At 33.7% G+C, this 144,179-nt stretch overlaps 6 protein-coding genes and 1 non-coding gene across 8 annotated transcripts; 4 read left to right on the top strand and 3 right to left on the bottom strand.

Moving 5' to 3' along the window:
• Positions 1 to 20,636: 20,636 nt before the first annotated feature.
• LOC139869169 (serine/threonine-protein kinase 52-like) lies at positions 20,637 to 30,850 on the top strand. Its single transcript, XM_071857491.1, has 5 exons — positions 20,637 to 20,790; positions 20,887 to 21,020; positions 21,191 to 21,384; positions 30,270 to 30,567; positions 30,683 to 30,850. The coding sequence occupies exons 1-5, from the start codon at positions 20,637 to 20,639 to the stop codon at positions 30,848 to 30,850; spliced, it is 948 nt and encodes a 315-aa protein (XP_071713592.1).
• An 8,702-nt stretch (positions 30,851 to 39,552) lies between these two features.
• On the top strand, positions 39,553 to 42,789 carry LOC139866764 (uncharacterized). The gene is made up of 9 exons (XM_071855054.1): positions 39,553 to 39,760; positions 40,773 to 40,982; positions 41,214 to 41,266; positions 41,390 to 41,443; positions 41,541 to 41,789; positions 41,884 to 41,946; positions 42,064 to 42,132; positions 42,228 to 42,273; positions 42,375 to 42,789. The coding sequence occupies exons 1-9, from the start codon at positions 39,727 to 39,729 to the stop codon at positions 42,434 to 42,436; spliced, it is 840 nt and encodes a 279-aa protein (XP_071711155.1). The 5' UTR covers positions 39,553 to 39,726; the 3' UTR covers positions 42,437 to 42,789.
• A 23,666-nt stretch (positions 42,790 to 66,455) lies between these two features.
• LOC139869170 (uncharacterized 38.1 kDa protein-like) lies at positions 66,456 to 78,559 on the top strand. The gene is made up of 4 exons (XM_071857492.1): positions 66,456 to 66,662; positions 66,758 to 66,814; positions 67,018 to 67,177; positions 78,488 to 78,559. Exons 1-4 carry the CDS (start codon positions 66,571 to 66,573, stop codon positions 78,557 to 78,559), a joined length of 381 nt encoding a protein of 126 aa, XP_071713593.1. The 5' UTR covers positions 66,456 to 66,570.
• A 10,611-nt stretch (positions 78,560 to 89,170) lies between these two features.
• TRNAR-UCG (transfer RNA arginine (anticodon UCG)) lies at positions 89,171 to 89,242 on the bottom strand. The gene has a single exon. It is a non-coding gene; the product is annotated as a tRNA-Arg (tRNA).
• Positions 89,243 to 99,395: 10,153 nt separating this feature from the next.
• On the top strand, positions 99,396 to 101,496 carry LOC139867034 (staphylococcal-like nuclease CAN1). Its single transcript, XM_071855346.1, has 9 exons — positions 99,396 to 99,602; positions 99,745 to 99,800; positions 99,871 to 99,991; positions 100,224 to 100,334; positions 100,421 to 100,602; positions 100,693 to 100,749; positions 100,829 to 100,988; positions 101,076 to 101,144; positions 101,237 to 101,496. The coding sequence occupies exons 1-9, from the start codon at positions 99,441 to 99,443 to the stop codon at positions 101,474 to 101,476; spliced, it is 1,158 nt and encodes a 385-aa protein (XP_071711447.1). The 5' UTR covers positions 99,396 to 99,440; the 3' UTR covers positions 101,477 to 101,496.
• Positions 101,497 to 101,927: 431 nt separating this feature from the next.
• LOC139866386 (uncharacterized) lies at positions 101,928 to 104,120 on the bottom strand. Its single transcript, XM_071854615.1, has 2 exons — positions 104,009 to 104,120; positions 101,928 to 103,707 (listed from the first exon to the last, which is right to left on the bottom strand). Exon 2 carries the CDS (start codon positions 103,627 to 103,629, stop codon positions 102,109 to 102,111), a length of 1,521 nt encoding a protein of 506 aa, XP_071710716.1. The 5' UTR covers positions 103,630 to 103,707; positions 104,009 to 104,120; the 3' UTR covers positions 101,928 to 102,108.
• Positions 104,121 to 106,190: 2,070 nt separating this feature from the next.
• On the bottom strand, positions 106,191 to 107,621 carry LOC139867271 (uncharacterized). 2 transcript variants are annotated; one of them, XM_071855614.1, is made up of 4 exons: positions 106,947 to 107,621; positions 106,722 to 106,865; positions 106,529 to 106,625; positions 106,191 to 106,447 (listed from the first exon to the last, which is right to left on the bottom strand). In XM_071855614.1, the coding sequence occupies exons 1-4, from the start codon at positions 107,226 to 107,228 to the stop codon at positions 106,359 to 106,361; spliced, it is 612 nt and encodes a 203-aa protein (XP_071711715.1). In that variant the 5' UTR covers positions 107,229 to 107,621; the 3' UTR covers positions 106,191 to 106,358. The 2 variants fall into 2 exon arrangements, with proteins under 2 accessions (XP_071711715.1, XP_071711714.1); XM_071855613.1 differs by having other exon boundaries at positions 106,191 to 106,625.
• Positions 107,622 to 144,179: the final 36,558 nt, after the last annotated feature.

A 144,179-nucleotide genomic window follows, 5' to 3' on the forward strand; every position in this document is an offset into this window, starting at 1 on the left:
AATAGAGGTGAAACCTTTAATCCCGAGAATAAAAGGAAGGAAATGTTAGGAATTGTCCACCCTATAATATGTATGTCGGTGTATATCAATCCATTTGACCAAGAACCAGAAAAGAGACATATCCATTTACTAAAAGCTACACTTAAAAAAGAATTAAGTAGTGACGATCGGGTGATTCTAAACTTTAAACCCATTGATATATTATACACCACCCGAGATGTAAATAACTGGCTCACTATTCTAATTCGTGGAACTTATTCTACCGACTTCACATGTCGTCAGCTAAGTGTGGGGAAGTCTAACCCCTCTTCACGTTAAATTAGGGGTTCGGGTTAGTGCATAACTCGTTAATAAACATGCATGATGAGTAAGGGTAAAAGACGCATTTTCAAAAATTAGCAAACAGTTCAGAAAAGCAACCATTCTTGAATAAAAACATGTGTGATAAAACAAGAAGGAATGAACGATGAGGCGCGCCATCTATCATTCGACGAGCTTTGTAATTACAAACTAGGTATTTTCAATCACTTTTCTACACTAATCACCCTCATGAATTTATAATTAGAGTCTGATTTCATGCAAATGAGGGCATTGCATGATCTCAAGTGTGGGGAAGGGTTATAAATTCTCTCGGGTTTATACTTGGCTTATTTTCTAAATATTGTGAAAATTTTAAAATTTTTCAACTAAATGAATTCAAAATCATGTCTATACATATTTATGAACGATAAAACTAGGTGTTAATGCCGAAATTATTTTTACCTCGGAAAGGACATAAATTGAGAAACAACTAAAACGCTTGAATTTATTTATTAAGATATAAAAAGACGCATGAAAAAAAGCCAAGTGTGGGGAGAATGCACCAAGTTATTCAATTTAAAAACTATCTATCACATGTTTCTGTAAAGTTATTACAGGTGCTTTTGTTTTGGACTAAATTAACTGTTTTACCCGATTTATTGTAATACTTTTGAAAGAATAGATGGATCTATACGATGAATCAATTCCATCATTAAAAGGAAGTAAAGTCTTCCGAAAAAGAAACGCGCTTCTTGATTTAGGTCATGAAGTTGTCGTCCAGACCAGCTGTAGGTTGACGAAAAATCTAGAAAAGTCATCTCTAAAATCAGCAGGAAATCCTCGGACCTCAGCATCAAACAGGGTCGCCATGTGGTCAGACTTATCCTAACCATGAGAGGATCTGTCTCGTAAAATGGGGAGGGCGGCGTGCAAATTAGCTTGATAAGACTAATGAATCAGACCCCCAAAGAGGATAATCTCCTTAAAGATTAAAAAATCAGCATTTAAGCCTGATATTACTCAATCCTTGATATTGACTTTAAAGATTGAGAATTACAAACTCATGAAATTCGATGATATCTAAACTCGAGCTTGAACGAGAAAATATTTTGATCAAATTACAAACCGATTTGTTTTCTGAAAACCCATTTTCAATGCGTTCATTACCATTGAATGTATAATCCTATGAATTCACCTGGAATTCATTAGGTCACCAGAACCAATTCGGGTGTCAACCGTAAGAACGGTGGTTGCATAGCATGGTCGAAGACAGGACCTTGTGCCAGACCGAAAAATTATAGGATGATCTTTACTATTGCTCCTACAAAGGATAGTACTAGTATCCGACACGTTTTTGGACCATAATCAAATGCATGTCATTAGACATTGCCTTAACAGTTTCTTGTTCATCGCTTTTCTTTACAACCGGACGGTAGTTTACCGAAAGGTAATATACGGAACAAGTAAACTGGGCGTGTTGCTTTCCTAATACAAGGTTAGCAAGTGGGTAACACAAAACCGCAAATGTTGAGCTAAAATTTTCAAATCTGAAACCCACATAACCCACAAAAATATTTTACAACACCGGTGAAGGGTTATTCCGGAAAACTTATCTAGGATAAAAGCTAGAATGAATTTTCAAAAGATCAAATATTTTCATAAAGATCCAATTTCCTAAAGGATCTAAATTTTTATAGTCATGTGGGACTGTAAACCACATCGTTACTATCATTGTTTATACCGCCGTATCAAAATCACTAATGTATAAAGTGTGAAGAATAAAGAAGTGATTCTTGTGATGTATTATATTATTTCAAGTTCTGTATTGCTTGAGGACAAGCAACGTTCAAGTGTGGGGATATTTGATAGTGCTCCAAATGAACATATATTTAGTATCAATATCCTTCCAATATGTAAAGTTTTCAGTTGCAATTGTTCTATTTCAAGTAATATTCGTTTATATTAAATAAGTGCGAAGACAAAAGGCGAAAATGAAGATTTGAAGATGCAAACATCCAAAAAGCTCAAATGTACAAGATACAATCCAAGTGGTTCAATTTATTAATGAGAAACGTCTAAAAGTGACAAGAGTACAAGTTGCGAAACACAAAGTACAAGATATTAAATTATACGAAAGGACGTTCGAAAATTCGGAACCGGGACCTGAGCCAACTATCAACGCGCGACGCAACGGGCCTAAAATTACAAGTCAACTATGCACAAAAATATAATATAATATTTAAATAATTATATAAATTATTTATATATTATATATATATAATAAATATATCGACAAAGCTAGGATCCAAAATTTGGTGAGCTGGATTCAGTAACTCCGCACTCGCGGAGCTGTGAAGGCTTAAACCTCCGCACTCGCGGAGCAGCCAAAATCAGAAATGTCCTATAAATACAACGAGCTTCTGCCGAGTTTAACAAAAAATAATAATAATAATAATACTCCTCTGTAATAATATATATATATATATATATATATATATATATATATATATATATATATATATATATATATATAGTATAGTGTAGTTTTATATTAGATTAGTTTGGGTTATGTAAAGGTTATTTTACGGGCTCTAAAGTCGAAGTTCTGTCCGTGTAACACTACGCGATAAATACTCAATGTAAGTTATGTTCTCCTTTTTAAAATTAATTTCTCGTAACTAAGTTATTATTATGCTTATTTAAAACAAAGTAATCATGATGTTGGGCTAATTACTAAAATTGGGTAATTGGGCTTTGTACCATAATTGGGGTTTGGACAAAAGAACGACACTTGTGGAAATTAGACTATGGGCTATTAATGGGCTTTACATTTGTTTAACTAAATGATAGTTTGTTAATTTTAATATAAATATTTACAATTGGACCTCCCTATAAATAACCACATACACTCGATCGGACACGATGGGTGGGATATTTATATGTACGAATAATCGTTCATTTAACCGGACACGGGTATGGATTAATAGTCTATGGAATTATTAAAACAGGGGTGAAATTATGTACAAGGACACTTGGCAAAATTGATAACTGTAACGACCCGGAAATTTCCGACCAAATTTAAACTCTAATCTCTATATGGTTCCGACACGATAAGCAAAAACCCTAAAGTTGACCCGCACTTTTTCGATCGTTCTATACTTATAAGATTAATATTTACATAAATTAAACCTTACCAACATGATAAGCAATCCAAATTGTTGAGACTTATGTTTTCGAAAAGAGTTTTACACAACGTTTGACCGTCTAGTTTGACCGATGATATCACGAACTATACAATATATGATAATTATACGTTTGTGTATATATATGTATATATACATATTTAACATGATCTAAGAATGTTTTAATATCTCATTTTGTATTAATAACAATAAGTTATAAGTATATTTTGAAACTACTAACTTAAGTTTTCAAAACGATAACCATACGTAACGTTATTTGACTTAAATACTTATGACCTATAATGTTTATACATATATCGTATAAGTAATGTATTTAATCACTTTTAAAGACTTAAATACATAAAACAATATAAGTATATTTACAAAAGATAGCTATATTTGAATCCTCGTTCCATTTTCTCAAAGATTTCTATACGTATACCTAGGGTATATGTACCCGTATCATACGCAGCTTCTAGATGTATTTACTATTGGTATATACCAATAAAAATCTGCTCCTTAGCAGCCTTAAATGATTAAGAAACATGTGGAACCAACCATTTGTCAAGTAGCATGAATTATTTAGCAAGAAAACAACGTTAGGTATTTTTTTTTCCTTTATAACCTAAAAACGTTTTTATGCATGCACACCATTTCTTCACCCCATTTTCTTATACTTACACTTCCATTTCTCTCTCAAAATACTCTTAACTTCATACTTGATCATCTCCAAGCATTTTCCCCATCATTTAGCTTCAAAAACCTTACTTAAACACCATAAGAAAACCATACAAAAACACTTCAAGAAATCCTTCCAAGAACACAAACTTACTTCCAATCTTTCATCCAATTCCATCACCCTTTTGGTTCTAGCTTTTTACTCCTCTTTTACAGCAACCTTGTCCAAGGAAATTGAGGTAGTATCTATGTTCATAACCTTATTCGATTCATATATATATAGCTATCATATTTTGTGGTATACAATTTTAACAACAAGAACATAGTTTGAAAGTTTTCAAACTTGTTTGCAAACTAAATAGATCCTTCTAACTTAACTTTTAAAATACTTCAAGACCTGTAATATAACTTAAATATATGCTAACTTAACAAGGTATAACTTGGTTTTTCAAAGAATATCTTAAAAACTGTTTTTACGACGTCGGAGTGTAACCGGGGACTGTTTTGGGTTGGATAATTAAAAACTATCTTAAACTTTGAATTGGAGGTTTATGTTCTGGAAAAATGATTTTTACTATAAATATGTTAACACATAGAAATTTCATGATTTAATTCAAAGTATAAGTATTTTTAGAAAAATGGTCATTAAGTGTTATTTTTTTTGTAACAAAAATGTTTAACTTCATAAGTTTCACTAAAGTTTCACCTATGCCGTGTGATTTTGAATACAAACCAAGGTATTTTCAGTTCATAGTCTTAAAGAGGGACTCGATCCAAGGAGATGGCAAGTTGAATCAACGAAAACGGATTTGTAACGAAGAAACTATGACCGAAACAAAATTGGTTATCCTAGACTTGTTTAACTTCGGGATTAATTGGGAAAAATTAAATAAATCACATATTTCTAAGATAACATGATATTTTATATATATGTACTTATAATTCAATTTTATATGGTTCAGGATCACCCGTAAACAACACGAGAAGATTAATCATAAGATCCCATGTTTGTACGCAACACGTCATTTGACAACACCGGTACTTTATGTACGCAACACGTCATTTGACAACACCGGTACCGTGGGTCAAGATTAATCTCGACCAATACATATACGATGGGGTTTTATTTATTTCGTTGGGGGTTTTATTTATTTCATTGCGGGTATATTAAACATCTAAAAATGAACCATTAAAATTGAATTACTAACAACGAGCTGCTAACTACGGACTAAGGAATTATTCAAAGTATTAAAAGTATAACAAGTATATATATGTGACGTTTGTTTAAAAAGAAAAGGTATTGACATATTATATATGGATAGGTTCGTGATATCAACCGGAGACCAAGTCAAATTATATATATCTTCAAGACGAAAGTGAGTATATAGTCCCACTTTTAAACTCTAAATATTTCGGGATGAGAATACATGTATTTTATGTTTTACGTTATGGACACAAGTAACTGAAAAATATATTCTACGTTGAGTTGTACCACTGGCATACTTCCCTGTAGCTTGGTAACTAATATTTACAGCGGTATTGTAAACGCGAATCCTGTTGATAGATCTATCGGGCCTGACAACCCCAACCGGACTGGACGACCAGTATTCAACGGTTGCACAGTACTTCGTTTCGTGACTACACTTGGTACAGTGTAGTAAGATTTTATATTAAAGGGAATATGCGACGTGATTAATTGTTAAGTATGGTTACCAAGTGCTCAACCACTTAGAATATTTTTATTAAAATGTTTATATATGAAATCTTGTGGTCTATATTTATATCGCTGTCGACATTAAACCTATATCTCACCAACTTTATGTTGACATTTTAAAGCATGTTATTCTCAGGTATGAATTAAGTCTTCCGCTGTGCATTATCTCGTACTAAGGATACTACTTGAGGCCATTAAGGACTTATATCATAAGGCATTGCATTCGAGTCATTGAAGTTCATAGAGACTATTATTAAGTAAATGGCGGTTTAGGTCATTTGAATATTATGAAATGTCAGGCGAATATGTCAATTATGGATGTAACTATAGATTGTCTTTTAAGAATAAATGCAACGTTTGTAAGATGTATCATATAGAGGGCAAGTACCTCGCAATGTTATCAACTATTGTAATTCATTTGTAATCAATATGGACAACGTCCGGATGATTAGTTTCGGATCCTTTCAGTTGGTATCAGAGCGTTGGTCTTAGCGAACCAGGCCTTGCATTAGTGTGTCTAACTAGTAGTTGTTAGGATACATTAAGTGAGTCTGGACTTTGACCGTGTCTGCCTGTCAAAAGTTTTGCTTATCAATCCTAGTCGGAAATCATATGCTTATCATTCTTAGGGAACTGCCTGCTTATCATTCTTAAGTCTAGACACGTCTTACTGCATTTAGTGCATCGATAGTGTATAGACAAAATTCATATCCTAGCGTATCTGTTACTATAGACATTGCCTGACGTATTTCAAAGATTCTCCGTAATTCATGGGATTTTGATATTATATATACATATGTAAATTATGTATTGAAGAGTACCAAACCCAACTCCTATAATCTATTCCAAACCAAAAATTCATTTCTCCGACCATACAAGATGGATTCTTCATCCAGCTCAAATTCCTCCGACTTCGATAGCTTCGCCGATATGGATTTCCATTCGAGCTCCGAGAACAGCGTTACCGGAATGGATCAACCAATTTCCCATCATCTATTCTGGATGAATTGGGGATGGGTTCGTAATATACTAAATTTCTGGAGGCAAGAAGAAGGTGATCCATTCCATCCACCAAATTGTCCTCTTAACGATGAACCTGAAGCACTTACCGGCGAACCTATTCGAAACACCATTTTCTCGCTCATTTCTAGAGTATCTCGTCATGATTACATACTATCCCATATTTCAAATCTTATTCATTCGCTCGTTCCAACCGTCAATCATCCCGGTATAATAGAAGAAGTCAACGAACTCCGTGCTCGGGTAGTGGTTTTGGAGAATATGGTGCGAAGGTTACAAACACCAACAGCAGCACCAGCAGCATAATCCGTACTACCATCGTCAACGCCGACAGTACCTTTATCACCCCAATCACAACCGCGCCTTAAATCTCAACATCACAATCTGTATCTCGAATATCAACATCACACGACTCAATATCTGTACTTAGAGTATGATCTTCGTTCTATATATCGTTCTACATCGATTATCTTCGCTTTACGTATCGTATGACGATTATGTAATTTCTAAAGTCTTAGAGATTATGTAACCTAGAATTAACGATAAATCAAATGAGTTTAATATCTTATTGACTCATTAAATCAATGATTATCTCTGAAGAAAATATATATGCAAGTATATTTTCATAAAGATAGTAATTAAAAATTCCTTCGTACAAACTATTAATGATGAAAATATTTTAACGGGTGGGTAGTACCCGAGGAATATTTAGAATTCACATTAATAAGTTATATTGTACATTCTTGAATCTGATTCAACGGTTATCTATTATCTTACTTACAACCACCGATATTCGTATCCGCTCACCCCAGAATAACCATTTTCAATCAAATTTCATATTCGGATTTTGACCTACCAGAATCCAACAAGTGGCATAAAGAAGAAAACATTGGACAAAATAAAAAAAAAATTGTTAGAAACACACGATTTAACTAATTAAAAATCTATTAAGGATTCCACGCTAACTGTTCCGGCTAACTCTGGACAATTAAAATGAATTAAAATGTTGATTGTAACATATGAAGCTAAACAATTCTTCAAGCTTGCCACTTGATTTTATCTTAAACCTCATTCGTAACTTGACGATTACAATTCGCATTCAAATCCTTTCATGATTCCTGAAAACACCTCGACCGAGAAGTTGAACCCGCCGCACCTTGCTACGGAATGAAGATTTATACATACAGTTATACACCTGAAGAACTCTCGAACCCAAATTCATAATTTAACACATAACGTATTGAATCCTTTGCCATTTATTAGCAAGAACAACCCTACAATTCCTTTTCAAGAAGCTAATTTTGTCACAGCTCCACTTCGACTTTTCAGTGAGAATATTTCTATTATAATCATGATATTTATACCTTGTCCTTTCGCCGTCATTACCGGAAAACCTTTTATATCCCTCGACAACATCAACAGGTGCACCAGCAGATCGTTATCCTTTTGGCGAAATCAACAATCAGTATTTTGAAAATCTCGCGGAACTTCTTCCATCATATCTATAATGTCTATCCCTAAGAATTTCATAATCTGAACGTGAAGTTTCTGAAAAACACCCGGGACTATGAAATAGTTCTTGAAATGCTAACGAAGCAGCAAAAACTGTAAACGACTTTAACGGTCAAAAGTTTGATGACAAAGAATAGTAAGGTGGTAAAGCTGAAGAAAAAAAAAAGTTTGGAACTAGAAAACGGATGAAGCAAAGTATGAAAGAGGCTGTGGATAAATCACAGGGACTGAACCTGCTCTCAAAGAATACAAACGATTCCGTACCTGCTGAAACCGTCAGTAAGAACCCTACTCTTTATTCAAAACCTTGCCCGGATGATATTTTTCATCATCATCTTATCTTAGATATTATAAGATATCTTCATATCATTCGTTATACATATTTTTCATATTTCTGGAGATATTTTTACAACTATTCCTATCTGCGATCATTTATCTCTCCGTAACATCTGCGTTACAATATAAAAGAAACTGTGTTAATTTCTAAATTCTGAAACCTCCGAGATTAAAATATAAATGATTTGAAGTAGTGTTGGGAACTGATGCATGAATTAGTATAATATAATGAAACTTGATCAACTTCATTATATTACAGTAAGTCATGTTAAGTTTCTAATGGAATGTGATGATTCACAGTACCGTCATCATGTGCCATGTTACACGGCTCTTACATTTTATCAAGTCTCCAAACATATTAGAACGTATCACCTTGATAGTTCTATTTTTTCGGAATATTCGAGTAATTTAATGAATCAAGATCGTGCCATTACAATTTCATTCTAAAACCAATAGCTAGGTTCATTCCAAATTTCCTACCTACGAATTTCGGACCATTGTTCGCTTGGCTCGAGGACAGGAAGAAGAAATGAAGGGACAAAACCTCAGAATAGAAATAGGAACATAAACCACAGCAAATAAGAGAGAGCATTAACTGTGGATGACAATGATTTTAAGGGACGGGAGTAGGAACATCGAAATATAAGGGAAGGTATAAAACCTAACAACAACCCCGAAACTACAAACCGTGCATATCAATACGTATTGCAACGTAAAGGCACGGGAGAATTAAAAACATTATAATTCCAAGGAAAGGATAAAAGAGAATAGATTCTTCTGGTGATAGATGAAAAAGAAGAATGAAAGATATGAAAGTTAGAAATATAACAAGGATTAGAATGGGATGGAGCATATTAGCGAATGTCTTAAAGTAGGAACTAAAGAGAAAGAATAGAAGATGTGGGAAGAAAGAAAGGGAAGGAGGTAAATTTATAGTGAAATATTCGACAAAGAAATCAAAACAGATTGCCGCGTTAAATCAAAGAAGATCCTGATCGCCGCAAAACTAAATCTTATTACATAAGATTTTCTTTAAAACCCTTAAATCCCGGAAATCGATCATAATCACGTCATCGGTTACAACAATTCTATATTTACTCATTTCACTCTTTTGTGATAGCTTCGCTCGTGCGTCTCACATAACCAAATCGTTTTATCTAAATCTTTCAATAATGAGAAAATTTCATTATTACCTCATATTCGTCATGAAAACATTCCTATTGTTATTTATGACAACCTCTACCAAATTTCGAGGACGAAATTTCTTTAACGGGTGGGTACTGTAACGACCCGGAAATTTCCGACCAAATTTAAACTCTAATCTCTATATGGTTCCGACACGATAAGCAAAAACCCTAAAGTTGACCCGCACTTTTTCGATCGTTCTATACTTATAAGATTAATATTTACATAAATTAAACCTTACCAACATGATAAGCAATCCAAATTGTTGAGACTTATGTTTTCGAAAAGAGTTTTACACAACGTTTGACCGTCTAGTTTGACCGATGATATCACGAACTATACAATATATGATAATTATACGTTTGTGTATATATATGTATATATACATATTTAACATGATCTAAGAATGTTTTAATATCTCATTTTGTATTAATAACAATAAGTTATAAGTATATTTTGAAACTACTAACTTAAGTTTTCAAAACGATAACCATACGTAACGTTATTTGACTTAAATACTTATGACCTATAATGTTTATACATATATCGTATAAGTAATGTATTTAATCACTTTTAAAGACTTAAATACATAAAACAATATAAGTATATTTACAAAAGATAGCTATATTTGAATCCTCGTTCCGTTTTCTCAAAGATTTCTATACGTATACCTAGGGTATATGTACCCGTATCATACGCAGCTTCTAGATGTATTTACTATTGGTATATACCAATAAAAATCTTCTCCTTAGCAGCCTTAAATGATTAAGAAACATGTGGAACCAACCATTTGTCAAGTAGCATGAATTATTTAGCAAGAAAACAACGTTAGGTATTTTTTTTTCCTTTATAACCTAAAAACGTTTTTATGCATGCACACCATTTCTTCACCCCATTTTCTTATACTTACACTTCCATTTCTATCTCAAAATACTCTTAACTTCATACTTGATCATCTCCAAGCATTTTCCCCATCATTTAGCTTCAAAAACCTTACTTAAACACCATAAGAAAACCATACAAAAACACTTCAAGAAATCCTTCCAAGAACACAAACTTACTTCCAATCTTTCATCCAATTCCATCACCCTTTTGGTTCTAGATTTTTACTCCTCTTTTACAGCAACCTTGTCCAAGGAACTTGAGATAGTATCTATGTTCATAACCTTATTCGATTCATATATATATAGCTATCATATTTTGTGGTATACAATTTTAACAACAAGAACATAGTTTGAAAGTTTTCAAACTTGTTTGCAAACTAAATAGATCCTTCTAACTTAACTTTTAAAATACTTCAAGACCTGTAATATAACTTAAATATATGCTAACTTAACAAGGTATAACTTGGTTTTTCAAAGAATATCTTAAAAACTATTTTTACGACGTCGGAGTGTAACCGGGGACTGTTTTGGGTTGGATAATTAAAAACTATCTTAAACTTTGAATTGGAGGTTTATGTTCTGGAAAAATGATTTTTACTATAAATATGTTAACACATAGAAATTTCATGATTTAATTCAAAGTATAAGTATTTTTAGAAAAATGGTCATTAAGTGTTATTTTTTTTGTAACAAAAATGTTTAACTTCATAAGTTTCACTAAAGTTTCACCTATGCCGTGTGATTTTGAATACAAACCAAGGTATTTTCAGTTCATAGTCTTAAAGAGGGACTCGATCCAAGGAGATGGCAAGTTGAATCAACGAAAACGGATTTGTAACGAAGAAACTATGACCGAAACAAAATTGGTTATCCTAGACTTGTTTAACTTCGGGATTAATTGGGAAAAATTAAATAAATCACATATTTCTAAGATAACATGATATTTTATATATATGTACTTATAATTCAATTTTATATGGTTCAGGATCACCCGTAAACAACACGAGAAGATTAATCATAAGATCCCATGTTTGTACGCAACACGTCATTTGACAACACCGGTACTTTATGTACGCAACACGTCATTTGACAACACCGGTACCGTGGGTCAAGATTAATCTCGACCAATACATATACGATGGGGTTTTATTTATTTCGTTGGGGGTTTTATTTATTTCATTGCGGGTATATTAAACATCTAAAAATGAACCATTAAAATTGAATTACTAACAACGAGCTGCTAACTACGGACTAAGGAATTATTCAAAGTATTAAAAGTATAACAAGTATATATATGTGACGTTTGTTTAAAAAGAAAAGGTATTGACATATTATATATGGATAGGTTCGTGATATCAACCGGAGACCAAGTCAAATTATATATATCTTCAAGACGAAAGTGAGTATATAGTCCCACTTTTAAACTCTAAATATTTCGGGATGAGAATACATGTATTTTATGTTTTACGTTATGGACACAAGTAACTGAAAAATATATTCTACGTTGAGTTGTACCACTGGCATACTTCCCTGTAGCTTGGTAACTAATATTTACAGCGGTATTGTAAACGCGAATCCTGTTGATAGATCTATCGGGCCTGACAACCCCAACCGGACTGGACGACCAGTATTCAACGGTTGCACAGTACTTCGTTTCGTGACTACACTTGGTACAGTGTAGTAAGATTTCATATTAAAGGGAATATGCGACGTGATTAATTGTTAAGTATGGTTACCAAGTGCTCAACCACTTAGAATATTTTTATTAAAATGTTTATATATGAAATCTTGTGGTCTATATTTATATCGCTGTCGACATTAAACCTATATCTCACCAACTTTATGTTGACATTTTAAAGCATGTTATTCTCAGGTATGAATTAAGTCTTCCGCTGTGCATTATCTCGTACTAAGGATACTACTTGAGGCCATTAAGGACTTATATCATAAGGCGTTGCATTCGAGTCATTGAAGTTCATAGAGACTATTATTAAGTAAATGGCGGTTTAGGTCATTTGAATATTATGAAATGTCAGGCGAATATGTCAATTATGGATGTAACTATAGATTGTCTTTTAAGAATAAATGCAACATTTGTAAGATGTATCATATAGAGGGCAAGTACCTCGCAATGTTATCAACTATTGTAATTCGTTTGTAATCAATATGGACAACGTCCGGATGATTAGTTTCGGATCCTTTCAATAACAAAGTATTAAAACCTTGGATTACACGCAGTCGATATCTTGGTGTAATTATTAAACAAAGTATTAAGACCTTGTTTGTCACACCCCCAAAATGGACCAGGGGTAATTGTGATCAATCATATCATAACACAGTTGTATAAGCGAGAATGACTCTAAATGAGACGTTTTATTTATTAAATAAACAGCGGAAGCATTATTCAAAGTTTTACATCATAAGAGTACAGTAATTGGAAAATGTCTTAAACAAAATGATAAATATGAATGATGGACTCCATGCAAGCAGCAAAGCATACATCAATCATCTAGTAGCAAGTAGCAGCTAGCTCAATCATCACCTGAGACAAAACACGCTTAAAGTGTCAACCAAAAAGGTTGAGTGAAATTCATAGGTTTATAAATAATATCCAAAGTTTTAGACCACAAGATTTAGTTTAAAGTTGATTGATATAGAAATATCAATCTAAAAGTGTTGCTGCATTTTGTAATATCGCTACTAAACAAGTTTACCCTATGACACCTTGTACTGTCAGTGTCGTGGAATCATTATTATGTAACCAAAGACCAACGGTCGAATGGTTAGAGACGTTACTCTCAATAGGCCTACTCACAATAATTAAGTTTGCATTTAAACGTAGCAATTAACGATATTACGGTAGGGATTTAGCATGAATCAAAGCATGACAGCATAGTTAACAATTTAGTACTTGTGTCTAAGTGTAAAACAGTTATAAAGCAAGCATGTGTCTCACCCTAAAAGTTATAAAATAGTTATGAAACAGTAAAAAGTGGGGCTATGAAGTTCACCTTAGTAGCACACGAAAGAATTGAACGGAAGGACGTGACCGAGATCTCAACCTAGAGATAGAACGTATGATCAGACATTGCCTAACAGACAATAGTATATAGTACTATATTGATAGTAATGGTTCACTAAAGAATTTCCATTTTCGGAAGGTTACTATTTATGAAAAGTTTCCACTTATAGTAATTTTCCAATTTTAGAAAGTTCGGGTTAATCTTTAGCAAGACGTTGTATAACTTTACTCAAACTTCGTTGCTATCAAATAAGTCAGGAATGACCAGATGTAACCGGAGGCCCAGGATTCTTGACCAGAATCTAAGTCATGGCATTCGAGATCCACAAGCTTACCCATAAATGGCAACCTAGACATCATTCACTTACGACCGTGAGTAGCGATGAAGTTCACATGAATTATACATTATCTTTGATTAACCTTCACTTTAGGTGTATACACACAACGAATTATTAATGTACTTAATAATTATATATGTGATAATATAACCTAAGTTTTATTTAATATTTAGTTATTATACCTTAGTATGTCTTATATATATTAAATATAATTACCTTTAAATAAATACCTAAATTACTTCAAAAATAATAGTGTTTTATTAATCGAACATTATTCAAAAATGTCTAAATAATAAATTAAATATCTAAAAATTACATACATAATTTTTATAGTCTTAGTTAATCATATAGATTAGTAGAAAAATTTAAGAAAACATTTTTATTATATTTTTGTATTTATTTTTGTTTTTACCCTTAATGTATTCACAAAATAATTTTAATTCTACATAATTACTAAATTAACCCAAATAATTATTTTTATAATTTTTATAAGTTTCTATAAGTCTAATAACCTGTAGAAAAATATTTAAAAAAATATTTTTTATTATTTTATATTTATTCTTAATTTACCTTCGAATTACATAATAATAGAGTTTAATTATATAATAAATACCAATTCGACCCAAGTAATTATTTTTAGAATTTTTTCAGATCTATATAAGTTTTAAAAACTCAGAAAAAAATTATATATATTTTATTTTTGGTTAAAAGTATTTATTACGAATTTTACATTGTTTTTACGTTTAAACACTACATAATTCGTATTTAATTATAAATAATATTCCATAAATTATCAAAATTATTTTTATGCATCATAACACTTATAATACTAATTATAACATATAAACATAATTAATTTCGAATTTTACAAAGAATATACAATAAATATAAATATAAATGACAATATTGAAAAAAATTAATAAAAATAGAAAGTACCTCAAATTTTCTTCAAGGTTTTGGGAGAATAACTTAAGTTGTTGTGTTTGGAAAGAAAAAATGAATGAGGAGCCATGTATTTATAGGTAAAAAATGGTTGGTGAAAAGAAAAAAAAATAATAAAATAAAGGTGCCAATTTTGACAAAATAATAAAAACATGTTAAAAATGTTTTTAATAAGTTTTTGTTTTTGAAAATATTTAGTCAAAATTCATGGGCTCATTATTTAATTTATAAAAAAAATCTTATTTCTTTTTATTTTTATTTTTTTTATAAGCTAAAAATATATATAATGATTAAAATAACTTATCATTTAATTAATAATTATGTTACATATAGTTTTAAATATAATACGCATTAATATTAACTAAAGTTATTTTATATAATTAGTGTAAACTTTAGTTAACAGAACATGTCGACTAAAAATAAATATTTGATCAACGTCGAATTTAATTATATATTACGTATGGATAACAACCCTATAGTCAAATTAGTCAATTCAGGTATGGAAATATGAGAGTTGTTATAGTACCTACCCGTTAAAAGAAATTTCGTCCCGAAATTTAGTTGTTGCCATTAATCGGTGTTGTTCGTACATAGACGAGGATATTTACGTTTTATTTGGTTTTCACGTTCCCAGGTATGCTCGGGGCCTTGCGTGAATTCCAACGGATAGAATATTGTTCTGTTTCAAGAATTAAAATCATACATACCATAATTTCTACAAGTTCTTCTACGAAGTGCATTTTATTATTAATGCGGAGATCATTCAAAATGATGATGTTATACAAGTTATTTCAGTAAATTGGATATATAAAATGTGAAAGGGAAAGCGGAAAGCGGTAAGGTGGAGGATCAAGGATGTGGTAGTGTTCTCTCATGAGTATCTTGATGGTTGTATCCACGTGTTTGTTCTACTAGGTAGTCTATTCTTTGTTGGAAAGATAGATCGAGTAGATGATTTTGTGTACGGATGGATCACTTAAGTGATAGGGTTGATAGAGTCGGGTCGGACTCTGACCCGGTATCTCACAGTCTAGTGAGATGATTGCCAGAAACAGAGAGGGTTTGATTTACATTTAATCCCAAGCGAGTAACGGTGATTCGATTGTAGCTCATGATAGTGCTCCAAATGAACATATATTTAGTATCAATATCCTTCCAATATGTAAAGTTTTCAGTTGCAATTGTTCAATTTCAAGTAATATTCGTTTATATTAAATAAGTGCGAAGACAAAAGGCGAAAATGAAGATTTGAAGACGCAAACGTCCAAAAAGCTCAAATGTACAAGATACAATCCAAGTGGTTCAATTTATTGATGGGAAACGTCTAATAATAACAAGAGTACAAGTTGCGAAACTCAAAGTACAAGATATTGAATTATACGAAAGGACGTTCGAAAATCCGGAACCGGGACCTGAGCCAACTATCAACGCGTGACGCAACGGGCCTAAAATTACAAGTCAACTATGCACAAGAATATAATATAATATTTAAATAATTATATAAATTATTTATATATTATATATATATATAATAAATATGTCGACAAAGCTAGGATCCAAAATTTGGTGAGCTGGATTCAGTAACTCCGCACTCGCGGAGCTGTGAAGGCTTAAACCTCCGCACTCGCGGAGCAGCCAAAATCAGAAATGTCCTATAAATACAACGAGCTTCTGCCGAGTTTAACAAAAAATAATAATAATAATAATACTCCTCTGTAATAATATATATATATATATATATATATATATATATATATATATATATATATATATATATATATATATATATATATATATAGTGTAGTTTTATATTAGAATAGTTTGGGTTATGTAAAGGTTATTTTACGGGCTCTAAAGTCGAAGTTCTGTCCGTGTAACACTACGCGATAAATACTCAATGTAAGTTATGTTCTCCTTTTTAAAATTAATGTCTCGTAACTAAGTTATTATTATGCTTATTTAAAACAAAGTAATCATGATGTTGGGCTAATTACTAAAATTGGGTAATTGGGCTTTGTACCATAATTGGGGTTTGGACAAAAGAACGACACTTGTGGAAATTAGACTATGGGCTATTAATGGGCTTTATATTTGTTTAACTAAATGATAGTTTGTTAATTTTAATATAAAGATTTACAATTAGACGTCCCTATAAATAACCACATACACTCGATCGGACACGATGGACGGGATATTTATATGTACGAATAATCGTTCATTTAACCGGACACGGGTATGGATTAATAGTCTATGGAATTATTAAAACAGGGGTGAAATTATGTACAAGGACACTTGGCATAATTGATAACAAAGTATTAAAACCTTGGATTACACGCAGTCGATATCCTGGTGTAATTATTAAACAAAGTATTAAGACCTTGTTACAGTTTAAGTCCCCAATTAGTTGGAATATTTAACTTCGGGTATAAGGATAATTTGACGAGGACACTCGCACTTTATATTTATGACTGATGGACTGTTATGGACAAAAACCAGACGGACATATTAAATAATCCGGGACAAAGAACAATTAACCCATGGGAATAAACTAAAATCAACACGTCAAACATCATGATTACGGAAGTTTAAATAAGCATAATTCCTTTATTTTCATATTTAATTGCACTTCTAATTATCGCACTTTTATTTATTGTCATCGTATTTAATTGCACTTTTAATTATCGTACTCTTTAATTATCGCAAGTTTATTTTATCGCACTTTTATTATTCGCAATTTCATTATTGTTATTTACTTTACGCTTTAAATTAAGTCTTTTATTTATCTAATATTTTACATTAGATTTTAACTGCGACTAAAAGTTTTAAAAATCGATAAACCGGTCATTAAACGGTAAAAACCCCCTTTTTATAATAATAATATTACTTATATATATTTGTATTTTTATAAGATAAAACTAATATAGCGTTAAGCTTTGTTTAAAAGATTTCCCTGTGGAACGAACCGGACTTACTAAAAACTACACTACTGTACGATTAGGTACACTGCCTATAAGTGTTGTAGCAAGGTTTAGGTATATCCATTCTATAAATAAATAAATATCTTGTGTAAAATTGTATCGTATTTAATAGTATTTCCTAGTAAAATATAAGCTATTTCATATACGCCTCGCATAACATCAGCTCACTTTAAAGGTGTCGAAAGTCTTCCTTCTCATGGCATAGAAGTGCGGCGTGTCCCGGGTTTGTTTAACCGGCGGTATTGTTTAAAAGGGATTACGGTCAGGAAATCAAATTGTTGCTGTGGGATGATGTTTGTAGATTACATTTCTTGACAAGTTGAGGTGCTCTTTATCGAAAGCTGCTAGCTTGATGGTTAGAGTGTGTGTGTCCCAAGAAGTTTTCTTGGCGGTATAGACGGGTACGTTCAAGGGTCGAAGTGTTGATCAAGTACAGTTTAAGGTTGGGTTTTGTTCTCCTTTGAGTGGGAGAATTGTTGGGTGCAAAGAAGATCAAAACGAATGAGCTGAAGTTATCGTGTTCGGGTGATGTTTATCGTGTTCGGGTGATGTTTATCGTGTTCCAGTGATGTTTGTCGCAAAACGGGACAAGACTGGAAAGTGATAAAGTGCACTGAAACGAAAGAAATATGGCACAAGTGGGTGTCAAAAGCTATCGCGTTTTGGACCACTTTGTCACGTTTTTATGCAGTTTGTCACGGAACGCGACAAAGTGTCGCGAAACACGACGATGTTCGTATTCAGCAAGTAATCTAGATTGTTCCTATTTCGTTTTTTGCCCTATATAAACCATCATATGAAACCTGCATTGTATACCTACGAAAAATATAATAAAATCCTCTTTGTTTGGCCGTGGATTAAACCAATTCATTTGAATTAAACGATTGGACATAACCACGTTAATTCCTTATTCTTTACGTTTCTTTTCTTTTTTGTGTTGAAGATTATTTGTTTGTTGCACGGTGGGTTTGATAACTAGGGTTATCAAGTTCTTGTTAGGGCTCACCTAGATTTCCTAACAAATGGTGTGAACGTAAAGTGGTGGCTAGCCGTAATTGTTTTCAACTTTGCTACTTTCTTATGAGTTGTCAAAGTTGCCTACTTTGAACATCTAGAAGATACTAGATTGCTGCTAGAATGGATGCATCTAGATGATGGCATCTAGAACATACTGCTGGAAATCATCAAAAATTTGGGTTTTTTCGTTTCGATCCTAGTGGAATTTTTTTTTGATTAAAAGTCTTCATATTTTGCCCCCAAGCTCTCAAGATTTTGCCCCAAATTCTTCAAATTTTGCCCAAAAATCTTCAGATTTTGTCCAAAAACCTTCAAATTTGGCAAATAAAACTTCAAATTTTGCCTAAAAACCTCCGAATTTTTTGTCTAATACCCTTCATATTTTCCCAAAAAAAAAAAAAATTTGCTACGCTTTTTAATCTTTTTTGCCCCCAGTAAAAATAGTGTCTATTTCATTAAATAATGTATATGTTTGATAGATGTGATAATTTAGATGATGAATATATCATTACTCTTTTGCTTAAACTTCATAAAATGTTGATTTGTCCCATTACAATGTTTACTATTAACTACTAATATTTTGAGACATTCTTTTATACTATGGAGTAATATTTTACAATATTTTGAATATATTTACACATATTTGTAACGAGTTTAAATTGATTGTATTTGAAATATCACTAGTCATCCCTTAGTTGGATGGTGTGGTTGTAAAAGCCAATGTTATTTTTGTAATTTTATTTGCTTTTTTAGCTTCTCGTGAGTTAAGTTTTTTAATAGGAATTTCCGCCATTAGAATAATCAATAATTATGTAATTATTTTTTTAAGATTATATTTTAATCTTTAGATGAAATGAATTTACATATAACTTTTAATTTCAAAGACGATAATTCCAATCATTATCTTCAGATGTCAGCCATTAATTTGATCATTGAATTCGATCGGTCGTGGCTCCCCGGTTTATCAGATAAACCCCTAACAAAGTGTTTAATGTTGTGTTTGTTGGGCTTAAAATCAAGCATGATGCTTTACGAGAATTTACTGTTAGGCTAAGATGCAGTTGGGCTAAGGGCTACTCAACAAAACTTTAAATCTCAATTTTACGGAGTAATAGTTTTAAAGGTTGTGAAAGAATTTAATATACAAATACTTTGTATCACTTGAAAATTGAAAAAGAGAAATAAGTGGAAGATTTTTATTGGTTTTTATAGTTTAAAATTAATAAAAAAATGAAATAGTTGGAAAATATATTTGTTAAAAACTCTAAAAAAGGAAATAAGTTAGAAGAATTATTATTATTATTATTATTATTCAAAGTTTAAAGTTAAATATAAACTTAAATAAATACATCAAAACCGAGATAAGCGGACAATCTAAAAACCGTTTAAATCTTCTTGTTACGTATAAATAACATGATGGTAAACACTTATCAACTCACAAATTAACTACATTCAACCTCAATAACCTTGTTAATTCGCAAAATTCGTTAAATCTCAAAAACCTTATAATTCGTGCTAGTAATTAATCATGAAAGGATCTTTGAAAGTAGTCGACATTATGAATCAACAACAACAATGCGGGGATACAATTGATGCTACAAAGATTGTTCTTGGCAAAGTTATCGGTCTAGGGAGTTACGCTGTTGTTCGTAAGGGCTCCGACAACAATCAAACAGTTGCGGGTGATGTGTTGTAAATTGTTTACGTAATTTTTTATATATTGATATTTATATATTATGGATTATGGATGTTTATGTGCATTGTTTTTTGTTTAATAGGATATTATTTTGTTTTTGTAGCGAAAGTTCTTGATTTTAGCAAGATAAGAAAAGAAGAAAAGGAACATCTGATGAAATATTTCGAAAAAGAAGCTAGTTTATGGCAAAATCTTGATCACCCAAATATAACTAAGGTATGTAACACGTTTGCGGTTTAATTGTTTTACAATATTTTGCATGCATGACTTATTTAATTAGTTATCAAATTAGTAGTTAGGTTAATGAAATTATGATGGATCACAATTTACAACTGAATGTATATATGCATGACTCTTACCATCAATATTCTTTGGTTAAATTACAGATGATTGGATCAACTATGTCCATGAAGACAGATTACTGCTTGGACAAGAACAAGAAATCGATAGGCGAAAGCAACTTTTGTATTCTTTCTGAATATGCAACCGGAGGTTCGCTAAGATCTTACTTATCAAAGAATCAATCAAAGAAGCTTCCTATGAAAAACGTCATTCAGTTTGCACTTGATATCGCTAAAGGGTACGTAATTACTTAAGCAAACACCACATTAATTGATTAATATATACTTAATATTTCTATTAAAACTTGTTAAGTGATAAACCCTATGCTATGATTAGGGTATTAAATTACACTATACAATCGAATAACATTTCTATTAAAACTTGTTATGTGATAAACCCTATGATATGATTAGGGTATTTTACACTATACAATCGAATATCGTTTATTATATATATTTGTCAAAACTTACATGAAACACTCATGACGTTTGAACTTATATTTAGGTTGAGTTATTGTGACGATCCTTCCAAATCCCTTTGGACGAATACATCATTCATTGATTTCATAGTGAGGTTTTGACCTCTATATGATACGTTTTGTAAACATTGCATTCTTTTGAAAAGGCACACCATAAATGAATATATAAATCCAAGGTTTTCGACGTCTGATGATTTCTACGTATAGACAATCACCGTATATAATAGTTTACAATACTAAATCCGTTGACAATGCAGTCAAAATAAGATACATGGTGATGATTTTGTGAATGCAAAGTTTTCTTGAATAAAGCATCTATGACTCCATGCACATAGCTTGTATAATGTATAAGCAAACAGCAGAAGACTTCTAGAAACCTGAGAATAAACATGTTTAAAAGTGTCAACACAAAGGTTGGTGAGTTCATAGTTTTAATGTTGCGCATAATCTGTATATAAAGGTGGATCACAAGATTTCAGTTGTTCCATCCAGAAACGTTTATCAAAATATTCTAAGAAATTGAGCACCCTGGTAACTAAACTTAACGTACATATAATTTGTACCCTTTGTATAATCATCTTAATAATACACGCAAACCAACGTGTACGCTTCTCAAATAGCATACGTCAGTTAAAAGGCTAGTGCTCTAGCTCGGACGGGGATATCAAGCCCTATGGATCCATATACTACTACTCGCGCCACCAGTTCTTATAACCGGCAGTTACTAGTTACCAAAGCTAAGGGATTTTCGGTTCAAACTCAGTATATAATTTAGTATGTACTTGTGTCCATTGTTTAAAATAAAGTGTATGTATTCTTAGCCCAAAAATATATATTGCAAAAGCATTTAAAAAGGGAGCAAATGAAACTCACCTTAGCAGCACATAAGGTCATTCATCAAAAAGTGACTGTAACTCGGAATGCAAGATTAACCGTAGATCTCAACCTAGAGAACATATGTTGGTCAATACATGTCTAATAAACTAGGTTGGGTCACACAATCATAATGCTCGAGACCGACATGCAGAAGTTTAACAAAAGTCATCTCAAAAATCAACCTGACCCAATATGATCTTTAAATCTATACATATTTATTAACATAGTATAAATCTTGATAATTGAACGAATTTATAGTTTATCAAACTCAAAATATTATTTATTTCAGGGGCTATATTATATTTGAATTATCATGGCAATCGAACATGATTTTCATATAGTTTTCCAATACTTGAAAAATCAGATTATATTGTTTATAAAGCTTTAAAACATGATAAGACAGTCAACTTTGACAATTGTTCAACAAGACGAGACGTGCCTTATATAGAAATTCATTTACTCGATTAGTAATATTTGAAAATCCAATTTATCAATCTTATAAAAATATCAATTACAGATTCAAAAGCAATTTCAATTAATGTTAATTATAATTCAGTTGACCATAACTTTTAATCCGTTCATCGAAAACATACGATTTCTAAATGAAAAGTTATTAATTTTTTGACAGCTTTTCAATGATATGTATATCATATACCTTTTATCAATAATATATGTATCAAATTCGTGATTCATCATAAACTATCTAACGACAAAATTAAAGCATACAAGCATGCATAAACATATATACTCGAGCACTAGACATTGATACACTATTAATATATAAAAGATAAGATATAAATGCTTACGTATCAATTTTGTGATTCAATATTGCAGAAAAGCACGTAGACGCAACGGAGATGATAAATACTAGTTTGACTTGCGAACAATACTCACGAACATTACCCATAACCTCCATAGTTATAACCCATAGTTTCCCTAGCTCTATCCCGCTCGGAAGGCTTGTTTGAAAATAATTCGCTCATGACCTCGTCGTAGTATTTTATGTATAATAATACTAATAATAATACTCCTAACTATAAGATTAATAATAATATTAATCTTAATAATAATAATAATATAAATAATAAATATAAAATATAATACCGAGTAATATAGATATTAATATGTGTGTGTGTGTTGAGCAAACTGGCCAATTTATAGAATGTTTCTGAATTCTGACTGCCATGCGATCGCATGGGTTTTATGCCTATTTCTCATGAGGTCGCATGGCCCCAAAATCCTGCTCACAATTTTTTTGTTTTCTTGTTTGTCGACATATTATTATATATATATATAATATATATATATATAATTTATATTAATTATATATATATTATATTATATTCATGTACATAGTTGACTTGTAATTTTAGGTCCGTTGACTCGTACGTTGATACTCGACTCGTGTACCACTTTCGGTTTTTCGAACGCACTTTCGTACGTTTAGAAAACTAGCCTTTTACGTTACGCGACGTGTACCCTTATTAATAATTTGACTTACTCATCAATAAATTACCTTATAAAAAATGTAACTTATAAAATTGAGCGTTGTGCTCATTTGCTTCTAAGTTTATCAAAATATATTATTTTAAATCAGGACGTTTTTTTTTTGACTAAGTTAATATTATATTTTTGTAATATATATATATATATATATATATATATATATATATATATATATATATACGTATATTTTCCAATCCAATTATAATGGTTCGTGAATCGTCAGGGTTTGGTCAAGGTTAAATGAATGTATGAATACAGTTTACACTTCTTGAGATTCAACTTAACAAACTTTGCTTATCGTGTCGGAATAATATAAAGATAAAGTTTAAATTTGGTCAGAAATTTCCTGGTTGTCACAGTACCTGCCCGTTAAAGAAATTTCGTCCCGAAATTTGATTGAGATGGTCATGGCTGACAATAAATACGTTTTCATGATGCATGCGAGCTGAAAATTAAAGTTTTATCATCAACGAGTAATATAGATAAAACAATTTGGTTACGCGAAGAGTATAAATGAAGTTATCACAAAGGAGTGAAATGAGTAGGTAAAGTTTCGTCATATCTTTTGACGTAGACAGGTTGATTTCCAGAGTTCAAGAGATTTGGAGAAGGTCTTAGTAAAAAGATTTGATTCTTTGGAAATCAAGAAAATTAGGATCCGCTTTAAATGCGATCATCTATTTTGATTACTCTGTCGAATATTTCACTATAAATCCACCCCCTTCGTTTCCTTACTTTTACCATTCCTATACTCAATTCTCAAATTCAAAATATTGTGAAAATGCTTAATCCAGTTCTAATCCTTGTCCTTATCCTTACTATCGCAACAATTATTCTCCTTTTCCAACTTCCGCCAGAGGAATCTGCTTACTTCTACTTTGCCCTTGGGGTTATAGTGCTTTTAATTCTCCCGTGTCTTTATGTTGCGATAAACATTGATATACACGGTTTGTAATTTATGTGTTGTTATCGGGCTTTATATTCTCCCTTATATTCCAAAGTTCCTGCTTCTGTCTTCTATAATTATTGTCATTCCCAGTTAATGCTCTCTTTTATTTGCTGCGATTTATACCCCAATTTCTATTTCGGAGTTTTGCCCCTTCGTTTCTTCTTCTTGTGACTAAGCATTGCTTGTAATGGTCCAGAATTCACAGATATGAATTTCAGAATGAACATTGTTAATGTTCTAAGAAAAAATGGTAATGGTACGATCTTGATTTGTTAAATTACCAGAATACCCTGGAAAAGACCGAATCATCAAGAAATATTTTCTTGATATTTTAGAGATTAAATAGAATACAAGAGTCGTATGACATAGCACATGATGACGTTATGATCTGTGAATCATCACGTTCCATTTAGAAACTCAGCATGAATTACTGTAATATAATCACGTTGATCAAGTGTTATTATATTTTACTAACTCATGCTTCAGTTCCGGACACTGCTTCAATAACATTTAAGTTCAAACTATTCAGATTTTAGAAACTAAAACAGTTTCCTTTCTGATGTAACACTGATATCGTGAAGAGATAAATGATTTCAGATAAGAATAGTTATGAAAATATCTTCAGAAATATCGAGGATATTTATAATGAAAGATACGATGATATCTTAGAATTTCTAATATCGAAAGATGATAAAGAAGATTTGTCCGTAAAGGTTTAGATTCAGGAGCAAGGTATTCGTTAATGACTTCAGCAGATACTGAATCATTTGGATTCTTTGAAGGCAGGTTTAGTCTTAGTGATTTGTCCACAGCCTTCTTCATGGTTTTCTCAATCCGTTTTCCAGTTCCAAACCTTCTCTTTTTCTGAGCTTTGCCAACACACTATTCTTTATCCTCAAACTTTTGGCTGTTAAGGTCGTTTACAGTTTTTGCTGCTTCATCAGCATTCAAAGTTATCATAACCGAATCGTCAGTTATCAATCCGAGGTGTCTTTAAAAGTTTGAAGGGTTTGCATGAAGATTGTATTTGTCAAGATACATATGATGTTCTAGAATTTTGAATGACACAAATATTTTTCTGGGTTTTATGAATAAAAGTGATGTTCTAGCACAGTTTTGAAGTCAAAGTATAGCTTCGAAAGATGTAGGAATCTAAGAATGATGTCTTTTATTAAATCTTGACTTTGAATTTTGATTTGTCAAAATCAAAATATGTAATCAAATTTGGTTGAGGATGGTTGTTTTGATTTTTATAAAAAAATATATATTGTTGTGAAAGTAGTGAGTATAGTTGATGATTTGTTGAATCAGAATCGAAGAATGTAACATATTAATAGTGAATTTATATATCTCTCGGGTATTATCTACCCGTTAAAATATTCTCACCATTAACAGTTTGTACAAAAGATTTTTCTTAATTACATTCTTTATGAAAATACACCTATATATATATTTTCTTTAGATGTAATCGTGATTTTAATGAGTTAACATAATATTAATCTCATCTGATTTTCGACTAGGACTAGAATATATAATCTCTAAAACTTTTAGAAACTACATATTCTCTGCAGAATATTTCTTCGATGAAGTTATGAATCAATACTTCATCGTTTGTTGTTGTTGGTATTCCTTGGTATCTATGGTGCGTATGACATTGATGTTCGAGGTACAGATTGTGATGTTGAGGTGTGGGATGCGGATGTTGTTGTTGGTGGTGGTGATGGTACTGTTGGTGTTGCTGATGGTGGTACTGTTGCTGCCGGTGCTGCTGCTGGTGCTTGTAACCTTTGCACCACCTTCTCCAAAGCCACTACCCGAGCGCGAAGCTCGTTGACTTCTTCTATCACACCGGGATGATTGTTGGTTCGGACGAGCGGATGAATAAGATCCAGAATCTGAGATAGTATATAATCATGACGAGATACTCTGGAAATGAGAGAGAAAATGGTGCTTCGAATAGGTTCACCGGTAAGTGCTTCAGGTTCTTCGCCAAGAGGGCAATGTGGTGGATGGAAGGGATCACCTTCTTCTTGTCTCTAATGACTAAGTAGGCTACGAACTCATCCCCAATTCATCCAGAATAGATGATGGCTAATTAGTTGATCCATTCCTGTTACACTGTCTTCGGAGTTCGGGTGAATATCCATATCGGAATAGCTGTCGGAGTTTAAAGAATTTGAACTTGATACGTGATCCATCTTGTATAATTAGAGGGATGATTTTTGATATGAAATAGATTATAGAATTTAGATTGGTACTCTTCAACACATAATTTACATATGTATATATAATACCAAAATCCCGTAAATTACAGAGAAATTTTCGGAAGATGTCAGAAAAAGTTTACAGTAACAGATATGCTAAGATAGGTACACTATCTATGCAGTAAATGCAGTAAGACGTGTCTAGACTTAGGAATGATAAGCATGTAATTTCTGACAAGAAATGATAAGCGAAAATTGGTAAGAACAAATACGGTCATAGTCCAGACTCACTAATGCATCCTAACAATTACCAGTTAAACACACTAATGCAAATTCTGGTTCCCTATGACCTCAAGCTTTGATACCAACTGTGACGATCCTTCCAAATCCCTTTGAACGAATACATCATTCATTGATTTCATAGTGAGGTTTTGACCTATATATGATACGTTTTGTAAACATTGCATTCTTTTGAAAAGGCACACCATAAATGAATATATAAATCCAAGATTATCGACGTCTGATGATTTCTACGTATAGACAATCACCGTATATAATAGTTTACAATACTACATCCGTTGACAATGCAGTCAAAATAAGATACATGGTGATGATTTTGTGAATGCAAAGTTTCTTGAATAAAGCATCTATGACTCCATGCACATAGCTTGTATAACGTATAAGCAAACAGTGGAAGACTTCTAGAAACATGAGAATAAACATGTTTAAAAGTGTCAACACAAAGGTTGGTGACTTCATAGTTTTAATGTTGCGCATAATCTGTATATATAAAGGTGGATCACAAGATTTCAGTTGTTCCATCTAGAAACGTTTATCAAAATATTCTACTAAATTGAGCACCCTGGTAACTAAACCTAACGTATATATAATTTGTACCCTTTGTATAATCATCTTAATAATACACGCAAACCAACGTGTACGCTTCTCAAATAGCATACGTCCGTTAAAAGGCTAGTGCTCTAGCTCGGACGGGGATATCAAGCCCTATGGATCCATATACTACTACTCGCGCCACCAGTTCTTATAACCGGCAGTTACTAGTTACCAAAACTAAGGGATTTTCGGTTCAAACTCAGTATAGAATTTAGTATGTACTTGTGTCCATTGTTTAAAATAAAGTGCATGTATTCTCAGCCCAAAAATATATATTGCAAAAGCATTTAAAAAGGGAGCAAATGAAACTCACCTTAGCAGCACATAAGGTCATTCATCAAAAAGTGACTGTAACTCGGAATGCAAGATTAACCGTAGATCTCAACCTAGAGAACATATGTTGGTCAATACATGTCTAATAAACTAGGTTGGGTCACACAATCATAATGCTCGAGACCGACATGCAGAAGTTTAACAAAAGTCATCTCAAAAATCAACCTGACCCAATATGATCTTTAAATCTATACATGTTTATTAACATAGTATAAGTCTTGATAATTGAACGAATTTATAGTTTATCAAACTCAAAATATTATTTATTTCAGGGGCTATATTATATTTGAATTATCATAGCAATCGAACATGATTTTCATATAGTTTTCCAATACTTGAAAAATCAGATTATAGTGTTTATAAAGCTTTAAAACATGATAAGACAGTCAACTTTGACAATTGTTCAACAAGACGAGACGTGCCTTATATAGAAATTCATTTACTCGATTAGTAATATTTGAAAATCCAATTTATCAATCTTATAAACAAGTTGTTTAAATATCAATTACAGATTCAAAAACAATTTCAATTAATGTTAATTATAATTCAGTTGACCATAACTTTTAATCCGTTCATCGAAAACATACGATTTCTAAATGAAAAGTTATTAATTTTTCGACAGCTTTTCAATGACATGTATATCATATACCTTTTATCAATTATATATGTATCAAATTCGTGATTCATCATAAACTATCTAACGACAAAATTAAAGCATACAAGCATGCATAAACATATATACTCGAGCACTAGACATTGATACACTATTAATATATAAAAGATAAGATATAAATGCTTACGTATCAATTTTGTGATTCAATATTGCAGAAAAGCACGTAGACGCAACGGAGATGATAAATACTAGTTTGACTTGCGAACAATACTCACGAACATTACCCATAACCTCCATAGTTATAACCCATAGTTTCCCTAGCTCTATCCCGCTCGGAAGGCTTGTTTGAAAATAATTCGCTCATGACCTCGTCGTAGTATTTTATGTATAATAATACTAATAATAATACTCCTAACTATAAGATTAATAATAATATTAATCTTAATAATAATAATAATAATATAAATAATAAATATAAAATATAATACCGAGTAATATAGATATTAATATATGTGTGTGTGTTGAGCAAACTGGCCAATTTATAGAATGTTTCTGAATTCTGACTGTCATGCGATCGCATGGGTTTTATGCCTATTTCTCATGCGGTCGCATGGCCCCAAAATCCAGCTCACAATTTTTTTGTTTTCTTGTTTGTCGACATATTATATATATATATATATATATATATATATATATATATATATATATATATAATATATAATATATAATTTATATTAATTATATATATATATATTATATTATATTCATGTACATAGTTGACTTGTAATTTTAGGTCCGTTGACTCGTACGTTGATAATCGACTCGTGTACCACTTTCGGTTTTTCGAACGCACTTTCGTACGTTTAGAAAACTAGCATTTTACGTTACGCGACGTGTACCCTTATTAATAATTTGACTTACTCATCAATAAATTACCTTATAAAAATGTAACTTATAAAATTGAGCATTGTGGTAATTTGCTTCTATAAATCAGTGACTCGTTGTTTATCAAAATATATTATTTTAAATCAGGACGTTTTTTTTTTGAATAAGTTAATATTATATTTTTGTAATATATATATATATATATACTTATATTTTCCAATCCAATTATAATGGTTCGTGAATCGTCAGGGTTTGGTCAAGGTTAAATGAATGTATGAATACAGTTTACACTTCTTGAGATTCAACTTAACAAACTTTGCCTATCGTGTCGGAATAATATAAAGATAAAGTTTAAATTTGGTCAGAAATTTCTGGGTTGTCACAGTTATCTTCATTCCAAGAAAATTATTCATTGTGACGTGAAGCCGGAGAACATGCTTATAAACGCACATCACATGATCAAACTCGCTGACTTTGGAGAATCGGTTTACAATCCATCAGAAGTTATGTTGATTGGTTGCAAAAGTGGGACTCTTGGGTATATGGCTCCTGAGGTTATGAGCAAAAAACCATTCGGGCCTAAATGCGATGTTTTCGCTTTTGGGATATGCTTGTGGGAGATATACTTTCGTAAAATGGCGTACACGTATGATTTGGAGAATATCACCGAAGAGATATATGAAGTACGTATTTAATTATCTTTATGTATACATTAATTCATGTTATTTAGTTTGTAGATTGTAGATATAATCAATCTTATATGTGATGTTGATTGTGTTTTTTCTATTATTGATATAGATTATCAGACCGAGCATTCCGTTTGATTGTCCAAAACGGCTAGCTCGATTAATGGAACGGTTTTGGGACACAGACCCAAAGAAGCGGCCAAATATGAAGGACGTGGTTGTTGAGTTGGAAGAAATTCGGGAAATTGAAGAACAACAAACGATATCAAAGAATCATTAGTGTGTTTTTGCTGTCTGTTGCTTTGGGTCATTCAACCATGAAAGATAACATTATGGAGATCTTGTGAAAGAAGGAATGATGACAAGCTCGAAGTTAGAATCATTTAAAGTATACGACTATTCGTTAAGATGATCAGATGAATAACGAATAACGTGCGATAACGAGGCAGAACCTCTATTGTTGTAACATCCTTCGTATATAGTGGATTTGAAGTGGCTTACGGACCCGTGGTTTTTACTCTCACATTGAGAGGTTTTCCACGTAAAAAATGTGTGTGTGCTTTTCATTTATGTCGCTCTTTATTATGTGTGATATATTAATCGATCTAACAAGAGTTTGACCCGTGAATATAAATACACAAAACATATCAATTTCACAAAACCGAACGAAGTAAACTAAAGAATCATCATATGCGCTAATAAAGTAACTGCATAACCAATCAGTGGAAATTTTCTTAGAGTAGTGACCATATGTGCCTAGCTTTTATACCTTTATGGAATTCGATCATCAAATGCATGGCACAGTCCATAATATAATGAGGGTAAAGTTAATGAAGAAAAATTGAAATTAAGCTCCTGGACGAGAGGAATAAAAAACGTCCGTCCAAAGTCGGTTAATATGTTGAATGTGCTTGTTGCACAAGGTGCGTTTATTCTGTTTGTTTTGGTGGTACGGTCATTTTGATAGTTTTTGATCTTGAGCTATTTTATTTTGTTAGGTTAGTTTGCGTTTTTGTAGATTTTGACATAATTGGGCTCGTCTTATGTTAGCGTTAGTTAGGTTAGCCTAGTTTGGTTTACTTTTGTCAAGCCTTTTTGTCGTCGTTTGTTTCCTTGTCCTATAACGGTTTAGGATTCTTTCATTTTTTTGATAAAGTTTTCTTTTATCTTAATAGTATTCGTTGTTTTAGCAACAAAACAAAAAAATCATAAAGATAATAAAAAGACAAAATTGCGAAGATAGCCCTGAGGTTTGTACCATATTGCACAGTTAGTTATAGTATCAATTTTTGATGTGGATAGTCCCTGTGATTTGTAAGAGGAACAATGATAGTCCAAATGGCAAATACGTAACTTCCGTTAACTTTTCTGTTACATTTGATGATGTGCAAAGCATGTAAGGGGATTTTTGTTTTTTCATTTATTAAGACTCTTTTTTTCATCTTGCTCTTACCTCCTTAGTCAACATTTTCTCATAAAAACCTTAAATTCATAACCTCAAATCAAAACCCTAAATTCAAATTACTAAATTCAAAATCCTAAATGTATAACCCCAAATAAATATTTAAGATAGTCATTTGCAACGATTGATTTGCAAAATCTATAGTTTCTATTAAAATCCTATAATGATGATGTCATTATTAGATTAATTCATTTGTTAAAAAAAATCAAAAAAAAATAAAAAAAAATCAAAAAAATCTAAGCATGGTGGGTGATGTCATTAATCTAAATAATTTTGAATTAAAATTAAATCTTATTAATTAATTATTATTATTAAATCTTATTAATAATTTACATATTAATAATAGACAAAAGTTATGAATAGTTCCAGGGGCATTTTCGACTTCTCACCTTTTTTTTTTATTTTTTATTTTGACTAAATTTTATTTTACCAACAAAGGCCCCCACACTTTTTTGAAAAATTCAAATCGACCCCCCAAACAGGGGGGTAAAGTGTCAAATAACCATTTTCATAAAAAAATCTTAAATAAACTCCACCCAAATATTTAACGGGTCATATCTTCTCGCTCGCAACGAGTTAAATTTTCCGACACCATCGTTAAACTCGAAATAATTTTAGGAACACAATGTCACTAGCTATACGCAAAACGGACGCTTTTTAAAAAACGCTAAATATTTGGGGTACTTTTCATACATGTTGATTTTGCGTTAAATTTTTAAAAGTCGACAATTCCATAGCGAAACGCGGAGATGCACATATATTGTTAATTTAAAATAACATTTAAATCTCTCACGGGTTATACCTTTTAGTTCGACTCGAGTTGCGCTTCAACGACATCATCGTTAGACACAAAATAATTTTACTAAACGCAATAAAATACATTAAAAATTGAACCCCCGGTGCGAAGCGAGGGTTCAATAACTAGTTAATATTATTATTAAAATTAAATAATTTTGAATTATTTTAATTAATTATTTTGAATTGAGTACGAGAAGGTATAAAAGCTAGGCAGAAGGAAACCAATTCTAAATCTATATTATAATTTACACTTTTAATATGATCGGATGTGGATTGCTTAATATGCATTTTAGATGTTTGATGAAATGTTCAGCTGACGAGTTTCTTAGTCGGACTTTGTGGTTCCACATGTCATTAAACTAAATGACTTTAGCATTTACGTTCACTTAATACCTAAAACATATCATTAAACTGTTTCGTTTAAACAAATCCGTAATTTCACGGGTCATTTCACTAGTTAAATACCCATTCTTCATTTTGTCATCATGCCCGGTATCAATTCTTAATTAACTCCAATTATTCCCATTTTCATTTTTTACAATTTACATACAATACAATGCACAACTAAAAACCATTACATAAAATCATACCGTTATTTCACGGTGGAAAATATGAACGGGTGGTAAAAATCCTTAACAATTTCATTGAACGACGACATCGAGGATGATAAACGATGGTGATGGTGGCGGACGGCAAACATTGATGGTGAAGAGGGAGATTGATTGGCGGCGTGGTGGTGGTTAAAGATCAAACCCACTATCAGATTTTAAAACGTGGTCATTACTAAGGATCGACGATGGTGGTGGGTGAGCAAATCGACGATGGTGCGACAGTTGCAGGTTTCTCACTACAGTCTCTGAAATTAATAGATGGTGGTGAGTGAGAAAATCGACGGTGATGGTCAGTGTTCATCTTTCTCACTATCAAATATGAAAATCGAACATTAATATATTGTGATGAGTGAGCAAATCAACGGTGGTGGTCGGTGTTCATCTTTTTCAGTACCAGATCTGAATACCCACTACCATTTAGGCTCTATTCCAGCGTTGGTTTTTAAAGATAAAGGAAGGAAAAGGGAGGAAAACATAATGACAATGGTGTTTTAGAGTTTAATTTTAGAGAGAAAGAAAATGAAGGGGAAGGAAAATTCAGTGTAATTTTCACTTTATCTCTTACTTCTAAATTGGAAGGATTCAATTCCCTCATATTAAATTGGAAGGATTCAATTCTCTCCCATTCATTTAGCTATTTTTTTTTTTATCGTTGATTTGTAACAAAGTTTTTAAATCATTGATTAGTTTTGTACACGCTGACACGCTGTAACAAAGTTTTTAAATCATTGCTATTTTTTGATGATTAATGGAGGTGAAATTGTGAGTTTTGTTTATAGGGATAATTGATTGAAAATGCATTAAACTTTTACTAAATTTTTATTGTATACATTCAACTTTCAAATATTCTATTGTATGCATTTAACTTTATAAATTGTTGTATTGTATGTATTTAACCTGTTATAATAGGTAACCTTTCAGATCACCTCAATTTCAATTTTAGATATTTACATTATTGGCCCCTCATGTTTGTAAATCCTAATTTCATTAGTCCATTCATCATCTTCATCTTCATCTTCATTTTCATCATTGATTCATCTCCATCCCACTTTAATTAGTTTCTTGTTCAAAAACTCTTAAAATTCAACAGTTACAATAAATCAAACTTGTTCTTCCACAATTCATAAAATCAAAAACTCAATTCTTCTCAACAAAAAAAAAAAAATCATACTAAAAAATTCAAAAACATATGTTCTTCATCAAAATCAGAATCAGTACAAACCCTAATCTAAATTCAAATCTAAATCAAATTCACACTCTTACCTAGAAGTAATAACAGATTAAATCAATTTAACTTGATTTATTCCAGTTCATTGAGGTAAATTAAACAAATAGAACGTGCAAACAATGGATTTTTCAATTGAAGACGCACGTTAGCCTCACCATCTCGAAAGCCAGATCTGAAATTTAACAAACCCAGATTTGAGATTGAACAAAACCCATATCTGAGTGGACCAAATGGTTATCAACAGTGTCCAGCAAACATTAAATTTAGAGTGTGGTAGTGGTGATGCATAATTCGTATAAAATCACTGGAACTAGTTTTATACCACCGTCGCCATCCTTTTATTATTGTAGATCTGAAACACAATAGTAACCTACTTCAAGTTCGTGGTGGCGATGAGCAGCGACGGTAGAAGCTAAACTATCAGAAGAATAGGAGCTGAAGCTTTGGCAATAATCAACGACGGTCATGAATCGACAGTTAATGGGTTTGGTTCTAAATTAGCTCAATACATGCGATTATTTTTTGAGTCCATTTTATTGTTTGAGGTAAAATATAAATCTAATATAATGTGCAGGTACAAGATCTTGATTTTCTGTGTTTTTCTTTATTTAGTACAGTAATTAGTAAAAAGTTAATTTACTTTAGGTAGCACTTAAATGTTTAATACACTAGGTGTTGTTTGTTTTTTAAGATGTTTTTGTCTAAAGACCTGCGAATCACGTCTGTAGAGAAGATGTGGCTTGAACGTCTGTAGAATAAACACTGAAGACTGTTTGTTTTTTTGTCTGCTAGATACAATTTAAAATTAATAAAATTTGATATTTTTATCTTAAAAAAAATTATAATAATAATGTATTGGTCAGCCATTTTTTCAAGCAATAAAAACCCAACAACTCACAAATGGAAATCTAAATCTGTTTCAGCTAGTTCTAAACCATAAGAAGCACCTTCCATGACATCATCTAAAAAAAATTACTTGCATCATCTAATCGAAAACATTTGCACTTTCAAAGTGGATTTTGGGTTTTGTGATTTTTCTCATCCCATTCTCTTCAATCTTTCATCTTTCCTTTCTCATTAAACCCAAAAAAATTCGTCGTACCTTAATTGCAAGTTTCTTTCAGCGGTAATATGTACACTTGAAGGCTAAATCGGAGATGCAAATTAGATACCCTGTACACTTGATTTTGTTTAGGTTATTCATCAAGTAGATTAGAGTTTGACTATGTAAATTAATTATGAAAATTGATTTGTTCAGGTTGTTCATAAAAGGATAAGATCTTGATCTGTGGCATGCAATTAGTTATGAAAATATGTGTTTAGTGTTTTGGAACAATTGTACCTGTGAATTTTGTAAATTTGGGAGATAAGGAAATAAGGTCTTATAATTTATGAAGCTGTAGTTTAAAGCTGCAAACTTGAAGACATTTTAAGATCTTATTTTGTCTTATGTCTTCAAAAAAACAAACCGTCTTCAACGAAAACGTCTGCCCGCCCGCAGACATAAGCTATAATAAGGTCTTCAATGAAAAAAACAAACACCACCTTAAGACTACATGATGTTTTGCTCAAAATGGTGGTTTTGTTCTTTTCATTTTTTTGATGCTATTGAATATTGTGGAATAAAATGATGAGTAAATTAATGGGTCTTGAGATGATTTGAGTGTTGAAGATATATAAGGCAGAAATAATTTGGGGATTTAACTGGAAAGTCGTGATGAAATTGTGAGGTAGAAGATTGTGATAATTAACAAAGGGCCATTGGCCTAGCGGTATTGAGGTAACCCCTTCAACCTATAGATTGGGGGTTCGAGTCTCGTGGTGGGCATGTATATATTCGTGTTTAATTTCGTGTATGGGTGTGTGTGTTTGCCTTTAAAAAAAAAAAAAAAAAAAAAAAGAGATTGTGATAATTGCTTTTTTTAAGTGCAGTTAGAGTTGAAGGGAACATGCAATATTTGTTAATAATTGCAGTTAAATATAGTTGAAGGGAAGATGCAATATTTGTTTGATGAGAATGGTAGGCGTTATCTTGATGAAGATGATGGATGATGATGAAGGTACCAATGAAATAAAGATTTACAAACATGAGGGACAATAATGTAAATACCTAAAAATAAAATTGAGGGTGACCTGAAAGATTATCTTGTATAACAGGTTAAATGCGTATAATAGAATAATTTAGAAAGTTAAATGCATATAATAAGAGATTTGAAAGTTGAATGCATAAAATAGAAATTTGGTGAAAGTTCAATGCATTTTCAATTAATTTCTCTTGTTTATATGTGTTGAATAGTCAGAGACATTTTATTTTGTGTTAGAGATTTTCTGACTTTGTGTTAGATTCAAATGTTTTTAATGCGGTAATGAATTTTATTTTAATTTGGGTTTCAAATTTAGGAGGATTAAGAGTTAGAAGGAAGAAGCACAAGAAAGAAAATGACATGAATACCCTTACATGCTTTGCACACGACTAAATTTAACAAAAAAGTTAACAGACGTTAGGTATTTGGACTATCCTTGCGTCTCTTGCAAACCACAAGGACTATCAACATCAAAAAATTGATACTTTGACTAACCTTGCAATATGGTACAGACGACATAGACTATCCGTGCAATTTTTCTAATAAAAATCCTAAAACTTGATAATGAATTTAATATTAATACCTTTTATGTAATATTTTGAGATGAATTGGATTCAAAGATAAAAGACTTATTTGTAAGTAAATGGTCTAATAGAGAAAGTAATACAAGGATTGGGTAGACACCTCTATTGTAAATATCATATATGCAAGGTGTAAAACGGCGATACTTTTGACGAAAATGATTCAAAACTCCTAAAATGACTTATTGTTTATAAGGGCTTTTTTATCGTGACTCGCTCAGGGCATTAGAAAACCTTGGACCCGCTATTGATCATAGTCAAAGCAGCAGTAACTGTGAAAGTTTCAGTTGTCTCGGTAATGAACGAAATGAGCCTAGTGGTCACGAGTTCATGATCTTCTACCAACACATCTTGTGGAACCCTACGTGCTACATGACTACGATTCATCGTTAACCCAAACAAAACCTAAGAGATCAATAACGACTCCAATTCCATTAAAAACACAATCAATCGTGGAATCAAAATTAAATTCTCGTGGTTTCACGGTAAAAAAAGTGCGATAAAAGTAGAAAAAAAAACTAGGTTGATCATGTGCACGAAAAAGGTAAAGAAACAACTATCTAGATACAAGGCATATTAGAAAGAATAAAGAAAAAGTGTGGGACAAAAGATATAATGCAACCACAATAGCGATTAAAGTCATGTAGTTGATATGAAAATAAGAAAAGTTTTTCCTAATTCGAGATACGCCTTATGAAAGGGTTTCAGAACGAGAAAATGATGAATGATTGGCGAGTTGAAACATGCATGAGTGACGTTGTGAATAAGAGAGGTGAATGGTGGTAGTCATGCAGGTGAAAAGGTGGCGTAAGTCGGAGTGCTGGACCGTTTGAGGTGGTTGGGATTACTGGTTAAAGAGGTGGTTTGAGGGAGATGTGGTTGGCTCGTGATTTTCAGCATTCATCATTACATGCGCCATAATTTTGCGATGGTTTGTGGTTGCTGAAAGGTATTGGTTGAGGGTGTAACTGGATCAAATGAAGAAAAGACGTGGTTGATACATAAATGAGTATTGTTGTTTTAGTTATTAGTTTTCATTTGTTACCCATAGAGCTTTTGTTGTGCAACTATAATCCTTGATTACCAATTATGAGATTTTGTGATATGGATGTTTTCACAAAGGCTAATATTAGACGTTTTTTTAACACATCGCGATCAAGCGACATTATCACTATTACGCCTCCATCACGCCATTAACGCGATGTGATGGAGCTTAATCTTTTTTAGCGTGATTCAATGGGTCACGAATGATATAACATGCGCTATGAATGAGGGAACCAATCGAATTTAAGTAGTAATATTTGAGAACCAATCAAAAAACAAAAAATAATAAAATAGTGAGACATATTCGACATCACACTCTCATTTTTTTTACATCAGTTAGTTGGGAATCACCAAGGGGACTTAACCACACACGCCATCATCTCCCGCATTTGCTATACCCGCTCCCCAACTGCGTGCCTAGAATGAAACCCGCACCAATTTCATATGGGGCATGAACGACAAAACCTCCTCCCCTTCACCCCTCTAACGCGATGTGATAAAGGTGACATGAGTGGTACTTCATGGCATGGATAAAATTGTATGTTAATATGTAATCAACGGGGGTCGAACTCCCGACTTCCCGTAAAGGAGGCATGCCACCAACTGCTGAATCACATCACAACTTCCATGCCACAGTTGTCACATCACCACTATGCATAATAAAAATCTTCATCACACAGAACACCATTAAAAAGAGTGTATATTTGCAAAAGGGATGTGATTTTAACGCACGATTTTTTGATTCATATACACTAATTTACTATTGTACCATACTTACTTATATTTAGAATAATAATAATAATATAAATTTAATTTCCTAAATAAATCAAAGAGTATAATGGTGAGTTTATGATATAAAAATGTGTATGAATAAAAAAATGATGTTTAAGAATCACATTTCATTTGCAAAATTGTTTGAATGTTATTGTTACCCTCGTATGATATCCGTCTTTTAAATAATAATCTTAAATTTCATTATATTTTATTTTTATTAATGTTATGTTTTTATTTTTACTTTCGACGAGTAATTTTTATTCGAACAAAAAAAAATCAGGTATCAAACCTACAAATAAGATGGGCCACGTCATAAATAAGGGGAGGTCCACGTCAGCATGAACATCTAAAATTTATAGAGCAAAACTAGAGAGGGGCGATAGTGACTGAGCCAGTAAGGTGGGTGAAGAAACTCATGAGACAGGGCGGACATTTCAATGACATTTTCCTTTATTTTAACTTAAAAAAATATAAATCTATAATTTCGTTCTTCTTCAACTATGTAACCTAATTCTTCTCTAACCCCTCACTAACATTCATTTCTACTACGATTTAATCACTCTTCCATCGATTCATGGAGTCTGCAGCTGTATTGCGCTCTTTTCACTGTAAGTTCTCTTATATTGATGATTGTTTATGTGATCCTTAATTTGTTTTGATAATTTGCTTCTGTGATTGAAGTTTTGAATTTATTATTTACAGATCGAGTGAGCTGTTAAATTTGTTATATTGAATCCTTTTATTTTGACTGATTGAACTATGCTTGGTACAAATTGATGTTAAATCTCTGTTCTTATTGTGTGATTGATTAAGCTCTGTAAGCATGCATCTGTGACCTAGTTGGAAATCAATAGCAGATTATGTTGAATTAAGATTTGTTCACAAGCAGATATGGAACTTATGTTCATGACGTGTCCTATCGCATATAGGACTATTAATAAGTGTTGATGTGAACCACTGCACAAACTGAATGACTTATGGTTCAGAAAAAGTGGAGTAATAAAATGCATCCCACCTATACTCTACGAAAAGGTCTCGATGGGCTATCGTGTCATAATTAGTTGATTATTCATCGCACACCTTAGATTATAAAGTCGAATATAAGAACTGTTCTGTGGGATGTGCATCCCATCTATGTTTCAATCGGTTTGTTAATATCTAAATCTATAACACCATTCGTATATGCAAGCCCTAGTCGATTGAAGATCAGCTTAATCTCTTTCATTGTATTCTCATAGACATTTATTTGCTCATTCGTTCTATTTTTTTGTGAGGTTTTTGAGTTTTTACCATTATGGGGCACATGCTTAATATAGAATTGTGTATCATGTTTAGTTAAGTCTCACATCAATAAAATATTTCCATTCGCAATGTTTTTATAAATTCTTCTACAATCTTCTTTAAAGTATAAATACTACACCGATACATGTCAGAGTTTGAGGAAAATTATACATAATCTTAGTCATCTTATGTGTTATAGATGTGCTGCATATTACTACACCATCTTTATCATCTAGTTATGTAAAATGATAATTGTTTATTTGTATGATATTGATGGAGCATCATCAAGCTTGGTTTTTTAGTTGTATTTATATACGGAGTATAATCATATCTTTGCAGATTCTATGGGCACTGTTGCACCTTTGCGTGCTGCATTCGAGAGACCCGGTGTGGTTGCTATGCATAATTCCGCATTAATCGTATCAGCCAAATCTCCAGTTCAAGGTTCAACCTTTGGTTTGAATCTTGTTTCTTCTCAGTCAAAGCAATCAGTGGCTGTTGTGTCTTGTGTTAAATCATCTGAAGTTGCTGTAGTTGACAAGACCAATGGTGAGTATTTTCTATTAGATGCAGCATCAACTTATTTTCTTATATTAACCACCATTCATGCAATCCAACTGATTCTGTTAGTGTTAAGATTTTTTATGTGCCCTTTATCTAAATCATAATTGTTGCATATGATCAACTTTTCTTCAATTTGATGCTTTGGTAGATAAATCTACATGTATTTACTTCTACTATGACACTAATGATCATCATGTGTGATGTTTCCATATGTAGGATCAGTGGAGAAGAAAACCTTAACAGCTTCAACCTTTCCTAATGGCTTTGAAGTGAGTAGTAAATAAATAATCATACATACTTCAATTACATACATCATCCACATTTTCTAATTATGTGCAAATTTCATTTTATCTGCTTGACTATTATCCTTACACGATGATCATTTATATCAGGAACTTGTCTTGGGTGTCTGTGACGAGACACAGATTGCCGAGTTGAAAATGAAGGTAAGCTCCTTAAGGTTGTTACCTGTCATTTATAATAATGAAAATATAATATTATCTGATCGAATACCCGTTTATTTATTTATTTATTTATTTGTAGATTGGGGGATTTGAAATGCATCTAAAGAGAAACATTATATCAACGGAAGCCATCATCCCTATTGCTTCACCTACAGAAGCACCACCGATCCCTAACAAACCGATGACCGAATCTGTCGAAGCTACCCCACCATCTCCACCTTCTCTAAAAGTAACACCGTTTACAAATATCCCGGTTGAAAAGTCAAAGAAATTAGCAGCACTAGAAGCTTCTGGAGCTAGTGGATACGTTTTAGTCTCTTGTCCAACGGTATAACATTGCTTCCTAACATATGAGTTTGTGACTTCACAACTTTATAGAAAGTTTCTATGAGTTCATATTGTACCCATTCTTCTGTTATCAGGTTGGAACGTTCCGGAAGAGCAGGACAATCAAAGGGAAGAAGCAGCCTACTCTCATCAAAGAGGTAACCTTTGCAACACGTGAATGGTTTTTAGTCAAGCACTCAAGCTATGGGAGGAACACCTAAATTCCATAAATGGTGTTTGTGTTTGCATATAACTAACACAAGTTCAATAATTAGGGTGACATTATTAAGGAAGGGCAAACCATATGCTATCTTGACCAGTTTGGCACTGAACTCCCAGTAAAGGTTAGATAACATCCTTGGTAGTTTTTGCTTTTAGGTTATTTGGAACTTAAATAATAATCTAATCATCTCTTTTACTTGTGAATATGATTTCACAGTCAGACGCAGCTGGTGAAGTCATAAAAATCCTCTTTGATGATGGAGGTATGACTATGATCTCTGGTTCCGTTTAATCATAAAGATTACTCGAATCTAATCTATGATTGTTGTTTAATATACAAATTAATTGATTATTAATCATGCAGAGGCTGTTGGTTATGGAGATCCCATTATTGCAGTGTTGCCCTCGTTCCATGATATCAAGTAAAATACCATTACCATCCATCACTATTCAAGTAGTTTCGTGGGTACGATGAGCCCTAAGGCTTGCGGTTTGCTTCTGATTTCAAATCTTTTGTATTCTTCTCATGTCGAGCGTTTTCATCTTAGCCAATTTTGTGGGTTGAAAATGATTTTCAATCTACAACAACAAAACAAAGATCATTAATTTCGACAACTAGAAAATTCTTATAAGCTGTATTTTGTTATATTTTTGTATGGGAGAGGATGTACTGTTATGGTCATTTGTTGCAGATGTTCTTATGCTAATTACAGAAAATAACTATTAGTCTCTGTTTTCATATAATTTGAATAAAATACCTCTAAACATGGGTTATCCTGGTACACAATCATGATCACCGATATGCGTTGGTGTGAGGTTTGGACATGAGACATTTTGTGAGAATATCAGGTTGCCAATCACTAGGTCATCTTGTGATAGTAATATATAGTAACCAATTAGTATCAATTTATAAACAAGCCTATCTAATTTTTAAAAATTTTATCCGGGCCATGTAATCAAGTTCATTGCAAGGTTATCAGTTATTATAGCCTCCGAATAAAATTAAACGCGATACAATTATTTCTATCTTTATAACTTGTCTTCTTAGCTCACGAATGTTGAAATCGCCTTTTACTCTCATCGGCCTGGATTCACTCATATATCCTCTCAATAAGTTTAGCAATTACTGCAGGAACTCTGTTGAGTATACCAGCATACTACAGAGCCAAACTGATAACCAGAGTTACAGTGAGGAGAAAAAAGACGGTAAAACCCTCCATTGGTTCGAGAGATTTGCTCAAGTGGTCGATTTTATCGATATAATTGTTGGCTTCGTCGATTTTTGGATGAAAAGCTCTTCTTAGGGTAAGTTATTTGAAGAGATGCTGTTAGATGTATCATAAGTTGTAATTCTTGTAATATAAAGTACGAGAAATGATGTCCCATCTAAAAGCTCCTACTAATCCTCTTAATACGGTATGGTAACGACTTTAATCATCTATGTTTCTTCCTTATTTCATTTTATGATTTCGCCAAATATTATGAGGATGTATTAGGAGTTGTTAGACAGATGTATCATTACTCATACTTTATAATCCGTATATAAATACTTTATAATCCGTATATATATATATATATATATATATATATATATATATATATATATATATATATATATATATATATATATATATATATATATATATGGGCATGATCAATGGGAAGTAACCAATCGGGGGAAGCGGGGGGAAGCAATTTTTTTTTTTTTTTGTTTTTTGAAAAAACTTTGTTCACGGACATTATAGATTGGATGAAAATAAGAACATTTAGAAAAGACACTTCGTGATGAATGTTATTATTTTGTCAGGAAAACGCTCGACAAAAATAACATTCAAGATGTAGAGACCCGTCCTAATCCATCTGGACGAATACATTACATTTGGTTACATCGCGAGGTACTTGACCTCTATATGATACATTTTACTAACATTGCATTCGTTTTTTAAAAAACAAACTTTCATTTCATCGAAAGTTGACGGCATGCATACCATTTCATAATATATCCGACTATAATTGATTTAATAATAATCTTGATGAACTCAACGACTCGAATGCAACGTCTTTTGAAATATGCCATGAATGACTCCAAGTAATATCTCTAAAATGAGCAAATGCACAGCGGAAGATTTCTTTCATACCTGAGAATAAACATGCTTAAAAGTGTCAACCAAAAGGTTGGTGAGTTTATAGGTTTATCGTAAAAAATAAAATTCATCATTTTATAAGACCACCAGATTTAATATTCCCATTTCCCATAACCATTATGCATAAAATTCATTCATATGGATTGAACACCTGGTAATCGACCTTAACAAATTGCATATAGAATATCCTCATCATTCCGGGACAACTTCGGACATGATAAATTCGCCATCATTCCGGGAAAACTTCGGACATGATAAATTCGCCATCATTCCGGAAAAACTTCGGACATGATAAAAAGGGCACATTCGATTTCGATAATTGAACTATAGAATGTAATTTCGATTACTTGTCTATTTCGTAAAACAGTTATAAAAGTATTTCATGTATTCGCAGTTCAAAATATATTTCAAAAACATTTAACAAAACAGTTATAAAAACAGCGCATGTATTCTCAGTCCCAAAAATGTAAAGAGTAAAAGGGAATCAAATGAACTCACCTATTGTATTTCGTAGTAAAAATACATATAACGTCATTGAACAAGTGTAAGGTTGGCCTCGGATTCACGAACCTATATTATTTGTATATACGTTAAAACATATAGTTGTAATTGAACAAATATATATATTATTATTAGTGATATAGTTTTTATATTAATAACTTATATACTTCATTATTTAATTAAATGTATTCATTTTATATGTTTTAATACATAAGGTGTTAATATAGTTTATTTATGTGTATTAAGTATATGTTTATATAAATATCATTTGTTTTTTAAATTATTGATTATACTAAGATAATGATATTAATACCATTAGATTTAATAATAATAATAATAATAATAATAATACAAGGAATTATAATTTTTTATGTAAAGTGCTAATTTTAATAATACTTATGATGTTAGTAATTATGATACTACTAATAATATTCTTAGTAATAATAGTAATTTTTAATAAGATGATAGATTTAAAAATAATGATACTTTTAGTTTTAATGATAACTATAATAATGCTAATATTAATAATAACTATAAAATAATCATTTTTACTACTAGTGATATTAATTTTAGTAATAGTTCATTAAGAATGATACTCATAATAATAACTATGATAAGGTTAATAATAATACTTATATAAATATTAATAATACTACTTACTTTAATATTACTACTAATACTTATAATCACAAAATGATATTAATACTAATAATAATAATAATAATAGTCATATTACGTATAACTTTGGTAATAATTATAATACTAATAATAATAACAATAGTTAATAACAATGGTAATAATAATAATAATAATAATAATAATAATAATAATAATAATAATAATAATAATAATAATAATAATAATAATAATAATAATAATAATAATAATAATAATAATAATAGTCATAATAATAATACTAACAATATTAATATTAATACTAATACTTAATAAATACATAACAATAATAATAAGTATATTACTAATAACAATAACAATAATAATAGAAGTAATAATAATAATAGAAGTAATAATAATAATAATAATAATAATAATAATAATAATAATAATAATAATAATAATAATAATAAGTATATTACTAATAACAATAATAATAATAATAATAATAATAATAATAATAATAATAATAATAATAATAATAATAATAATAATAATAATAATAATAATAATAATAATAATAATAATAATAATAATAATAATAATAATAATAATAATAATAATAATAATAATAATAATAATAATAATAATAATAATAATAATAATAATAATAATAATAATAATAATAATAATAATAATAATAATAATAATAATAATAATAATAATAATAATAATAATAATAATAATAATAATAATAATAATAATAATAATAATAATAATAATAATAATAATAATAATAATAATAATAATAATAATAATAATAATAATAATAATAATAATAATAATAATAATAATAATAATAATAATAATAATAATAATAATAATAATAATAATAATAATAATAATAATAATAATAATAATAATAATAATAATAATAATAATAATAATAATAATAATAATAATAATAATAATAATAATAATAATAATAATAATAATAATAATAATAATAATAATAATAATAATAATAATAATAATAATAATAATAATAATAATAATAATAATAATAATAATAATAATAATAATAATAATAATAATAATAATAATAATAATAATAATAATAATAATAATAATAATAATAATAATAATAATAATAATAATAATAATAATAATAATAATAATAATAATAATAATAATAATAATAATAATAATAATAATAATAATAATAATAATAATAATAATAATAATAATAATAATAATAATAATAATAATAATAATAATAATAATAATAATAATAATAATAATAATAATAATAATAATAATAATAATAATAATAATAATAATAATAATAATAATAATAATAATAATAATAATAATAATAATAATAATAATAATAATAATAATAATAATAGGGAACTACCTCAAAGAATAAGTTCCAAAAATATGTGACCTTGCCCGGGCTCGAACCAAGAATAAGTTCCAAAAATATGTGACCTTGCCCGGGCTCGAACCCGAGACCTCTCGAGTAAATCAAACACCCCTAACCACTGAACTACTAATTCATTTCCTATTCTAATAATCTCCTTAAATTTATTTAACCCATTTAAGGGTGTTGTCTTATGTTTTCTAAAACTTCAAGCAGTAACATTCAATCATCATCATCAATATATCATCTTCATCAACGTTTGTGTAATTACAATCATCATCAGCATTTTATGTCACACATCGACATACATACATTGAAACATCATCTTCACTAATTAGCTTCACATAAGATCACAATCATAATTATAATCATAATCACACCTTATCATCCTCATTTTCCTAACATCATCGAATTATCACAAACATCACTAACCTAACTATTATATTGAATCACCAATATTACCTTAACGTCATCGTACTCGGATCATCATCATGTCATCATACAATTGTTAACATCATCATCCATGTTTCATCTATCATAATCACAATCTTAATCCTATCATTATCATGAACTTATCATCATCATCATCATCATTATTAAGATCGTGTTCCATATGACCACAATCAAACATACCACTCCATCATCTTTTTCATTATTTTGATCCAACAGAAATGCAAGTCACGGCCCAATGACTAGATTATCTAAACCCAACAGATATTCAGCCCAACAGAAATATGTGTAGTGGCCCAGCAATCATATTCGATCCAAAAGAAAAAAAATAAGAAGATAGGATTCGGTATACAATTGCTTTCACAGAACTTTCTGGCCGACAAAATTAAAGAACATATAGCTGGTATCCTATGTATTTATTATCCTTTTTTTTTAAACGGGAGTTAGTGGAGGACTTAGTGGGTGTCGCCAATATGAGAAGCATATAACAATCATCCACTTGCATGTTTACTTTGATAAAGCTTCCTTAATATTCTATATGTATCGAGTTTTTAAAAAGGCTGGAAAATCATACTTTATTTGGGGGTAAAACGTCGGCCAACATAAAAAGAATTATGCAGTAGCAGTTCAATCAGCAATGATATTCGATGAAGTGGATGTGGTGTCCAAAACAACAATATATAACGGAAAACAAAAGGAAGAGAAGGCTTGCGGTGGAGTGGTGTTATGGTGGTTTAATGGTTATCGAGCAATCGGACAAGAAACAGGTACACATATCAGTTGTTCAGATGTATTAAAGGTTATTGTGTTGATGATTTGATGTAGATGGTGGCGTTCGGTTTTCATGTTGATCGACTAGAAATCATGAAGGGTTGTGATGGTGGGTTTATAAAGTAATCAGAAATATAAAGCTAGTAATAGGTTTAGATGTTTGATGATTGTGGTGGTAGAGGTGATAGTTTCATGTGTTGATTCATGATGGGTAACTCAGGTGGTTGTTTTGGGTGATAGTTGTGATGAGGATAGGGTGGTGGTATGGTTTGTGAGGGTGACCGGAGGAGATGAAGGGTGGCGGTTTCAAGTGGGTCTTGTGTTGTGTAAATGTATAGATATATACATAATAGAAGTTCTATGATCAAGATGATGGTGGTTTCGATGGTTGATGGATTCAGTTGTGATGATGATTCGATCAAGAAGAGAAAGAGAAAACAAAGTGGTGGGTTTGTTTTGGTTAGTTGTGGTAGTAGTAATCTCGAGCTAGAATGTGCACGAGTAAACAGAAAAGAGGAAAAAATATAACTGATAGGGATGTATACTTGCAGATATGAACGATATTGAGAATGATAAAGTTGAATGATTAAAGTTTAGATCATGAGGTGATCAATTTGTCTGTAATGCCATTTGATTTGAACTGCTTCACGAAAATGGAGACAGGATAATCAATCAGATACTTAAAATAACTAATTAGATATCTAAATTCAACAATTCGTACACTTGATACAGTTAAGTAATGAATTTTAGTGATAAAAACAAAATCAATTACAGTTTGAGTGTGTTGTAAATCTGAATTTAGGATCCTATGAGTAAAATACGTATTCATCTATAATTATATACATATATATTAGATATATATTTTTCCGTATATATGTATTTATATATTTATGTATATATATATATATGTATATATATGTATATATATATATATATATATATATATATATATATATATATATATATATATATATAACTGTATTTTATATCTAAATATGTATTTGTGTATAAATATCTGTATATTTTTATATATGAATATGTATTTCTATATATATTAGTATAAATATATCTGATTCTTATATTTTGTTAATTAATAAATGTAAATATATTAATACAATTAATAATTAATAATACTAATAATAATATTGTTAGTGTTATTGACAAAGTGACTAGTAATACTAAATAATAATATGATAATATCAATAATAATAATAATATTCATTTTTTTAATTATAATAATAATAAAAATAATATTTCCTACTTGTGTTAGTAACAATATCAATAATAATACTACTAAAAAAAATGATATTACTAATAATAATAATAATTTTTAATGTCAATACTTAATAATAAAATTTCTTAATTCAAATGTTTAAATGTTATTATTTCCGATTATTATATTTATTTACATTTATATTTATATATGTATACACCTGTACATATTTATTTATAAATAATTGTTCGTGAATCGTCGGGAATTGTCAAAGGTTAAATGAATACATGAAAACAAATTTAAAATTTTTGAGACTCCAACATTACAGACTTTGCTTATCGTGTCGGAAACATAAATTATGCAAAGATTAAGTTTAAATTTGGTCGGAAATTTTCGGGTTGTCACAGTACCTACCCGTTAAAGAATTTTCGTCCCGAAATTTGAGTGTGGTTGTCATGGCTAACAATAGAAATGTTTTCATGACGAATATGAGTTGATAAATAGAGTTTTATCATTATTCATTAATATAGATAAAACGACTCGATTATGTGAAGCGTACGAGTGAAGCTGTCACAAAAGAGTGAAAAGTTTCGTCTTAACTTTTGACGTAGTCATGGTTGAATTTCGGAATTCAAGAGATATAAAAGAAAATCTTGGAAATCTATAAGATCTGATTCTTCGGGATTTATGGAAATTAAGATCTCTTTTATTAAATGCGATCATCTGTCTCGATTGCTTTGTCTGGTATTTTCACTATAAATGAACTTCTTCCGTTTCATTATTTTCACCACTTCTATATTTTCTTCCATAATTTCTGATCATATAGATAGCATTGTATATGTATATTTAAGTTGTTAAGAGCCAAAAGCATAATTACGCGGACTATAATCTAAAGTTATAGAATATTCGCTGAAAATAAGTACAACAGTTATGTTTTCGCGCTAATAAAGGACTGCGGTTTAATCCGCTGAGTTTCTGCGGACACTTAAGCAACTCGTAGACCACGGATATTTTGAATACTATAAATAGAGAGCATGACCTCTCATTTATGGGTTGTTGATTCTCTGCCATTTTGCCCAAGCCTTTGTGATTTCCACTTGTGATCTTGCCCAAGGGATTTTACATTGTGCTAAGGTGAATTATGCTAATTAACAATCAAGACCGGGTTGGGGTGGTTGATCACTTAATTGCTAAAGTGAAACACGATCATCGGGGCCCAAAATAATCATCAAACATCCCATCCTTCATCTTATTATTTCACTCAATCCTTAATTAAGCAACAACTTAATATAGGATTGATCAATTGGCGCCATCCGTGGGACTCGAACCCACGACCACGTGGTTAAAAGCAGAATTACGCGGACTATAATCATCATATACATAGCATTGTATATGTATATTTAAGTTGTTAAGAGCCAAAAGCAGAATTACGCGGACTATAATCTAAAGTTATAGAATATTCGCTGAAAATAAGTACAACAGTTATGTTTTCGCGCTAATAAAGGACTGCGGTTTAATCAGTTGAGTTTCCGCGGACACTTAAGCAACTCATAGACCGCGGATATTTTGAATACTATAAATAGAGAGCATGGCCTCTCATTTATGGGTTGTTGATTCTCTGCCATTTTGCCCAAGCCTTTGTGATTTCCACTTGTGATCTTGCCCAAGGGATTTTACATTGTGCTAAGGTGAATTATGCTAATTAACAATCAAGACCGGGTCGGGGTGGTTGATCACTTAATTGCTAAAGTGAAAGACGATCATCGGGGCCCAAAATAATCATCAAACATCCCATCTTTCATCTTATTATTGCACTCAATCCTTAATTAAGCAACAACTTAATATAGGATTGATCAATTTCTACTTCCAAAAGATTTTGAAAATGCTAAATCCAGTACTGATCCTTGTCCTTCTTCTGACAATCGCTTCTGTCATTCTTCTCTTTTATTTACCACCAGAGGAATCTGTTTACTTCCACGATTACCTTGGGGTTATAGTATTTCTAATTCTCCCTTGTCTTTATCTTGCTATTCGCATAGATATATACGGTTTGTAATTTCTGTGTTGTTATTGGGCTTTATATTTTTCCCTTATATTTAGAAGTTCCATGCTTTGGTTTTCTCTTCCCGACTTCAAGTCAAACTAATAATGGTCCAGAATTCGTAGGTATGAAGTTTCAATTGATCATAATATATTAATCAGGAAGGAACGGTAATAGCACGAATTGTGTTGTCAAATCACCAGAATATCCGGGAAAGATAGAACTATCAAGGAAATATGTTCTTGATATGTTTAGAGGTTAAATAGACTGAAAGAGTTATGTAACATGGCACACGATGAAAGTATGATCTATGAACCATCATCACGTTCCATTAGAAACTCAGCATGACTTACTGTAATATAACCTCGTTGGCCGGGCGTCATTATATTATACTAACACATGCTTCAATTCCCAACACTTCTCCACAATTCATTCATAATTTATACTTAGATTTTACAAAAGTTTCCAATATAATGGAATACAGAAAACACGAAGAGGTAGATAATTTCGAACAAGAATATTTATGAAAATATCCTCAGAAATATCGAAGATATTTATGACGATATTTTGGAATTTTTAAGATCGAAGGCTGATGAAGAAAATCCTTTCGCAAGGATTTAGAATAAATAAGGAGCAAGATATTCGCTAGAGATTTCATCGGATCCAGAATTATCTGGATTCTTTGAATATAGGGTTTGGTCCTTGTATTTGTCCTTGGTCTCCTTCAGGGTTAGCTCAATCCGTTTTTCATTACCAAATTTTCTATCGATCGTTCCCAACACTCCATTCTTTATCATCAAACTCTTGGCCATTTAGGCCATCTACAATTTTACTATTTCCTCTGCATTTAATGTAGCCATATCTGAATTGTCGGTTATCAATCCGAGGTGGTTTCAGGAGAATTGTGTTTTTAGATGATTAAACGCTGATTGTAATTGTCAAGATACGAAAGGATATTTAAGATGAAATCAAATTACAAAGAATGTTTAAGATTAAATCAAGTGGCAACTTGAAGAATTATTTAATTGTAGTAGGTATAACTTATTAACGATTTTTTTAAGTCAAAAGGCGTTGTAATTAATATTTCCTACTCTTTTAATACTTTTTAATTGTCCAATGATAGTAGTCCAATAGTCCAATAGTTCAACCAAGACTAGTATATTATAAGGAAATAGTCATAACGGATATAGGACCAGTTAGCTAGGATTTGGTTAGTATAGTTTTAAAGTTTTACGTAGTTAATTAATAAGTTACTAATCAATTTTATTTTGTTCATTAGTTTCTTCATTATGCCACTTGTCAAATCTTGACTTGGATTCTGATCGGTCAAAATCCGAATATGGAATTGAGTTTGAATGAAGATAATTGTTCTTTGGTGAACGGATACGTATACATGTGGATTTGAGCAGTATTGTTAATGACTGCTGAATCTGAATTGAAGAATGTACAGTGTAACTTATTAATGTGAAATCTAAATATTCTTCGAATACTACCTACCCATTAAAATATTTTCACCATTAACAGTTTGCACGAAAGGATTTTTAATTACAATCTTTATGAAAACATATATACATATATATTTTCTTCAGATGTAATCATGGATTTAATGAGTTAATATGATATTAAACTCATATGATTTTCGGTTTGAGCTAGAATAAGTAATCTCTAAAACTTTTAGAAACCACATATTCTTCGCAGAATATTTCTTCAATGAAGTTATGGATCAATACTGCATCGTTCATTGTTGTTGGTACTCCTTGGTATCTATGGTGCGTATGATGTTGATGTTCGTGGAACAGATTGTGAAATTGAGGCTTGGGATGTGGATGTTGAGGCTTGTGTTGTTGGTGGTATTGGTGCTATTGGTGCTGATGCTGGTGGCGCTGTTGATGTCGGTGATGTTGCTGAAGCTGGTAATTTTTGCACCATAATTTCCAAAGCCACTACTCGAGCGCGAAGCTCGTTGACTTCTTCTACTAACCCTGGTTGGTTATCAGTGTGAGGTGGAGGTTGGATATCTTCTCTAGTTCCGTTAATGGTAGCCTCAAGACAAAAAATTCTCGCAAAGAGGGTATAAACAGTGTTGCAAACAGGTTCGCCAGTGAGCGGGTCGAGTACTCCGATGTTAGGCGGTAGATTCGGCTCATGATATGGAGTACCTTCTTCCCTTCTCCATAGGGTGAGTATGTCGCGAACCCAGCCCCATTTTCTCCAGTAATCACGGTAGTTGATCGGTTGGTGCGCTCCCGTCACGCTGTCTTCGGAGTCAGATGAACTTGGTCGATTCGTAGAGGCCATCTTACGCGATCACAGAAAAGATTTTTGGTATGAAACGTTTAGTGACAGCAAATGATAGTTGGATGGTACTCTCAATGCATAATATGCATAGATATATATATAGTACCAGGATCCCTTAAATTACGGAGAAATTTACGGAAGATATCAGGCAAAGTTTACCGTAATAGATACGCTAAGATATAAATTAGCAGATACGCTAAGATATAAATTTTGTCTATACACTATTCAGGCAATCAATGCAGTAAGATATGTCTAAACTAAGAATGATAAGCAGATGATTTCCTAAGGATGATAAGTAGGTAATTTTCGACACTAAATGATAAGCAAAACTTTTGACATGCAGACACGGTAGAAGTCCAGACTCACTAATGCGTCTAAACAACTATCAGTTAGACACACTAATGCAAGACCTGGTTCGCTAAGACCACCGCTCTGATACCACCTGTAGAGACCCGTCCTAATCCATCTGGACGAATACATTACATTTGGTTACATCGCGAGGTACTTGACCTCTATATGATACATTTTACTAACATTGCATTCGTTTTTAAAAAACAAACTTTCATTTCATCGAAAGTTGACGGCATGCATACCATTTCATAATATATCCAACTATAATTGATTTAATAATAATCTTGATGAACTCAACGACTCGAATGCAACGTCTTTTGAAATATGTCATGAATGACTCCAAGTAATATCTCTAAAATGAGCAAATGCACAGCGGAAGATTTCTTTCATATTTGAGAATAAACATGCTTAAAAGTGTCAACCAAAAGGTTGGTGAGTTCATAGGTTTATCGTAAACAATAAAATTCATCATTTTAATAGACCACCAGATTTAATATTCCCATTTCCCATAACCATTATGCATAAATTCATTCATATGAATTGAACACCTGGTAATCGACCTTAACAAATTGCATATAGAATATCCTCATCATTCCGGGACAACTTCGGACATGATAAATTCGCCATCATTCCGGGAAAACTTCGGACATGATAAATTCGCCATCATTCCGGGAAAACTTCGGACATGATAAAAAGGGCACATTCGATTTCGATAATTCAACCATAGAATGTAATTTCGATTACTTGTCTATTTCGTAAAATAGTTATAAAAGTATTTCATGTATTCGCAGTTCAAAATATATTTCAAAAACATTTAACAAAACAGTTATAAAAAAAGCGCATGTATTCTCAGTCCCAAAAATGTAAAGAGTAAAAGGGAATCAAATGAACTCACCTATTGTATTTCGTAGTAAAAATACATATAACGTCATTGAACAAGTGTAAGGTTGGCCTCGGATTCACGAACCTATATCATTTGTATATACGTTAAAACATATACTTGTAATTGAACAAATATATATATTATTATTAGTGATATAGTTTTTATATTAATAACTTATATACTTCATTATTTAATTAAATGTATTCATTTTATATGTTTTAATACATAAGGTGTTAATATAGTTTATTTATGTGTATTAAGTATATGTTTATATAAATATCATTTGTTTCTTAAATTATTGATTATACTAAGATAATGATATTAATACCATTAGATTTAATAATAATAATAATAATAATAATAATAATAATAATAATAATAATAATAATAATAATAATAATACAAGGAATGATAATTTTTTATGTAAAGTGCTAATTTTAATAATACTTATGATGTTAGTAATTATGATACTACTAATAATATTCTTAGTAATAATAGTAATTTTTAATAAGATGATAGATTTAAAAATAATGATACTTTTAGTTTTAATGATAACTATAATAATGCTAATATTAATAATAACTATAAAATAATCATTTTCACTACTAGTGATATTAATTTTAGTAATAGTTCATTAAGAATGATACTCATAATAATAACTATGATTAGGTTAATAATAATACTTATATAAATATTAATAATACTACTTACTTTAATATTACTACTAATACTTATAATCACAAAATGATATTAATACTAATAATAATAGTCATATTACGTATAACTTTGGTAATAATTATAATACTAATAATAATAACAATAGTTACTAATAATAATAATAATAATAATAATAATAATAATAATAATAATAATAATAATAATAATAATAACAATATTAATATTAATACTAATACTTAATAAATACATAACAATAATAATAAGTATATTACTAATAACAATAACAATAATAATAGAAGTAATAATAATAATAATAATAATAATAATAATAATAATAATAATAATAATAATAATAATAATAATAATAATAATAATAATAATAGGGAACTACCTCAAAGAATAAGTTCCAAAAATATGTGACCTTGCCCGGGCTCGAACCCGAGACCTCTCAAGTAAATCAAACACCCCTAACCACTGAACTACTAATTCATTTCCTATTCTAATAATCTCCTTAAATTTATTAAACCCATTTAAGGGTGTTGTCTTATGTTTTCTAAAACTTCAAGCAGTAACATTCAATCATCATCATCAATATATCATCTTCATCAACGTTTGTGTAATTTCAATCATCATCAGCATTTTATGTCACACATCGACATACATACATCGAAACATCATCTTCACTAATTAGCTTCACATAAGATCACAATCATAATTATAATCATAATCACACCTTATCATCCTCATTTTCCTAACATCATCGAATTATCACAAACATCACTAACCTAACTATTATATTGAATCACCAATATTACCTTAACGTCATCGTACTCGGATCATCATCATGTCATCATACAATTGTTAACATCATCATCCATGTTTCATCTATCATAATCACAATCTTAATCCTATCATTATCATGAACTTATTATCATCGTCATCATCATTATTAAGATCGTGTTCCATATGACCACGATCAAACATACCACTCCATCATCTTTTTCATTATTTTGATCCAACAGAAATGCAAGTCACGGCCCAATGACTAGATTATCTAAACCCAACAGATATTCAGCCCAACAGAAATATGTGTAGTGGCCCAGCAATCATATTCGATCCAAAAGCAAAAAAATAAGAAGATAGGATTCGGTATACAATTGCTTTCACAGAACTTTCTGGCCGACAAAATTAAAGAACATATAGCAGGTATCCTATGTATTTATTATCCTTTTTTTTTTAAACGGGAGTTAATGGAGGACTTAGTGGGTGTCGCCAATATGAGAAGCATATAACAATCATCCACTTGCATGTTTACTTTGATAAAGCTTCCTTAATATTCTATATGTATCGAGTTTTTAAAAAGGCTGGAAAATCATACTTTATTTGGGGGTAAAACGTCGGCCAACATAAAAAGAATTACGCAGTAGCAGTTCAATCAGCAATGATATTCGATGAAGTGGCTGTGGTGTCCAAAACAACAATATATAACGGAAAACAAAAGGAAGAGAAGGCTTGCGGTGTAGTGGTGTTATGGTGGTTTAATGGTTATCGAGCAATCGGATAAGAAACAGGTACACATATCAGTTGTTCAGATGTATTAAAGGTTATTGTGTTGATGATCTGATGTAGATGGTGATGTTCGGTTTTCATGTTGATCGACTAGAAATCATGAAGGGTTGTGATGGTGGGTTTATAAAGTAATCAGAAATATAAAGCTAGTAATAGGTTTAGATGTTTGATGATTGTGGTGGTAGAGGTGATAGTTTCATGTGTTGATTCATGATGGGTAACTCAGGTGGTTGTTTTGGGTGATAGTTGTGATGAGGATAGGGTGATGGTATGGTTTGTGAGGGTGACCGGAGGAGATGAAGGGTGGCGGTTTCAAGTGGGTCTTGTGTTGTGTAAATGTATAGATATATACATAATAGAAGTTCTATGATCAAGATGATGGTGGTTTCGATGGTTGATGGATTCAGTTGTGATGATGATTCGATCAAGAAGAGAAAGAGAAAACAAAGTGGTGGGTTTGTTTTGGTTAGTTGTGGTAGTAGTAATCTCGAGCTAGAATGTGCACGAGTAAACAGAAAAGAGAAAAAAAATATAACTGATAGGGATGGATACTTGCAGATATGAATGATATTGAGAATGATAAAGTTGAATGATTAAACTTTAGATCATGAGGTGATCAATTTGTTTGTAATGCCATTTGATTTGAACTGCTTCACGAAAATGGAGACAGGATAATCAATCAGATACTTAAAATAACTAATTAGATATCTAAATTCAACAATTCGTACACTTGATACATTTAAGTAATGAATTTTAGTGATAAAAACAAAATCAATTACAGTTTGAGTGTGATGTAAATCTGAATTTAGGATCCTATGAGTAAAATACGTATTCATCTATAATTATATACATATATATTAGATATATATTTTTCCGTATATATGTATTTATATATTTATGTCTATATATATATATATATATATATATATATATATATATATATATATATATATATATATATATATATATATATATATATATAACTGTATTTTATATCTAAATATGTATTTGTGTATAAATATCTGTATATTTTTATATATGTATATGTATTTCTATATATATTAGTATAAATATATCTGATTCTTATATTTTGTTAATTAATAAATGTAAATATATTAATACAATTAATAATACTAATAATAATATTGTTAGTTGTGATGACCCGGAAATTTCTGACCAAATTTAAACTTAATCTTTAACGTTTCTGACACGATAAGTAAAGTCTATGAAGTTGAATCTCAAAATTTTAAACTATTCAAATACCCTTCGATTGTTCTCAAAGATTCGCGAACCATAATATGTAAATAGATACATATATATACTATAACTTGAAAACGTAACAAAGTTTTAATTGCATGATACCGTACATTAAACTTATTGGTTTATATATCTATTTGAATATATATGATTTCAAGTTATTTAGTAAACGATAGTAACATTCGTTTATTGATTCGATTGATATTTAGATAAGTTAACTAAAGCGTTTAAGATGAACCAGTAAAACACTAATTTGCTACAGTGTTTTCAAATTGCCACATTACTCAAAATGCTACAGTGTTTTCGAAAATCACTATTTGCCACAGTGAAATTGACTTTGCTACAGTGAATTGCTACAGTAAAAATTGACTTTGCTACAGTAACTTTGCTACAGTAAAACACTATTTTAAAATGTATTTTAACAATTAACGAGACGATGATTTATAGAAGTAATTGACCAAAACACTCAAATGTATAAGTTATACCTCAAGTGGTATAGTTTATGGATGATTTAAGGCTATATTTTAACAAAGGTACGAGTCACGAAATGTAAAATGCAAGTTTTCTCAGCGTACGAAAGGACATTTGAGAAACCGGAATCGGGACATAAGTCGAATGATGACGTACGGCTTATCGGAACTAAAATTACAAATCAACTATGCATGTAAATTTAATATAATATATAATTAATTATTTAAATTATATATATTATATATTTATTTATCATGTCGACAAACAAATGGACAAATGATTCTGAGCTGTAAATTGAGGCCATGCGATCGCATGGCCATCATGCCCAAAATCCATGCGATCGCATGGGGCAAAATTATTGGCCTGGTACTATAAATTCTCGAATTCGGCCAGAGTTAAACACACGCACATATATTATTTTTACTCCGTATTTATTTATTTTATTATTATTATTATTATTATTATTATTATTATTATTATTATTATTATTATTATTATTATTATTATTATTAATAAGATTATTATTAATCTTATTATTTTTATTATTAGTGTTATTATTTTTGCGATACAAAAATAATAATGTACATAAAATATTACGACGGAGTGCTATCCAAGTAATTTTCAAAACGAGTTTCCAAGCGAGCTAGAGCTAAGGAAAATATGGGTTATTACCAAGGAGGTTATGGGTAATGTTCGGGGGTATTTTTGTGAAGCAAACCTCGTGTTTATCATCTCCGATGCGTCTACGTGCTTTCCTGCAATATTGTATATCAATATTAACTGTGAGTTTCATATGATCCCTTTTACTCTCTACATTTTTGGGCTGAGAACACATGCAAATGCTTTATAAACTGATTTACAATATTTATATGCGTGAGTTTCATTGCTCCCTTTTTAATTGCTTTTGCAATATATATTTTTGGGCTGAGAATACATGCAATTTATTTTAAACGCAATGGATACAAGTACATACTTAATTCTACACCGAGTTTGAACCGAAAATCCCTTAGCTTTGGTAACTAGTAACTGCCAGTTATAAGAATTGGTGGGCGCGAGTAGTAGTATATGGATCCATAGGGTTTGACATCCCCGTCTGTTCCAGGTATAGAAAGAAACTCTAGCCTGAACTATAAAACAGACGTATGCTATTTGAAGTTAGTACACGTTGGATTGCGTGTATTGTACATGTTGGTTGCATGTATGTTAAAACAGGGGTACTTATTATATATACGTTAAAGTTTAGTTACCAGGGTGCTCAATTTTATAGAATATTTTGATAAACGTTTCTGGATGAAACAACTGAAATCTTGTTATCCACTTTTATATGCAGATTATGCGAAACACTAAAACTATGAACTCACCAACCTTTGTGTTGACACTTGTTAGCATGTTTATTCTCAGGTTCCCTAGAAGTCTTCCGCTGTTTGCTTATATGATAGACAAGCTATGTGCATGGAGTCTTACATGGCATATTTTTCAAGAAAACGTTGCATTCACCAATTCATCACCATGTACCTTATTTAGACTGCATTGTCAACGGAAGTACTGTTGTAAACTATTATATAAGGTGATTGTTTATATGTAGAAATCATCAGATGTCGAAAACCTTTGATTTAATATTCATTTATGGTGTGCCTTTTCCAAAGAATGCAATGTTTATAAAACGTATCATATAGAGGTCAAATACCTCGCAATGAAATCAATGAATGACGTATTCGGCCAAATGGATTTGGAGCGATCATCACATTAGTGTTATTGACAAAGTGGCTAGTAATACTAAATGATAATATGATAATATCAATAATAATAATATTCATTTTTGTAATTATAATAATAATAAAAATAATATTTACTACTTGTGTTAGTAACAATATCAATAATAATACTACTAAAAAAATGATATTACTAATAATAATAATAATAATTCTTAATGTCAATACTTAATAATAAAATTTCTTAATTCAAATGTTTAAATGTTATTATTTTTGATTATTATATTTATACATTTATATATGTATACACCTGTACATATTTATTAATAAATAATTGTTCGTGAATCGTCGAGAATTGTCAAAGGTCAAATGAATACATGAAAACAAATTTAAAATTTTTGTGACTCCAACATTACAGATATTGCTTATCGTGTCGGAAACATAAATTATGCAAAGATTAAGTTTAAATTTGGTCGGAAATTTTTGGGTCGTCACACAAGATAATATTGTTCGTGAAAAATGTTAACCTTTTTTTTCTTTTTTTTTCATGTTTTGTGAAGTAAAATTTAGCCCGATTTAGAGGGAAGTAACCAATCGGGGGGAAGCGGGGGGAAGCAAAAACTTTTTTTTTGTTTTCGTTTTTTGAAAAAACTTTGTTCACGAACATTATAGATGGGATGAAAATATGAACATTTAGTAGAGACACTTTGTGATAAATGTTTTTATTTTGGCGGAAAACGCTCGAAGAAGTAATATATAACAATTATCGTGTTTTTCAAGCGTATGTTGAGGTTTTAGCTATTGGAGTTTAGATATTAGGGTTTATAGGGTTTAAATATTAGGGTTTAGAAATTTAGGGTTTAGGGTTTAGATTTAGGATTTAGATTGAGTTTTTAACACGAACGGTTTAGACCCAAAACACCAAACCCTAAACCCTAAACTTTAAATCGGGCTAAATTTTACTTCACAAAACATGAAGAAAAAAAACGTTCATATTTTTCACGAACAATATTATCTTGAATGTTATTTTTGTCGATCGTTTTTCCGCCTAAATAATAACATTCATCACGAAGTATCTCTTCTAAATGTACATATTTTCGTGTGATCTTGATGCCGGAAAAAAAAATTCCAAAAAAAACGAAAAAAAAAAATTTGTTTCCCCCCGATTGGTTACTTCCCCATTGATCCTGCCCCCTATATATATATATATATATATATATATATATATATATATATATATATATATATATATATATATATATATACATTATTATAAAGCGCATGCCAATAATCCTACATGTTATTCTCTCAATTAATCTGAATTAAACTTGCATACGTGTCAACGTGTCAAATTTTCAATTAAACCGAATTAAATAATCTTATGTGTCATTATCCTAATTAAGGAGATTATTACCTTTACCATTTTAAACTATTAAAAAGTTAATTTATATATAAACTAAATCAAAACGTTGAATCATATACTTTATATAAGTAAAAATAAATAAATCGTGATAAATAAAAACAAAATAATAAAGCAATATAAAAGTTAATTTAAAGAAAATTACACTTTATATCCTCCGTATGCATCCCTTCCTTAAGTATTGCTATTAAATTTATTAGACCGATTTTGTTTAATAAAACATATAAAAATATATCTTTTGAAACTATCCATAAAATATATTTTTTGGAAACTATCCATAGTTACCTTAAATCATTATCCTTACCTTTTAAATTCTTATCCTCTTTCTACACATATACAGTAACTTTTTTAATCTATATAGGTGCCGAATCAAATACGTTTTCTTGATCAGTAAGAGATTAACTAATAAGTTATCTTGTATTGTAGATTTGTAGTTATGGATATATTATTTTGATTAGTAAGAGATTAACTATAAATTATCATGTACTGTAGATTTGTAGTTATGGATATATCTAATGTGGCTTGCTTTGAATAATTATTTTTTATTTAATTTTACGTACATATATATATGAATTAGGTAAAAAAACTCTTTAACAATATTTAATGATACTCCTTCCTGATATTGATTGTATGACTTTTATTTTAACAGGATGTGTAAGTTATGAAGTAATAAATTTAGAGGTAGTTGATTTTAATATTCAATGACACTATAACAATTTTAAAATCTTAATCTGCAACGAACTTCACCAAAATATGTACTTCTACTTTTGTTATATATTCAACGGTTGCGAATTGTATTATTAGAACTTCCGTTCAACGAACGAACTCATAACATTGCAACGAACTTCACCATGATATGTACTTCATTCAACAATTGTGAAATCATATTCTTTTTTTTTTTATTTGAAAAGCTTGCGAAATCATATTCTTGGAACTTTCTTGCAACGTACGGGCTCATAAAGTGCAACGAGCTTTACCATTTATGCTTTTATTATATACTCCGTATTCAACAGTTACGAAATCATATTTTTAGAACTTCCGTCCAACGGACGGGTACGGGCTCATAAAACTAGTATATATATATTACACATGATTGTATATCCTTTTAATCTAGAATATGAGATTCTCAGTTATACATGATTCAAATCCATCCTAACCATCCCAAATTAGTTTAGTGTTTGGGGTTTTGATACCCGCATAAGAGGTCTCTACTTTAACCTCAAGACGAAAAATGGTCTCGGTTACTCCGCAAACTTTTGGGTTGATCAGAACGGGAAAAACTTTGTATTTTAATCTTTTTGGTATGCACTACATAGTATTGTTTAGTCTAAAAGTGAATAAAATTGATGAAACATAAGAATGAGTTCCTAGCGTCGTCTAATTTCTTGATAGTATTTAATATCTTTTTGATGCATTCTTCACAATGTAAATCAACCTTCAGTTCTGCCACCTCTTTAAATAAAAAACAACATATCACAAATAATTAACACCATTAAAGATGTCTAAAATGAAGAAATGTGTGGTAAAAAACTCACATTAGCCATTGAAGTTGTAGATGTAAGGGTGCAATTCAAACATTGGTCATGAGACAAAACAAATGTATATATATAAATTCCGTGGGTGGAGAAATCTACACGTAAGTGGAGAATCGACTTTTCTTCTATTCTAGGGTTGAGAAAGGATTGTCTATGTTTCACCTCCCCATACATCGCACGTGCGGGATTGAGTATTGTTGTTGTTATTGTAGTCTAAGGGGAACTCCCTATACTTACCAATTGTTCATGTACTTATAATATTTAGACGACGCTTTTTAAATGGTGGAATATTTGTTGGATCGTGCCATCATCTATTTTGGAATTCTCATTAGATTGGTTTAATGGCATGTTTATTAAGGGTGATAAATTTTGGAGGCTAATCGGACCGGCGACAATTTGGCAATCTGGATTGCTAAAAATGGGGTGGTGTTTAACGGGGCGTATGCATGTTAGGCAGTTGTTGTTAGTCGGATAAAGATCAAAGTGTTTCAATGGCTAGTGAATGCTCGAATGTGTGAAAGTCATCAAGTCTATGTATGGGATAGTCATCCATGGTTACTGTTGTGATAATAGATCGAGTACTTCAGAGTCTAAGTTCAAGAGGTGTTTCGTTTTTAGTAAGGCTGTTGGTTTGCAAGTATGCAAATATGTATGTTACTATGGTTTTAATTGACAATGTAAAATAAATATGTATGTTAGTATGGTTTTAATTGACAATGTAAAATGTAATGGTCAAAGTAGTCATGTTGGTTTTATTTATCAAGGGGTCATGAAATTGTAAGTCCAGCTTGAGATGTCTTGTACCTAATGATTTCTCACTATTTGGTGAATATCTATGTACATTTAATTCTGTTTTTTTGTCAAAAAAACAAGAAGAGAAAAAGTGAGGTCTTAAGTGGTTTAGTTAAGTAAATGGTGATTTTTTCAATAGTATTTTTTTTTTTTTAATTTTTTTCTACTTTCTCCATCCCATATTTATTGTTATCAGACAAAAAATATATAGTTCTTTTTTAAAAGAATTACCACTGTAATTTTATTTATTTATGGAGAGTTAACAATTAATTTGATATTTAAATAACAAGGAATAATAAAATAGGGGAATGATGAAGTATCTTTATTCTTCAGATTTATATTTGTGTTATTTCGAAAAAGATAAAAATAAAATAAAACTCAGTGCATTTATACCTAATCCTTTAAAAAGGCAAACATCCACTTCGGCTGAATACTTTTTATTTCTGAAAGAAGACTTGAAGTGAAATTTGCCCCAATAATTCTGTTCTTCCTCCTTCTCACTATCACTAAAAGCATTTTCAAAAGAGAAAGAAATTAAGGAGAAATGGTTAAGTGGTTAAAAAAACTTGGAAATGCGTTGAAGCTTTTGTACGGTCAATGCATTTCTCCCCAGTCACAAACCACTGATGATCAAGAACTTGGTGTTTCATCTTCAACAGTTGCTGTATTAACCCTTGCCCAACACCTCTATCACTATGAAAACACTCACCAAGTACTATTTTCTTTCATTTTTTAATACAATTTATTATTATTTTGAAAATTTGAACTTCTGTTAAAACATTGAATTGATTTGTTAGGTTCCTGAAGGTTTAAGCAACTATGTACCATCCAAGAAAGCTCAGTCTAATTCGTAAAATTTCCAACCATTGCTACCTCTAGTTATTTTTTTATGTACATAAAAAGAACAAAATTGCAGATAAAAAAGTAGCCTGTTTTTTTTTTTTTTTTTTTTTTTTTTCTCATTCAAACTACTGAACTTTATAATTAGCACTGTAAGTTATGGAATTATTGTTAAGCATACCAACAAAACAGAACATATTCTTAATAATTTGAACACGTCAGCAAATTTAGGCACCAAGCCACAAGTATATGCATATACCTGCAATAAAAATTGTGTATAAGTAAATAACAAGTAGCTCTTTGTACAATTTTCCCCTAAACTTAAAAGTCAGTTTTAATTGTTTATAGTTGGTTTTGATATTTAACTTAAGTAGACAAAAATGAAGGTATAGGAAACTATCAAAAGCATGGATGGAATCAAAACCGCAACCAAAGACACCTGAAGAAGCTTCTAGACTAATAATTCACGTCCTAAGGAGACACCACATACTTGATGTTGAGGTTCTTTCTCTCAACCAAACAACTCCTCATATACATTAACACTTCGAAACATGAATCAGTCAATTATTCAGTAGCGAATTATAACTGGTAACTTTTGGTACAGGTTGAACATAGACTAATTTTGTCCTAGTTTTTATACCTTCTTCGTGAATTGTTAGTTTGTTTATTATGATCACTAATAAACCGTGTAAACCATCCCAAAATATCCTAGTAGTTGGCTTCGAGTTCCTTTCATGATGTATATCAGGTTCGAACCTCATTGAAAGCATGTTGGGGTGGTCAGGGAAAAGGGTTGGAAACAGTCACGGGTACCCGAATAAGCCGCATTCATCTTATTAATAAATACTACCCTTCCGGATTGCCTAAGGGGTTGTTTACTTTTCACTTAATGATCTGTTTCTGTACAACTCTTAACTCAATAAGTAAAATTGCTGTTTCTTTGTCACTTAATCTGAAAATTGGTCTGTTTCTAAGAGACAAATGGAAACATGACTTAATACAGAAAAAAGTAAACAACCCCTAAACCTTATCCGCTTACCTGTTTACTAAATGCTATACAGTGTAACGAGTTCCTATAATTTACAACAATGTAAGAGTTTGTATGCACTAAAAGTACACTGTGGGTGACTATGAACTCATCATTTAAAAGATACCTTTATAACTAATTATTCTGATTTTGCCCATCTTGATCTGTTTGAGATAAGCAACGCCCGTTATCCATACTTGACCCATTCATACATAAGTGGCCAAGTGGGGTAATCAAATCAACTAAGTCATGTAGAGATTCTAATTTGGTTGTTGTATCTCTCGTTTGCAAGGGCTTATTGTCATTTTACGGGCTCCCTCTTCCTCATTCGCTACACGAATTTCCCATTGGTGAAGACGAGAACAACTTCGAATTAAACACACTGACTGTAAGAACAAGTCCTTGCAACCCGTATTCCACTTTCTAAAAACTCAATTTCTTACTTGTTTTGATATTTTTCTTGATTAAAAAAGGTGAATGAAAAGTCAGTACCAGATGGAGATGGCGTAAATGTTTTAGTTAGTACCTCAGATCCTCGGGAATTATCACTTGTTCCTCAATATGTTCGAATGGCGGCAGTTGAACGCAATAAAGCACGCGCAGAGAGGAACTTCACTAAAGCCGATGCACTGCGTAAACAAATCATTGATGCAGGCTATCTGTAATTATTTGTGTCTATCAAAAACTACTACAGTTTATTCATTTATTTACTTTTTTGAAGAAACTCTTTTAAAAATATACCAACTGTTGACACAGGGTAATATGTATCAATAACGAAGAAATTCTTGCACGAAAGTACCGGATTAGACTAAGGTATATATTTCAGTTAAAATAGATTTGTGCTTCATACTTGTATGCTCTCGCTTAAAATTTTTGTGTTGTAACAGCTTAAATTGGGCATAATATTCGATATATATCGATTCGATATAATATATATATGAAAAAAGTAAGTTTTGTTATTGATATAAATAATAATTTGCAGCAACAAAGTATTATATATGTGTTGATGAAAACAGGGGTATAGATGCACCTGAAAATGATCAACCTTACGGGAAAGAAGCGAAGGAGGAGCTTGTGAAGATACTCAAAGGGGAGCGTTTGAAAATTCGAGTATTCGATAAAGATAAATATGGCCGTTTTGTTGGTGATGTTTACTGTAATGGCAACTTTGTACAGGTAATTTTGCTGCTGCATTTCATGTGTACCTATATATATATATATATATATATATATATATATATATATATATATATATATATATATACAGGGGCACTATTATATATATATATATATATAGGGGCACGATCCGTGGCTAAGCTTAAAATGAGTACAAACTGGATAAGCAAAAATGGACCACAAATAATCATAAAATTTCAATTTAGCTTAAAATGCATAGAAGGGTAAAAAGGTCATTTTAATAATTATAATTAATAAAAATTAATTGTACAAAAATTAACATATTATCAACCACCTTCATCACCACCACCCACCACCACCATCCACCACCACCAATCACCACCACCACCACCTACCACCACCCGCCACCCCCACCATCAACCACCAACCACCACCCACCACCCACCCACCACTACCCACCACAAACACCATCAACCACCACCACCCACCACCACCAACCACCACCCACAACCACCTACCACCACCAACCCACACCAACCACCCACCACCCACCACCACCACCAACCAACACCACCACCACCACCTCCACGAACCACCACCACCCACCACCACCAACCAACACCACCACCACCACCTCCACGAACCACCACCACCCACCACCACGAACCACCACCAATCACCACCACCAACCACCACCACCCATCACCACCCACCACCACCTACCACCATCAACCACCACCACTGTAGTGACCCGTCCTAATCCACCTGGACGAAGTCATCAACATTTGGTCCCATTGCGAGGCGTTGACTTAAATATGACATGAACGACTCCAAGTATTATCTCTAAAATGAGCAAATGCACAGCGGAATGTTTCTTTCATACCTGAGAATAAACATGCTTAAAAGTGTCAACCAAAAGGTTGGTGAGTTCATAGGTTTATCATAACAATCATTTCAATATCTTAATAGACCACAAGATTTCATATACACAAACGTTTTAATAAAAATATTCTAAGTGGTTGAGCACTTGGTAACCATACTTAACATTTAATCAACGTCGCATATTCCCTTTATTATTAAATCTCACTACACTGTACCAAGAGTAGTCACCGAAACGAAGTACTGTGAAACCGTTGAATACTAGTCGTCTAGTCCGGTTGGGGTTGTCAGGCCCGATAGATCTATCAACAGGATTCGCGTTTACAATACCCATGTAAATAGTAGTTACCAAGCTACAGGGAAGTATGTCAGTGGTACAACTCAACGTAGAATGTATTTTAAGTACTTGTGTCTATTTCGTAAAGCATTCATAAAAGCAGCGCATGTATTCTCAGCCCAAAAATATATATTGCAAAAGCAATTAAAAAGGGAGCAAATGAAACTCACCTATTGTATTTTGTAGTAAAAATACATAGGACGACATTGAACAACTATAGGGTTGGCCTCAGATTCACGAACCTATATCAGTTGTATATGTATTAAAACATATATTTAACATATAATGACATTCAGACTATGTTACATATTTTAGTTATTTAATATATTACTTATTTAATACAGTAATGTGTTTATTATTTTCAATGTTATATATATATATATATATATATATATATATATATATATATATATATATGTGTGTGTGTGTGTGTGTGTGTGTGTGTGTGTGTGTGTGTGTGTTATTAAAATAGTAAATTAGATACATTTACGATATATGTAATATATTTTATATAAATATCTTTTGTTTGTAAAAATAATAATTATAATAATACTAAAATAATTTGTAGTAGTAATAATAATAATATTAATAATAATAATAGTAATATAAATAAAATATTAATAATGATAATAATAACAATAATGTTAAAAGTAATAATAAAAGTAATGTTAATGCTAATAATAATAATAATAATAATAATAATAATAATAATAATAATAATAATAATAATAATAATAATGATACTTTTAATAATAATAATGATTTTAATAAAAAGATAAGTTTAATAATTATTATAATTCTAATACTAGTATTAATGATAATACTACTAATTTTTAATGATAAAAGTCATGATAATCATATAAGGATAATATTGTTACTAATAATAATGATAATATTTATAATTAGTAGTATCAATAATAATAATAATAATAATAATAATAATAATAATAATAATAATAATAATAATAATAATAATAATAATAATAATAATAATAATAATAATAATAATAATAATAATAATAATAATAATAATAATAATAATAATAATAATAATAATAATAATAATAATAATAATAATAATAATAATAATAATAATAATAATAATAATAATAATAATAATAATAATAATAATAATAATAATAATAATAATAATAATAATAATAATAATAATAATAATAATAATAATAATAATAATAATAATAATAATAATAATAATAATAATAATAATAATAATAATAATAATAATAATAATAATAATAATAATAATAATAATAATAATAATAATAATAATAATAATAATAATAATAATAATAATAATAATAATAATAATAATAATAATAATAATAATAATAATAATAATAATAATAATAATAATAATAATAATAATAATAATAATAATAATAATAATAATAATAATAATAATAATAATAATAATAATAATAATAATAATAATAATAATAATAATAATAATAATAATAATAATAATAATAATAATAATAATAATAATAATAATAATAATAATAATAATAATAATAATAATAATAATAATAATAATAATAATAATACATATGCTAGTATACTACCTTCTAATTAAGTTGTAAAAAGAATAGGCCATTGTGGGACTCGAACCTTAGACCTCACGCTAACCCGAACCACTACTACACCATTGAGCTGCCATTCGTTTTTCTGTTTTAATCTCGCTTGTTATTTATATAACCCGTATATTTATCTGTTACCTCTTCATCTCCTACAACTCGTCGACCAGAGATCCAATCCACCATACAAACAATTTAAGTGACGTTTTTAAATTACTAAATTGAAACAGACATCGTTTGATTGTGTTTGAAATTGATTTAAACTGAAAAAAATAAAAAAAAAGATGCTGTAACAGCATACTGATAACGATGATGAACCCCGACTCAGTTTTCGAATTCTAGCTCGTTTTAAGTAAATCTTCCAACACGAAATAGATTGGAATTCTTTTTTAGAAACTCTATGAACCTTCAATTTAACATGAAACATAAGAACGAATCCGAATTTTGACATGAACACCTTCGGTTGACTTTGAAAAATTAAGTTTGACTCCCAAAATTCGAGAGCGTTATGAGGAATTGAACTTGGATAATTTACAGAAAGTTTGCAAATGGGATTCCTAACACCGGGTACACATATTGCTGCTACTACTACACCTTTATTTCTTGTTTGTTTTGTTGCTCGCAAGTTATCACCAACACCACCTTCACTTACACGAACACACATTGCAAATGGGATTCCTAACAACTCTTCATTTACACATTTTCGAATTTGTTATAAAAATCGTGTTTTTAATTATTTGGGTCGCGAACAGAGGTAAACGGGTTCGGTTTCTTTGCTTTCTGTTTTATTTTCTATCCAATGTAGCTACGATCAATATATAACCGAAATGAGATAATTAATTCAACCTTTGGAGCAGTAAACTTAGTTGTTATTTAGTGTTGATGGTTGACGGAAAATTAAAGAAAGTGAGAAACAGATAGGTAAAGCGTATATATATATATATCTGTATCCATATTATTAATCTGTGTATGTGTGTATATCTATATTTATCCGTATTTATCTGTTTTTATCTGTATTTATATGAATTATCTGCAATTATGTATTTGTATTTATATATATTATAATTATAATTAATCTTATTCATTAAATGATAATAATATTTCTAATATTAATAATAATAGTAATAATAATAATTTATAATAGTAATAATAATATTATTATTAATGATAATGATAATAGTAATTATATTATTTATAACAATCATATTATTAATAATAATAATATTGGTTATAATAATACTAGTATTTTTAATATACTATAACATTTTATATATAACAAACTTTATATCTATAACAATTTTAATCATACTGATTTTTAATATTAATATTAGTATTGATAATAATAATAAAGGCAATAATAATATAATAATTATATTTTTAACTTTGTAATTATATTTATTATATCATAATCTATCAATTATATCATAGTTTATATAATATATAATTGAACATTTATACACTATATATTTATGTGTATATATATACATTATAGTATACCTATAATAATATTTATACATAGAAATATTTATACATAGAAATCATATATATTCATTTTAAATTACCACCTTTACATTAAGTAATAAGAAAGTTAAATAGTTACTCTATCAAAAGTCACAAGTAAATTATTGTAAAGCATTTATTGGAATTCAAATTGGAATCTCCATTAACTCTTGTCTAGTTATCACTAATCGACACCTTGTTCTCACACGTAGGTCTCTTTACCATTTATTCCGTCAATAACTATATTGATCAAATATCGAAACAACACGTTTATGTAAAGTATCATATATCTAATACCTTGTTAACGTTTTCAATTACCAAGTATATACATATCTATATACACATAAACGTTCGTGAATTGTCGAGCATAGTCAAAGGGTAATTTCATATATGAAATCAGTTCAAAATTTTGAGACTCATCATTACAGATCTCGCTCATTGTCTCAAAAATACAAAATCGTATCGAAATCATATAAAGATCAAGTTTAAATTTGGTCGGAAATTTTCGGGTCGTGACAGTACCTACCCGTTAAAGAAATTTCGTCCCGAAATTTGATCAAGGTCGTCATGGCTAACAATAAGTATGTTTTTCATGACGAATATGAGTTGATAAATAGAATTTTCTCGTCATTGAGTAATATGGATAAAATAATTTGATTACTCGAAGAATACATATGAAGCTATCACAAAAGAGTGAAATTAGGAATCAAAGATTCGTCTTAACTTTTGACATTGTCTCGATTGAATTCCGGAATTCAAGGGTTTTAAAAGAAAATCTTGGAAATCTATAGGATTTGATTCTTCGGGATTTATGGAAAATTAGGATCCTCTTTAATTTAATGCGATTATCTGTCTCGATTGCTTTGTCTAGTATCTTCTCTATAAATGAACTTCTTTCGTTTTATTATTTTCACCACTCCAATTCTTTCTTTCTCGATCCATACTTTCAAACGATTGTGAAAATGCTTAATCCAGTTCTGATCCTTGTCCTCATCCTTACTATCGCAACATTCATTCTCCTTTTCAAACTTCCACCAGAGGAATCTACTTTCTTCTACTTCGCCTTTGGGGTTATAGTGTTTTTAATTCTCCCGTGTCTTTATGTTGCGATAAACATTGACATGCACGGTTTGTAATTTATGCGTTGTTATCGGGCTTTATATTCTCCCTTATATTTCGAAGCTCCATGCTTTTGTTTTCTCTTCCCGACTCCAAGTCAAGCGAATAATGGTCCAGAATTCGTAGATATAGAATTTCGAATGATTATAATGTTCTAAGCAGGAAGGAACGTGATAACACGATTTGATTTTCAAATTTATCAAAATTACTGAAGATAGAACTATCAAGAATATATTCTTCTTGATATGTTCGGAGGTTATGTAGAATGAAAGAGTTATGTAACATGACACATGATGACGGTAGGGTCTGTGAATCATCATGTTCCAATAGAAACTCAGCATGACTTACTGTAATATAATCACGTTGGCCAAGTGTCATTATATTATACTAACTCATGCTCAAATTCTTAACACTTCTCCAGAATTCGTTCATAATTATACTTAAGTTTAACAGAAATTTCCGATATAATGTAATACAGATAGCACGAAGAGGTATATAACTTCGGACGAGAATATTTATGAAAATATCTTCAGATATATCGAAGATATTTATGATGATATTTTGGAATTTCTAAGTTCGAAGGTTGATGAAGAAAAATTTTCTGCAAGATTTTAACATGACTTCGGAGCAAGATATTCTCTAAAGATTTCATCGGATCCAGAATTACCTGGATTCTTTGAATATAGGGTTTGGTCCTTGTATTTGTCCTTGGTCTCCTTCATGGTTAGCTCAACCCGTTTTTCAGTACCAAATTTTCTATCGAGCGTTCCCAACACTCCATTCTTTATCATCAAACTCTTGGCCATTTAGGCCATCTAAAATTTTACTGTTTCGTCTGCATTTAATGCAGACATATCTGAATCGTCGGTTATCAATCCGAGGTGTTTTCAGGAGAAGTGTGTTTTTAGATGATTAAACGCTGATGGTAGTATGGTGGAATATAAAAGGTTCTCTGGTAACAATAAATGAGTACGCATATATATCAAGATTATAATAACGTCGAAGCTGTCTTGCTGGAGCTGTGACAAAATTGGCTATTTTGAAAAAGAACTGCAAAGTTATTTTGAGTAATAATAACACTAAAGGAATTAGCACAGCTATGTGCTAAACGTTTACTCAATTTCCGAAAGTTTTTCATATGCATAAATCTTTTCTTCCGTAGATGAAATGCGGTTGGTTCATTCTCTCGATTGAAGTGTTTTCAAGAATTATGAAATGTTTGAACGCAGATTGGAATCGTCAAGATACAAATGAGGTTTAAGATGAAATCAAGTGGCAAACTTGAAGAACTATTTAGTTTCATATGTTATAATCAATATTTTAATTCATTTTAATTGTTCAATATTATTCGTCCACAGTCGATAGTCCACAGTTAACAGCCCAATCATTCATATATAGTTTAATATATAATATTCGAATTAATTAATATGTATTGTGACCCGTGTACATGTCTCAGACTCGATCACAACTCAAACTATATATATTATTGTAGAATCAACCTCAACCCTGTATAGCGAACTCGTACATTACGGCATATAGAGTGTTTATGGTTATTCTAAATAATATATATAGATGCGTCGATATGATATGTCAAAACCTTGTATACGTGTCCCGATATTTAAAGTGCGTAAAATAAATAACAGAAATTAAATGACGATAAATAAAATTGCGAGAATATAAATTGCGATAAATAAAATGTAACCAGTTAGCTAGGAACAGTTAGCGTGGATTCTTAACAATATTTCAATTAGTTAATTCGTTTGTTTCTAACAAATTTAACAAATTTTATTTTGTCCAATGTTTTCTTCATTATGCCACTCGTTGGATTCTGATAAGTCAAAATCCAAATATGAAATTGAATGAAAATGGTTATTCTGTGGTGAACATATTCATATATCTGTGGGTGTAAGTAGGATAGTAAATGACCGTTGAATCAGATTCGAAGAATGTACAGTGTAACTTATTAATGTGAAATCTAAATATTCCTCGGGTATTACCTACCCGTTAAAATATTTTCATCATTAACAGTTTGTACAAAAGAATTTTTAATTACCATCTTTATGAAAATATATGTACATATATATTTTCTTCAGATGAAATCATGAATTTAATGAGTCAATATAATATTAAAATAATTTGATTTACCGTTAGAACGAGGATACATAATCTCTAAAACATTAGAGATTACATATTTGCCATGTCGGACGAAGATAAATGATGTAGAACGTCATGTAGAACGAAAATAATCGTTGTAGAACAAGATGTAGAACGAAGAAAATTGATGTAGAATAAGATGTAAAACGAAGATAATCGATGTAGAACGATATATAGAACGAAGATCATGCTCGAGATATAGATTGTGGTGTTGAGGCGTGTGTTGTTGGTGATGATGTAGTAGACGTAAGTCTATCCTTCAAATTGCGTACTGTACTTACCAGAGACTCCATTCTTTCTTCAATCCTAGCACGAAGCTCCCCGACTTCTTCTACTAATCCTACTTGATTAGTAGTCGGGGGTAGAGGTTGAATCACCAACATAACTCTATGAATGCGTTCTTCGAGGCGGAATATTCTGGCATTGGTTGTCCGGTGATTGCGTCAAGTTCTCCGATGTCGGGAGGTAAGTTTGGTTCGCGGTAGGGTTCTCCCTCTTCATTTCTCCAGCGAGTGAGTATGTCTCGAACCCATCCCCATTTCCTCCAGAATGAAGTATAGTCAACCAGTTGGGGCACTTCGGTCACACTACTTTCAGAGTTTTCAGAATCGCCTTCAGAAGTATAGGAACTCGAACTTTGTGCAGGATCCATCTTACACGGTCAGTTAGAGGGTTCTCGATATGAAATGATTTTTGGATATAAGATGAGATATGAATATCTATATATAGAATATCTATATATAGTACAAAAGATCCCGTATATTACGGAGGGAATTACGGAAACGTGTCAGACAAGGTTTAATGTGATGAGATATGAATTTGTCTGTACATCATCTATGCAATAATTGCAATAAGACGTGTCGAGACTGAAAATGATAGGTAGATATTTTTCGACAAGGAATGATAATCAAAACTTTTGACATGCAGACAAGGTCCAAGTCCAGACTTACTAATGCATCTAAACAACTATCAGTTAGACACACTAATGCAAGACCTGGTTCGCTAAGACCACCGCTCTGATACCACCTGTAGCGACCCGTCCTAATCCACCTGGACGAAGTCATCAACATTTGGTCCCATTGCGAGGCGTTGACTTAAATATGACATGAACGACTCCAAGTATTATCTCTAAAATGAGCAAATGCACATCGGAAGGTTTCTTTCATACCTGAGAATAAACATGCTTAAAAGTGTCAACCAAAAGGTTGGTGAGTTCATAGGTTTATCATAACAATCATTTCAATATCTTAATAGACCACAAGATTTCATATACACAAACGTTTTAATAAAAATATTCTAAGTGGTTGAGCACTTGGTAACCATACTTAACATTTAATCAATGTCGCATATTCCCTTTATTATGAAATCTCACTACACTGTACCAAGAGTAGTCACCGAAACGAAGTACTGTGCAACCGTTGAATACTGGTCGTCCAGTCCGGTTGGGGTTGTCAGGGCCGATAGATCTATCAACAGGATTCGCGTTTACAATACCCATGTAAATAGTAGTTACCAAGCTACAGGGAAGTATGCCAGTGGTACAACTCAGCGTAGAATGTATTTTAAGTACTTGTGTCTATTTCGTAAAACATTCATAAAAGCAGCGCATGTATTCTCAGTCCAAAAATATATATTGCAAAAGCAATTAAAAAGGGAGCAAATGAAACTCACCTATTGTATTTTGTAGTAAAAATACATAGGACGACATTGAACAAGTATAGAGTTGGCCTCAGATTCACGAACCTATATCAGTTGTATATGTATTAAAACATATATTTAACATATAATGACATTCAGACTAGGTTACATATTTTAGTTATTTAATATATTACTTATTTAATATAGTAATGTGTTTACTATTTTAATAATATATATATATATATATATATATATATATATATATATATATATATATATATATATATATATATATAAATAATGTGTTTACTATTTTAATAATATATATATATATATATATATATATATATATATATATATATATATATATATATATATATATATATATATATATATATATATATATATATATATTATTAAAATAGTAAATTAGATACATTTACGATATATGTAATATATTTTATATAAATATCTTTTGTTTGTAAAAATAATAATTATAATAATACTAAAATAATTTGTAGTAGTAATAATAATATTATTAATAATAATAATAATAGTAATATAAATAAAATATTAATAATGATAATAATAACAATAATGTTAAAAGTAATAATAAAAGTAATGTTAATGCTAATAATAATAATAATAATAATAATAATAATAATAATAATAATACTTTTAATAATAATAATGATTTTAATAAAAAGATAAGTTTAATAATTATTATAATTCTAATACTAGTATTAATGATAATACTACTAATTTTTAACGATAAAAGTCATGATAATCATATAAGGATAATATTGTTACTAATAATAATGATAATATTTATAATTAGTAGTATCAATAATAATAATAATAATAATAATAATAATAATAATAATAATAATAATAATAATAATAATAATAATAATAATAATAATAATAATAATAATAATAATAATAATAATAATAATAATAATAATAATAATAATAATAATAATAATAATAATAATAATAATAATAATAATAATAATAATAATAATAATAATAATAATAATAATAATAATAATAATAATAATAATAATAATAATAATAATAATAATAATAATAATAATAATAATAATAATAATAATAATAATAATAATAATAATAATAATAATAATAATAATAATAATAATAATAATAATAATAATAATAATAATAATAATAATAATAATAATAATAATAATAATAATAATAATAATAATAATAATAATAATAATAATAATAATAATAATAATAATAATAATAATAATAATAATAATAATAATAATAATAATAATAATAATAATAATAATAATAATAATAATAATAATAATAATAATAATAATAATAATAATAATAATAATAATAATAATAATAATAATAATAATAATAATAATAATAATAATACATATGCTAGTATACTACCTTCTAATTAAGTTGTAAAAAGAATAGGCCATTGTGGGACTCGAACCTTAGACCTCACGCTAACCCGAACCACTACTACACCATTGAGCTGCCATTCGTTTTTCTGTTTTAATCTCGCTTGTTATTTATATAACCCGTATATTTATCTGTTACCTCTTCATCTCCTACAACTCGTCGACCAGAGATCCAATCCACCATACAAACAATTTAAGTGACGTTTTTAAATTACTAAATTGAAACAGACATCGTTTGATTGTGTTTGAAATTGATTTAAACTGAAAAAAATAAAAAAAAAGATGCTGTAACAGCATACTGATAACGATGATGAACCCCGACTCAGTTTTCGAATTCTAGCTCGTTTTAAGTAAATCTTCCAACACGAAATAGATTGGAATTCTTTTTTAGAAACTCTATGAACCTTCAATTTAACATGAAACATAAGAACGAATCCGAATTTTGACATGAACACCTTCGGTTGACTTTGAAAAATTAAGTTTGACTCCCAAAATTCGAGAGCGTTATGAGGAATTGAACTTGGATAATTTACAGAAAGTTTGCAAATGGGGTTCCTAACAACTCTTCATTTACACATTTTCGAATTTGTTATAAAAATCGTGTTTTTAATTATTTGGGTCGCGAACAGAGGTAAACGGGTTCGGTTTCTTTGCTTTCTATTTTATTTTCTATCCAATGCAGCTACGATCAACATATAACCGAAATGAGATAATTAATTCAACCTTTGGAGCAGTAAACTTAGTTGTTATTTAGTGTTGATGGTTGACAGATCATTACGGGTTAACAGAAAATTAAAGAAAGTGAGAAACAGATAGGTAAAGCGTATATATATATATATATATATATATATATATATATATATATATATATATATATATATATATATATATATATCTGTATCCATATTATTAATCTGTGTATGTGTGTATATCTATATTTATCCGTATTTATCTGTATTTATATGAATTATCTGCAATTATGTATTTGTATTTATATATATTATAATTATAATTAATCTTATTCATTAAATGATAATAATATTTCTAATATTAATAATAATAGTAATAATAATAATTTATAATAGTAATAATAATAATATTATTAATGATAATGATAATTGTAATTATATTATTTATAACAATTATATTATTAATAATAATAATATTGGTTATAATAATACTAGTATTTTTAATATACTATAACATTTTATATATAACAAACTTTATAATCCAACTTCACATTTTACAACAACAACAACAAAAACCAGAACAAACTGAAGTATAATGAGAGAAAGAGTGGGTGAGAGAGAGAGAATTTCGAGAGCAGCGAATAACGGCAACAAGAGGAGCACGGCGGCGGCGAGAGGCGACTACAACGGCGACGGCTACTTCAGACGGAATCATAGATCAGGCGGCAGACAGATAACATCTTTTTTGTTTTACAATTATCCACCCTCATGGGATGTCCCAGAATTATGGCGATTCTTCAAACAACATGGGAAAATCAATGACATTTACATGGCCAAACGAACACTACCCAGTGGCCAGAAGTTTGGATTCGTACGATATGAAGACGTCAGCAATCCAGAAAAATTCGCTGAAAGATTAAGATCTTTTAAACTGAAAGATTTATATCTTAAAGTCTATAAATCAAGAAATGAAACAGAAGCAAAACACAGAGAAGACAAAAAGTCACGTGGTGACTATGCCAATACCACCATGAATACTTCACCCAATCTGCAACCGAACCGCTACCTTCAAGACTTTCCTCCACTAAACACCCCTCACAACCCTCCTCACCATAACCAACCTCTACCACCATGGCACCCCAATCCCATTCCCAAAACACCTCACAACCTCTCTCGGCGCCGGGCACCACCACCACCTTCCTACACTAACACACGTCATCCTCCTCCACCTCACCACACAAACCAACGAACCCACAACCACCTTCACCCACAACAATACACCTATCGACCAAAACATACCTCCAATAATCACAACCACACCCACAAACCCTACATCTCCACTACCACACCCCAATCCAAACCAAACAAGGAGAGACTTGTCCTACTTGATGATGAGAACATAACCAATTTCGATTCAAAAACCCTAATTGGTGAGGTTCCCAACATAGACATATTAGAACACATCCAGGATCTATGTCATGAAGAAGGTTTAACTGATTTCACCCTCAAGTACCTAGGCGGACTTGAGGTCATGATCATGCTTGAGAATCATGAAACAGCACAAAACATCCTTTCTAATGATATACATGGGATAAAAAGATGGATACCAAACCTTTGTACATGGAAACCTAATCGACCATGCCCTGGTAGACTAACGTGGTTAAGCATATTTGGAGTTCCACCCACCCACTGGAATGAATCCACATTCAAAAAAATTGCAGCATGGTGGGGTAGAATTTTAAAGTTAGAAAATTGTTCAATCAATGATAAAAATCAAAATCTAACTTCAGGCAGAGTTTTGGTAAATGTGCGTGGACACGTCCCAATTCAGGAAACGGCTATGGTCAAAACAAACAGTGGTATTTTTTATGTGAACATCACGGAACTAATTCGAGATATATCTGAACTAGATATTAATGGCGAAGAATTCTCCGAAGATTGGCAATCCGACAATAACTCGCGTGTAGATATTAGTTCTGATGATGAGGATGCCGATTCTATACCGGAGACAGAGTTTCCGGTGAAGATTGATCGGAATATGGAAGAAGACAAATCATCAAAGTGCATGGGGACTGCTGCAAACTTCAGTGTCCACAATAATGATGATGAGATCCCCAAGAAGGATGTTGCCCTAGAAAAAGATGAAAGCAAATCTGCAACATCTTTACCGAAGTCGAAAGGCTGCATCGGGCCACACACCTACACATCCCCAGGTAACGATTCATTTCACGCTGATCCTCTTAACCCTAGTAACCCAACCCACGTTTCACCTACCCAAAAGCCCAATACAGGAGAACCTTCAAGTCCATTAAACCCAACTCAACCCAGCCCAATCTTTAATGAAAATGCACAACCCAATTCAAGAATGCATTCAAGCCCAATTCACCCAATCAACCCAATCAATTCAACACTTCTTAGTCCAATTTTAAACTCTGATGTCCCCAAAGACGATAACCGTACCACCCCAACTAGACAAACCTTAACCGCCAATCGAAAACAAACCCCAAAACAAAAGACATCGCAACCAAAACGAAAAACGACACAACCAAAAAACGCCACACCAAAATCCCCAAACCCTACTAACAAGTGTCATAAACCAAATATTCCAACCAACACCTCAAAATCCCGTCTCATAAACCCAAAATCTAATCCAAACCCTAAGACGATACCCCCCACCACATCACCCCTACTCAATAGCCCAACCATTGGTAAACCTGATAACCCCATGGATAACTTGATCAGTCCAATTAGAACATTAAATTTGCAAGAAAAATTTTCTCATATTCCCATTACACAAACTCAAGTGCCATCAACCCAGGCTCCCATGACTGATCCCACTACCAACCAAAACCGATTAAAGCCCAATAGGCCCAATCATGAGGATGTATTCAATTGCTCCAAGCCCATCAAACCTCCCAAACCAACCTGTGTTCGTGATCCCATTACCCCCATTCCCCCACTTACGCACAACTCCACTTCCAGTCAACATCTACCTACTCCCAAAAAATGTTCAACCTCAAAACCCAAACCACGTATCGATCCTTTGTGTTCTAAATTCATTCAATTTAGAAACCGCACAAAAATCACCCCTAAATCCCTTTCCAAGCAAACTTCCAAATCTAACCAATCCAACCAAACCTCCAAACCTTCAAAAAGTTCTAAACACCAGATAAGCATCTCACATGAATCTTCGGCCAGTGTGGGTCTCAATGAATTTGGTAACAAATTGGGACTGAGATGGGAGGAAAGTACCCATTGATGACTTCAGGTCACTTCTCGCTTCCTTATGTTGTTTAATGAAGATCATGACTCTTAACATTCGAGGCTTCGGGAAAGATAAATCGGGTAAAAGTAAGGTAGACTGGTTTAGAAAGTTGAGACTCAAGGAGAACCCTGACATAGTTGCAATCCAGGAAAGTAAACGTAATCTTGTTGATGATAGTTGGATCGAAAAGATTTGGGGTTCATCAAATTTCCAGTACATCCAAAAACCAAAAATAGGAAAGGCAGGGGGTATGCTGCTAATCTGGGACCCTCTTATCTTTGAAGTCAACGAAGCAGTGGAGAAACAATTCTTCTTGGCAATTAAGGGTAGATGGAAAGGAAAGTCTATGGACTCGATTATTGTAAATGTTTATGGTCCGCACAAAGACGATGACAAGAAGAAATTCTGGGATAGTCTTGAGGATCTACTTTCCTTTTCGAATGCCGAGTGGGTTATCGGTGGTGACTTCAATGAGGTACGATCGGAGGACGAGAGACTTAACTGTGATTTCAACGCTCGGAGAGCAAGTTTTTTCAACAACTTCATAAGCAACAACAACTTGATCGATGTCCCAATAGTAGGCAAACGTTTTACTAGAATTAGCGACGATGGAACTAAATTTAGCAAGATTGATCGATTTCTTGTATCGGAATGTTTTATGAATAATTGGGGAGACGTTTCCACGCTATGCCTAGATAGACACAAATCAGATCACTGCCCCTTAATTCTTCGCGACAAATACATTGATTTCGGACCCAAGCCATTTAAAATCTTCAACGCATGGCTGGAAACGAAAGATGTCGAACCAATCATTACTGATGCGTGGAACAAAAATGTCACCTCGTCAAGACCAGATTGTAGATTTCGAGACAAGTTGAAAAACGTTAAGATTGAATTAAGAAAATGGAGCAACTACCGATACGGTGGCCTTGACATGGAGATTGAGAAATGGAAGAAAATGGCTACTGAGTTCGAGATAAAAGCAGATACAGGTTCCATAACTGATGAAGAAAGAACTTGTTGGTTGAATGCGAGGTCTACCTGGTTCCAAAAAGAAAGCGAAAAGGCAGAGATGTTGAAACAAAAGGCCCGATTAAAATGGGCCGTTGAGGGGGACGAAAACACTGCCTTTTTTCACTCCTCCATTCGAAGACGAAATAACAGCTCCAATATCAGAGGACTTTTCATCAACGGTATGTGGCAGGAGGACCCTAATATCATCAAATCGACTATTTTTGATTACTACAGGAAACTGTTTGAAAGAAACCCGAATTGCCAACCTGATTTCAACAGTCTAGTTGGTATCCCCTTAAGTCGAATCAATGATGAGGACAATGCTTTACTGGAAAAACCGTTCACTGAAGAAGAATTATGGGAGGCAATAAAAAGCTGTGATTCTTCAAAGGCACCGGGGCCGGACGGATTTAACATGTTTTTTTACAAGAAGTTTTTTTGGTTGGTAAAAGACGACCTCATAAGGGCAGTCGAATGGTTTTGGCTTAATGGAACCATATCCAATGGATGTAACGCTTCCTTCTTTACGCTTATACCCAAGAAAAGAGATCCTCTAAATCTTGGAGACTATAGGCCGATAAGTCTAATCGGAAGCTACTACAAGATCATATCGAAGATGCTCACACTTAGATTGCAACGTGTCGTCCATAAATTAATTGGTGTGGAGCAAAGCGCGTTTTTAAAAGGTCGATATATACTTGATGGTATTCTCATAGCCAATGAAACTATTTGGAATCTGAAATCACAAAAGAATAAGGGTCTCTTATTCAAAGCCGACTTCGAGAAAGCTTTTGATAGTCTTAATTGGGAATTCCTATCCATGATAATGAAGCTGATGGGTTTTGGTAATAAGTGGTGTTCATGGATCGAAGCATGTTTAAGCTCGGCATCGATTTCTATACTCGTCAACGGATCTCCTACCAAAGAATTTGCTCTTCATAGAGGCGTACGCCAAGGCGACCCGTTATCTCCCTACTTGTTCATCATTGCGGTTGAGGCACTGAATGCACTAACTAAGAAAGCAATCTCACTAAACATGTTCAATGGCTTGAAAATCGGTTCGGATTCCATTATCTTGTCTCACCTCCAATATGCCGACGATACCGTTTTTTTCGGAGAATGGAATAAAAGAAACATTGGTAATCTATTCAAGATACTAAAGTGCTTCGAAATCTTTGCAGGCTTGAAAGTCAATTTCTCAAAAAGCTTTCTTTATGGTATTGGAGTACAACCACGTCAAGTTGAATATATGGCTGAGTACATCGGATGCCAAGTCGGGTCACTACCATTCACATACCTTGGCCTCCCAATTGGTAACAAAATGACCAAAGCGAGTGAATGGGCTGCTATAATCGAAAGGATGCAAAATAAACTTGCGGATTGGAAATCGAAATTGATGTCTTTCGGTGGTCGTCTCACTTTGATTAAGTCGGTTTTAAGTAGCCTCCCGTTGTATGCATTCTCCCTCTTCCGTGCACCATCTAATGTCCTCAATTCGCTTGAAGGTATGAGACGCAATTTTTTCTGGGGCGGGACGAGTGATAAGTCTAAAATACCCTGGGTTAAATGGGAAAAGACCCTATTAACCTACGAAAAGGGCGGGTTAAATATAGGGTCCCTCAAAGCAAAAAATCTATCACTACTCGGGAAGTGGTGGTGGCGTTTCAAGAAAGAACCCAATTCATATTGGGTTAAAATTATCAAAAGTCTGTATGGGCGGGAAGGGGGGTTAAGCTCTCACGATTTACTTAATTTTCGAAGCAGGCATACTACCTGGGATGGCATACGAAAAGCTGGAATCACCATAGAAGGCCTGGGAATCAACTTTTTAAATTCTTTCAGCAGAGTTATTCATAACGGAGACAACACTAGATTTTGGGATGACGTATGGATTAACAACGCCCCGCTAGCGGTTCAGTTTCGTAGATTATATCGGTTAGATACGAAGCAAACATGTTCGATCAGTGAGCGGGTAACCAAAAATCCAAACGGCTGGGAATTCGTTTGGAGTTGGAGTAGAACACCAACTAGGAGAACAAGCTGTGAACTCGATGATCTTGTCCAATTACTCCAACAGTTCCCGTTTCCAATTGAAGATGGTGAACAAGAAGATGGCTGGATGTGGAATTTAAATAGCAAAGGAGTTTTCTGTACTTCGGATCTTACAAAATTAATCAATGAGAAGGTGCTATCGGGAGGAGCAAACGCAAGTGCTACAATGACAAACAATCTCGTGCCAAAGAAAATAGAAGTGTTTATCTGGAGGGCTGTACAACGACGATTACCGACTTTAATCGAGCTAGATAAACGGGGTATAGACCTACATACGGTCCTATGTCCAATTTGTAGCAATACAATAGAAACGATCGACCATATTTTATTCAACTGCTCATTCGCGGAGGACATTTGGAACAGATTGTTCCGTTGGTGCAATGTCGTGACTCCAACCACTCTAAATTTCGACACCATGCTGAAGGGCAACACGCGCATCTCCAATACAAACACCGAATCAAAAATCTGGCAAGGAATCGAATGGATAGCGGCTTTTACAATTTGGAGAAACCGTAACCTCACAGTTTTTAAAAAGGAAAAAGGAAACGGAGCTGTAACACTAAACGAAATCCAAGTCAAATCGTTCGAATGGTTGTCCAAACGCTCGAGAGGAAAGTCTATAATATGGTCGCAATGGCTCATTAACCCGAACGTGTTCTTTTAGGAACTATGGATCCTAATTGTGCTAGTTTTTTGTGATTTTGTGTTTGTTTTCTAATGTAGCTGATATTAGAGGCACTCTCTCATGCCTCCCTTGTAATGTATAATTTTTCTTATCAATAAAATTTTTCTTCTGCCTTTCAAAAAAAAAAAAAAAAAAAAAACTTTATATCTGTAACAATTTTAATCATACTGATTTTTAATATTAATATTAGTATTTAGTATTAGTATTAGTATTGATAATAATAATAAAGGCAATAATAATATACTACCTCCGCCAACCCCACCACTGACCATCAACCCCACCACCAACCACAACCACCAACCACCACCACCCACCACCACCACCACCAATCACCACCACCAACCACCACCCACCACCACCACCACCCACCAACACAACCCACCACCACCACCACCCACCACCCACCACCAACCACCAACACCACCACCACCACCACCACCACCTACCACTACCACCACCAACCACCACCACCCACCACCACCACTAATAATCACCAACCACCACCACCACCACCACCTCAACCAACCACCACCAACCACCACCCACCACCACCTCAACCAACCACCACCACCACCACCAACCACCACCCACTACCACCACCACCAATCACCGCCACCCAGCACCACCTACCCCCACCCAACAACCACCACCCACCACCCCCACCCACCACCAACCCCCACCCACCACCTACCACCAACCAACATCACCACCAACCACCACCCACCACCACCACCACCACCACCTACCACCATCAACCACCACCTACCACCACCACCACCCACCACCCACCACCAACCACCACCCACCACCACCACCAACCACCACCACCACCCACCACCACCACCAATCATCACCAACCACCACCACCACCAACCACTAACCGCCACCACCACCAACCACCAACCGCCACCACCATCCACCACGACCACCAACCACCACCACCCACCACCATCAACCACCACCACCACCAACCACCACCCACCACCACCTCAACCAACCACCACCACCCACCACCAACCACCACCCACTACCACCACCACCAATCACCACCACCCAGCACCACCCACCAACCACCACCACCTACCACCACCAACCCCCATCAACCACCTACCACCAACCACCACCACCAACCAACACCACCACCACCCCCACCACCATCCACCAACCACCACCACCACCACCAACCACCACCCACCACCACCAACCCCTACCACCACTACCAACCACCACCACCACCCACTACCACCACCACCACCCACCACCCACCACCAACCACCACCACTAATACCAACCACCACCACCAACCACCACCACCACCACCCACCACCAACTACCACCACCACCACCCATCACCTCCAACCACCACCACCACCAGCAACCACCACTGCCACCAACCAGCACTATCCATCAACACCACCAACCACCTCCAAACACCATCACGACCACCACCCATCACCACCAACCACCACCACTAACCACGTACCACCAGCAACCACCACTACCCACCACCACCCACGACAACGAACCACACCAACCATCAAAACCTCCACCACCACCCACTAACCACCACAACTAACCACCACCACCACCTACCACCATCAACCACCACCTACCACCACCACCACCACCCACCACCCACCACCAACCACCACCCACCACCACCACCCACAACCACCACCACCAACAACCACCACCACCCACCACCACCACCAATCATCACCAACCACCACCACCACCAACCACTAACCGCCACCACCACCAACCACCAACCGCCACCACCATCCACCACGACCACCAACCACCACCACCCACCACCATCAACCACCACCACCACCACCAACCACCACCCACCACCACCTCAACCAACCACCACCACCCACCACCAACCACCACCCACTACCACCACCACCAATCACCAACACCCAGCACCACCTACCCCCACCCACCAACCACCACCTACCACCACCACCTACCACCACCAACCCCCATCAACCACCTACCACCAACCACCACCACCAACCAACACCACCACCACCCACCACCATCCACCAACCACCACCACCACCAACCACCACCCACCACCACCAACCCCTACCACCACTACCAACCACCACCACCACCCCCTACCACCACCATCTACCACCATCAACCACCACCACCACCACCCACTACCACCACCACCACCCACCACCCACCACCAACCACCACCACTAATACCAACCACCACTAATACCAACCACCACCACCAACCACCACTACCACCACCCACCACCAACTACCACCACCACCACCCATCACCTCCAACCACCACCACCAACCACCACTATCCATCAACACCACCAACCACCTCCAAACACCATCACGACCACCACCCATCACCACCAACCACCACCACTAACCACGTACCACCAGCAACCACCACTACCCACCACCACCCACGACAACGAACCACACCAACCATCAAAACCTCCACCACCACCCACTAACCACCACAACTAACCACCACCACCAACCACCACCAACCACCCCAACCACCACCAATCATCATAAAAAGATTTATTATTTTATCGAAAAACATTTATCATTCGTCAAAAAACAATTATAATCAGACAATTATCATTCATCGAAAAATATTTATCATTCATCAAACATTTATCATTCATCGAAAAACGTTTATCGTTCATCGAAAAACATTTATCATTCATCGAAAAATAATTATCATTCATTGAAAAATAATTATCATTCATCGAAAAACATTTAACATTCATCGGAAAACAATTATCATTCATCAAATAGTTATCATTTCATCAGACAATTATCATTCATCAAACATTTATCATTGATTAGAAAAAATTATCCAACTACCACCGCCACCACCATCACCCACCACCCACCATCACCAACCACCACCATCAATCAACACCACCAACCACCGCCACCCACCACCACGACCACCACCTACCACCACCCAGCACTAACCACCACCAACCATCACAACCACCACCACCAACCACCACCGACCACAACCAACCACCACAACCAACCACCACCACCAACGACCACCATCAACCACCACCACCCACCACAACCAACCACCACCACCAACCATCAGAAAAACGTTTATCATTCATCGAAAAACATTTATCATTCACCAAAAAACAATTATCATCGGACAATTATCATTAATCGAAAAATATTTATCACTCATCAAACATTTATCATTCATCGAAAAACTTTTATCATTCATCGAATAGCATATATCATTCATTAAAAAATATTCATCATTCATTGAAAAATATTTATCATTCATCGAAAAAAATTATCATTCATCGAAAAAAATTTATAATTCATAAAAAAACATTTAACATTCATCGAAAAACAATTATCATTCATCAAATAGTTATCATTTCATCAGACAATTATCATTCATACAACATTTATCATTCATTAGAAAAAATTATCATTTATCTAAATTATTTTTCATCAAATAGTTATCATATTTTATTATCGGTTTTCATTCATAAGAAAACAATAACCATTAATCACAAAATGATTATCTTGCATTAAAGTATTTTATATCATCAAATATTTTAATAGAGTTACAAAAGTAGAGGAATTTCAAATAGTTGATATAATATGATTAGTTTTATATAGAAGAATAGGGCATTCCGAGAATCGAACTCGGGACCTCCCGCACCGAAAGCGAGAATCATACCACTAGACCAAATGCCCAATTATCAAACAATTATCATTCATCTAATTGTTGTCATTCATATAAAAAACACTTATCTTTTATCAGAATACGGTTATCATTCATCATAATGCTATCATTCATCAAAAATTTCTCATTTATCAAAAAACAATATCATTCATCAGGTATTTATCATTCATCAAAATACCCGATAATTGATAATAATACCAAATGAATGATAAAAGTAGTTGATGAATATAAACGATGAATGATAAAAGAACGTGATAAATGATAAAAAGTACCTGATGAATGATAAAAGTATCAGATGAATGATAAAAATAACCAGTGAATGATAAAGATAGCTGATGAATGATAAGTGAAAAATGACAAAATAACGTGATGAATGATAAAAATGAAGATGAATGATAAAAAGGAGGTAATGAATGATAAAAAAGAAGGCGATGAATGATAAAAAGGAGGTCAATGATAAAAAAAGATTTAATGAATGATTAAAAAAGATTTAATGAACGATAAAAAAAGATATAATGAATGATAAAAGATTTGCAAAAAAATTAGGTGAAGAATGATAAAAAAAAACAAGATCAATGACAAAAAAGGAGGTGATGAATGACAAAAAAGAAGGTGATGAATGATAAAAAAAAAAGGTGATGAATATTCCAATTTTATCATTCAGGGGACTTTGAGGTGACTCTGGAGGTGATGAATGATAGCTGCTGGAATATTGAGGTGACTTTGACTTATCTTGACCTGGTTTGACTAAAGCTAGAGTACCATCGGCAGGAATTTTCCGAACCTGAGAGTATAACTTTCGCCGGCAAACCTCTCGCAACGCGCCACCACGCGCCGCCTCTCAGATCGCCGGAATAGTTCCCGTTTTTTTTTTTTTTTTTTTTTTCGCAGGTAATATAACGGAGCCGCTGCTACTTCTTTGCCGTCGGGAGCCGCTGCTGCCGGAACTCCTTCATCCTCATAAGGCTGTGTTTGTTTTCTCTGACCCTTAAATTTCTCTTCTCCATAACCTAACTTTTCTGTAGCCAACCTTACTGTACAATTTCTATTTGATTTTCATAACGTAAACTTTTATGCTGTTTGTCTTTTTCTTTTTTTTTTTTACGCCTTTACAACCTGTGCTTTCCCCGAATTAAGAGTAATATTTTGTAGCTAGTATATTAAGTTTCCATCTAATAGATTTTTTTTATAAATTTATTAAGTATTTTCCATTGGGTATAAATTCTTCTTATATATACATATATATATTTTTTTTCCTTTTTTTCTCTCCTATTTGACTATATTGGATTATATATTATTCTTTTATTGATATACCGCCTAGTTGTAATTTATATTATAGTATAACTTACATTTATATATCCTTTTTTTAGTTCTAAATATTATAATTTACAATTTATACGAATTTATCTTATTCATATTGTTTAGCTTGTACTTGGTCATCTTTTTAGTGCACAAAGTAACATAGATCCTTCGCATAGTTATGGTCACTTGAGGTCATGTTCTCCTGTTTTAGGGGCGGGTAGGCCTAGAGGGGTTAGAGGAGGTTGTAGGGTAGCCACCGTTGGTAGGATTAGAGTGGGTAGTTGGAATATAGGAACCTTGACTGGTAAGAGGATTGAGCTCGTTGATACCTTTCTTAAGAGTAAGGTAGACATAGTGTGTGTTCAAGAGACTAGATGGAAGGGTGAAGAGGCGATAGAGATTCAGGACTATAAGTTGTGGTACTCGGGTTCTAGGATAGCACGAAACGGGGTAGGTATCTTTTTAGGAAAACTACATAAAGATAACGTTGTTGACGTGGGCAGGTTTAGCGATAGGATTATGTCGGTTAGTTTAATTATTAAGGAGGAGACTTTCACGGTCATTAGTGCATACGCACCTCATGCAGGTTTAGGTGATGCGGAAAAGAAGAGTTTTTGGGAATTGTTAGATGAGGTGGTGAGGGGGTGCCCAGCCGACCATCGACTGATTATAGGTGGTGATCTGAATGGACATATAGGAGTGGAGGCAGAAGGTTATGAGGGAGCCCATGGTGGCATTGGGTTTGGTCCTAGAAATGAAGAGGGGCGCTCAATTCTTGAGTTTGCCATTGCCCACGAGTTGGTGGTAGCAAACTCTTTCTTCAAGAAGAGGGATGCTCAGTTAGCCACATTCCATAGCGGGGGTCGCAGCACCCAGATTGACTTTTTGCTTCTTCGTAAAGGGGAACTTAGGACATGTAAGGACTGTAAGGTCCTTCCAGCTTTGACGTGCTCCTCCCAGCACAGATTGCTGGTCATGGACCTAGTCACTAGGGGAAGAGTTGGCAGGAGGGCTAGGGCTGTACAACCTAGAATCCTTTGGAAGAACCTCTATGGAGCGAATGCGGAGACTTTTAGAGCGATTGTTGTTAATAGATTGAGTGTAGAAGAGGATTACGTTGCCCCTACGGACGCAGACCAGATATGGAATCGCATGGCGTCCACTATCAGAGATGTGGCAAAAGAGACCTTAGGAGTGGCTATAGGGACATCGAGAGCCCATAAGAGTAGAAGAGAGTCGTGGTGGCTTAGTGACGATGTCCAATCGAAAGTCGCGTTAAAGCAGACGAGGTTTAGGGAGCTCATTACTCTTGGAGAAGGGACACCTGAAGAGAGAACTAGGGTAGAAGAAAGATATAAAGAAGCTAAAAGAGAAGCTAAGAAGGCCGTAGCAATTGCAAAAGACAAAGCATATGAAGACTTGTATAGAAAACTAGACTCTAAAGAGGGAGCTAATGACATATATAGGATAGCCAAAGCTAGGGAGCGAGGAAGGAGGGACTTAGGTAACATCAAATATATCAAGGATGTAGCAGGGCAAAGTATAGTGAGAGAAGACCTTATTAGGAAAAGATGGGAAGAATATTTTGCATCCCTTTTCGGTAGGGGAAGACCAGAGCGGAACGGTGAACCCTACGAGGTTCAGGAGTTTCAAAACAACTGTTTCTGCACGAGGATTAATCAGGAGGAAGTTAGATTGGCCCTACGAAAGATGGGGAGAAACAAAGCAGTAGGACCAGACCAAATTCCGATTGAGGCGTGGAAGTGCCTAGGAGGTGACGGGGTTAGATGGTTGACAAACCTTTTCAACACGACGTTTAGAAGCGCAAATATGCCTATGGAATGGAGACTCAGTAAGGTTATTCCCATTTACAAGAACAAGGGAGATGCGCAATTATGTAGTAACTATAGAGGCATAAAGTTACTCAGTCATACTATGAAGCTTTGGGAAAGAGTGATCGAGACGAGGCTCAGACGCGAGACAAAGGTTTCAGAGAACCAATTCGGCTTCATGCCAGGACGCTCGTCGATGGAAGCGATTCACATAGTTAGAAGCCTTATGGAGAAGTATAGGGAAAAGCAAAAGAACCTACACATGGCGTTCTTAGACTTGGAAAAAGCTTATGACTGTGTCCCGCGTGAGCTGATTTGGAAGACTCTTAATGCTAGGGGAGTCCCAAGTAGATATATAAGATCTATTAGAGATATGTACGAGGGGGCGAAGACTCGTGTACGTACGACGGTAGGAAACACGGAGTTTTTCCCGGTAGAGGTTGGTTTACATCAGGGATCTGCCCTTAGCCCTTATCTTTTCGCTTTGATCCTAGACGAGTTGACTCATAGGATACAAGACAACATCCCATGGTGCCTGATTTTCGCCGACGATATTGTATTAGTTTCGGATTCTCAGGATGAGCTTAACAGGAGGCTAGAGCAATGGAGGATCGCCTTAGAATCAAATGGCCTACGGATTAGCAGACTTAAATCGGAGTACCTTAGATGCGATTTCAAGGGGGGCGAAGAGGAACACGACGATATAGTGGATATCAGAATTGGGGATCAGATTCTACCCCCGCAAGAGTCCTTTAGATATTTAGGCTCGATGCTTCACATTTCGGGAAGGATAGATGAGGATGTGACGCATCGTATACGAGTAGGATGGTTGAAGTGGAGGGCTGCGAAAGGGGTGTTGTGCGACAAGAAGGTCCCACTTAAACTGAAAGGTAAATTCTTTAAGGTGGCAATTAGACCAGCCATGTTGTACGGATCAGAGTGTTGGCCAATGACGAAGGCCCAAGAGAGGAGGATGGAGGTGGCAGAAATGAGGATGCTTAGATGGACGTGTGGTAAGACCATGCTAGATATGATACCAAATGGAGTTTTTAGAGAGAATTTGGAAGTTGGGAACATCATCAACAAACTTAGGGAAGGACGACTTAGATGGTTTGGGCATGTTAGGAGGCGCCCACTTTTAGCCCCAGTTAGGAGAGTCGAGACCCTCGCCGTTGGCGGCGTAAGGAGAAGGGGTAGACCTAGACGTAGGATGGAGGATAGATTGAAGCTTGACATGAAAGAGCTCCTACTGACGGAGGACATGACTTCTGATAGGAGCCTGTGGAGGAGTAGAATTAGAATTATTGAGTAGGTTTTTTTTTTTTTTTTTTTTTTTTTTTTCATTGTGTTAGTTACTTTTATTATACAACTACATATATAACTATAACCAGATATTCAATAACCACACTATTTATACCCCTCTACATGGTTTATATGCCTTTGTATCTATGTATATGTTTTTAGGCTATATATATGTACCGATGTATATGTTTGTATCTCTATATATATGTATCTATGTATCTAAGTGCATGTATTGGTGTATGTAGGTTTGTCTGTCTTGTATCTGTACCTAGGTATATATATCTACGAATGTATCTATATGTATTTATGTTTAAGCATGAGTTTTTTTTTTTTTTTTTTTTTTTTTTTTTTTTCTTTTCGTGTGGTATATATACATCGATGTGTGTGTCTGTGTGGGTGCGTATATGTATATGTATATGTATATGTATATATCTTGTTTGTCTGTATGTCTACCTGAAATTAAATGGTTATGTGCACTATTTTATTCATGCTCTTTGCCCTACTGTTGTGCATTACTGCTATATGTGTCCCCTTTATTGTTACTGTGTATGGTTGCTTCTTGCTAGGCGCTCATTACTCGTACAGGTACGTATCATTTGCCCTGTCTATTTCGTTCTTATGAGCTCTTCGGGCCGGAGGTCCTTTAGGAAGCAATCTCTTTTGCGCTAGAGTAGAGGGAGGGACGACCTTATCTAGGCGCGGGTTCTATACCCGCGGGTGGAGTAGTGACTTCCTTCTAATCTAGGGTACGAGGAATGATTGTCTACACTCACCTCCCCCATACCCCACTTTCGTTGGATTGGGTAATGTTGTTGTTGTTGTTGTTGTATAAAGGTACATCCATTGTACGGTCTTTATTATTACTGTAAGAAAATAGAGCAAAAATAACGATGAGATTGATTACAGTAATATTACGTAGTAATATTATTTATTTTTCTCAATTAATAATGATTTCACCTTCCAAGATCATGGGCATGAATTAGATTTTTGGGTGGTGCTGCTAATGCCTGAGTAAAAAAAATGAGTGAGAAATTCGAAATAATGTTTTGTGCATAATTTCTGGTCAAAAAAGTTAATATACCTGTTGACTTCCAACTGAAGAAGCCTTCTCAGTCAATCTCTCAAAAAGCTTCTCATTTTCTTCATGCAACCTCTGTAAATTTTTACAACCCAAAAAAATAGTAAGTTGGTCAAACAGGGTCAAACGTGGCCAAAACTCAGGGTTACTTGAAAAATCGGTCAAAACTCCGGATTATTCGAAAAATCAGTCAACATTGGATAAACTAGGTCAAAACAGGTCAAAACTCAGTCAAGATCAGTCAAAGACAAACTTGGGTGTTCCCGTAACCACAAAAGTAGCATACCTCGATTAGTGCATCACGTTTCAGGAGTTCTTCTTCAAGTTTCTTGGTGACAGCTGCAGACGCTATTCCTTCTACTGCCGAATCGGTGCTGATTTGGGACTTATTCTCACTGAACTGAACAGCTGCATTTAGCTGTGCCTCGATGCTTTTCATTTTTTCCTGCAACATATCATGTGATTGCAAAAGGTTTCACAAACGTATCCACTATGCTTAAATACATAAGTTGAACAGCAAAAACATATAAACTTTTATAATTGTAGTAATATTGATCAGTGGACTCCTTTATCATACTCAAGGCTTAGCTCCTAAGTCTTTTTTTAACACTAAATCAACAGCTATCATACTTTGACTTATCAAAGTATTATCAATTTTATAAGTCAAAGTCAAGATAAATTCTTGCAAGGTATTATACCAATCAGTCCAGCAGCTATCGCGAGCCTTATCAATATTCCAGGACTCATTTTCTGGTTCCTTCTCTTCAAAGTGTCCTAATACAAGGCCAAATACATACATTGGAACATTTATAGCTATAAAAAGTGATATCATCATAATAAATCCTTTGTGAAGTATATTTAAAAGTACTTTCATATCCAAGTTTGCAGCTAATCTAAAAAGTACTTTCATATCCAAGTTGTTTCAATTGAAAGATATCTAATACGAATTAAAGCAAACACTGTGATACTTCAAATAATCAAATGAGAGCATTGATAATATCAAACATTACTACCACAGCCCACTAATCTTAAAGATGCATCCGGTATATTTTCAGAAGTTCCACCAACTCAAAGATATAACAGTTATAAAACAGAATCATCAACAACCAATCAAGTAAAAAAGAACACATTTCCCTCTTTATAACATGATGTGTTGTGATTCGGAACTCATACTTTATATCATCTCAGCTGAGGTGATCATTTACCGTTAGCTGTTATTATATTTAACAAATCAATGACACTCGTAACCTGTACCAAATCCTCCATTTATAAGTTACAAGTAGTAACATTTATATGATTAACCTTCTAGTCGTCTCGAACTTCAATCCATAACCCCTAAGTGTCATTGCACACGAAAAGATGCTTCTTATTTCTAAGTTAATCCACACATCAACAATCAAACAGGTTTCATCCTAAATTCTAATTCGAACAACCATTTTTAACTCATCAATGTTCATCATAAATATCACTATCAGTCCAATACAGTTAACAATATAGAATCAGTCTATATATGTATAGATTAGATATAGATAAAAAAAAACCTGAATAAAATATTGAGCAGCGGCAGCTCGGTTATTAAGAGTCGCCAATTGCAAGGCGTAATAACCTAAGTTATCGGGTTGAGAAACAGAGCAACCTTCTGATTCAACCAATCGCTGAAGCTTTTCTAAATCACCATATGCTGCTGCACTGTATACATCATCTCTCAAACTAGCTTCATCTACTGCTCCGTCTATCGTTCTGTTACCGTTACCGTTATCATTACCTGTGGCAGCATCACGATCTATAGATTCTTCAACGACCTCGATCTCTGATGACATAGTCAGATGAATTATACAGTTTTTGACTTGAATTTAGGTTTAATTGAAGAACATGATAGAGATCACAAATAAGAACTGGATCGATTTCAAGTGATGATGCTGTAACCGTAATAGAATTAATACCTTCTATAACAGTAGGGATGAGAGAGATGCTCATCGCAGTCGTGACACCAGTAGGTGCGGCGGTCCATAGCAGTGGCGGTGGCGGTGCCTGTGACGGTGTTTACGGTGGCTGTGGTGGTGGTGGTTGAAGTCATTATTTTAGAAGAATATACGTAAAATGTGAATTTTTGGGATTGGGTGTATTTTTTATTGCTGCTGAAAAAAGTCACAGGAAATTAAATTATGAAAATGACCAAAATGCCCCTCCGTGTTTTTTAGTATAAAATTGGAATTTCTAAAATGTGAGGCCCATATTTACTTATCCAGTTTGTACCCCATTTAGTGCTTATCCCTCGATTGATCCACTATATATATATATATATATATATATATATATATATATATATATATTATATGTTATGCAATTAATTTGTGAAACAAAACTAATTATCAGAAACGTATGTTGAGGAAAGGATGTGCATGGCATTACAAATTTCATGACAACCGGCCACAACTAGCGAAGGTGATTGGTGACCACACTTGTCACTTATGTTATCGTGCATGGATCTGGTAACAACAATTTGTTTGTTTTATGTGTTTTTTGTTTTGTATCAGTTGGAGAAATTTGCAAGAGATAATAAACTTGGGTTGTGGATTTCACCAAATCCTGAAAAGCCATGGGACTGGAGGAGGAAGAACCGTCGTGAGCAGAGATATTAAAGCCTGTATAAAAAGGGGTCAAAGAATGACTATTTTGATTATCAAACTGTTGAATCAAAGTGTTGAAGTTACCTTATCTATTGTATCTACTGATGGGCATTTAGTATAGTGGTATCTAGATGACTAAATGTGTGCTGACAACAAAGATGTTGTGGGTTCAAGTCACACTTGAAGGATATATGTATATTATCTAGATGTAGTGTAAGGTGTACCTTAGTTTTCTGTTGCAAAAAATCATGTCCTTTTTTGATGGTGTACATTTGCTAGCGGTTGTTGACCAATGGTTGATCAAGATTGTGCAACATGAGTATGCATCAAAGTAACAATTGAGCAATGATAAATGGGTATAAACTTATGCACAAAGGTTTTGTAGGCACACATTACAAGCAGGTGTAAACTAGTTTATTAAGTAAATCATTATTTCGTAAGTAGAATCTTCAAAACCGCTCGCTGTCAATAAAGTAGTTTATACAGTCAAACATGGCTTTGAGGGATAAGTCTTAAATTTTATTAAGAGAAACTATGTAATTCCTCATTCGACATGGAGATGGATTCTTGATAATTCAGGAAGCTATAACTCGAGGTCAGTTTCAATTAAAATTGACGAAAAGATAATCGAGAGATCGAATCTACCACAAGGTACAATGAAAAACAATTATCTTCCGAAAAAAATTGGTATCTTTATTTGGAGGGCACTACGTGGTCGAATACCGGTTAGAGAAGAACTCGACAAACGGGGGATAGACTTAGATAGCTTATTGTGCCCGATGTGTAACGACTTCATTGAATCGGTGGACGATATCCTCATATCATGTCGTGTGGCAAATGACATTTGGAAAGCCGTATATAATTGGTGGGGATCTTCTCCTTCCAATCATGGCGGACCATTGGAATTTTTCTCGGGTTTGGGGCTGTGAAACTTATCGGGTGAAGACAAGAAGATTTGGCAATCAATCGAGTGGGTGACGGGATATTTTATATGGAAAAACCGAAACCAAAAGGTATTCGGGAATGATTCATGGGCAACCTCGAAGGTAGTAAGTGACATACAAATGAAAACGTTCGAGTGGATTACAAATCGGTCAAGACACAAATCGATGGATTGGTTACAATGGCTCACAAACCCAAGCTCGCTAGGTTTTCCACGAAACAATAATCGAGACCCAGGATGAACTCTCCATCTGTATAGTTGTGATATTTCTTAGAAAATGTACATATTCTGTCATACAGTTTTTGTGATGTAAGCCTTTATGGCCTGCAAATCTGCGAATACCCTTGTAAATATGTACAGTTTTGTTATTTTTAATACAATGTTGGCTTTTTTTTAAAAAAAAAAAAAATTTATTTTATAAGCTAATTCAACAAGCTTAGCTTTTAAAAGCTTATTTTTTTTTCTTCATAAACTCAAAACAGTACTAACAAAAAAAAAAAAAAAAACTGACCCTACTTTGTATCATGGGATAAATAGAGGTCATGGGTTCAATCTTTATGGATGGACATGATTTTCTTTAAAAATAATTGAACACCAATAATGGTGGTACATATCGATCTTATAAGGAGGTTTTACCGGATCCGTTCACGGACCTCTACTCAAGAACACTGTTCGAATGGATGTGATATTGGGTACCGTCAATAGGGTTCGTGTTTCTGCCCGAACGTGTGTGATACGTGCAAATTATGAGGGTCCAAAAAATCGTCGTTAAAAAAAAAAAACTGCCCCCACAATTAAAAAAACTACTCCCTACATCCTAAATCTATTGTCTCTAGACAAAAAATACACAGTTTAAGAAAAAATACTTGATACATGTACTTTTCTATTAACTTTCTAATTTTATCCTTTATTTTTTATGTATCATTTTGTCTTACATGTATAAAGTAAGGGCATAAAAGAACTTTATTACGTTATTGTTTTTTATTTATGAAAGTAAATAATTAATTTAAGAATAAAAAAATAAATGAATAGTCGACAGGGAGTACTATTTCTAAGTCCTGCAACTTTATTATCATCCAAACACACTGCAATTATAATTTTGAATTTTGTGGCAAGAAAGAAATGGGGAATAACGCAGTGAGACCTGTAGCTGCAGGTGACCAATACTCTTCTAACACGTCAACCACCACCGCCGCTACTGACCAACCGCTACGACACTCAACCTCCGCCGCTGGTATCTCTGCCCTTGCCCAAGACCTTTATCACTTTGAAAGCACCTCTCAAGTAAGTTCAATTCTCCATCACCTTAAAATTAGTAGATCTATGAACCATCTCAGTATTTATAGTGAACTAGCTCTCATTTTGTTACCAAAAAATAAAATGAAAAATGAAGCTCGATTTTTACTTGTTTGAATTATGTACATAGGTTCCTGATGATCTGAGTAAGCACGTTACTTCAACCAAAGAAACTCAGAGCAAATGGTAAGTTATAATTTATGTTTTTATTTTACTCGTTTTCAAGAGTCAAACTAGATGGTCAATGCAATTGAAGGTATGAGAAGATATCGAATGCATGGAGAGAATCAAAACCGCCACCAAACACACCTGAGCAAGTTTCCAATCTTCTGATTCGCATCCTAAACCTAAACAACACCCACCCACACGATCTTCAGGTTTACGCTTTACAAATTCAATTCCACTTTCATATTTTCTATTGCATGTGTATGATGTGTTGACCGTGACTATAAATAAATGGATTTGTTAAACGTATTTAGTTTTTAGGGATTTTAAAGCTTAATACTTCATCAAGCACAACCTCAATTGTTTAGGTTTAAATTAATTATATAATATATTCATATATACTTCTATGCCCATTTAAGTTTATGTTTGTTTTTCTTTTTGAAGGGCTTATTGTCATTTTATGATCTTCCCTTTCCACGTTCGCTTGTCGAACTCACCACTTGTGACCCTCCACTAGTTGCCAAAGGACTCAAGTTCTCACTGCATACACTTCCTGTAAGCAAAAAAGAATCCATTCTGTTATTACATTCCTACAAACGCGCTTTCTCAAACTTTAATTCACCTGATTATTATAAAAAAAGGTGGATCCAAAAGCAGTACAAGATGGGGATGGTATGATAGTTTATGTTAGTGCTCAAGAGTCATTATCAGATGTTCCTCAAGAGATACAAATAGCGATGGTTGAACGCAACAAAGCACGTGCAGAGCGGAACTACGGAAAGGCTGATGCACTGCTCTTACAAATCAAAGATGCAGGTTATGGGTAATCACTGTTTTTCCTATCCAGTATTAAATGAAAAACTACCATGTAACTTTTGAAGAAACCTATTTTGATTAGTGCTAGTTGACACAGGTTACCAGTTATCAATAATGAGCAAATTCTAGCACAGAAGTACCGGATCAGGCTACGGTATTTCAATAATTTGTTTTGTGTCACACAAAATGTAATGAAATTAGTCTGTTTGGTATATAAGAAGTAAATTAAACAGGGGAATAGATGCACCTGAAATGTCAATGCCGTACGGGAAAGAAGCTAAGGATGAGCTGGTGAAGATAATTGGTGGGAAATGTTTGACAATTTTGATATTTGACCAAGATCAGTATGGGCGTCATGTTGGAGATATCTACTGCAATGGCATCTTTGTTCAGGTAATTTTGTTGTTTTAATTACCTAATGTCACGTACGTAGAAATTAGGTAATCCAACTAATATATCATATCATATTCTATAACATAGGAATCAATGTTGAAGAAAGGACTTGCATGGCACTACACTTTTCATGACAGAAGGCAGGAATTAGCAAAGGTGATTGATTACCTCTTGTTAGTTGTGTGATTGCAGTAACAACGATTGGCTTTTTCGTGCTCTAAAAATGTGTTACTTGGTTTAATTAACAGTGGGAGAAAGATGCAAGAGCTAAGAGGATTGGGTTGTGGGCATCATCAAAACCTGAAAAGCCATGGGAGTGGAGGAAGAAACAAAAAGAAGAAGATAACAATATAGTATTTATCATCATGGGATTCATATCTATATTATTTATCTTGCTACTAGCTCTGTTTTACTTTTTTAGATTGGAAATGTGTTGTTCGATTGTGACTCTAGTTTGTATTTATCTCATTTACGCTCGTTATGGTTGATCAATAATACATGTTTGCTTTCGAGGTTTTTAAACAAATAACGACACATAGTTACAAAAGCTCAGGGGCGATTGTACATGTAAGTGGGTGGGGTCCTATGACCCTACTACTTTGAAAAAAAATTATACAATATACTCTTCGAATTGTATAGGACTCCACTAAATTTAACCATAGGATCCCGTATATTTTTGAAACTTATGGGTTTTTTGGAGGTAAACAACCACTAAATTACCCTTCAAATATAATTAGCTTTAAATTTTTTTTAGAACCCCATTGGATGACAATCCTAGAATCGCCAACAAAGCTCCTTTTCTATAAAACTTTTAGACTAATGATTCCAGCTACTTCTTATGGGTTGTGTTAGCATGATCAAAACAGTTTTAGATGTAAGAAGGGTGAATGAAAACAAGAATTACTATCAATCAAATATGTACATAACCTTAAAGGCTTTCAAATAATAAGGTTCAATAAATGCAATCTCCATAAGATGAAAAAGTATAAAACTTATATATAAACAGGGTTACTAAGCATATAAATATAAAATATGCTCAAAAAATTCACACTAGCTTAGGGCTAATCCTTACATTTTCTAATCTTAATAAATAATTATAACATAAAAACTTAATATTCGCTCAATTATCATCTCTATGTATAGTAGATGGAACAGGTGGTTCCAAACTTATATCATCAAATCTTGAATATGAATCTTCTTCCACCATCGACAACTGACTAATCGGGCTCTTTTGTTCCTTCATAAATCTGCTAGGACTCGGGCTAGATCGAAAACCCGATTTCCCCCCTTCTCGATGCAAAGGCGATATAGCTATTTCAACAAATTCATCCTCTGTTTTTTTATAAAACTTATCTTCGATAATATCATACGCATTACCAGTGCGCACTTCTTGAGCAAGCGAACACCAGCAACAACATAACCACAATGCACAATCAGTAATATCCGGTTTACCACAACAATAATTCGACGGTGGTAAATTAAACCTTTTCCTCATTTGAATCCTCCAAAATCCGCCGTAAAGTAAGCCAAACACACAAAGAAACACCCCCGTTAACGCTAACGCTTCCCTAACTGACTCATTGTCGATATTGATAGCCGCCAAGTTAAAAATCCAAAACGGGGCCATACAAAATAACAAAAACGTTGCGATATGAACATACATGTTTCCAAACCCGAGCCTCTCCATATTCCACCCGAAAACACAAAAACTACAAAATAACGAAAGATATGCTAACGAAATATCTTCCCAAAAATCGAATACCCCTCCACTCCATTTCGGATCACTTATACTAATTCTTGAATCGTCTTTCAATGCAAATGAAAATCGTCTTTCATACGATGCCACTTGTTTATTCAGTTGTGCTTCTTCATCAGGGGCAATATCGTAATCTTTACCAAGAGGACTAACGGCGCTATAAACACCCGCAATTGCAGGTGCACCGATAGCTACAAAAAGAGTTATTGCTACACCAATTGCAGGTCGTTCTGATCTCTTGTATCCTACATTAAGACCGCATAAAGCGTACTGTGCGAAACAATTAAGATTAAGCAACAAGATAACAACCAACATGTGGGCCCATTCGTGAGGTTTGTAGCTCGCGTTTTTACAATATATTGTTCTTAACTTAGAAACGTCTTGTGATCTCCATCGAAGAAGTAGTACGAGGTGATAAAGTCGATGAGGATGGTTGTAGAGACACATGAGCGTAAACAGAGCGTTTAGAATCTGGTTGTTGACTTCGAACCACGCGTTTCGTTGGGATTTTTTTGGAATCGCGTTATTTAACATACCTGTCATAACGAGAAATAGTATAGCTCCTGAAATAGCGACACAAATGATCCAGATAAGTAAAACCATGTTCATTGGATTCTTTAACCATTCTTTAGCCATGTTTTTTAGTAGGCCCCATTCGATTTTTTTACAGAAGACTCTCCGAAAACTTCCTCCGAAAGTATGGTTAGTGTCGGAAGGTATCGATTGCGAAAACACGTCTCTATCGTTGAGAAGGCGTTGGAATTTTAGTGAAGGAGGGTCTGGTTTACTAAGATGAAAGAAGCTCGAAATTTTATCATTCATAGTATTAGGTTGATTTTGTTTAGAACCACCAAATTTTTCATCTTCAATAGCATCATTTTCCATTGAATACAGTATATATACTACTGATCTGTGCTTAAATTGCTTTTCAAATTAGTTTGGACTAATGAGTAATTGTGACAACTGCAGTACAAAAAAATATATACAAATAATATTAATTTCTATACCTTCAAGCCTTTTCAAATACTACTTTATAGAATATGGATGATGGATGATATAACATGAACAGAACAAATACAGAGTAATAACATCCATTAAATTTGTAAAACTACCAAGTAATTCAGCTTACGTTCGTAATCGTGTTGAAAGAGTAAAAAACGTATTTACATGTGTATATTGTAAACATGAGAAAACATGAATCATATAGTAATAATCCTAATAATAAATCATAACTGATACTGATATTAAAATTTAGATGCGTTACCTGTAGGAGAAAGGGGAGGAATACTTGGAGTTCAATTATTATAAACCATTTGAAATGATAATTGTAACCAACATAAAGAAATTGTAACGTGTACGAAATAATAAAAAACACGAGTTTGAAGAAAAAACAAAGAACGAAGAACGAGTATATTGACCTTAAATTAGATATTTAAATATTCTTTGTTTGCCCTTCCAGAACATCTCCAAATGGCTGCCAACTTCTAGAGAAAGGTTGTCTACGGTCAAACAACGTTTGTGATTCGTAGTCGGACTTTTTCTATTGTTACACAATTGGTCCTTTCAGATGTTTTTCTTGTAAATTATAACCTTAAACTTAATATATGCGAGAGTACCAAATATCATCATTATTCTATAATAATTTGCCTTAATTTAAGGGAAAAACTACTCCATAATATTTATCAAACATATTCTAAAATCAACAAAATCTTAAAGAATACTTATTAAAGATATTCTAAAATCACAAAAAATCTTAAAGAATAGAGTACTTATTTCGAGACGAGTAAGCTAACATAGGGGTGTGCATGGTACATAACTGGACTAAACTAGTTCGGTTCGGTTCTGTCGCGAGTCTCAATTTGTAGTAAAAAGTTGGATCGAGGACCCGACCATTTAGTTCGGTTTGGTTCGGTCCGGTTCGGTTATTTTTTAGTGTTATTTTTGGGTTCGGTCCGAACCAAAGAGGCAAATGTGGACCGAGGACCAGACCGAAATAGCTCGGTTCGGTTCGGGATCAATTCGGTTCAGTACAATTTTCAGGTCTCTTCGGTTTTTACCGTACCATGCACCGCCTATGCTAACACAATAGTTTCTATCTTTCTAGAAGTTAGAGAAGTTAAAACTTAAAACGAGGGTTGTTTTTGCCAATATCAGCCATAAGTTAACTAGACAAATGTACGAAAAACATTTACGAAAAACTGGTCTGTAGTGATGGTGTGAGTTTTTCAAATGCTCGACAACCCGCTACATTATTGGCACATAAACTATGTTCGTAAACCAAGTTTGTGGTACTGGCTAAGGTGCTTCCGGGCATAGATTCTTATATCTATAAACTAGGTAAGGTGTAAGCTTCCAGACATATAAAAAACGAAAAGACAAACTTATATGAAAAACGAAAGAGACACTTCATACGAGGATGAAAGAGCCCAAACGAAACACAACAAAATAAGAAGCAAATTCACCCAGACCACAAGAACAAAGAAACCCAAACAAATCGCCCTAACTAACCGAACCTAACAAACCGAACTAACCGCTATAAGGAAAACTAACCATGACATGCCGATAGACAAATCAGACTTTGAATCATCCACTTATTCCACATCCTTTAACTATTGAACCCAAATGCGTATAGTATGCGCGTGCGTGCGCGCGCGCGCACACACACACACACATATAGGGGCATGATCAATGGGGAAGTAACCAATCGGGGGGAAGCGGGGGGCAGAAAAAAAAATTTCGTTTTTTTTTTTTTTGGAATTTTTTTTTCAGGCATCAAGATCACACGAAAATATGAACATTTAGAAAAGACACTTCGTGATGAATGTTATTATTTAGGCGGGAAAACGATCGACAAAAATAACATTCAAGATAATATTGTTCGTGAAGAATGTTAACGTTTTTTTTTCCATGTTTTGTGAAGTAAAATTTAGCCCGATTTAGAGTTTAGGGTTTAGGGTTTGGTGTTTTGGGTTTATTCAATAAATCCAAAACACCAAACCCTAAACCCTAAACTCTAAACTCTAAACCGTTCGTATTAAAAACTCAATCTAAATCCTAAATCTAAACTCTAAATCTAAACCCTAAATTTCTAAACCCTAAACCCTAAATTTCTAAACCCTAATATCTAAAATTTCAACATACACTCGAAAAACACGATAATTGTTATATATTAGTTCTTCGAGCGTTTTCCCGCCAAAATAAAAACATTTATCACAAAGTGTCTTTATTAAATGTTCATATTTTCATCCAACCTATAATGTTCGTGAACAAAGTTTTTTCAAAAAACGAAAAAAAAAAAAATTTGCTTCCCCCCGATTGGTTATTTCCCTCTCGATCCTACCACTATATATATATATATATATATATATATATATATATATATATATATATATATATATATATATATATATATATATATTAGACTTATGTAATTTACTTATCTGGGAACCTCTTCAAATTGTATCAATTAGGTCAGAACTCAGTCACAACTCACAACAAAAGATGTACATCGCTCTCAAAAGTCTACATACCAGTTCTTTAATAACCCAACGTCTGATGTAGTTCACCAGATTAAATTCACATTACTAAGCTTACTGACAAGTTATAAAGGAGAATTAAACTATGACCAAATCCACACCTTTAGGCATTATTGATTCGATAAGCTTAGCACGAGATAGAACAGCTTCCTTCTTCATACAATATCCTGAAATTACAACCACAACTTTCTTGAGTGAAACCGCAGTTTGTATAATGTATGCAGCAAGTTCAAAGTCACATTTTCGACCCTTATATTCCTCGATTTCAACAAGCTTGAGGTGTTTATGGGGATTAGTAGCATCCCTTGCTTTCTTCCTTCTTATAATTGGCGAAATCCAACGTGGCTGCAAAAAGATCCGCACCCTTGTTAAATTGTTTAACATATACGGAGTATATTATATTAAAATTAAGCTAACTTAAATTGAAAATCGTATGAGTACCGTAATAGAAAAAGTCTCCAAATTTGGACATGCATTTAATACGGAAGCCAAAAATAGAAGACAATCATCACCGTTGCCACCAACTGCGAGTCTCAATTTCTTCAGATTTGGTAACTTGGGAACGTATTCAAGTAATGAAAAATCCTGCACAAAAATAATAAGAGCATCATAAAAATTTCCATCAATGATTGAATTCTAAACAAGTTCAATCAATGAGACACTAACCTCGGGTTCATCGACACTTATGGAAAGATACTGCAGAGACAAAGCACAAGCCGATATCTGGTTGAACACATCATTGAAACTTAAAAAACTAATATCAAGTTCAAGTTCCTTAAGTTTTGAAAGATGAGCAAGATCTAAATCTATATGGAAACCTTTGCAGGTGAACGCTACAAGGTCCAGATTAGATAAACAGATCGACTTAAGATGATAATTTCCTTTTATTTCAAAGCGTTTTAGGTTACGAGCTCGTTCATCAACTTGAATATGATCCAGGTCTTGCATAAAAGCAAATCTAGTTCAAGAAACTCAACTTTCCTTTCTAGTGCAAATTCAAGCCAATTATCAATAACTTCCTTACGGTTGCGATTGAAACCATAACGGATCCGGAAGTCCTTAACGGTTGGGTGGTTATAGCTTCGGATGACTGAATTCACCTGGTTAATGAACTTCTCCCTTTCTGACTCATCTTCATTAGTTACCCTCACCCCATTACGAAAAGTTTCAGGACCATAAAAGTTTAACCGCCTTAAATTTCGCCACACGTATCTCCATCTTTTAGCGAGAATGCTAGTAGCCACCGCATCCTTGATAGGCATAAGAGCCAGTATCAAAACGAGTACATCATCCGACATTTGGCTTATAATATCATATGAATTTGGTCTTTGACGACTTCCCACCTTCACAAATCAAAGTCATTACTAATAACAATATTAGTAATCTTAGCAATCAGCCATAATACTATACTTAACCCATCCCTAACATAATTATAGGTCATTATCCACTGATGAAATGAAGCAGTGGTAACAGAAAAGTAACAGCAATAAAATATATCAAAAAATTCAAAATCAAACCTGAATATGAAGACTAGTAGAGGAGTTCTGTATGCAGTCCATAATCATAAATATTTAACCTGCGGCATAGGGAAAAAAGAGGGAACCAGAGAAATATTTTATACCACTAATGTTGAGAATTAACACCAGTCACAATTTTATGAAATATCAGTGTATTCGTTACCAAAATTATACTAAAATTCAGGAAAATTATCTATCCGTCAATTAACATACCATAATAGTGTGTTATTACATACAATTAATACCGATTCATGCGGCATTTAGTTATATCTGTGTAATAATTTCGAAAAAACGAACACAATCCACTTCCGATACATAAATTAATTTAAAATTTTCACGAAATGCGAAATAAAGAGTGAAATACTAGTAAAGGCAACAACTAGCTTACAGATCGGTAACGGCAGATAGGTGACGGTGAACGTTGACGGTGAGTGACTGATCGGTGACGGTAACGGTGACTCTGAACGGTGACGGTAAATGGTGAAATGGCGAGCCTCAGAAGATAGCCATATTTATCATTTATGGGCTTAGTAAAACATATGGGCTTTTTCATCTAATGGATGGCCCATGAAAGTTAAGAGCCCGTGAATAACAATCACTTCCAACCAAACAGCCCGCGAAAGTCTACCTCGAATCGACTTCATCGGGAATATCAAAACGAAATCATCAGTCTCGGCAAATTGACCACTGGCCTAATTACTAAAGCTTTATTCGTCGGAAACATTGAACAATACCACACGAAAGCCCCTCAATTACACCAATTAGTTACAATAACTTTACCACGTTTAAAGCATTCTAGCAGTTTTAACCCTTGTGATCTTGGACGAATCAACAACAAAAACACTAAGGGCCATACGCTCAGATAATTAATAAACAATAAATCATATATTACTATATTAGACTTCTGTATTTTTTGTTATTTGCGGACCTCTCCCGAATTAAACAGATCATACTCGTTAAGAGCAGGGTCGTCTCGTTAAAATTATGGGCCCTGTTCAGCATATATAAACTAGGCCTTTTGTATAGTAAAATTTTTCATATATATATATAGTTAATAATAAATTCAATAATACTAATAATCTCATAAGTACTAGCATCTTTCAAAATAAGGATTGCAAAAAACCTAATATGAAACAATTATATATATAAGGACCGCGCAAAGTTGAATGGGGAAGGAAATAGGGAACCGCGTGTATGAGGTTTTCCCTAGTATATATTTTTTTTTTAATTATAAATTTTCTGGACAATTTAATGGACTGATCACTATACCTAATATATATTGAATTTTTTTGGGCCCCTATGGATTATGGGCAATGCTCCATGACACTTTTAGAACATGCCAAATCCGCCACTGGTTAAGGGTAAAAAAGAAGAGAATTCAGTCACAACCAAAGATGTACATTTCTCTACAAATCTTACCAAAGTCTAATGTTGGTTGCAGTAGCGGAGCTATATGGAGAGTAATGGGGTCAGTTAACCCCAACGAAGATTCGTTCTATATAAGAATTTTTATAGACATATATCTAAGTACAATGTTAGTTCATTGGTTGTTTGTTTACTTCAAGTCCCACACCCAGGTTCAAATCTTTTATCTACACATTTTTTTTTCTAGTTTATGTTGGGTTTTATTTGGGTTTCCAAATATGAGGGAATGCTAGCCCAAGCCCAAAGCCCAACAAATTAGGCCCATATGCATGTTGACTTGGTCAAGCATTTTAGGGCATTTTAAAACATTAAGTTGTAGCTATTCTTCACAAGAGAGATCAGAGAGTAATCAAGAAAAAAAGGAGAAAAACCCATTTCCCGTTTTTGTGTACAGCAGCCCAGAAAACCTTCGATCCCCGGATATTCGACCGTTGAATCTTCACCATTTTTGGGATGTGTCTTCCTGACATCAGTGCCATGGTTTTCAACCGTTGAATTTGTCTAAAAAGGTCTGTAGACCGAGTTCTTGCTGCTGGAGCAGAGGGCAGTTGTTTTGGGTGAAGTTCTTCCTTTTTGTCTTACATTATTTCATATACTTGTTGATTGTTCTTGTTCAAGAGTATGATGATATTGTATGCCTCTAGTTAATCTAGAGAAGGATTATTGTATTGCTCTCTTGTTGATGATAGTGGAATTTAAGTGGTCTACGGGTCCCGTGGTTTTTTACTCTCGTTTTGAGAGGTTTTTCCACGTAAAAAGCTCGTGTCTTTGTGTGTGCTCGATTATCCTTTAATTTGTTGATTTGGGGTTGATTTGAATTGCATTTGGTATAATTTATTTGTTAGCATCCTCACGGTTTCATACGGGTCTGAAAATATTTGTCAAACGGATGCTTGTTTCCGCTTTGTAGATTGCCCGTTGTGACTTATTTTCCCATCAAATTGGTATCAAGAGCTAGGTTATTTGATTTGACTTGTGTGTAAGATGGAAGCTAATACAAGTAAAATGATTAGTTTAAATGGTTCAAATTATCATGTTTGGAAAGGTAAAATGGAGGATCTTCTTTATGTGAAAGATTATTATTTACCTGTTTTACTGAGAGTATGCCTGAGGGTAAGTCTGAAGCTCAATGGAAAATTTTTCATAGACAGGTATGTGGGTATATTCGGCAGTGGGTTGATGATAATGTTGTGAACCATATTAGCGGGGAGAATGATGCTAAAGCCTTATGAAAAAAGCTTGAACAGTTATATGAACGAAAGACTGGGAATAACAAGTTGTTCTTAATTAAGCAGATGACGGCTTTGAAGTATCATGATGGGACTCCTATTACAGATCACTTAAATGCATTTCAGGGTATTATAAATCAGCTGGCAAGAATGGGTATCAAGTTTGAGGATGAGGTTCAAGGCCTTTGGTTACTTGGTACATTACCGGACTCTTGGAAGACTTTTCGGACATCATTGTCCAACTCTGCACCTAATGGTACTATCACTGATAAGGCTAAAAAGGAACATATATTTCATAGCAATATCCCTCCTAAATAATAGGTTTTCATATGTAATTGTATTATATTTTCATTGTAATTGTTTAAATAAATAAGTGCGAAGACAAAAGGCGAAAACGAAGATTTGAAGACGCAAACGTCCAAAAAGCTCAAATGTACAAGATACAATCCAAGTGGTTCAAATTATTGATGAGAAACGTCTAAAAATGACAAGAGTACAAGTTACAAAACGCAAAGTACAAGATATTAAATTGTACGCAAGGACGCTCGAAAATTCGGAACCGAGACATGAACCAACTTTCAACGCTCGACGCAACGGAGCTAAAATTACAAGTTAACTATGCTCAAGAATATAATATAATATTTAAATAATTCATAATAAGAATAATAATAAATAATAAAAAGTTGTTAATTGAGCATAGTTAAGGGGTCATAAGTAAAAATTTCAAATCACCAATTGTCTATAAAATGAAATTCACGGTGTAATGAAAAGAACATCTTTCTTCATATTTCTTTCTCTCTTCTGTAATATGTAATATATATTTATAATTTTAATTTTAATTTTAGTTTAAGTTTAATAATAATTGGGTTATTGTAAGGAATGTTTTACGGGTTTTAAAGTCGAAACTCTGTCCGTGTAACGCTACACGATTAATAATCACTGTAAGTTATGTTCTTCCTTTTTAAATTAATGTCTCGTAACTAAGTTATTATTATGATTATTTAAGCCGAAGTAATCGTGATGTTTGACTAAATATTAAGACGGGGTTATTGGATTTTGTACCATAATTAAGGTTTGGGCAAAAGACCGACACTTGTGGAAATTGGACTATTAACTATTAATAGATGGGGGTATTGTCCAATTGAGTGACAACTCATTGGAGTCTGTCGAACCTATCTTCAAATTAATTATCCTAATAATTAATAATGATTATGGTTGTCCTATTTAGTGACGTTCATATGGAATCTATTATAATCATTTAATTAATTATTCGGGTTGGGTAATTGATTATTCAAACTGATCAAGTGGGTAAATTAATATTCATATCTAATCAAAACAGGGGTAGATTACATACAGTGATAACTGGTGTAATTGTTGACAGAAGTGATAACTGCGTCACAGTTTAAATCCTTAATTAGTTGGAATATTTGACTTCGGGTATAAGGGTAATTTGACGAGGACACTCGCACTTTATATTTATGACCGATGGACTATTATGGATAAAAACCATATAGGTATCAAATAAACCATGACAAAGGACAATTAACCCGAGTAACAATTAATTAAAATCAAAACGTTAAACATCATGATTACGGAAGTTTAAATAAGCATAATCCTTTTATTTCATATTCTATCGCAATTTTATTTATTGTTATTTTATTTATCGTCATTTATATATTTTACGCACTTTAATTATTGTCATTTATCTTTGCGCTTAAAAATATAAAATCGACAAACCGGTCATTAAACGGTAAAAAAACCCCCTTTTATAATAATATTACTACTTATATATATATATATATATATATATATATATATATATATATATATATATATATATATATATATATATATATATATATATATATATATAAATATAGTTTTATAAAAATATAGTACGTAATCACTAGCTCCCTGTGGAACGAATCGGACTTACTAAAAACTACACTACTCTACGATTAGGTACACTGCCTATAATGTTGTAGCAAGGTTTAGGTATATCCCATCCGTAAATTAATAAAACTTGTGTCATATTTTGTAGTAAAAATAATACTATTTCGTACCCTCACGCTACATCATCAAGTTTTTGGCGCCGCTACCAGGGAGCGCTAAAACGCTATATTTTTAATTTATATCTGTAAAAATATAGTTATAAAAAAGTGATTTCGGGGACACTTTTTGTGTTTTCACGGGGTATTTAAGTTTTTTTTTTTTAGTTTTTGATTGATTAAAGATATATTAATTTAAATATAATAATTTAATAAATATAATAATATAATAATATTGAAATAAAATATAATAATATAATAATATTTTAGAATCAAATTTGATACAAAGTTTTAAAAAGTCGTATTTATTAAATATTTCAGGGGTATATTATGTAACTTGCAATTAATAATTTCTATCATGTCGATTTCATGTGAATAGTAAATTAATTAATTTCTTTTCATTTACTATTCATGAATAGTAAATGAGTTAAAAAAAAAGTTTTGAAAAAAAATAATAATAATAAAAAAATTATTAATTCCTTTTAAAAAAAAAATTGTGTAAAAAATCGTTTTTTTTAAAGAAAAAAAATTCGTTTTAAAAAAAATTGTAAAAAAAAAATCATTTTTTTTAAAGAAAAATTTAAAAAAAAAAAGTTTAAAAAAATATATATAAAAAAAAAATTTTAAAAAAAAAATTTAAAATCCTTAAAAAACGAAATATAAAAAAAAAGTTTTTTTTTTTTTATTACCTTTAGATTTTTAGACTATAGTTACAATTTTTAGTATTAAGTTTAGTTTTGCCATAGTTATTTTTATTTCTAGAATTTTTAGGTTTGCCGTAAAATCCCTTAAGTGCTTATTCGTTAGACTAAGATTTATGTGCTTTAGAATTTTGCGACGCCGTTTTTCGCGCTACTTTCTTATTTTTATTTTTCGACGCCTATTTTTCGACCTTTTATTTTTCGACGCGTTTTTTTTCTTTCTTATTTCTCGCTATTCTAGTTTTAGGATAAGATTTTTATTCTACTTCTTATCTAAATTTCTTAAAATTACGAAAATTTATTTTAAGTGGTTAAATTGATAGACATCAAAATTTTCTGGTTCGTAGTAATAGTTGGATTTGTACGTGGACCGGGTTATTGGAGCCAAACAGTCCTCAATTATATTGAGACCAAACGAATCCTGCCCCTCTGCTGCATCTTTTGGCTATTCGAAACGTGGGCAAAATCAGAAAAGTCTATTAATTGGACAACTTATATAAGTTTTTTTATTTTTATAACTAATAGGATATTCTGTGAATGCACCGAGCAAAACGTTCACCACCTTTCATACGTTCACCACCTATAACTCGATCAAGACATCTAGCCAATATTGTCGCCGTTGATTTTTCTTTAGAATCATCATCTAGTCGACCAAGAACTCCAACTCAAATTTCCGATAATCCATCTTTTGAACCCGACCTCACAATTGAGAATTCGGAGAATATTCAGGGACAATTCCAAGATCCAGAACCACTAATCATTCCTCCTGAACCATAAACCATTAAATCAGAATCTTCTAGTGATTCGTATTCAACAAATTCAATTATGGAAAATCTGGAACCTCTAAGTATGGAAGACCGAATGAGAGCCACACGCACGGGCCAAGGTCACGCAATTATTAAGCCAGACATTAATGCGCCAGATTATGAAATCAAAGGACAAATCCTACACATGGTAACTAATCAGTGCCAATATAGTGGTGCGCCGAAGGAAGATCCAAACGAACATCTTCGTACGTTTAATAGGATCTGTACACTATTCAAAATCCGAGAAGTTGAGGATGAACAGATCTATCTCATGTTATTTCCCTGGACTTTAAAGGGAGAAGCCAAAGATTGGTTAGAATCGTTACCTGAAGGGGCGATTGAGACATGGGATGTTTTAGTTGAGAAATTTCTTAAAAGATTCTTTCCGGCATCTAAAGCCGTGAGACTTCAAGGAGAAATTGTTACGTTCACACAAAAGTCAAATGAAACTCTATATGAGGCGTGGACAAGATTTGGAAAGTTGTTGAGAGGATGTCCTCAACACGGTTTAGACACTTATCAAATAGTACAAATATTCTACCAAGGTGTCAACGTTGCTACACGAAAAGACATCGATATAACAGCTGGTGGTTCCATTATGAAGAAAACCGCAACTGAAGCTTACAAAATTATTGATAACACAGCCTCCCACTCTCATAAGTGGCACCAAGAGAAAGATATATATCGTTCATCTAAAGCGACTAGAGCCGATTCTAGCCATAACTTTGATTCCGTTTCTGCAAAAATAGATGCTTTCGAGAGACGAATGGAAAAGATGAATAAAGATATTCACGCAATACGAATCAGTTGTGAGCAATACGGTGGACCACACTTAATGAAAGACTGTCACATTGAACAAACGATGAAACAACGTGAGAATGTTGTCTACATGAACCAAAGGCTGGAAAATAGTTATCAGAATAATTATCAACCGCCAAGGCCAAACTTCAATCGAAATCAAAACATTCTTTACAATCCAAAAGGACCCGACAATAACTCGTATAACCAACAAGGTCCGAATAACCAACCAACTCAAAACAACACTTTCAATCAATAAAGACCTGGCTTGTATAAACCACCACAACAAACCGAAGAGAAAAAGTCAAATCTGGAAGAAGTGGTATTTAAGCTAGTTGAATCTCAAACACAATTTATTGAAACTCAAACTCAAATGAATGAGAGGTTTGATCAGTCATTTAGAACTCAACAAGCTTCTATTTTGAATCTAGAAAAACAAGTAGGTACTCTTGTTAGATTGATGAGTGAAAGGAAACAAGGAAAGCTACCGAGTAATACTGAAGTAAATCCTCGGAATGAAAATGTTAATATGGTTTCAACAAATTCTGAAAAACCAGCATCAGAAGATGGGGAGGTTTTAGATGTAAGTAACAATGAAGAAGTTACAACACCACCACCACCCGAGTATGTAAAGCCAGTGGTGGCACCATACAAAACACCCATCCCGTTTTCAAGAAAAGAAGTTGAGTATGAGCAAGTGATAGGTAATAAAGTTTGTGATACCTCTGGAAAGAAGAAGAAGAAGAAGAAGAAGAATAAGAAAGTGCAAGAAATAAAAACTGTAGAAGTAAACCCGGTGAAGACAGTTCCACCAAAACCTCTACCTAGGATAGGTGATCCAGGTGAATTTATTGTTCCTTGTCTACTTAGTGATTGTGTCATGTATGATGCACTAGCAGATTTAGGTGCGAGTGTAAGTATTATGCCTCTTTCATTATATAAGAGATTAGGTGTAGGTGAGTTAAGTCCAACGGATATGAGTGTTTGACTCCTTGATCAAACCATTAAGCACCCAGTTGGAATTGCTGACAACCTACCCGTTCAAGTAGGTAATTTAACCTTTCTAGTCGAATTCATTGTCATTGACATAGAAGAGGACTCAAACGTTCCTCTAATTTTAGGTCGACCATTCTTAGCGTCCACCGGGGTGTTATTTGATGTAAGAAAGGGTAGAATGACACTTAGTAATGATGAGAAATCGATCATCTTTATGATTCGAAAGTCTAAATCTCCACCAACCAAAACCGTTGAACCAGCGGAAACGATTGGTAAGAACCATGTTGTTTTACCAACTCCAACGGTAATGCTTAACAATAATAGAACGCCTAAGTGTGGGGAAAATGAAGTAACACCTAATGATGACTTGATAATAAAGAACCCCATAGTTGATACGAAATTAAATGACCCCGTTATTAACAGTTCAATGAAGAAACTTTTTAAACGGGTTATTGATGCTAAAAGTAAGGGGAACTTTAAGTTATATAACCGGTTAGTATCCAATCTGTCGCCTAAAGAAAAGGCGAAGCTAGTTGAATTTGTGGATATTACGGAAAAAGCTGGTCACTGGCTTAAAGCAAAAGTCACAGATATGCAAGTTGATTATGGTCCAAGAGAAATTGACGATGAAGTTATTCACAATTTCGACACCACAGCTACCTAAGTGTGGGGAGATTCAAGTGTTCTAAAAAGAAAATGCTCTCTAGAGTTAGTTGTTCTGTTCTCGTGTAGTTCCGAGAATGGAATCTGATTGGTCTTTTCCGCTAGCAGACACTAAAGAACTAGTTTTCTCCCCCCATTCTGATTTTTTTTTATTTTGTAGGTTTTATATGAAATTAATATGCTTTTTAAATTTAAGTTTTGTGTGAATTTAAAAATAAAATTTACTTTATTTCATTAAGTAAAAAAATGATTTCTAAAATTCGTCGTGAGTTGAAGATTAGGTAGTTGAACCGAAATTACTTTAACTGAGGGCTGGACGAGAAATTTTGTTATCATTATTTTTAATTTAATTGATTTAAAGTATGCCAAAAAAATATATTAGATTTTATAAATTTTTGAACGTGGGGTAATATACCCAACTTCAAAATTATGTATGTATGTTTGTATTTTATGTTATATACAAAACAGGGTAAAACAACGCACTTTCAAAGACTGTCATTAAGTTCAGAAAAAGGTACTAATTTTGACGACAAGAAACAAAATATCAAATGTGAAATAACAACAATATGTTTGCAAACTCGGTATTTTTAATCATTTTTCTACACTAATCACCCTCATGAATTTAAATTTTTACTGATTTCTTGCAAATGAGGGCATTGCAAGATCTCAAGTGTGGGGAAGGGTTATAAATTCTTTCGGGTTTACACTTGTTTTAATTGCCAAATTTTGTGAAAATTTGAAAAAAAAATTCAACTAAATGAATTCAAAATCATGTTTATACATATTTATGAACGATAAAACTAGGTGTTAATGCCGAAATTATTGTTACCTCGAGGACATAAATTGAGAAACAACCCAAAACGCTTGAATTCATTTAAAATGGGATAGAAGAGAATAAAAAGGCAAAGAAAAGAATAAATAAAAGCTAAGTGTGGGGAGAATGTACCAAGTTATTCAATTAAAAACTATCTATCACATTTTTGTATAAGAATTATTGCAGGTACTTTTGCTTTGGACGATACTAATCAGTTTTACCCGGTTTACTGTAATATATTTTAAAGAAAGATGGATCTACACGATGAATCAATTCCATCATTAAAAGGAAGTAAAGTCTTCCGAAAAAGACACGCGCTTCTTGATTTAGGTCAAGAAGTTGTCGTCCAGACCAGTTGTAGGTTGACAAAAAATCTAGAAAAGTCATCTCTAAAATCAGCAGGAAATCCACGGACCTCAGCATCAAACAGGGTCGCCAAGTGGTCAGATTTATCCTAACCATGAGAAGGATTTATCTCGTACAATGGGGGCACCGTGCAAATTAGCTTGATAAGACTAATGAATCAAATCCCCAGAAAGGATAATCTCCTTAAAGATCAAAAATCAGCTTTTAAGACTGATATTACTCAATCCTAGAGATTGACCTTAAAGATTGAGAATTACAAACTCATGGAATTCAATGATATCTAAACTCGAGCTTGAACGAGAAAATATTTTGATCAAAAATAAAACCAATTTGTTTTCTGAAAACCTATTTTCAATGCGTTCATTACCATTGAACGTAAAATCCTGAGAATTCATCAGAATTCATTAGGTCACCTGAACCAAATCGGGTGTCAACCGTAAGAAACGGTGGTTGCATAGCATGGTCAGAGACAGGACCTTGTGCCAGACCGAAAAATTATAGGATGATCTTTACTATTGCTCCTACAAAGGATAGTACTAGCATCCGACACATTTTAAGACCATAATCATATGCATTTCATTAGACATTGCCTTAACAGTTTCTTGTTCATCGCTTTCCTTTACAACCGGACGGTAGTTTACCGAAAGGTAATATACGGAACAAGTAAACTGGACGTGTTGCTTTCCCAATACAAGGTTAGCAAGTGGGTAACACAAAACCACAAGTGTTGAGCTAAAATTTTCAAATCTGAAACCCACACAACCCACAAAAATATTTTGCAAACACCGGTGAAGGGTTATTCCGGAAAACTTATCTAGGGTAAAAGCTAGATTAAATTTTCAAAAAGATCAAATGTTTTCATAAAGATCCAATTTCCTTAAGGATCTACATTTTCATAGTCATGTGGGACTGTAAACCGCCTTTCAAATGTGCACTTTGCTTTGGAAACCGAAAGTAAATCGGCTATTTGATTGCAAGTGTCGTTGACCTAAACCCGAGGCAACTGTGGATGACACACCCACCTTTAACCATGGTTCTATCGTTACTATCATTGTTTATACCACCATATCAAAATCACTGATGTACAAAGTGTGATGAATAAAAAAGAGATTCATGTATGTTTTTATTTCAAGTTCTGTATTGCTTGAGGACAAGCAACGCTCAAGTGTGGGGATATTTGATCAGGCTAAAAAGGAACATATATTTCATAGCAATATCCCTCCTAAATAATAGGTTTTCATATGTAATTGTATTATATTTTCATTGTAATTGTTTAAATAAATAAGTGCGAAGACAAAAGGCGAAAACGAAGATTTGAAGACGCAAACGTCCAAAAAGCTCAAATGTACAAGATACAATCCAAGTGGTTCAAATTATTGATGAGAAACGTCTAAAAATGACAAGAGTACAAGTTACAAAACGCAAAGTACAAGATATTAAATTGTACGCAAGGACGTTCGAAAATTCGGAACCGAGACATGAACCAACTTTCAACGCTCGACGCAACGGAGCTAAAATTACAAGTTAACTATGCTCAAGAATATAATATAATATTTAAATAATTCATAACAAGAATAATAATAAATAATAAAAAGTTGTTAATTGAGCATAGTTAAGGGGTCATAAGTGAAAATTTCAAATCACCAATTGTCTATAAAATGAAATTCACGGTGTAATGAAAAGAACATCTTTCTTCATATTTCTTTCTCTCTTCTGTAATATGTAATATATATTTATAATTTTAATTTTAATTTTAGTTTAAGTTTAATAATAATTGGGTTATTGTAAGGAATGTTTTACGGGTTTTAAAGTCGAAACTCTGTCCGTGTAACGCTACACGATTAATAATCACTGTAAGTTATGTTCTTCCTTTTTAAATTAATGTCTCGTAACTAAGTTATTATTATGCTTATTTAAGCCGAAGTAATCGTGATGTTTGACTAAATATTAAGACGGGGTTATTGGATTTTGTACCATAATTAAGGTTTGGGCAAAAGACCGACACTTGTGGAAATTGGACTATTGACTATTAATAGATGGGGGGTATTGTCCAATTGAGTGACAACTCATTGGAGTCTGTCGAACCTATCTTCAAATTAATTATCCTAATAATTAATAATGATTATGGTTGTCCTATTTAGTGACGTTCATATGGAATCTATTATAATCATTTAATTAATTATTCGGGTTGGGTAATTGATTATTCAAACTGATCAAGTGGGAAAATTAATATTCATATCTAATCGAAACAGGGGTAGATTACATACAGTGATAACTGGTGTAATTGTTGACAGAAGTGATAACTGCGTCACAGTTTAAATCCTTAATTAGTTGGAATATTTGACTTCGGGTATAAGGGTAATTTGACGAGGACACTCGCACTTTATATTTATGACCGATGGACTATTATGGATAAAAACCATATAGGTATCAAATAAACCATGACAAAGGACAATTAACCCGAGTAACAATTAATTAAAATCAAAACGTTAAACATCATGATTACGGAAGTTTAAATAAGCATAATCCTTTTATTTCATATTCTATCGCAATTTTATTTATTGTTATTTTATTTATCGTCATTTATATATTTTACGCACTTTAATTATTGTCATTTATCTTTGCGCTTAAAAATATAAAATCGACAAACCGGTCATTAAACGGTAAAAAAACCCCCTTTTATAATAATATTACTACTTATATATATATATATATATATATATATATATATATATATATATATATATATATATATATATATATATATATATATATATATATATATATATATATATATATATATATATATATGTATATATATATAGTTTTATAAAAATATAGTACGTAATCACTAGCTCCCTGTGGAACGAACCGGACTTACTAAAAACTACACTACTCTACGATTAGGTACACTGCCTATAATGTTGTAGCAAGGTTTAGGTATATCCCATCCATAAATTAATAAAACTTGTGTCATATTTTGTAGTATTTTGTATTAAAAATAATACTATTTCGTACCCTCACGCTACATCATCAATCACCATGGAATTGGCTAAGGGTAGTCTGTTGAATGAAGAGATGAGAAGAAAGTCACAAGGTTCCTCTTCACAATCAGATATCTTGGTTACAGAAATGCGGGGGAGAAGTCATAGTAGAGGTCAGGGTAAAAGAGGAAATCATCATAGCAGCTCAAGCAAAGGTAAATTTGCTAATGTTGAGTGTTATAATTGTCATGAAAAAGGGCACACAAAGTGGTATTGTCCAAAGTCCAAGTACGAGAAGAAAAATGCAAATTATAAGAATAAACAAAAGAAAAGTGATGGTGGTGATGATAAGGTTGAAGTTAATGCTATCACGGATGAGTTCTTTATTTGTATTGATTATGATATGATCAATCTTACTCATGATGACACGAGTTGGATTGTTGATAGTGGTGCTACATGTCATGTTGCAACATGTAGAGACCACTACTCATCTTACACTCCGGGTGACTATGGATTTGCTAGGATGGGTAATGTCGGGTCATCAAAAATCGTTGGTATTGGAGATGTTTGTTTGAAATTTGACACGTGGATGAAGTTGGTTTTGCATAATGTAAAACATGTTCCGGGTATGAGACTTAATGTCATTTCAACAGGCATTCTTGATGATGATGGTTATCATAGCGGTTTTGGTAATGATATTTGGAAACTAACTCTTGGTTCTATGATAGTGGGAAGAGGCAAGAAAGACTCAAAATTTTACATTACGAGTCCGAAGATTCTCCAGAACATTGTTAACGCTGTGGACAATGTTGACTCTACTGATTTGTGGCATAAAAGACTTGGCCACATGAGTGAAAAAGGGATGTCTATCTTGTTTAAGAAGAATGTGTTGTCGGGTGTTAGTGATATTAATTCGAGTAAGTGCTCTCACTGTTTGGCGAGGAAACAGACCAGAGTTGTGTTTAAGAGTCATTCTCCTTTTCGAATGGAGAACGTACTTGACCTAGTACATTCGAATGTTTGTGGGCCTATGAAGATTAGGACACTTAGTGGATGCTCCTACTTTGTTACATTCATTGATGATCATTCCAGGAAGGTGTGGGTTTACACCTTAAAGTCAAAGGATCAAGTATTTGATAAGTTTAAGGAATTTCATGCCCTATTTGAAAGGCAAACGGGGAAGAAGCTCAAGTGTATTTGGACTGATAATGGTGGCGAATACATTGGGAGATTTGATGCTTATTGTAAGGAGAATGGTATTCGGCATCAAAATACTCTTCCAAAGACACCTCAGTTGAATGGCTTAGCAGAGAGGATGCATAGAACTTTGGTTGAAAGAGTCAGATGTTTGCTTTCACGTGCAGAATTGCCTGGTTCTTTTTGGGGTGAGGCTTTAAATACGGCGGTTCATATTATTAATCTAACCCCATGTGTTCCTTTGCGTTTTGATGTTCCTAACAGGGTTTGGAGCGACAAAGATGTTTCTTACCGTCATTTACGAGTCTTTGGATGTAAGGCATTTGTTCACGTTTCCAAAGATGAGAAGTCAAAGCTTGATATGAAGACTAAGCCATGTGTTTTCCTCGGCTACGGTGAAGATGATTTTGGGTACAGGTTGTATGATCCAGTTCAGAAGAAACTTGTACGAAGCCGAGATGTTGTGTTTTCAGAAGATCAGATGTTGAGAAGACAGAGACAGATTTAGTTCATCAACATAGTGCTAATCTCGCTGATTTGGATCTGGTTACTCCACAACATGTTGATTCACATGTTGGAGATGATGTTCATGATAATAAACATGGTACTGATGATAATGATGCTCCGGAGCAGGTAGAGATTCCAGTACCAGATATTCCCCCATTTGTTCCACTTCGGCAGTCTACCCGAGACCGTCATCCTTCTGTTAGATATTCTGCTGATGATTATATATTAGTCACTGATGGGGGAGAGCCAAAGTGTTATGCAGAAGCTATGAAAGATGAGCATAAGAAGGAGTGGGTTGAAGCCATGCAAGATGAGATGAATTCCTTACATGAGAACAATACTTATGAGCTGGTGAAGTTACCTAAAGGCAAGAGAGCTTTGAGAAATGATCAAACCAAAATCGTTAAGTGTTAATGGATTTCGGGTTTGAGTGCTTAATTTGGAAAAAAGAGTAGGTTGATTGTTTTAACTCCAACAATTGTGCAAATCCCGATTTGGAATCTAGATTCCAAGGGCGTAAAACAACTAATTGAATTAACCTTATTCGATTGGAATCGAATAAGTTAATATCTTAGCGTGGATTAACTTGGATGGTGGTCGGAGCACCGATCGGAATTAAGTTGACGACTGGAGTGACGTTGTCGCCATTGATTTTGGCAGAGTAACGTTTATGCATCCAGTGTTCTCCAAATGAAGGATTTCACTTGTGTATTTATAGATGTTATGGAGGGAATGATGATGTGGCACATGTCCCTTTCATGGTTGTAACAAACTTGGTCAATCCCGAGGGGTGACGTGGCACCTGTCCCTTTCGTGGGGAATAACAGATCCTAACGAACTTCCCTAGATTTGCGGGCTGACGTGGCATGTAACTTGCTTGCATACTCGTTCCATTATCAGGTGATCATTCCGGGACAGAGCGTCTTTTTCGGGGTAGTGCACTTCCTCCGGGATAGTGCACTTTCTCCGGGACAGAGTGCTTATCCCGGGAGAATATCTTCGTGTCAGGATGGAATGCCGTGATAGTACTGACGGCAGGTTGATTCCGGTTAAGGCATCACAGTGCTCTCACTCTAGTCGGGTGGGTCTTCACCGAGCACTTGTTCCAAGTGTTTCTTCACGGTTGTGATTATGATGACTGGTTTTGCGATGCTTGATTATGATTGTCATGACCGGCTGTATGATACTGGTTGCGTGTATGTCATCCAGGTTCTTAGCTTTGCCGTTTGTCTGTCATGATGGAATATCCGGGAAGACGTCGGACGGATGATGAGAGAAGGAATTGGCAACTCGAGACGCGTAGTGCCGGGTATGGTTTTTGCCGAGATGCTTGCCTATTTTGAGACGGATCATTATGCGTATCATTAAGTCCCCCCAGTTTGATGAGGGTAACCGGAACGGTTACCGTTGTCAAACTTCTAAAATAAGGCCACGCTTCCTGATTGGATGTGCATTTAATGCTCGTCAGCGTGAAAAGACAGTTTCTGCAAATGCGCTTCCCTTTTCGTGTTCTTTCCGTTTTTCAATTTTTGGAACGACGTTCGAGAGATTTCCTTTTGCTCTTTTAATCATTACTTTTTTCGATCCATCTTTTGATCTGATCCGTTGGATCAGTTTTCTTAAAACCTATAAATAGCTTCCCTTTTCCAATATTTTTACTTTTTGCAGCTTTTGTGCCCTAAACGCTTCTTCTTCAAAAAACCAACAGTTTTCTTACGAAAAAAGGTACATTTTCTACTTCTTTCTTCCTTACTTATTATTTTTTGTTTTCGTTCATATGGCGGATCAGTCTTCCACTTCTACTAGCATAGGTGTTCCCGAAACTTCTGGTAGACCTTCTGTAAACGTTAATGAAATTATGAGTCAAGTGTGCGATGATTATCTTGACGAGATGGTACGAAGGTACCCGTTTTTGTCTCGTTATTTGTTGAGAGTGCCTGACGCCATCCATAGAGCCCATAAGCCTCCTCCAGGCATGGTTACCTTTTATGGCCATGCCATTAGTGTGGGCAACTTTCGACTGCCCTATTCTGAATTTATGTATCAGTTTTTTTAGCACTATGGCATAGCGCCTGCGCAGGTGCATCCCCATGCGTACCAAAAATTGGTGATGTGGGATATGTACCTTAATCACTACCATATTCTTCCTACTGTCCGCATGTTCCGATTTTGTTTTTCTGTCTCGAAGTTCGAGATTGGATGGTTTTCCATCAAACGGAGAGCGGAAATTAATTTTACTGGAGATATGGACACGTCGTTGAAGGAGTGGCGGGAGTCTTTCTTTTTTGTTGATAGAAAATTACTGCCACCACGGTTTGTTAGGCTCTGCGAATGGGCAACAGATCTTAAGAAGAGGGCCAATAAAGTCCCGATTTTAAATGCTGCTGAGAGGGCTTGTATAGAAGCTATTCGGGGGTTTAGGTTTCCACAACGGCTATACCCGGAGGCTATGCTTGTGTTTGGGGGAGTTAGCCATCAATGGTCGGACCTGAGTACCAAGCCTGTTCTTCGTTTTAATGGAGCAAGTGAAGACTGATCCCAGCCAGCTGTTACTTCGTTAGGTTAATTGATCTTATGCTATTCTTGCTTATGTTCGATGTTTTACACAACAGCGATGGAGTTTGCTACCGTGTTGGGCTTTGGTGATCTTTCAGACATTCGGGTGGAGAGTATCCCGGTCAACCCTGGGGAGCAGCCGGATGTTGTGCCGCAGGACTTGGAGCACAATGGTGGTGACGGGACTGATTTGGTTCTTCCCGGCCCTGATGTACCGGAAGGGCATGTATCAGTGAAGAGGAGGATACACGAGCTTCCTCAGCTTTGGAAGAAAACCAAAGGTGATTGTCCTGTTTTGGTAAAAAAAAATAAAAAATCTCCTCTATTTGTGTTGCAAACATTTTGACATGTCTTGTGCTTATCGTTGATGTTTTTTGTGTTGTAGCCGTTGCCGAGCCATCCGTAACTGAGACAGAGCCTCTAAACATAGGTGATGCTGAACAGTTTGACTTGAGAGCATTGATGACATGCATTTCCGGGTGTCTGTTGGTGACGATCTTGTTCGTTCCTTTTCTCAGCTGGATATTGACTATCCTGGTTGCACAAGTTTTTTGGAAAAGGGGGTTTCTCCCTCTCTTCGCCAATTGGCATCTGCCCTTTCTCGAGAGGACTCTTTGGCCATTCGTTCCCGGGCGCTCATGGCGATGAATACGCTTATCCTGGATGGGTTTGACCGGGAGAAGCAGGCGGCAGACCTGGAGTGCCAGTTGAAAGCAGCCCATTTAGAGTTGTCTCGGGCCCCTCTTGCCCGGGAGGCTGTTACAAGTTTGGAAAATTAGCTAAGGACCGCCAAGGAGGAACTTGGCCAAAAGGAGAGGGAGGTTGTTGCTGCCCGAGAGGAGTGTAAACGTCTGCGGGGCAATCTTCTTGCTATTTTGAAGAAAGCTATTAACTCTCCCACTGTGAAGGTGCCCTTTCTGGGCTATTTGGACAGTGTTGCATCGGCAAACTTTACCCATGCCGTTAGGCTGATGCAGAAGCATCATGCTAGTGGGGTTACCTCCTTTCATCTCGAAATTGCTGAGAAGTTGAATCCATCTGCTCTGGAGTCGGTTCAGGTTACTGCAAAGGCTTTAAGGGAGATTCATTTTGGTAGCTTTGAGGACCTTTGCGCCGGTGATGATACGACCGTTCAGCAGCTTTTACATTTTAATTTTTGAAAATTTGCATTGCACAGTTGTGCATTTTTTGGGGTAAGCTTGTAATGAATCACTGTAACACCCCGTTTTCCCCGTACATGACTTATAGGTGTAAAGTGTACGTACGACTAGTTTACGGAAGGTTCAGGGCGTACTCGCATGTTGAAGTTAGTACGCGAGAAAATGAATCAGGGAAAGCAGAGTGTCGCGCCGCGACAAATGGGGCCGCGGCGCGGCAATTAACTGGAAATCAGATCAGAAGTCCAACAAAAAGTGATCCCAGACCTAGGAAAATGTCGCGGCGCGACATTTAAGGCCGCGGCGCGGCAATGTGGGCGAACTGGTTCCTGTTTTCTCAATATTTAAGTAAAGTGAGGGGCATTTTGGTCTTTTCATGTTTGAGCCAGATTTGAGGCTTTAACCTCATCCACTCCTTTCATTTTTATTATTTTCTTTTCCTTTTTCTTTCATTTTCTCTCAAGAAAACTCAAACACCCAAGTGATTCAAGTGGGATTTTGGAAAGGAATAAGCGGGTTTTGATCTTTGGCGTAGTTGACAAGTTTGTTCTCCTCGTTCTCACTTTACATATAGGTGGATTGATGAACTTGTGTATAGGTCCAATTGGCACGGTTGTGCGTTTTGGTTGACCACCTTTGGCGAGGTGCACACTTTGTGTGTACGTTATCACATGGGCGTGTGATGTGGATTATATAACCCCAATGGCAAAGGGTTAATATTGTGAGTGGAGTATTTATACGTACATGTATATGGCGTATCTATTTGTGGGTGTTATGGCATGAACCATCGAGCTGGTAGTGCCATAACATGTGTGCGATAAGATGTGAACCACGTGCCGGTAGCATCGAGTGTGAACCACGTGCCGGTTGTACTATAAATATAAGGATGTGAACCACGTGCCGGTAGCACTATAAAATGAGCGTGAACCACGTGCCGGTAGCGTCGAAGTGTGAACCACGTGCCGGTAGCACTATAAATGAGTGAGACTCAAATGTGTATGGTGTGAACCACGTGCCGGTAGCACCATAGCGTTATGGTAGATCCGAAACTTGTGTTGGGACCTAGTTTTGGTCTATTTGTGGTAGAGTACAACTTCGGTTAAATTGTACTTATGGTTTGGATTTAAATTATCACCGAGGTGGTAATGTGGTAAATCTCGTTGAGAGATAAAGGACGTGTTTGGCAAGCAAGGTGAAATCCTTCGGTTAAGGGAGGTGTGTGTCGGATTCTCTTCTAGAGAATCATTGTTTTTGTGCCTATGTTTGATATAGGTGGTTGTTTCTCGATTGTGTGGATGGTTAGTGGTATCCGTTAGGGTTCACTATAGTGTAGCAGAGCGCGATGTTACGCTACTCGTTGTTTGAGGCCAAAAGGGCGTTGATTGGTGAAGCATGACCTTTAGGGTCTGCTGACTTCATCATGGTTATTGATTGGTGAAGCATGACCTTTGGGGTCCGCTGACTTCATCATGGGAGTACGTGATTGGTGGAGCATGACTTTCGGGGTCCGCTGACTTCATCAGGATCGTGGTGTTATATCGGTGAAGCATGACCGTTGACGGGGTCCGCTGACTTCATCCGGTGTTGAGATTGGTGAAGCATGACCTTCGGGGTCCGCTGACTTCATCATGGTAGTGGATCGCGTATGGTTTCGGATTCACAAATGACTCGTGTGGTTTCGGTCATTGTATTAAGGAGTGAGTCTCGTGTAGTTCGGATTCACAAATGACTCGTGTAGTTCGGTCATTCCTCCGGGATAGTGACTCTCGTGTAGTTCGGATTCACTAAGGCGCGTGTAGTTCGGCCAATCCCGAGTGTTGTTGTGGTGAAGGTAGTGAGTCACGTATAGTTCGGATTCACTAAGGCGCGTGTGTTTTCGGCCAGCCTTCGTGTTGTGTGATCTGTCGGTTGTTTTATACACTGATGGTGGGGTCGTAAGGACCATGATGTTGATTTGTTGGTTGTTTTATACACCAATGGTGGGGTCGTAAGGGCCGTGTTGTGTGATCGATCGGTTGTTTTATACACCGATGGTGGGGTCGTAAGGACCATGTCGTTTGATCTATTGGTTATTTTATACGCCAACGGTGGGATCGTGAGGACCATGTTGTATGATTAGTGATGCGATAGCCATGTTTTGCTCACATGATGTTACGGGTGTGACGATAGTCGATTTTGTACACCTTGAGATTTGCGTTTCCATAGTCATTTTGGGCGCTATCGGTTTTAGCCGTTGGATTATGATGTTACGGTAGTTGCGTATTGGTCGTATTGCGCACTACAAGGGATGTTTAGTGATTGGTGTTATCCGTCAGGATTCGTTTGGTTCGGTCTTCTTCGGTGTGATGGTAAACTTCATCTTGGTTTGCGGTTGTTACTAGCAATGTACTTGTTATGGTACGCTAGGAGTTGATATCTCGGTACGAGATTGGTTGAGTTTTCCCGATGTTAGGGAATGAGCATGGTTTTAGTGCTCGGTTTGTGGAGTTGATAAATCGCGGGTGACGATTTAGTTGTTAAAGGCGATTCATTGGGAAGAATTGCTTAGGAAAGTCGGTTGGAACTTATGTTTGAGGACCGTGAAGGGAGGTCCGTTTGGTTAAGTGACGAGGATCACGAGGACGTGATCGAGTCTAAGTGGGGGAGAGTTGTAACACCCCGTTTTCCCCGTACATGACTTATAGGTGTAAAGTGTACGTACGACTAGTTTACGGAAGGTTCAGGGCGTACTCTCATGTTGAAGTTAGTACGTGAGAAAATGAATCAGGGAAAGCAGAGTGTCGCGGCGCGACAAATGGGGCCGCGACGCGGCAATTAACTGGAAATCAGATCAGAAGTCCAACAAAAAGTGATCCCAGACCTAGGCAAATGTCGCGGCACGACATTTAAGGCCGCGGCGCGGCAATGTGGGCGAACTGGTTCCTGTTTTCTCAATATTTAAGTAAAGTGAGGGGCATTTTGGTTTTTTCGTGTTTGAGCCAGATTTGAGGCTTTAACCTCATCCACTCCTTTCATTTTTATTATTTTCTTTTCCTTTTTCTTTCACTTTCTCTCAAGAAAACTCAAACACCCAAGTGATTCAAGTGGTATTTTGGAAAGGAAGAAGCGGGTTTTGATCTTTGGCGTAGTTGACAAGTTTGTTCTCCTCGTTCTTAGATACACGGTGATACTAGTGGTAAGCTCTAACTCTGAAGTTCGTTTTTGTGTTCTTCATTCAAGTTTAGGGCTTTTGATTGTATGATTCATAGATAGAACCCATTTAGTTGTTAATTGGAGATTAACACCAATATTCGGATTTATTGTTGTTATTGGCGGGTTTTGGGTTTGGTGTGCAAGTTTATGCTTGTAAGACTTGCAAATGGGTGTAATCACTAGTATTTAGTGATTATTGAGGTGTTGGAAGAAATTAGGGTTCTTTTGGTTGACTAATTTTGACTAGAGTCAAAATTAGGGTTTCGGTGATGATTATGACTCGATTGTGAATTAATGAGGTTTATGAACTTAAAATGGATTAAGTTGAAGTATAAACCCGAGTTAAATGTGTTTTGGTGTCAAGACTTGTAAATGGTGAGATTTTGACTTAATGGGTCAAAATTAGGGTTTTGGTGTCAAAATGGGTGAGACACGTGTTTAACACTTGTGTTTGGGTTTAATTGGCATATTAGGACCATTGTCACTCGTGTTAGTGATGATTGGTTAATTTGGGCGCGGTTTGTACTTGGAAGTGCATTTGGGTCGAATTTGCACTAAGTGTCGAATTGGGTTGGTTTGTAAATCCAATCTAAATCTGTTGTTTAATTTGTGATAATGGAATAGGTACTTTCCATTGACGAGTTGCGGATTACTTGGAAGCATTCTTCAAGACTTCAAGGTGAGTGTTAATATCCTATGTGCATATGTATGTGTAGGATGAGTGCGGGTCGGGTGAAGTGGTTCTCGGTCATAGAGCTCACTTTACATATAGGTGGATTGATGAACTTGTGTATAGGTCCAATTGGCACGGTTGTGCGTTTTGGTTGACCACCTTTGGCAAGGTGCACACTTTGTGTGTACGTTATCACATGGGCGTGTGATGTGGATTATATAACCCCAATGGCGAAGGGTTAATATTGTGAGTGGAGTATTTATACGTACGTGTATATGGCGTATCTATTTGTGGGTGTTATGGCATGAACCATCGAGCCGGTAGTGCCATAACATGTGTGCGATAAGATGTGAACCACCGGTAGCATCGAGTGTGAACCACGTGCCGGTAGCACTATAAATATAAGGATGTGAACTACGTGCCGGTAGCACTATAAAATGAGCGTGAACCACGTGGCGGTAGCGTCGAAGTGTGAACCACGTGCCGGTAGCACTATAAACGAGTGAGACTCAAATGCGTATGGTGTGAACCACGTGCCGGTAGCACCATAGCGTTATGGTTAACCATATTATGTTGTTGGATATTGTTTAGCATGTTAAATATTGTATACGTATATTGTTGTATTGTTGTGATGTAGCTAACCCTCCGGGTGTAGCTCATTGGCGTTGTTCACCTTGTCATTGGTGAACTAACTTATACTTTGTTGATATCTTTAGCTTGTGCTTAGAGATCGTACGGAATGCTTAGTGTAGTTGCCTTATACTTGGATGCTTCGGTATGCGGTATTTGACTTTTGTGTGGCGTGTCCATTTTATACATATATATGTATGTAGTATATTATCACTCACTAAGCGTTAGCTTACCCTCTCGTTGTCGATATTTTTATAGGTTCGCATGCTTGGCGGCTCGGGTGAGCTTGGGGATTAGAGATCTTGGCTAGGTTGCTTAGAAGATCTTGCTTTTGTATTCGATTAGGATTTGGGTAGCGTAGTCCCAAATCACCATGCTCGGTTTTGGTTGGAAACTAAACCAGTCGGGTCGTGTATGTCCGTTTGGACAATTAACTAACGTATTAAATGTTTTAAAGTTATTAAACTTTCTATTGTATTAAAGATGTTTATGAAAACATAATTGGGACCTAAGGTATTATTTAACGCGTATTAAAAGGAAAAATTTTTATGGGCCGGTTTTAATACGGGTTGGGTTGTTTCAATCAAGTACAGTTAATGAAATGTTAATTTCATAAGTTTTTTGTAAATTTTTCTTGAGTTGAACTAGTTCATGTCTTCGTATGTATGCCTAGAAATACATTTGTGTTAGTTTTAGCGTGTACACCGTGCAGTCACGCGTGTTTATGCCATCTACTCATTGGCCGTTTATCAGTATAAACTTGTACCGACGAGGGCTAGGCAGTCACCTCTTAAGGGGGTACAAAACGTGCATGGGACTTATGTGGATGTCACAATCCATTTTGCCACTAGCCGCTTATAGTCGTTTAGACATTGTTGTGAATAACATAATAACAAAGTTATTGCAAACGGTAAAAAGCTTTTTATTAATTCCTTGAAAAGGAAAAAACATACATCAGTTCTTTTATTACAAGAAAAAAGAAAAATCAAGATAACCATGAATTGAGGTGATCAAATTCTATCACGGCATCTATCAAAACTTCAGTTACTTCATTTAGCCACTTTCATTTTTCTCAACCGCTATCTTGTCTCGGTTGGAACTTTCACGAGTTTCGGTCCTCGAACATTTGAGTGTCGGACTATGGGGTTTAGCCGTTCCGCGCATGCCACTAAAAGATTTCTCCCACTCTGACCGGCGACGTCGGCCGGCAATTGCCTTATCTGCCTTATGAAGCATGTCTGAACTTCTGTTACCGGGATGTGCCATCGGGGAGAAAAAGGTCAGTCTTTTAAGAACAGAAACACGCTCTTCCTCCATGACATGGGGTGTTCTCCATGACTCGTCATCTTGCCTGTCTTGAATGGCTTCGTTACCGGGAAAAGGGTGTCGGGTGGATTGAACCGTTGCCACGCCTTGCCGGGTTAGAAGCTTGAGTATACCGTGAGCAGTAGACGCTATGGCACCGAATATTTTGAAAAACTGCCTTCCTAGTATTACGTTCGTTGCGGTCACGAATTTGACGACATAGAAGTCGATTACTTCGCTGCGAAGGTAGGGTCGGGGGCCCACCGTGACCGTTGCCTTGAGCCTTCCAATTATTTCTTCAGCGTGACCAGAGAATCCAGAGATGATGGCATTAGATTGTCTCATCTTCCGCCCGACACACTTTGGGAGCTAGGAAAGGCAATGAGTGTATAACACTTCGACTTCGCTTCCCATATCGGTGTACATCTCATTCACCGGGAATCCATCTATCAGTCCGGTAATGACTACCAGTTCATTCCACGAGTACCGTGTTGGTATTCCCGGGAAAGTGATTGTAGCGTCTTTCCAGGAATTCTGTGGGGCAAACTCGTCCTTCTGAACATTGATCATGTTGATAACAACTTTATCTTTCGCTTTCTCTCGCTTCTTCCCGTCTTCCTTCTGCCAACTGAATGTTTTGTTAGGGTCGGCCTTTTAAAATTTCCTTCCCGACAGTAACTGGTTGAGTTCACCTGCTTTAACCTTTGCGATGATTTCATGTATCAACGCCTTGCACGCATCGGTGTCATGGCCATTATCTTCATGGAACTCGGAATACTTATCTGACTTTTGACCGTCACGTTTTTTCAGCGGTGCCGGCGGAGTAAACTTTGCCTTCACGGGCTCTGTTAACAGTATCTCCCTTGGAGTTTTGGAGAGGCTGTCGATTAGGGACCCTTTATCGTACGACTTTCGGCTGCCTTTGTCATGCCGATGACTGTCATGACTTTTTCCGTGACTGTTATGATGTTTGCTGTGGCTTTCGCTGCGCCTACTACTGTCGTGGCGGTGCCTGCTATCGCTTCTTCTCTCTTCTTCTCTTTTCCTCTCTTCTCGATGATACCCGGCCTGTCTCTCCCTTCCCGAGTGTTGGTATTGCCTAGCTTCCATTACGAGATCTGCAAATGTACCCGGGATGTTCCAACAGAGTTCCGAGACAAATGACGGGTGTGTGTCTTTGTCCAGGCATGTGATAAATCTGGAAATCTGTTGTGTTTCCGGGAGCCCTGGGATTTTCTGACATTCCAGCATGTACCTTGTGATGAAGCTTTCGATCTTCTCTCCCTGATACATTGGGATTTCGTGAGCATACAAGTGCGTATACGTATGTCGGTGGAGGTTCTGATATTGCATGAGGAACTTTTCTCGCAAGTCCGCGAAGCAAGTGATTCCATTAGGTGGTAACTTTGCAAACCACTCCCTGGCAGCCGACTGTAGCACAGTCGGAAAGAGATGACACGCTACCTCGTCGTTCCAGTGCTGAGTTTTCATGGCGCCCTCGAAGATTTGCAGGAAATAATCCAGGTCTGTAGTGCCATTATACACCCCCAAAGTGACCGGTATGACGATCTTTGCAGGGAGTGTATAGCCGGTGATCTGTTCGCAGAGCTTTTGGCTAGTTGCCGACATCTCAACCGGTCGCTTTGCTTTGTTACCGGTGATTAGGGCGAACAAATTCTCAAGTGCAGTTCCTTGGACGGCGGGTTGTGACAGGGAATGTTTGTATGCTGGCGGCGCAGCTTGCACGAGAAGCTCAGTCAGCCATGCATTTGCGGCAGCTTTGGTGACGCCTTCGCTTCCTGCTCCGATGTTTAGCAATGGGCTGGTCTTCAGAACGTCTAGAGATTGCGATTGTTGCTTCTCTGCTAGACCGTTGTCACTCAGCATGGATTTTAGCTTCTCGATTACTTGTTTCTCGATGTCAGCTGAGATCATTTTGGTGTCGTTGTGAGAGGATCCGATGGCACTTGATCCACCAGTTTTGAGGCCAAGCGTGCCGAGTTTCATCGTATCTCCACTGAGCGGTGATCCCTCGTGTGTATCCTCATCGTCATCCGAGACATTCATCTCGTCTCCCGATGGGTCACCGGAATGAATGTGAGCGATTGACTGCTTTTGAGGTTGAGGTGGTTCCACCGGTGGTGAGCTTCCCTTGTTCGAAGGTGGCTGAACATCGTAGTTCGTACCTTTCTTGCTTGTCGTTTCACTACTTGGTTTCAGTGTGTTGTTCGTACCTTTAGGTGGTGCCATTTGATCAAACCAAAATCGTTAAGTGTTAATGGATTTCGGGTTTGAGTGCTTAATTTGGAAAAAAAGGGTAGGTTGATTATTTTAACTCTAATAATTGTTGCAAACCCCGATTTGGAATCTGGATTCTAAGGGCGTAAAACGACCAATTGAATTAACCTTATTCGGTCGGAATAGAATAAGTTAATATCTTAGCATGGATTAACTTGGATGGTGGTCGGAGCATCGATCGGAATTAAGTTGACGACCGGAGTGACGTTGTCGCCATTGATTTTGGCAGAGTAACATTTATGCATCCAGTGTTCTCCAAATGAAGGATTTCACTTGTGTATTTATAGATGTTATGGAGGGAATGATGACGTGGCACATGTCCATTTCATGGTTGTAACAAACTTGGTCAATCTCGAGGGGTGACGTGGCATGCAACTTGCTTGCATGCTCGTTCTATTATCAGGTGATCATTCCGGGACAGTGCACTTTCACCGGGACATAGTGCCTTTTCCGGGGTAGTGCACTTCCTCCGGGATAGTACACTTTCTCCGGGACAGAGTGCTTATCCCGAGAGAATATCTTCGTGTCGGGCTGGAATGCCGTGATAGTACTGACGGCAGGTTGATTCCGGTTAAGGCATCACAGTGCTCTCACTCTAGTCGGGTGGGTCTTCACCGAGCACTTCTTCCAAGTGTTTCTTCACGGTTGTGATTATGATGACTGGTTTCGCGATGCTTGATTATGATTTTCATGACCGGCTGTATGATACCGGTTGCGTGTATGTCATCCAGGTTCTTAGCTTTGCCATTTGTCCGTCATGATGGAATATTCGGGAAGACGTCAGACGGATGATGAGAGAAGGAATTGGCAACCCGGGAAGCGTAGTGCCGGGTATGGTTATTGCCTAGATGCTTGCCTATTTTGAGACAGATCATTATGCGTATCATTAAGAAACAAATGGGTTTTCAAACTAAAGTCAGAAGAGCATACTTCTCAACCATGGTACAAAGGTAGGTTAGTTGTCAAAGGATTCAGCCAGAAAAAGGGTATTGATTTTGAGGAGATTTTTTCTCCGGTTGTGAAGATGGGATCTATCCGAGTGGTTCTTGGGTTAGCTGCGAGTCTTGATCTTGAGGTTGAACAAATGGATGTCAAGACTGCTTTCCTTCATGGTGATTTGGAGAAGGAAATCTACATGGTCCAACCTGAAGGGTTTCAGGTTAAGGGTAAAGAAGATTATGTTTGTAGGCTACATACTAGTCTATATGGGTTGAAGAAGCACCGAGACAGTGGTATAAGAAGTTTGAGTTGGTTATAGGAAAGCAAGGCTACCGAAAGATAACTTCAGATCATTGTGTTTTCTTTCAGATGTTTGGTGATGATGACTTCATCATATTGTTGCTATACGTTGATGATATGCTGATTGTTGGTAGAAATATTGAAAGAATTGCGAAGTTGAAGCAAGAATTGAGCAAGTCTTTTGCTATGAAAGACTTGGGGCAAGCAAAATATATTCTTGGCATTCGGATTTCTAGAGATAGAGGTGCTAAGACGTTACATATATCACAAGAGCAATACATTGAAAAGGTGCTTGGTAGATTCAACATGAAAAATGCTAAAGTGGTTAGTTCCCCTCTTACTACCAACTTTAAGCTAACCGATAGAGATTGCCCTTCTTCAAAGGAGGATATTGAGGAGATGGATAGAGTTCCATATGCTTCAGCGGTTGGTAGCTTGATGTATTGTGATGACCCGTCCAAATCCATTTAGACGAATACATCATTTATCGATTTCATAGTGAGGTACTGACCTCTACATGATACGTTTTGTAAAATTGCATTCTTTTGAAAAGGCACACCATAAATGAATATCAATTTCCAAGGTTTTCGACATCTGATGATTTCTACATATAGACAATCACCGTAAATAATAGTTTACCATAATACATTCGTTGTCAATGCAGTCAAAATAAGATACATGGTGATGATTTTGTGAATGCAAAGTTTTCTCGAATAAAGCATGTATGACTCCATGCACATAGCTTGTATAACGTATAAGCAAACAGCGGAAGACTTCTAGGGACCTGAGAATAAACATGCTTAAAAGTGTCAACACAAAGGTTGGTGAGTTCATAGTTTTAATGTTGCGCATAATCTGTATATAAAGGTGGATCACAAGATTTCAGTTGTTTCATCCAGAAACATTTATCAAAATATTCTACAAGAATGAGCACCCTGGTAACTAAACTTTAACGTATATATAATAAGTACCCCTGTTTTAACATACATGCAACCAACATGTACAATACACGCAATCCAACGTGTACTAAACTCAAATAGCATACGTATGTTTTATAGTTCAGGCTAGGGTTTCTATACTTGGAAAGACGAGGATGTCAAGCCCTATGGATCCATATACAACTATTCGCGCCCACCAGTTCTTATAACCGACAGCTAGTAGTTACCAAAGCTAAGGGATTTTCGGTTCAAACTCAGTGTAGAATTAAGTATGTACTTGTATCCATTGCGTTTAAAATAAAGTGCATGTATTCTCAGCCCAAAAATATAGATTGCAAAAGCAATTAAAAAGGGAGCATATGAAACTCACCTTAGCAGCACATAAATTCATTCACCGAAATGTGACCGAAACTCGGAATGCAAAATAACTGTAGATCTCAACCTAGAGAACATATGTTGGTCAATACATGTCTAACAAGCTAGGTCAGGTCATAGTGTATCACAATCCTAATGCTCGAGACCGACATGCAAAAGTTAACAAAAGTCATCTCAAAAGTCAATCTGACCCAATATGATCTTTAAATCTATACATGTATATTATATTAACATAGTATAAGTCTTGATAATTGAACGAATTTATAATTTATCAAACTCAAAATATTATTTATTTCAGGAGCTATATTATATTTGAATTATCATGGCAATCGAAAATATTTTATTATTTCACATAGTTTTCCAATACTTGTAAAATCAGATTATAGTGTTTATAAAGTTTTAAAACATGATAAGACAGTCAACTTTGACAATTGTTCAACAAAACAAAACGTGCCTTATATAGAAATTCATTTACTCGATTAGTAATATCTAAAAATCCAATTTATCAATCTCATAGACAAGTTGTTAAAATATTAATTTACAGTTTCAAACACAATTTCAATTAACGTCAAACATAATTCAGTTGACCATATCTTTTAATCCGTTCATCGAAATCACGCGATTTCTAAATGAAAAGTTATTAATTTTTCGATAGCTTTCCAATGACATGCATATAATATACTTTATATCAGTAGCATATATATCAAATTCGTGATTCATCGTAAACTATCTAACGAAAAATTAAAGCATACAAGCATGCATAAACATATATACTCGAGCACTAGACATGGATACACCATTAATATATAAAAGATAAGATATGAATGCTCACATATCAATATTGTGATTCAATATTGCATGAAAGTACGTAGACCCAACGGAGATGATAAACACTAGGTTTGACTTGCGAACAATACCCACGAACATTACCCATAACCTCCATAGCTATAACCCATAATTTCCTTAGCTTTGACTTGTTTGAAAACTCAGTTTGAAAACTCAGTTTGAAATCATTTGAGCAGAACTTCGTCGTAGTATTTTATGTATAATACTATTAATAATAATACTCCTAACTATAAGATTAATATTAATATTAATCTTAATTATAATAATAATAATAATAATAATAATAATAATAATAATAATAATAATAATAATAATAATAATAATAATATAAATAATATAAATAAAAATAAATATACTATGGAGTATGTGAATTAGATAGAGAGATAGATTGAATTGTGAAATGGTTCGGCAGGATTGATCGAATATATATATATATATATATAAAATATAATAATATAAATATATTATAATAATATAGAAAATAAAAACATGATAATTAACATTCAATAATATCTGCCGACAGTTTTTGCGGACCGGTATTTCGTACTCTGTTGCTAATAATTGACGGGTAAAAGTATAAATAAAAAATATTTCACATATATTTATTTTGGTCTTAAGCTTTATAAAACTAGTTGTAAAAAGGTTCGTTTATTTATAAAATTACTATATACGTTCAACGTAGAGTGTACGTACTAGTCTGCTGATCATTATGTGCCACCGTAAATTACTGAATTCGTTTAATTCAATCGAATTAACGAATTTTAATATTTTAAAAAGTTGTATTTATTAAATACTACCGGGGTATTTTATGTAACTTATAATTAATAATTTCTATCATGTCGCTTTCATGTGAATAGTAAATTAATTAATTTCGTTTCATTTACTATTCATATGAATAGTAAATAAATTAATTTCGATTCAACTATTTAAGTTACGTTATTGTACGTTGTGCTTTACAACTTGTACATCTTTGATTTAACTTCGTGTCTTCTTAAAAACTAAAAAAAATACATCATAAAATTAAAACGATTATATACGTAAACTTTTTAATTTGAAACTGCATTATTCAATAGTAAATTTTTATCATTTCGTATATAAATATTATTCGCATGTTTCCGTATATATATATATATATATATATACACACACACACAATTATATAATTATCATAAGTTACGACGTTCGTGAATCGTTGGACAAACAGGGTGGTCAACCATTATATAAAAACTCATTTTCAAAAGTTTTAAAACTTGTCATAATTCATTACTTATCATGTCGGAAACATTTATAGTTTTGGTTCAAAATAAGTCGAAATTTTCCGAGTCGTCACAGTACCCACCCGTTAAAGAAATTTTGTCCCAAAATTTGATAGAGATCTTCATGGTAAACAATAAAAATGTTTTCATGACGAATAGGAGTTGATAGATAGAGTGTTATTACCATAGAGTAATATGGATAAAATAATTCGATTACTTGAAGAGTACGAGTGAAGCTATCACAAAAAATGAAATGAGAAATAAAGATTCGTCTTAACTTTTGACGTAGTCACGGTTGATTTCCGAAATTCAAGGGATTTAGAAGAAATCTTCGTAATCTTTATAAGATTTGATTCTTCGTTAATTAAGGAAATTAGGATCCTATTTGATTAAATGCGGTCATCTATCTCGATTGATTTGTCTGATATTTTGCTATAAATCAACCTCTCCCGTTCCATTATTTTTGCCACTTCTTTACTTTCTTCTTCAATTCATACTTTTAAAAGATTGTGAAAAAGTTTTATCTAGTTCTGATCCTTGATATTTTTCTAACTATCGCATCTGTCATTCTTCTTTTCCATTTACCACCGGAGGAAATTTATTCACTTCTACTATTACCTTGGGGTTATAATGTTTTTAATTCTTCAGTGTCTTTATGTTGCAATACGTATTGATATACACGGTTTGTAATTTAGGTGTTGTTGTCGGGCTTTATATTTTCCTTTATATTTCGAAGTTCCATGCTTTTGTTTCTTCTTCCTGACTTCAAGTCAAGCGAATAATGGTCCAGAGTTCTTAGGTATGGAGTTTCGAGTGATCATAATATACAAAGTGGAAAGGAAAGGTAATAGCACGATTTGATTTGTCAAATTACCAGAATATCCGGAAAAGACCGAATCATCAAAGAAAATATTTTCTTGATAGTTTAGAGATTAAATAGAATGAAAGAGTTATGTAACATGGTTCATGATGAGGGTATGATCTGTGAACCTTTATCATGTTCTATTAGAAACTCAGCATGACTTACTGTAATATAACTACGTTGATCAAGTGTCATTATATTATACTAGCTCATGCTTCAATTCTCAACACTACTTAAAAAACGTTCATATTTTCAATTTCGAATTTTTCATAGATTTAGAAACTAAAACAGTTCCCTTTATGACGTAACGTAGATAGCGCGAAGAGATAAATAATTTCGAATAATAATAGTTATGAAGATATCTTCAGAAATATCGAGGATATTTATAATGAAAGATACGATGATATCTTGGAATTTCTAATATCGAAGGATGAAGAAGAAGATTTGTCCGTAAAGGTTTAGAGGTAGGAGCAAGGTATTCGTTAATGACTTCAGCAGATACTGAATCATTTAGATTCTTTGAAGGTAGGTTTAGTCTTTGTGATTTGTCCACAGCCTCCTTCATGGTTTGCTCAATCCGTTTTCCAGTTCCAACTTTTTCAAGCTTTGCCAACACACTATTCTTTATCATCAAACTTTTGACTGTTAAAGTCGTTTACAGTTTTTGCTGCTTCATCAGCTTTTTCAACATTCAGAGTATTGATTCGTAGACTGGTTGCTTTTCAGAATTTCAGAATGAAAGCTCATAATTCTAAGAGATGAATGTTATATGTATACATATGATGTTCTAGTACAGTTTTGAATTCAAAGTATGGCATTTGAAAGATGTAAGAATCTAAGAGTGATGTTTTCTGTTAAATCTTGGCTTGGATTCTGATTTTTCAAAATCAGAATATGTAATCAAATTTGGATGCGAATGGTTGTTTTGATTTCTAAGATAGAATGTATATCGTTGTGAAAGTAGTGAGTATAGTTGATGATTTGCTGAATCAGAATCGAAGAATGTAACATATTAATTGTGAATTTATATATCTCTCGAGTATTACTTACCCGTTAAAAGTTTCACAAGTAATATTTTGTACCACAGAATTTTATTACAGTCTTTATGAAAATATATATATGTATATTTTCTTCAGATGTAATACAGATTTAATGAGTTAATATCATATTAAGCTCATTTGATTTTTAGCTGGATTAGAAATGAATAGTCTCTAAAACATTAAAGATTTCATAATCTTCGCGGAGTATTTCACTAATGTAATCAATACTTCATTATTCAGTTTTATTGATATTTCCTTAGTGATTCATGTTGGTGCTCATGGAACTCTTGCTAACTTCGCAAGGTACGAATGATGTTTTCTAGAAAGTTTCGAGTATATCAAAAGTGTAAAATCAAACATGTAATTGAATAATAAACTTAGTTTATTATGAAAAGGAATTCATTGAATTTGAAACATAGATTGTAGTTAACTATGGTTAAGTCGTTAATGAAGGATGTACATCATTGCATATTAGTAATATGAACTAGCCGAGTAGTATCTACCCTTATTTAATTCATGCATAATAGCTTAGTACGAAAAGATATATTATGGTTTCCAAAAATTCTTTGGAAATAGTGAGTTAATATTTCTATGTTTCATTATTTCAATATACCCAATGATGATTGTGGTATCGATATCGTTGATGGTTATGGAGCTGGTGTAACTTGTGGTGCTACAAGTGTTGCTGGTGTTGGTGATACTGATGCTGATGCTGGTGGTACTACCGGTGGCGCTTGTATAACAAGTCTAGCTTGTAAATCACGCACTATTCTTGTCAGGGTTTCTACTCTTCCCCTCTATCATTTCGGTCCACTCATCTTATTTATGGTTAAGGCTAGAATAGATAATCTCTAAGACTTTAGAGATTACATAATCGCCGCAGAATGTTTCTCCAACGAAGTTATGAATTAATACTTCATCGATTATTTTGTTGGTACTCCTTGGTATCTATGATGCGTATGACGTTGATGCTCGTGGGACAGTTTGTGATGTTAAAGCATGGGATGTGGATGTTGTTGGTGGTGGTAATGGTACTGTTGGTGTTGATGATGGTGGTACTGTTGATGCCGGTGATGCTGCTGGTGCTCGTAACCTTTGCACCATATTCTCCAAAGCCACTACTCGTGCGCGAAGCTCGTCGACTTCTTCTATTACACCGGGATGATTGTCGGTTCGGACGAGCGGATGAATAAAGTTTAGAATCTGAGATATGATATGTTCGTGGCGAGATATCTAACGACCCGTCCTAATCCACAAGGACGAATACATTACATTTGGTTACATTGCGAGGTACTAGACCTCTATATGATACATTTTACAAACATTGCATTCGTTTTTGAAAAGACAATATTTCATTACATCGAAAGTTGATGGCATGCATACCATTTTATAATATATCTAACTATAATTGACTTAATAATAATCTTGATGAACTCAACGACTCGAATGCAACGTCTTTTGAAATATGTCATGAATGACTCCAAGTAATGTCTCTAAAATGAGCAAGTGCACAGCGAAAGATTTCTTTCATACCTGAGAATAAACATGCTTTAAAGTGTCAACTAAAAGGTTGGTGAGTTCATTAGTTTAACATAAATAATCATTTCATAATTTTAATAGACCACAAGATTTCATACTTCCATTTCTCATAATCATACGTCCCATGCATAGAGACAAAAATATCATTCATATGGATTGAACACCTGGTAACCGACATTCACAATATGTATATAAGAATATCCCCATCATTCCGGGATCCTCCTTCGGACATGATATAAATTTCGAAGTACTAAAGCATCCGGTACTTTGGATGGGGCTTGTTGGGCCCGATAGATCTATCTTTAGGATTCGCGTCAATTAGGGTGTCTGTTCCCTAATTCTTAGATTACCAGACTTAATAAAAAGGGGCATATTCGACTTCGATAATTCAACCATAGAATGTAGTTTCGATTACTTGTGTCTATATCGTAAAACATTTATAAAAACAGCGCATGTATTCTCAGTCCCAAAAATATATATAAAAAGGGAGTAATGAAAACTTACGCATATAAATATTGTAAAATAGTTAATAAAGCATTTGCATGTATTCTCAGCCCAAAAACGTAATGAGTAAAAAGGGAGTAAATGAAACTCACTATAATGTATTTTGTAGTAAAAATACATATGACGACATTGAACAATGCAGGGTTGGCCTCGGATTCACGAACCTATATCAAGTATTAACACATTATAGTATAAATCAATTAAGTTTATATATTTGTTATGTATTAATTATTCTTATAATATATTATGATACTTATTTGATATTTAATTAATGTTATATCAATAATATTAGTTGAAACATAATTTTTATGTAATATTAGTATATTTTATGTAATAATATATTTACATATATATCTTTTGTTTTGCAAAATTAATAATTGTAGAAATACCTGACTAAGGGTAATAATAATAATACTAATAGTATGATACTAGTAATAATAATGATAATAATGATTATCATACTTATATGGTGATAATAATATTTATAATACTAATAATAACAATCATAATAACAATACTATTAAATGATCATAAATTCTTATTTTAGTAATAATAATAGTAATAATTATATTACTACTAATAATAACAATAACAATAATAATATTAATTTTATAAATGAGAACTACCTTCAAAGAGCTTTTCTAAAAAAAACTGCCCCAAACAGGGCTCGAATTCGAGACCTCTCGCTCACCCGCAAACACCCTTAACCATTCTGCCATCCATGTTTTTCTGACTTGTAAGGCAACCCAAACATATATATCTAGTATTTCTTTCATCTTAGTTCATCATCTTCTTCACCAAGTTTAAAATCAAACGGGGGGAAAAACTCAACAACAATCGAACGGGTTTTCATTTATGACTTGTAAACAACATGAAACAAAAAAAAAATGTGTTCATGATATAAAAAAAAATGAGAAAAAAAAACAAAAAAATCCTACTTGTAGCTAGAAAAAAAAAATTTTGTTTTCAATTTTGAGTTCGTTTTGGACAATCTTTACAACATGAAACATGTTTCAAATCATTCCAAAAATCTATCAAAATCATCAATTGAACTTAAAACATCAAAACAAGTTCTAATTTCTCCAAGAACAAAACAGTTGACTTTTGACAATTTAACTTTGACTCACAAATTCGAATTCGTTATTAAGAATTGGAACTTGAGATTTTGCAGGAAGTTTAAGTAAATGATTCCTAACAACTCTGCATTTTTAGTTTTTGAAATTTGTTTCGAATTTACGTTAGTGTATATTACTGTGAAGAACTCAAGAACTCAAAAATTGATTTTTAGATTAAGAGTGTTATAGGTTATGATTACAACATGAATTGTGTTGCAAATCATTCCTATAATCTTTATGGATCATCAAATTAACTGGAGATATCAAAACAAACTCGAAATTTGATTCAAGAACACTTAGTTGACTTTGAAAACCAAAACTTT

Source organism: Rutidosis leptorrhynchoides, chromosome 9 (assembly GCF_046630445.1).
Source record: "Rutidosis leptorrhynchoides isolate AG116_Rl617_1_P2 chromosome 9, CSIRO_AGI_Rlap_v1, whole genome shotgun sequence".
In the NCBI taxonomy this organism is placed as follows: domain Eukaryota; kingdom Viridiplantae; phylum Streptophyta; class Magnoliopsida; order Asterales; family Asteraceae; genus Rutidosis; species Rutidosis leptorrhynchoides.

Excerpts from the sequence above, each read along its gene's own strand:
- LOC139869169 (XM_071857491.1), top strand. The coding sequence starts at position 20,637 with ATGAAAGGATCTTTGAAAGTAGTCGACATTATGAATCAACAACAACAA. Across the intron at positions 20,791-20,886 it reads CAACAATCAAACAGTTGCGG|GATATTATTTTGTTTTTGTA; the intron begins GTGATGTGTTGT and ends TTTGTTTAATAG. Across the intron at positions 21,385-30,269 it reads GCACTTGATATCGCTAAAGG|TTATCTTCATTCCAAGAAAA; the intron begins GTACGTAATTAC and ends GGGTTGTCACAG.
- LOC139866764 (XM_071855054.1), top strand. The coding sequence starts at position 39,727 with ATGGAGTCTGCAGCTGTATTGCGCTCTTTTCACT. Across the intron at positions 41,444-41,540 it reads TTGCCGAGTTGAAAATGAAG|ATTGGGGGATTTGAAATGCA; the intron begins GTAAGCTCCTTA and ends ATTTATTTGTAG. Across the intron at positions 42,133-42,227 it reads GCACTGAACTCCCAGTAAAG|TCAGACGCAGCTGGTGAAGT; the intron begins GTTAGATAACAT and ends ATGATTTCACAG.
- LOC139869170 (XM_071857492.1), top strand. The coding sequence starts at position 66,571 with ATGGCGGCAGTTGAACGCAATAAAGCACGCGCAGAGAGGAACTTCACT. Across the intron at positions 66,815-67,017 it reads AAGTACCGGATTAGACTAAG|GGGTATAGATGCACCTGAAA; the intron begins GTATATATTTCA and ends TGATGAAAACAG. Across the intron at positions 67,178-78,487 it reads GTAATGGCAACTTTGTACAG|CTACGATCAACATATAACCG; the intron begins GTAATTTTGCTG and ends TATCCAATGCAG.
- LOC139867034 (XM_071855346.1), top strand. The coding sequence starts at position 99,441 with ATGGGGAATAACGCAGTGAGACCTGTAGCTGCAGGTGACCAATACTCT. Across the intron at positions 99,992-100,223 it reads CCCACCCACACGATCTTCAG|GGCTTATTGTCATTTTATGA; the intron begins GTTTACGCTTTA and ends TTCTTTTTGAAG. Across the intron at positions 100,989-101,075 it reads GCAATGGCATCTTTGTTCAG|GAATCAATGTTGAAGAAAGG; the intron begins GTAATTTTGTTG and ends TCTATAACATAG.
- LOC139866386 (XM_071854615.1), bottom strand. The coding sequence starts at position 103,629 with ATGGAAAATGATGCTATTGAAGATGAAAAATTTGGTGGTTCTAAACAA.
- LOC139867271 (XM_071855613.1), bottom strand. The coding sequence starts at position 107,228 with ATGCAAGACCTGGATCATATTCAAGTTGATGAACGAGCTCGTAACCTA. Across the intron at positions 106,866-106,946 it reads TAAGTGTCGATGAACCCGAG|GATTTTTCATTACTTGAATA; the intron begins GTTAGTGTCTCA and ends ATTTTTGTGCAG. Across the intron at positions 106,626-106,721 it reads TGGAGACTTTTTCTATTACG|CCACGTTGGATTTCGCCAAT; the intron begins GTACTCATACGA and ends ATCTTTTTGCAG.